The sequence below is a fragment of the Lissotriton vulgaris genome, chromosome 2_1, assembly GCF_964263255.1.
Source record: "Lissotriton vulgaris chromosome 2_1, aLisVul1.2, whole genome shotgun sequence".
NCBI classification, from domain to species: domain Eukaryota; kingdom Metazoa; phylum Chordata; class Amphibia; order Caudata; family Salamandridae; genus Lissotriton; species Lissotriton vulgaris.
The window spans coordinates 1,362,854,747-1,362,998,925 of record NC_141687.1 but is presented as its reverse complement, the minus strand read 5'-3'; positions in this window follow the sequence as shown (position 1 = coordinate 1,362,998,925).

Genomic DNA, 144,179 nt, shown 5'->3' with positions numbered 1-144,179 from the left:
GACCGCAAGTGGAGTCAAACAAGGTTGCGTGCTGGCCCCTCTCCTTTTTAACCTCTTAATTTCGGACCTATATCACTTACTCAACAACAATAACTCCCACCCCTCTCAAATAGACGAAACCAGTACCAGCAACCTGCTATACGCTGATGACCTTGTGCTACTTAGCCACACAAGGGTAGGACTACAGAGACTACTTGACCAGCTGCTAACTTACACAACAAATCACTCCCTCAAATTAAATCTATCAAAAACAAAAGCAAGCGCATTTGGGAAGTAGAAGCAGCAGAGAGGCGGGTGTTTTTATAACCACAGAAACATTGAAAAAGTATCTTCTTACAAATACTTGGGTATACTTCTGGACTCTACTGGATCTTTTTTAAAGCAGAAAGAAGTGGTCAGGGCTAAAGCCCTGTCACTCAAGGCTGCCTCAGCAAAGCTGGCAAAACAGCTGATCGGCCCAAGCCTAACTCCACTGTTAATGGTAATAAAGGCAAAGATTACTGATTTCTTATCATATGGGCACAAGATCATGTTGGGGACTAACAGCACCACATTTGAATAAATTAACAACCATAATCTTCAAGTGAGCATGGCGCTTTCCAAGATCTTCATAGCCTGCTCAAATCAGGCTTGAACTTGGCTGATTAAATCACCATGGCGTTGAGTTTGGTGCATCAATCAAGCTCTATAACAGACAGCACAACTTACAGGAAGGAAGCCTGGAGGCAAGACTCTGGCAAGAAATACAGATCAAACAAACCAGCCAAAAACATCGGCGCCACCTGGAACACTCTCTGCAGTTACTCGGCGCCGAGGAATACTGGGGAGCAAATCCATACCAGCAGACGTTACAATCTGTCATCAAGAGAAGAGTCTGGGTCTGGTCTTTTCATTCTGACAGGGCAAAACTGTCCAGAAGGAAACACACCTGGGCGGTTATTTCTGACTTTAAACCGGGGGTAAAATCACCTTAACTAACAAGCACGTATGCACTTTTATGCAAGTTAAAGTTTATGGCACTGAGGATGGGAGAATGGCCTGTCTTAAAGCACTTACCTGAATGGTGTTGCCCTAGTGTTAACATCAAATGTAGGGAGTGGGGCTAACTTTCTGAAGCAATGGAGCTTATAGTCTGTGCATGTCCCGCATTGGTTAATGACAAAAGGATCTTGCTGCAGGTTGAAGGGAATAAACTCGGAGTTTGAACATGCTGACAGACTAAACTAGCTGCTATGAACCCAGAGAGTACAAAGCTCAAGATCCAGTTTACTAAATTTGTAACCAGAGCGGCCAAAAAACTAGGGAAAAACAGGGCCGCGAATTCCTTTGCCCCTAGCAGCACTGTCATGACACCCTTTGATCAATTTATACACCTTTGATCATCCTGTGCTCTTTATCTGAATACTGCCTTTTCCCCCAAATTGAATTATTCACAAGCTCTCGCTTGTCCCTTTCATGACTTTAAAAACGAGGCTACAGTCTTTTGACATCCTAGGTTCCGGACACTAACGGCTATTAATGAATTCTGGGAGATTTTATCTAACACTTTTATTGTACCAATAAGTTGTCTTTTAAACCTTTTGTATGCATAAAATATACATGTTTTTACATTGTTATGGTATTAAGTAATTAAATAATAAAGTTTAATTGGATTGTTCTGGTATCATCTTATTTATTGACACTTACTCTATTTATCTTAATTTGTTTGGGATTTTTCATTTGCTGTTTTTTGATGTTGTTACTGTTTGTATGCTTAACAAATATTTTACACTTTGCATCTAAGTTAAGCCTGACTTCTTTGTGCCAAACTGCCAGAGGTTAGGCTTTGACACACGTTGGGACTTTTGGGAGACAGTGGGCTTCATTGAAAAGTCTAGCATTAAAGCTACCTATTGGGGAAGTGTTGCAGTGGACAATATTCAAATCTGTAAAGGTGCATTGTCTTCAGCTTTTATTGATTTTAAATCTGCCCTGTTATATGAGATTACCATTGATGAAATTATCCCTCCATTAGTGAGGAAACTGTATCTACAGTTCAGGTATGGATGCCCACCAGTAAACACTTTCAAAAGGAAGTGCCACAATGAAATAGACATGGTGGACAAGTCTTGCTCCTGCTGCCAAAGAGGGCTGGAGTCGCTCAAGCATGTTGCATTTTTTGTCCCCTTTATAAGCAGTCCTGAGCTAACTTGATTGTCCCTCTTTGCAGGAAATTGAGAACTAGGAAGCATCAGGAGGTGTTCAGAATACTGCAGACAGATACAAGGCGGATTTTAATATACTGTGTGGTCAAATTTGTTATGGCAATGTGGATTACATGTGCAAAATGCTTACTTGGCAGTCTTTAAAAGCCTCCTATATTTGGTTATCTTTTTTTACATGTGCTGCTATTTGGATGTTATGCTGCTAACAAATATGTTTAGTATTTACAGAAGAAATTTTATTTCTATGCTTTGCTGTTTTACAAAGTATTTTATGAGGAATTTTTATAGCATTTTAGATGGATTTTTACTTTTTATGATGTCACTGAAAAGGACTGACACATGAATAGTTAAATTTGTATCTGTTTTATGTACTTTCGTTTGTTTAAAGAGTTACATTCTGTAATTAAATGTCTGTAAGTGTACTGTTTTGTGTAGTACTTTTTTGATCTAAAGTGATCGAAATAAAGTTTTTCTGACTGACCAACTTTTTAGACAGGCAGAATCAAATTAATGAAACAGCTCACCGAGCATAAAGCAATACCTTATGACTTTGCAAAGCATAACATTAATGATGCATATAAGAAATCACAAAGTGGTTTTGGCATTGCCTGCTGAAAATATGTGCTCTCAAAGATAAGGGACAAAATATGCTTATTTGAGACTGTGTCCTTCGATGTCATTTAGGGGTCACCAGGGGTCGCAGCACCTACAACTTTGGCTTACCTGTCGCGACCCCAGGCACTGCTTTTGGTCCTTTTCAGCACCATTTTGTTTATTATGCTAATAGTGAATAGTATTTTATTCACTAATTATGTAACAAAAATTGAAGCAAGAGGAACTAGAAAAGGATCTTCACTTGCTGCTGTAGAATGTAAAATAAATTCCTTTAAATGGCTGTTGTGTCTGTGCCTGTGAGGTGAGCACATGTATGTGTAAGTGTGTCAATATGTGCGCGCTTGTGTGTGTGGGCATATGAAAGTGAGTGAGAGTGACTGATCGGTAGTGATTGAAAAGATTAAAATTGAGGGGCAGAGCAAAGTCATGTGAAATGATGAAAAGTATGACAAAATATTGATAAACTATAAAACATGATAAAACATTATTTGAACTAAAAAGTATACTTAAATAATTGCAAGTAGTGGCTTCCGCTGCTTTGCACTACTTTACATCACAGTGGTGTGCCATGGGAGTTACTTTGGTGTGCCCACACTACAACCCATAGTTTTTGATGCAAAGCCCTAACTCTGAGTACAAATCTTATGCTAGATATTACACACTGTTTGTGCTATAGTGAAAAGATGTGTGTGTCGTGCTAGGCATCCTGTTTGACTGCCAGCCTTCAGTAAAAGAGTAGCAAAGCCATATAGTAGATATAGCTATGCAATACTCTTTCCCTTTAGCGCAACACAGCATTGCAACCCAGGATGTTATACTGCATTGCACTATTGTTTAGTAAGTGTGCATTGAGAACCTTACTTGCTGGGCAGACTTGTTTCCTGCAGGCTGGGCTTTGCTCCGCTCATTTCCTTTTGGCCGGGATTGGCTCCGCCTAGCCCCTTCTTCGTTTGGCTGCACCTGTGGGCCGGGCTTTGCTCCGCTCTCCCTCTTGGCCGGGCTTTGCTCCGCCGAGCCCCTTCCATTCGACCGGACTTCATCTCCCAGCAGTCCCGCTAGCAGCAAGGACGGTGCATTCGTCATCGCGAGGCACCAGGAGGCGCATAAAGGGCATCCCAGGGCCGAGTACTCGTTGAGAACCGTACTTGCTGGGCAGACTTGTTTCCTGCGGACCAGGCTTTGCTCCGCTGATTTCCTTTTGGCCGGGCTTGGCTCCGCCGAGCCCCTTCTTCATTTGGCTGCGCCTGTGGGCCGGGCTTTGCTCCGCTCTCCCTCTTGGCCGGGCTTCGCTCCGCAGAGCCCCTTCCATTCGACCGGACTTCATCTCCCAGCAGTCCGGCTAGCGGCAAGGACGTCACATTCGTCATTGCAAGGCACCAGGAGGCGCATAAAGGGCATCCCGGTGCTGAGTCCTCGTTGAGAACTTTACTTGCTGGGCAGACTTGTTTCCTGCGGGCCGGGCTTTGCTCAGCTCATTTCCTTTTGACCGGGCTTGGCTCCACCGAGCCCCTTATTTGTTTGGCTGCGCCTGTGGGCCGGGCTTTGCTCCGCTCTCCCTCTTGGCCGGGCTTGGCTCTGGCGAGCCCCTTACATTCGACCGGAGCTCATCTCCCAGCAGTCCTGCCAGCGGCAAGGATGCCGCATTCGTCATCGCGAGGTGCCAGGAGGCGCATGAAGGGCATCCCGGAACCTCGTCCCGTGGGACGTGCGCGAGAGCGTGCTGGGAAAAGTCCAGGACTGTCTGTGGCCGTCCGGGGCCGGAAAAGGCCGGGCTGGGCCATCCCTCTTGGACATTGCTTACAGGTTCTTAACATTTTAAAGTTGTACGGCACTAAATAGTAAATAGTGTCTTTTAGCTTAAAAAGCAAGCACTTTATTGGTTTAATTTGTGTTTTTATTTCTTTAAGTCCTCCTTTCATATGTTTCTTAATGTGTTAATCTCCCTGGTGTATGGTGATATAGATATATTGTCCTGGATATCTATTTTATTATTACATTTTACACATTCAGTGCTAAAAAATGGAGAAGAATATTCCTGTTCAACCTGCCCCAATAGTAAAACAAAGGGTAGTTTCTAATCCACCTCTTCCTAGTCTGACAGCTATTGACCGAATGCAGCAGAAGACTATTGGGGTGGTTGTCTCAGCTATTGAAACTACAGAAAGGCGCTTTTCACTTCCCGCTGGTACCCTTCCTAGCCTACCTGTTACTAACATTTCAATTCCCAGGATTCGATGCTAGCCCCATCCTTTGTTGCTCTACCTGGGTTACATCCCATGTTACCAACTAATGAGATAGCTCTTGGGATGGCCCCTGTATCTTCTGAACAAGGTTATCTGTGACCCCCACAATATTCTCAAGTGATGTAATTCTTGACTCTCCAGAAAAGGTGGGGTGTGGCATACCTTTATGTCCAATCTCTGTCTCTATTTTAACCGATAACTGCGACAGCCCGTGTGTCAGGACCAGAGGGCAGAAGGCTAGATGTAAACTAAAGCACACCATTAAGGAAGCTCAAGCTGTAAAAAATGGCAAAGGGAATACTAGCAACAAACAAAGAAAGGTTGTTGGGAAGCCTACTGGGAAAAAAGGAAATAAGGTGAATAACCATCCAGAAATTGTATTTCCATCAACTAGTGTAAGGGTCCCAATAGTAGAGGAATCTTTCTGGGAAAGAATGGAGACCCTTTTAACAACGCTTTTAGAACATTTTTGTTTAAAGTTTAGGAATATTGAAACAAGGCTGACCAACATCGAGGGAAAGCTTGATACGAATCAGCAGCCATCTCAGGAAAAAATAATTTCTATATTACCTCAACCTACCTCTATTTGTTCAAATGGAAATCCCAATAATATTTTACCGGTCCCAGTAACCCAAACTCAAAATCAAACAAAAATTCCAAGGCCAATGGTCGATGGGAGCTTAAAAAATCAAGGGGGGGCACTGGAACTAATACTCCTAGGTTGTCTGTCTCAACCCCAGCAGTTTCCAACGCACCATCTAATCAAACTAGAAGAGCTGAGGACAAAACTGAGCCAATTGCAATTTTAAGTCTACCTATTCTACATTTTCCCCCAGAAGCAACACCATATACTGTGGTGTTAGCCAATGTTCCTTCATTACCCCCTAATACCTTTGAACATTTGTGGACTTTAAGGAATAAATCCCTTCACTATTTATCTACCAAGTTTGGGTTTAAAAACTATTTGTTTTCGGAATTTAAGATGGCCAGAAGAGTGAGCTGGTTGGGCACCTTAGATACAACACTGAGGGGTGACTGTGTCATTCTATCATTCCGGTCACCACAATTGGTACGTACTTTAATCGAGAGAGGTTGTACTGGGACACTTGACCCAGACTCTGTTAACATTCTTCCCCTCGGTTTCTTTTACTGTTCACCTCGACAAATTAGGTGTTTAGCTCCCCCTTGTCCACCTTTAACTTTGATGGACCATTGGGTAGATGATACGGTGTCCCAACATTTAATCCATTTGACACTCTCAGTGGCTTAGAAAACAATTACTGACTACAGGTAGATACTACTACACTTATTCCTTTAGAGGTAGAAGCTGACCCCATCCCCTATTCTGGTAATGGGGAAACTTAGTGGCAGATGGGGGTAAAGTTCTTAATATAGCCCTGACTATCTTAGGGATTCCGAGACATATAGGGGGCTTTGGGACTATGGATGGGGGAGCAGAGGTGGGAGGTGACCATAGGACCTCTTCTTTACCAACTGGTTCCGCCTCTGCTGCCTCAGCCACCCCCTTGTTAGTCCCACCGGTATGTAACATTTCCTCGTGGAATATTGCGGGTATTAGATCTAAAATTGCTAACCCAATTTGGTGGGATTTCATTCAGACACAAGATATGCTCTGTTTTCAAGAAACCTGGCGCCTTGATCCGGTCCATTTAAATGGTTTTAGGACCTTTCATACTCCAGCTGTTGACGTTTTACATGGAAGAGAAAAGGGTGGTTTAAGTATTTATTTGTCTAATAACTTGGACCTTGTAAGAGTAATTGAGCCCATTACAGACATTTATTTTCAACTTTTAATACTTGTCCTGGCTTTTGATACTCCAATTGCTCTTGTTAATTTACATAACAATGTTCCTCCTGGTGATGTACCTACTGTTTTAAGTAAACTGACCAAAGCACTGTTTTTACAGGAAACAATGTACAGACATAAATTGAAGATACTTTTGTTTGGGGATTTTAATTGTACTCTGTGTAGTATGATGAAGGATAATAGGTGTGGAATGACACAGGAAGATGGCTTGGACCACTCACTTTTTAATCACTGCATTCAAGGGGAACAATTTAATAGTTTGTTAGCTAAACTTGATCTAGGATTTGCTAATGAAGTTTGTATTTACTATCTTCCCTTTCCTCAACTTTAATGGAAGGGGTTGTGCTACAACTGTCGATTATGCTATTGTTTCTAATAAATACGGTGGTAGAATCTATTCCTTTAACGTCTCTGATATTGCATTAAGTGACCACTTTCCGCTCTGTGTGGCCATCCTCCTGCCAACAAGGTCCACCCTGATAAATCATAAAGAAAGGGACAGCGTGGACGTGAATCTAGCTATTGGAAGCGTTAATGGATACACGTTAAAATGGGCCATAGTGAATCAGGCTGAAATAATTTAGTGGTTGGTAAATGCTTACATGAAATATTGACTTGTTTAAGGGTAGACTCTCCCCCTGATATGCTCCTCGCTTCCTTCTTGACCATTTCAAATGAAATCAGGACCTCCCTTGTGAGACAATTTAAAAACCATAAGCGGGAGGGAGGTTGGTTTGATTCCAAGTGTACTAGGGCCTACGCTCTCCTAAAGAGGGAATTGCATAAAAAACCTAGGGGTGTGAGGGAGGTGGGCAGACTTAGGAAGGAATATAAAAAAGCAATAAAAGATAGGAAGGATATGTTGAGAGCTTGAATCCTGGGAAGCTTTGCATCTTGCTTCTACTAGGAATGATAGTGCGGGCTTTTGGAAACTTATTAGAACTCCCTTTCTTTGGGAAGAGGTTGATCCGAAGTTGGAAATAGCAATTCCTGAATCTGATTGGATGAGGCACTTTTCTAGAGTGTATGAGGGCGAGGGACAAGTGGGTTCTGTGATATCTCCCTCCGAATACCCCACCTCAAGAAATTTGTGTTTTACCCTGGAGGAAGTTGAAAAAGCCCTATGTGTAAGCCAGGGTGGTAAGGCCCCCGGATGGTGTCCCCATAGATATCTTTAAGACTACCCCTTCTTTGTGGGGCCCTCTCTTGGTCCAGGTGCTTAATGCCAGCTGTGTTTCAGATTTTCTGCCCACTTGGGTGGAATCTGTAATAGTCCCTATCTATAAAAAGGGGGATAGACAAGATCCGGGTTGTTACAGGCCCATTTCCCTCTTAGATTCCTTTACCAAAATAGCGGGTCGAATAATCCTGGACCGGCTTCTGAGGTGGGCAGAAGAAAACTCTATTTTATCTGATCTCCAGTATGGCATCCGCTCTGGTTTAGGGACAGTGGAACAAGGTTTAAATCTACTAATGCTGGTCGGGAAGTACACAAGGGCCAAGAAGGGTAACCTGTTCTTGGCCTTCATTGACCTCTTGGCCGCATTTGACTGCGTGATCCATTCCAAATTATGGATCTTACTGGGACAACTTGGGGTTGAAGAAAATATTATTTATTATCTTAAACGTTTTTACAGCGACGCTTCAGCCCACGTTCGCTTTGGCCTCAAGAGGGAACGCACCGATAAAATTCCAATTAGGAGTGGGGTCAGACAGGGCTGTGTTCTGGCCCCTTTCCTTTTTAACTTCTATATAAACGGACTGGAAAAAGATCTGTGCGATATTAGCTTGGATCCCCCATATGTAGCCGGCTGCCCAATCACGGCGCTTTTCTACGCTGACGACGCTGTCCTTCTGTTACGTACTCAAGTGGGATTACAGCGTATGGTAGATAGCTTTTTCCACTTCATGAACGTGCTGGGTTTAAAAGTTAATACAACCAAAACTTTTACTATGCATTGCTGCAGGCATTGCAAACCTAAGAGGGCCATATTTATAGCAGGACAGAAGCTTGAATCCACCAAGCAGTTTTCCTATCTTGGGATACTTTTCACTAGAGTGAGTCTTGATCGCAGGCCGTGCCAGCTAAAAAACTTGCAATGATTCAATCGACGGCCTCTCTCAAGACCTTCTCAAAGAAATTAGGCACTATACCACCCGTGGAACTAATTAAGATCTACAAAGCTAAATGTGTGTCTGGTGCTACTTATGGTAGTGGGGTATGGGGTTATGTCGACCCCACGCCTATTCAGGTGGTGGAAAACTCCTTCTTGAAGTTTATCCTTGCGGTTCCGAAGAGCACCTCTAATTATAACTATCATGCAGAATTGGGTCTTGCCTTTATTTCAGATCTAATTAAGCTGGAGCCTGTAGTATTATGGCACAGGCTGTGGACACAAGAAACAACAAACCTTAACAGAGATATTTTGACAGATATTCTTAAATTTGAGGGAGCCATGAGGATACCGTGGCTGAGCTATGTTTGTATCTTTTTAAAAGATATTGGAAAATTTGATTATTTTTCAAACACTACTAATATCTCAGCTATTTCACGTAAAGACTTAAAGAAGGAGGGTTTAGCTTTCTTGGATTCTCTAAGAGTCACAACTGAGGTCTTAAAACCCTCTGTTCTGGAACATCAAATGATATTAACGACTTTTAATATTCAGCCCTACTTAATCTATGTGCGAGATCATTATGAAACATTCTTATTGTATTGCTTTAGATTTGGAACTTTCCATAGATTGGTTAGTTTCCCTACAGTAAATAATTGGACGCATGATTTACCTCCCTGTCCCTGTGATGACATTTCACCTCAAAGTACTATACATGTCCTTCTTTTCTGTACATTTTATGATGTTATTAGACATAATGTTTTATTACCACTTCTGAGAGAGATGGGCCACTGTCATTGCCGTGTGGCCATGCTTAGCATTCAATGTCTTGATAATCACCTGTGTGTTGCAACAATTACACTATATTTGAAAAATGTGATGCGCTGTAGGAAAAGTATGATCCCATAAATGCACTTTAAAATTTATGATATTATAGACTTTGAATCCCCCGCAAGTGATGCATTTTTTGTACGCCAAGGAGAAATTGTAAATGTATTTCTTTTTTAAAGATTTTAATGAATTGTCTTTTCTATGTATACTTTTATGATTGCTTTTCAACAATCGAATAAAGTTATATTTGATTTGATTTGATTTACTAAGTGTGCGTTGTCAGTATGAGTTGAGAGAAAGAGTGATGGCAAGTGAGTGAAAGCAAGTGGGAGGAAATGAATGAGTAAGAGTGAGAATGTCAGGAAGAATGAATAAGAGTGATTGGCAGTGAGTGAGCATTAGAATCCTTAGAATCAGAATGAGTGTGAGTGAGTGAAAATGTATCAGTGAGTGACAATAAGAGTACATGTGTGGGAGTGAGAATGATTGAGCATTAATGTGGGAATCAAAGCAGTTATAATAAATGAGACTTAGATTAATGGTCAGTGAAAGCAAATGTGAGTCAGACTTAGAGAGAATGAAAGCGAGTGCCAGAGTTTGACAGTGATTGAGTGATGCAATAGTGAGTCCAACACAGTGGAGGAGAATGAATGTGTGAAACTGACTGAGAATAAGTATAAACGAGTGAATGTTTATGAATGTGAGTGAGACTGTAGTGTTATGCTTGTGAGTCTGCTTTTGGCCCTGGCATTCCGAAGGTACATCTCGCATTAAAAAGGCACTTTTTTTAAAAATCATTTTCCCTCATTCACCTCTGACTACATTGACCAATCCAGGCGCCTGCACCCAAAATGTGTCCTAAGAGCAGGTATGATATTTCTCCCTCTTGCATGTACATCTACGCAATGGAAAGGTACAGTCCCAGATGGGTAGGGTCACAGTCAAATTTGGTCCGATATACACCGGCGACTGCTAAGATGGCATTTGACGGTGAGAGAGAGCAGAAAGCCCATCACAGTCCTGAGAGATTCAAAGAGGTATAATCATAGAGCAGTTTTTATTATCAAAGGAGCCCTGATGGATTTGCATCTGCCTCCATATTTAACCATTTCAATAAAATATGTCAAAGGGCTTTCTTCCTCTTAGATTAAGTCGCTTTCAAATTTATGGTCAGTTGGGACTCCAATAGTTTGGGACTCTTTGAAGATCTATTTAAGGGAGAATATCCCAAGCAGATTATGTTTCAGAAACAGGCAGTACAGGGAAGAGGTAGCCCAAACAGAAACAAATATGAATATCATGGCGGCATGAATGAGTAGTACTGCAAACACAGAGAAGTGGCAGGAAAGCAAGGCTAAACTGGAAAAATTAAAGAGGCTTGACACTATTCTCCAGACGAGGATCATAACAAAGGGAAGTGAGTAAGCTGTTTCATTTTAAATACGCGGCGGGGGTAGAGAGACTATTGGCCTGGAAAGCAAATACAGATAAAATGCGCAATCTGATCAGAGAAATTGAGGAAGGTGAAAGTAAGATCAAATTAAATACTGATGCAGAGATAGAGAGTGCGCTCTATGACTTTTTTCCAGAAACTATATTCAGAAGACAGAGTGGTTAATAAATCTGAAGCCGAGGAATGTTTGGGAGTGAATATTCTTAACCCTCTAGATACATCACAACATCATCTCTTAGAGCAGGATATTACCCAGGAGGAGGTTAAGAAAACTATACTTTGAAGCAAAGGGAGCAAGGCAGCAGGCCCAGATGGTCTGCCAACTGAGTTTTACAAAAGAATTGGTGATGTTTTAATTCCAGTTATGAACCAGCTTTTCAATGAGATCTTAAGCGATGGGAAAAAATTACCCGGCTCTGGGGGCGAGGTGACAATTACCCTAATATTAAACCTAGGGAAAAATCCAGCACGTTGTGAGTCATACAGACCCATATCGCTGCTCAACATGGACTATAAGTTCTCCACCAAAATCCTAGCAGACAGGCAAGCTACAGTAGCAGGTGATATGCTACACCTTGACCAAAAGTGGTTTATTCAAGGGTAGAAATCTGTATGAACTTACATATGATCTTATTGGCACAATAGATATAGCCACAACATACTCTCTCCCCCTAGCCGTCATGACTCTAGATGCCACAAAGGCCTTCGATGGAGTGAACTGGTTATACCTGGCAGTAGTATTGGAGAAATACAATATTGGCAAGAACTTTTGTAGAGCCATGCAGTTGATATACCAAGATCCATCTGCAAAACTGTTGGTCAATGGAAATTTAAATAAGCTCTTTAAAATAACTAGGGGCACTAGACAGGTCTGCCAATTATACCCTCTGCTTTGAAATCTGTACTTCAAGCCATTGGCTCAGAAGCTTAAAGGTGAGCCAAGTATTTCACCATTTAGGCATGAAGGGTGGGAGAGAAAAGTTGCCCTTTATGCTGATGACATACTGGTTTTCTCCTCTGACCTCTCCGCTGCCATGCCAGCCATTATAAAGCAAGCTCAGGATTTTGGTAGAATATCAGGGTATGAGGTCAACGCAGGGAAAACAGGGTTATGTCATGGAACTTAAAGGAGAGCTAGCATTGGACCAAAAGAGAGATTAAATATCTTGGGGAAAAAACAGTGCAGGACATCGATAAATTTACGGAGGCTAAGTTGTCTAATGTAATAAGAGAGTGTTCGCGTCTCATGAAGAGCTGGGTTGATCACCCCTCGTCAATCTTTGGGAGGGTAAACCTGGTTAAAATGATAAAACTCCCTAAAATCAACTTCTTCTATAATGCAATCCCTCTACATTTTGGTAAGTCTTCCATAGAAAAACTCCAGCAGGCTATAAATTCCTTTATTTGGCCTACAAAGGAATTCGAATTGACTGGAAGGTGGTGGATCATGAAGATTCTGGATCTCCAGAGCTTTGCCGGTTGACATGGGCAGCAAGATCTTGGTGTGAACAGACCTGTTCTCGTCATGAAGAGTTCAAATCTTCAGGATTTCTCCTTTTCTTCAGGAGGTGTACAAATGATGCAAAACCAAGAGTCCAGGACCTGGGGGGCACATGTTGGGGGTTCGGAGCGCACTTCATTAGAGGCCAGAAGGATTCAGGCAGGTTCAGTTGCAGGTCCAGGTTAGTCCAATGCAGCAGGTTAACTGGGCAGTTGCAGGGAGTCCTCTCAACCCTGTTGTGTCACTGTAACCCAGAACAGGTGGTCAGTCAGCTGTCCCTTGAAGTTACTTCAGCCTAGGATGAAGGGTGCAGGTCCAGTCTTCCTTCTCAGCAAAAAGGGTTGGAATCAATCAGCAGAGCAGCAGGTCCTCCTTCTTCTGTATTATCCACAGGTCCAGGAGTTTATGAAGAGTATGTCTGAGGGTCCTATTTTTATACCTCATGCTCACTTTGAAGTGGGAGAAGCTTCTATATATTCCTCCTACAGAGGTATCTGGAATATTGTACCTCCCTGCACTGGTCCCAGTCTGTCTTAGGGTACAATCGGCTAGTTTGAGCAGGGCCAGAGCCTGAAGTGCATGTGTGATAGATGATAGTTCCGGCTATATCCTGCCAGAGATGGCCCAACCTTCCAACACCCACACCCTCTACTGTGATGCTGTCTGGAAGAAATTCTATAAAGCCAACTGCCTGCTACACTTAGTCACGTGACTCAGAACAGGCTTCAGGCACTAAATGGTTACGGCAAGTAAATGCCAACTTTCTAAAAGTGGAATTATCAGAATTATGTCTTAAAATCCAACTTTACTATCAAAGAGGTTTTTAAACTGCAGTTCCTCTGAAACCAAACACAATATTTGTATCTGCTTCCACATAAAAGTTTTCACTTGTTAAATGTTATAAGGTGTGGGAGATGTAGGCCTTGCAGTAGTGAAAAACGAACTTAGGATTTTTTCACTACCAGGACATTGAAAACTGAAAAGTACATGTCAAACATTTTAAATAAAATCCATCCTGCCATATTAGCTGTTTAAAGGTTACTTATATGTATTAAAAAGGAAAGTTTAGGCCTGGTAAAAGTTTTACTTGGAGAGGTTGAAATGGCAATTTACAACTGAACACACAGGCCTCAATGCCAGGCCTGGGACATGTTTGAAAGGCTACTTAAGTGGGTGGCACAATCAGTGCTGCAGACCCACTATTAGTATTTAATTTACAGGCCCTGGGTACTTATAGTACCACTTTACTAGGGACTTACAAGTAATATGCCAATCAGGTTGAAGACATTTTCACCATGTTTCAAGGAGAGAGCACAAGAATTTAGCACTGGTTAGTCGTTGAAAGGTTTGCAGTGTCCTAAAAAATACAAAAACAAAACCTGCCTAACAGGAGGGGCGAAGGCAAAAGGTTTTGGGGTAACTGTATATAGGATGTCTTGGTCTTGGTCTTAGCATCAATAAAATATTGTCTGTGCAGCAGGGAACAGAGGGGATCAAAATGTTTGTTTTTTACATATTATTTTAGACCAAAGAGAGCCAAAACCTCAACACACAAATTGATGATAATGATGTTGATTTTCAACTTGTAGTGTTTATGTTTATCTGGGTACTGATGTCCTGGCACTAAGATTAAGTTAGCTGAAGTGATGAAGTTACAGGGTTTCTAGTATACCAATGATAAATCTTTCCAGGCTTTGCAAGTAAGGTAAGCGAATAAACTGCCACCATTCCTAGACTTTTTGGATCTTTACTCTTCTAGCTGTTGAAAAGGGATTATTTATTAAAAAAAAGATGCTGGATATACTTGTGGTTTGTTGAATTGACTTCCCAAAAACAGAAACAGAGTGCTTCGAACTAGCACCAGTGTCTGACTTTTCAGGTAAGAAGAGATTTATTGCCCGGATTTTCTTCCTTGATACGATTTACAACTATATGTTTAGTTTCTTGATTACCATTCTCAATATTTATATTTCATTGTACTTTGTATTGACACCTTGTTTTTTCCATTTTAATATCAAATAAAATTTTCTTGAACTTAAAGAAGAGAGCCTGACTCTTTTGTTAAGCCCTAGAGATCACATGGATAGCAGTGTCCGTAACTAACTGTAGCCATTGGACCACGTACGAGGGCAGTCACAGAAAGAGTGACTTACATTTGTCTAGTCTTGTGATGATGAATACCTGAATAAATGTTTTGTGTACAGAACAAGGAAGAGAAAGAACAGAATACTTGAAGAACTTTCAGAAGAAAGCAGGAAGTTGAAGACAAATTCTATTCCGGTCATTAAAAAAACAACTGCCTTTCAAAATAGACACCTAGATTTCTAATGGAAGCTACTGGAATGAGAGCTGAGCCAAGTTCAGGTAGCCACCAGAATGGAACCCAGGTGTACAAAGTACCAAATACCTTGAAAGGGGTGCTTTGGAGGGAGTTAGTGTGGATTCAATGAGAGATGGTGTGCATGCAGGAAAAATACTTCATGTGACTTGAAATTGTTGTATGCACATATAATTAGCTGACCTTACCTAAGCCTGTAGCCTTGGTAGAGCATGCCACCCACACGGGGGAGAAAGAGTTTGTGACCCGAGGGAATACATCAGCAGACCAGTGGCTGTATTACTGAAAGCGACCTGGGGGAGCAACTGGTGTTTGCACCCGCTTTGTGCGCCCTGGGCTGCTTTGGTATTAGAGAAGGGGCCGCAACTACTTATTTGGTCTCTTCTGTAACACAGATAGCTCTGGCACACATAAAGCACCAGCACTATCTGCAGGGGGCATTCCTTAAATTGCATGGGGGCATGCCCCATGCAAATGAAGGAATCCCTTCACCTCTGCACATGCGCAGTATTACGGACCCGGGTGCGGAGGCAAAGAAGCCCTTAGGAGGTGCACTGAGAGTGAGCCACCTAAAAGGTGGTGCACTGACATTGTGCCCCTGATGGCAGCCCTCTGGCGGGGGAAAACGGGTTTCATGGATCCCCCAGAAATCCCCTCACATGTGGGTCTAGTCACTGACTGCACCTTCCTGCAAGGGGATCTTTAATCCCCATCAAAAGTGCTGGTGTGTTGCAGCATGCACTGTGAATACATGAAACGGCTGTAAAGCTGCTGTTAAATTTTTCAGCTGAATGTGCTGCTCCCAGTGCAGCATGAGATTGAGGCTGCCCTGGAGGATCATATTCATTGTACTAGGGTGCACTTTTATTGTTTACGCCAGGCACACCTTTTTAAAGGCGCTACCAGCAAAAACAATGAAAATGCTCATATTGTTTAAGGAGCCCCTAAATGGCAAAAAGAGCAGCATATGGGGAGGTTTGTGAGGCTCACATACTGCCCTTGCAGCAGATTGGAGAGATCAGATCATCACATGACAAACCATGCACAGAGACAGCATGTTTGTACCGAAGGGAACTGCAGGAGATGGCCCCCTACAGAACAAAGGAATAAGTGGCTTACCAGTGGCGGCACACAGAAGGCACACAAAATCATACATAGAAACACACCCACTGAAAAACATGTTATGCCCTGCAGTCTAGTTGATGTAGCCTTACCTTAACTACATGTGCCCATGCCCTCGGCCAAAGATATGTTAGCTGAGCTTCAATGCGACTGGTTTATCCTCAATTTTGTCAAGATAGTAGCTATGTACCTCAATTAATGCCCTGTTTGTCTAATATCTTCTGCCAAACCCAATCTGAAGGTCATCTTGTCTGTCATTCCTTGATCTAAAAGACCATTGAGAGCTCTACATATTGATTTCATCTATATGATAGACCGATATGCTAACTATCAATACCTGATTGTTGTGGCCTGCCTTACCCTTGGGTACACTGCGATGCCAAGGCGGTGGCCACTTTCCTCATCAGGAAAGTGATTTCGAGATGGGGAGTGCCCAACGTCATCTGATCAGATAACGGTAGGCACTTTGTCAACTGTATGTTTGATCCTAGCTGCACCCTAGGTATCACTCACAAATTGGTCTCAGTATACCACCCCAAAGCAACATCATCATTGAGAGAAAAAACACTCTTCTCAAGAACAAGATTAGTAAAATGTGTGCCAGTCTCAAATACAAGTGGCTCTACTGCTTCCCCCTAGCCCTCTTTGCATTAAGAAACATACCCAGCAGCACTGTGCACTTCCCACGATTGTGACAGGCAGATTAATGGGGACATCCATTCCAATGACAAGGAAAAAAATAAGCACCAAAGCAAGCTCTCAGGTATTGGGGAATGAGCTGCATGTGCACATCTGGGAGCTGACAAGGGCTGCCAAGTTCTTAGCCAAACAGGTCCACCACCGAAACATCCAAGGGGCAAACACTAAACTACTCTACCAAGCACCTCATCCAGGGAAAGAAGTCTACATCCACAACTTCTTGTGGAAGTGGAAGCAGGCCAAGTTTTAAGGGCCCTATTGGGTAATATTTTCAACACGGACTACCGTCAAGGTAAAAGGAAGAGAAGCTTGCCCACTTCTATGGCCTTAGTGGTTAGCTAGGGTGCAGCTCCACGACAACCTACCCCACAGTTACAACCTTTCCACTACACAATTGCACACAGTACACACAGGTGAAAAGGACACCTCCCTACAGATTACAACCTTACACATTTAAATCGAGCAGCCCACATAGGAACAGTACTGTCCCCACCGTTGCACTGAGAGAGTTAACCAAATTATACAAACAATACTAAAATCAGCCTAATACTTACCATTCTCCGAAAATCCTAGCATCTCCTTCCCGTACCCATCGGAGGAATTAACTTACAGTAAAACTATCAAGTGTATTGGTAAAATGTAAATGAAGGAATTTTCCAAACAATGTGTTTTTTTTTCAAGTGAACCTACATTGCACCCTCTTATGCTACAGGTCTGCGATCAAGCTGAAAGTCATCTGCTCAAGTAAAACAGATTATAAATTGACTCTACATCCATTTTCAAAGAGACATTTTTAGTACTGCACCAAGACAAGACACCTCTAGGGCACCCAGATGTCAGACATCTCCACTGAAGCCGCTCTAACAGCCTATGAATGTTATCTCAGTTACGTAGTTTTGTACACGTTCTATTTTGGCTGGGTGCCCCTGGGCCCCTCTGGAGCCAGATGTATGCCTAATCAAGTCAAGTCAAGTCAAGAGATTTATATAGCGCGCTACATACCCATAGGGTCTCAAGGCGCTTGAGGAAGGGTGGGGAATTACTTGTCGAATATCCAAGTTTTAAGTTGCTTTCTGAATGCTAGGTGGTTCTGAGTAAGGCGAAGGTGAGCGGGAAGTGAGTTCCAGGTTTTAGCTGCCAGGTAGGAGAAGGATCTACCTCCCATGGTGGTTTTGTTGATGCGAGGTACAGTGGCAAGGGCTTGGTTGGAGGAACGTAGCTGACGGGAGGGGGTGTAGAAGGACAGTCGTGTATTGAGGCATTCGGGTCCAAGTTCGTAAAGTGCTTTGTGTGCGTGGGTTAGGAGGCGGAAAGTTATCCTTTTATTTACGGGGAGCCAGTGAAGGTTTTTCAGGTGGCCAGAGATGTGTTCTTTACGCGGGATGTCTAGTATGAGCCTGGCTGAAGCGTTCTGGATGCGTTGGAGTTTTTTCTGGAGTTTTGCGGTGGTACCGGCGTATAGGGTGTTTCCGTAGTCCAGGCGGCTCGTGACCAGTGCATGGGTGACCGTTTTTCTAGTTTCGGTGGGGATCCAGCAAAATGTTTTTTTGAGCATGCGAAGAATGTTGAAGCAAGATGATGAAACGGCGTTGACTTGTCTGGTCATCGAGAGTGAGGAGTCCAGGATGACGCCCAGGTTCCGTGCGTGGTCCGTAGGGATGGGTGCTGTTCCAAGGGCCTCTGGCCACCAAGAGTCATCCCAGGCGGAGGGGGAGGTGCCTAAGATGAGGACTTCTGTTTTGTCTGAGTTCAGTTTCAGACGGCTGTGCTTCATCCACTCGGCTAACTCTTTCATTCCTTCGTGTAAGTTGGTTTTGGCGGTGTTAGGGTCTTTGTTGAGTGAGAGGATCAGTTGAGTGTCGTCAGCGTAGGAGATGATGTTGAGATTGTGTTGGCGAGCGATGGCCGCAAGGGGGCTCATGTATACGTTGAAGAGGGTGGGACTGAGTGAGGATCCTTGTGGCACGCCGCAGATGACTTCAGAGGCCTCTGACTTGAATGGTGGGAGGCGGACTCTCTGGGTTCTTCCGGTGAGGAACGAGGTGATCCATTCCAGTGCTTTTCCTTGGATTCCGACGTTTCTGAGGCGCTGTAGAAGGGTGCTATGACAGACTGTGTCGAAGGCAGCGGAGAGGTCGAGGAGGATTAGGGCGACTGTGTCTCCATTGTCCAGTAGAGTTCGAATGTCGTCTGTTGCTGCGATAAGTGCGGTCTCAGTGCTGTGTTTGGCTCGGAAGCCGGACTGTGAGGGGTCGAGGGAATTGTTGGTTTCGAGGAAGGTGGCGAGCTGGTTGTTGACAGCTTTCTCGATGACTTTGGCCGGGAATGGAAGAAGTGAGATGGGGCGGTAGTTTTTGAGTTCGGCGGGGTCAGCTGTGGGTTTTTTCAGGAGGGCGCTGAGTTCGGCGTGTTTCCAGCTTTCCGGGAAGGTGGCGGAGTTGAGGGAGCAGTTGAAGACATCTCGGAGGTGTGGAGCTATGATGGAGTCTGCTTTGTTGAAGATGTGGTGAGGGCATGGGTCAGTTGGGGATCCTGAGTGGATGGAGTTCATCAGGCGGATGGTGTCCTCAGTGGAGATTGGGTTCCAGTCGTCGAGGATGTTCAAGGGGGGTGAAGGTCCTGCAGAAGGTTGGGTGGGTTGGTCTCCGGGTCGGTTCTCGAAGCTGTTGTGGATGTCTGCGATTTTGTTGTGGAAGAAGGAAGCTAGGGAGTCGCAGAGGGCTTGGGAGGGGGTGATGTCGTTGGAGTTGGCTGATGGGTTGGTAAATTCTTTGATGATGTTGAATAATTCCTTGCTGTTGTGGGCGTTGTTATCTAGTCGGTCTTTGAATGCAGCTTTCTTGGCAGATCGGATTAGTTGGTGGTGTATGCGGGTGGCGTTTTTGAAGGCGTCCCTGTTGCTGGTGTTTGGGTCTTTTTTCCAGGCCTTCTCGAGGGAACGACAGAGTTTCTTCGATTTCTTAAGATCATCGTTGAACCAGGAGGCGTTTTTGCTGCCTAGTTTGCTTTGACGTTTTTTCAACGGTGCTAGGATGTCGGCGCTGTTGGATAGCCATTGGGTGAGGTTAATGGCTGCTTGGTCGGCGTTTGAGGAGTGGGCGGGGGGGGTTTAGAAGAAGCGATGAGGAGATCTGGTCGATGGTGATTTTGTTCCAGTTTCTTTGCAGGGTAGGTTGAGGGTGGTTGTGGATTGTGGTCTTATTGTAGGTAAAGTGAACGCAGCTGTGGTCCGTCCAATGAAGAGCTGAGGTGTGACCGAATGAGACATGTTTGCTGGAGGTGAAGACGGGGTCGAGTGTGTGACCTGCAATGTGGGTGGGGGTAGTGACAAGTTGTTTGAGTCCGAGGTTGGCAAGATTGTCCAGAAGGGTGGTGGTGCTGCTGTCGTTGCTCTTTTCCAGGTGAAAATTGAGGTCTCCTAATAGAATGTAGTCCTCGGAGGGGAGGGCGTGTGGGGTGATGAAGTCAGTGATGTTGTCATTGAATGGTGCACGGGGTCCTGGTGGCCGGTAGAGGAGGGTGCCTCTGAGTGTGGTCTTGGGGTCGGTATGGATCTGGAAGTGGAGGTGTTCACGCTGGCAAGGTTGACGTCTGAGCTGGTTGAGATGCGGATGGAGTTCTTATGGACGATAGCGATGCCTCCTCCTGTTTGCTTGAAGCGGTCTGTACGGATGATCTTGTATCCTTCCGGGATGGCAATGGTGATGTCTGGGGCTGAGGAGGCATTCATCCATGTTTCTGTTAGTAAGGCGACGTCCGGAGAAATGGTGTCTAGTAGATTCCAGAGGTCAATGGCGTGTCTGTGGACCGAGCGGGTGTTGAGCAGGATGCATTTTAGGTGGTTGGTGTCAGGTCTCTGATTGGTGTTGGCGGATGAGGAGTTGGTTTTGGTGCCGTCAAACTTGCAGGAGTTGCATGTGAAGGGTCCATGGGTGTGTCCAGGAGCGGCTTGGACGCTGTTGGGGGAACGGCCGGGGTTAAGGGCTAGGAGGGTGGTGGCATCGTAAGTGATGCGAGTGGGCTGGGCATTACGGGAACCAGGGGGTCTGGTGCTGGGCACGGTCCAGGCGCGGACGGGCGTAGACGGGCATACCTTTGGCGCACCTTCGGCGCGGCCGTAGCGCGTGGACGCTGCGCGTACATCCATGCGTCATAAATGGAGTGTGGAGGGGGGTGGGGCGAGGGGTGTGTCAGCAGGGAGGCGGGAGCGGGGTGGAGAGGCGGTGCTGGGAGGCAACAACAATCAACAAAATGGCAGCGACCCCAAAGCCAAACAGGACGAGGCTGGGATATTAAAGTTTGGACAGAGAGGAAGCGTCGCAATAGCCAGCAAAAAACAATGAATACAGTTACAGGCAGCAATGCACAGACAGAATCAATACAGGTAATTAGCGCTTAGCGTCTACAATCGCGCTACGATGTTATGCTAACGAGGCACAAAAGAGTGAATAATGCAGGGGTCAAAGCGAGCAAGGGGCAGTGCTTTAAAGATCGTATTGCAGTCTGGCAGTGTGGTGATACGATACCAGCGTGGGAGCAAGGGAGCAACCGCTTCTGAGGAGCTTCAGGACGGTCAAAGCGCTAGTGGCCGAGGGAAGAGGCTATCCTATCTGTGGGAGGGGTGTGTCAGCAGGGAGGCGGGAGCGGGGTGGAGAGGCGGTGCTGTGAGGCAACAACAATCAACAAAATGGCAGCGACCCCAAAGCCAAACAGGACGAGGCTGGGATATTAAAGTTTGGACAGAGAGGAAGCGTCGCAATAGCCAGCAAAAAACAATGAATACAGTTACAGGCAGCAATGCACAGACAGAATCAATACAGGTAATTAGCGCTTAGCGTCTACAATCGCGCTACGATGTTATGCTAACGAGGCACAAAAGAGTGAATAATGCAGGGGTCAAAGCGAGCAAAGGGCAGTGCTTCAAAGATCGTATTGCAGTCTGGCAGTGTGGCGATACGATACCAGCGTGGGAGCAAGGGAGCAACCGCTTCTGAGGAGCTTCAGGACGGTCACCTCATTAATCTCATTAACTCTACTTCAACATTCTTGCAACGTATGCACAGAGACCTCTCTCACCTCCTGTACACCTATACTCAATCAATCGCTAACATTCCTTACGCACTACACAGCGCACTCCTTCACGCCACCAGGTACCAACACAGACTGCTGTAGGCACTCAAACCACAAACCGATTGTGATGCAGACGTTCACTAATACCCCACACTGTAGGCACAGAAAGGCTTTACTTATCTCAGGAGGGAGCTCTTGAAAAAGCAAAATGCCTTATCCATCTGGACTTATGTAGGATCAGAGCCAAGATTCAACCCAATACCGTGGAACTCTTTAGGGCAATAGTAAACTACACCCGGTATGAGACCAACCCCGTAGCACTGTGCCTTTTCACCTGGACCTGGTGACATCCAAACCAACCCCTAATTTTTTGGAAATGTGCACTGTTTGTACTGTGTTTCAGAGGCAAAGGAGCCACACAAATTCAAAACAACAAATACTGTGGTGTGACACTGCATATACCAGACCTGAAATGGTCCACATTGATGGGTATCTACTGGCAATGTGGTGACCTTGCCTACTCCCAGCTCATCCCTGGATGGCGGGCCTCTGCACCCTAGTGACCATACACACCCCAACACTGTTCATCCCTGTAGAAGATTTGTTTGAGTTGTCTTAACATTGGTTACAGTATAAAACAACTGTGTTGATTCAGGATCGAAGGAGAAGACTGGCTGATTGCTTTGGCTGGGCTCAGTACAAGGACATTTCAGGAGAATTTAGGCTGCTCACAGAGACTGATGTAAATGCAGGAGGGTTGATACCCTTCTTCACCATGCAAACAAAGGCAAATATGCTCTGGTTACAGATAACCATGTGGGAGATTCTTAAAATGATCACCGATTGTGAGCTCGGCCTAAAAACAATCAAGGAAGAGCTAAGAGCCATCCACCTTATGGTGATGCAACAATTGTACACATTGGACTTAATGACTGTGATGGAGGCTAGTTTGTGTGCCAAGATTGGTGCTTTGTGTTGCACTTTTACGCCTGGAAACAACATGCAGAATGGAACATTACCCCTTGACATCCGAGAACCGCACTGTCTGGAAGCCTAAATGAAGAAGGAGGCAGGTGCCCCTGAGCAGGACTAGTTGCATAGTATCGTTGCATGGATTTCTCTACGGATATCCAAATTATTCATGTCACTAATTCCAGTTTTCGTTGTACTTGTGTTGTGTGGTTTCCTACAAGTTGGGGTTTCCTGCAGTAAAGATGCAGTCCTCAAATTCGGTACTATACACATAGTAAGGGAAAGAGCAACAGACTACATATACACACACAGCTTTGAAAATTATAACAGCCATGACATATGAGGAGGATAGAGAAATTGAAAATTCACAAGGGGGGAATGTTAGGATGGGTGAATATGGTGTTGATGTATTCAATGATTTGTGCAGCCCCAACAACAGCAATACCAATAAAATCAAAGTCAACGTATTCCATAATAACCTATGGCTGCACAGCAATGTCAATACTCATAAATGCAATGTCAATGAATGCCGTGATCTATACATGTGCAGCAGTGTTGATACTCATAAGTGTAATGTCAATGTATGCCATAATCCATTTGCACATAACAATGTCCATACCAGTAAAAACAATTGTCAATGTAGACCATGATCAAAACATGCATAACAATGTCAATATCAGTAAAGACAATATCAATGTACGCTATGACAACTTTTATCACAATATTGAGGATGTTATTTTATGTTATGTTAAACTTTACTTGTATAGCGCAAGTACACCAGGTTGGTTTCTTGGCGCTGCTCTGAAGAGTTAGGCTAAGATGTTACTAGTATGCCTGTTTGAATAGCCATGCTCTTAGCAGTTTACGGAAGCTCATGAGATTTGAGCAGGATCTGATCTCAAGTGGTAGAGAGTTCCAGAGTTTGGGACCTAGGGTGGCAAACCGAGTCCCCCCAGCACGTTTTAGCCTGAAGGATGGTGTGGTCAGGAGGTGCATGTGGGCGGATCGTAGATTGCGGGTGGGAATGTATCTGTTGATCGAGCTGTTAATGAATGTTGGGCTCTTGCTGTTCAGGGATTTGAATATAATGCATCCTACCTTAAAGGTGCATCTCTGGGAAATTGGAAGCCAGTGTAGTTTATTGAGCAGAGGAGTAATATGTTGACGCCTGTTTTCTTGAAAGATCAGCCTTGCCGCCTGGCAGAGGATGTCTGTAAAAATGATATCAATGGCTGCCACATTATTCGTTGGCGTTCTCACTAACTCATATCATTGCTGTCTGATTCACCCAAGATGACCTCCGCATCAACCCCAAGTCAGAGATACGTGGTCAGGCAGGCCCAACCCATGTTTATCGAGTGACAGGTCGCAGATGCGGTCTTGCTTAGCCCAAAGACAAATGTGTGATCAACCCTGATCGTTCCTATAGATAGACAGTTGCACCACAAAAAGGTCAGAGGAAATTATCCCCAATCAACACGTTTGGCCACAGTTGTGCATTCCCCAAAATACCACAAACGTGGAAGCCACATGCAGTTAGGGACAATCAGCTAACCATATGGACCTGCAAGACCCAGCATGCTTGCCTATCTTCAATTAGAAATTGGGGGCCACTAAAAGTGACCATCATGACCTGGGGTCGATTGCAATATATGCATGATATTGTATTACAAAGCTTTTCCAATTTCTATATTATGGAACAAAATTACGCAACTGTGTGGACTTTCTTTCTGGGATATCACCATCCATTTACATGTCGAACTGAGACCATTTTATTACTGACTGATAATACTGTGAGAGAAAAGAAAGCAGGTGGTTGACAAAGGAAAAAAGGACAGACGTAAATAGGCAAGAGGGGTAGCACATACGTTATAGACAATTTATTATTAGATGCACCATCCTAGAGTTGCTTCTCAAAGCTGAAAAAAGCATACTGTACTCTAGTAGGTTATTGCTGGTTTCTGTTTGCACTGGTAATATACTTTGGTGTTTAATTTGATGGAGCCTTGACAAGTAATCTGTGCCTGCAGACCTTTCCTCCCGGCCCCCCCACCTACGCTCCTAGAATGCAGTATAACCATGCTCAGTCGACATCAAGCTCTGTAGCTTAAATTGATCCTGTTGTTGGCTTAAGTTTAACGCCAACTTCCTTCCTAGTTGCCGGGCCCTCTTCTGAAAAACGATTCCGGCACCGGCATACGCATCTGGTGTCTCACTTGGAAAACAACATATTCTTCTGAAAAAAACACTTGACCTTGTTTAATGTGAAATAGTTTTTTAACTTAGTGCCACTATTTACATTTCCGGGCAGGAACATGAGCGAAGCAATTAGCAAACACTTATCTGAAACATAACCACGCTCTGATGCGACGAACCCCGCTGCGTGCCTGCTAAACACACGGGCTTACTGTACAGAAATAATTCGTTCCGGTGACTGAATATTTTACTCTCCGAAGGTTTCTTAGCAGCCTGTGCCTCGGGCACGGTTTGAAGTTGAAGTTAAATATTGTAAATGTAACATTTAGATGCAGCCTAGCAAACAAATGCCTTTCTTATTTCAACATGCCTTTTAAGGACACATAGACACACATTGGAGCTATTTCGTTTTAACCCACGCATGTATTTCCTTAACCAAGCAACGTTATATCTTTATTGCTTGCTACTGCCCATGGACCATGCTGTCGAGGGAGAGAGTTTCGTTCGGTCGCCAGTTTAATTATTTGCTGAACAAAATCTTAACGAGTAAAAATCGCCCAGTCTCATTTTCTTGTTCAACAAGGAAAATATGCAATGTCATTAAGTCCCGTTTGCAAATAGTGATTAGAGATCCGATTTAACCCCTCCCATGCGTGTGACGGAACCGCTCCGTCACAAGCCATGAGTGAGCTGTGCTTGTGACGGAACGGTTCCGTCACGGCCCTCTCGCCGCGCCTGCGCGGTGCTGATTTCGCGCCTGTGCTGACGCTTTAATGGGCGGGCGGGTTTGTGATGGAACCGTTCCGTCACAAGCAAAGCTCACCCGCGAGCCCTGACGGAGCGGTTCCGTCACTAGTATGGAGCCGCTGCGCGACCGCCCATCCCCCTTAGCGCTGCGGAATAGCCACCGCAGCGAAGGGGTTAAGTTCCTCTATCAAACTGGGTTGCATTGTTGTTATGACCTGATATAAATGATGTCCGCCAAGGACTGTGAGCAGGAGTAGTTTATTCTAACACTCCAGACATTAGGCACCCCAGTTGCAACTGTTCCCCGGACTTGAATCTACACTTTCTAAAGAAGACTCTACACATTCTGTCAGAGGAATTTTGAGAGAAAGGCTGCATGAATGAACCTGGGGACAGGCATAGTACAATTCTCACTCTTCAAAATTATAAAGTGCATACAACATAACCATTGGGGTTGGCCCTTTCTGCAGGATCATCCCCAAATTTGTGCCTTCACCCTTCAGTTCTCTGAACCCGTTTGTGTTGGTTTTTAGGATTCGGTGCACCTTGCCACTACTAACCAGTGCTAAAGTGCTTATGCTCTCACCTTTAAATGTGCAAAAAATGTGCTTGCACCCAATTAGCCTATTTAATGTACTTGTAAGTCCTTAGTAGAGTGGTACTACATGTATCTGGGGCCTGTAAATTATATGCTGCTAGTGGGCCTGCACCACTGATTGTGCCAAGCACTTAACTAGCCAATAAACATGTCTCAGGCCTGCCTTTGTGGGTAGTTTTAAACTGCCATTTTGGACTAGCAAAGTAAAGCTTTTGCCAGGCCCAAGTCCTCCTTTTTATTGCATATCAGTCACTCCTAGGGCTGGCCCTGGACAGCCCTCCCCAGATTAAACCAAACATTTGTGTTGTACGTCCAAAAGATTGCTGGTTGCGCGCTTTCTGTTCTAACACAAAAATGTGGAGATAAGCAACGGCTATGTGCTTATTTCCCTGCTATTCTTTATCCAGTCGCAAAAGCCCTTCTGATTTTTCTAGAGTGGCGGTGGCCGTGGTCCCTTTGATCAGACAATTGGCTGCACTTGTACTGGATACAGATATCACAGTCATGGTACCCATGCTGTGCATATACTTTTGAATAAGACAAAGACACAGCACCTCACCAGTGCACATCTGTCTGGCAACAAATTAAAATTGTTTGCCAACCATATCACGATAAAAAGATGTGCCACTCTGAATCCAGCCACGTTACTGCCCCTCCCTTCTGAGAGTGATGAAGTCGACAAACATGACTGTATCTTCCGGACCGAAGAAGAGACAAATGATGGGTAGACTTGACTGATATTCCCTAATCAGACCCACAAGGGGGACCCTGTGTCAATGGCTTTTGTTTCAAATTACCAGATGGCACTACAACTTCTGCTTATGCTATTATGACACTGTGTACAGTAGTAGCAACATCACAAGTCCCTTATCAGTCGGCTCAAGCTGCTGAGCTTATACGAGCTTGCGAACTGAGAAAAAAAATGGTTGTCAATATTTATACTGACAGCCAGTATGCCTTTGGAGTCGCACACAATTTCAGGTGACTTTGGGCTGCAAGAGGGTTTCTTACTTTGCATGGCACCAAAATCCAGCATGGACACCTTATATTGAGGTTTTTTTCTGCTTTGACACTCCCTAAGAAATTGCCCATAGTAAAGTGTAGCACCTACCGGAAAGTCACTGACAATGTAGTGAGAGGAAATACTTTTGCGGATCATACAGCTAAGGAAACAGCTCGGACTAAAATGAAAAGAATGTTTGTAGCAGGCCAGGCTAGGTGGGTGAGTGAAGTTACCCTATTTGAAGATTCACTTGAGCATGTGAAAGAGATAGAGAGCAAAACCACATATAAGAGTTAGCAGTGTGGCAGGAACACACAGCACAATTGAACGATAAGGGATGTTGGATTGATAAGTCAGGAAAGCAGAGATGGTTGTTGCCAGACACACATGTTGTTCCTGTGGTTAGGATGGCCCATGGCCCATGGCCCAGCCATATTATTGCTAAGGGTATTTGTAAGTTGTTAGACCCTGTGTGGCAGAATGATAATATTCCAAAAACAGCTGCAAATTTAGGGAAGTACTGTATGGTGTGCTTAATGCATAATCCTGGAAAGGGTACCCCCACTCCGGCTGGTAATTTTGCACCACCCACATTCCCTTTTGAGGTCCATCGGATGGATTATATAGAGTTAGAAAGATGCAATAATCTGAAGTATGTTTTGGTGATGGTCTGTGCATTCAGTAAATGGGTAGAGGCTTATCTCACTAAGGATAATACAGCCATTACAATTGCAAAGGTACTCCTGAAGCAGTTCTTTCCCCGTTTTGGCTTGCCCTGTTTGATCGAGAGTGATAATGTAAGTCATTTTAATGCAAAAGTGATTCAATTGATTTGTTATGGTCTATGCATTAAGCAGAAGTGTCATGCTGCCACTCACCCACAGACACAGCAGGTTTGGTTGAGATGTACAATGGTAATCTCAAACGCAAATTGGCAAGAATTCAGGAGACCACAGGGTTAAAGTGGCCAAATGCTTTACCATTAGCTCTTTTCTCAAGGAGAACAAAGTACTTTCTAGGACAAGATTGTTACCGTATGAGGTTGTGTTTGGATGCCCAGAAAATTTCTGGGGCATCCCACAGCCTCAGCAGCTTTCTGATATTGATTATCTTTTTATAAATGACTATCTTGCCCAGTTAACTGAAAGTTTGCATTTTATTCACCAACAGGTCCGGGGAGCCCTACCAGCTACACCAGAGGGGCCCAGACATGACATTCAGCCTGGGGATTATATCCTTGTGAAACACTTTCAGCGGAAGAAGAGTTTGGAGCCACATTGGAAAGGACCAGAGCAGGGCCTCCTAGCAACGCGCACAGCGGTCAAGGTTGCTGGCCGTAGGAATTGGATCCATGCGATGCAATGTCACAAAATACCTTTACCTTTGCCCTATGATCAGTGGGTGAAGGATAGAATAGGGGAATTCAAGTGTGAGACAGTGCCTTGATTTGTTCCCTGCAGTGGCACAAAGCTGACTTGGACGCAAACAGATGCGGAAAATGATGACGTGCTGAATGCAGCAGTTCCTCTGGAAATACAAACTACTGAGGAAGCTCTTTTTGTTGATCCTTCTGTGCCTAGAGTCACTAGGTACGATTTGCGTCCTCAGCTGGGGGACAGTGCGCCAAAGGAGAAGTAAGATTAGTTATGGACAGATTGTGTAAGTTAGGGTGTACTTTGCTATAGTACCAATGGAGTTGGGTAGGGGATGAGAGATTTGTGCACTGTTTGAACATTGGGCAGGATAGATCAAACGTATCTCCTTAGGGATATATTATCCTGGTTGACGTGGGAACATGAGCATAGGACAGAGCAAGCTCCACCACCGGTGCTCAAGAGAGTCAATGTTTTGATGGACAATAGAAGCCTTTACCAGTGAGGTTCTGAAGGACACTGGCGATAGAGCTAGTTTAAAAGTGGCACTTTTGGTGCATGCAAAGTAAAAGACATTTAATAAGACGTGGTCAAATTGCTTTCAGTCTGAAATGTTTTCATTTAAAACCATCCTTAATTAATTAATCATCGATGTTAATGTGTTGAGTTCAGATAATTGTGCTGAATTAACATGTGGTTTTGCAGTGTAGAAAACTTGTGATTTCAGTAGCCTCTTTAGCTTTGAGGATTAGCATGCAATGTGGGATTCTCTCCTCCCAACTCCTTTTCCTTGTGATCTACACTCCCTGTTCCCGTCTCAAGAGACTTTGTTGCATATTTAGGCAATGCATATTCAGTTCATAACAAATCTTTTTATATTATGTACCAATTAATCAACCATGAACCCACACTACACGCTGGGCAAATGCATTTGGCATAAAAAGCTATCTAAAACAATAGAGCATGTTGCTATGAGTATGTATTAACTGTGTGCACTTTGAACATTTCTACTGGTGCATGTTTATGCTATGTTGTACATTGCACATGTTTGCATGTTGTGCACAAATGATAGAAAAGCTGTTTTAAAGTAATAGCTTTTTCTAGGTAATAACTAATACAGGGTACTAGTATGGGGGAGGTAAACATAATGGGTTTCATTTAATAAATTAATATTATTTTGTGTTTGTTTTTCTTTTTGGCCCAAAATAAAATGGATGCCTAAGAATCCAGCATGGCTGATAATTGTTAGCTGTGTGCTGAATGAGAGATGCATGCACAGACAGAAGATTGTGCCAGCTGCATGAACTGCCAAGTGCTTTAAGTGAGGACACATGGGTCAAGACCACAGTGAACTGTACACTCCTGTCATCGTGCCTTAGGTCTTAGAGGATAGAAGGGGAGAGGAGCAGATTCTGACCAGACATCATATGGGTTAGGTACGGGAACGTCACAGGTGCAGCCTGGGAGGAGATTGCATCCGAGGAGACACAGAGGGAGGAGGCAGCAGAGAGGCATAGGCCAGCCTTGCACGTCATATTTTTGGCAAGGCAGATCACATCCCTCTGTGGACTTGTGAAGGAGGGGCATTTTTTCATGGAGCAGGCTTTCTGTCAGACAATGGAGAGGGGGAGAGAGATAGATTGAACAGACCAGGGCAGAGAGAGGGCAGCTGATGAAAAGGTTTACGTTTAGATGCTAAAACTCTAAGTTTATGCTTTGACTAATTAACTAGTTTTGAAAAGATTTAGTTGTCTTATGCATTTATTTCTCTTTATGGGTGATTGTTGCCAATTATTAATTATTGATCAGCCTTGCAAAACTCACTCTTGAATTATATTTTTCCTGAACGCTTTAAGGAATTCTGACTGACATTTGATGACTCATTCCCTTCCTTTATGGAATGCTTTGTATGCAACCTATAATATGTTGTGTATTCATTCTATTTTTCCTATTTTCAATTCTGTAACCTGATTGATATTTGAATAATGAATAAAGGGTCAGAGAACCTTAACTTTTAACTAGAAAATAAAACCCTTTAAAAATACTCACAACTCTCTTTATTGGCCTAAATATTAATTGCATTTTGATATTCCATGTTAATGTGAAGTCTCCTGGAAGTGATACATGGTGGCAAAGGTCCATCACCTTTAAAGCGGTAAATTAGGTTTTGCATTGAGAAATTACTGTGAAATTACCGCTGGATCACTGGGAACTTGAATATTTCTCTTGCTTCTATTTCGCCCCATGAATCCCTTTGGCAGAATGATTGCTGAGGAAGAGCAGCCATTGATTCCCCCTGTTTATACTACTGTATTTTGGTCTACAAAGAAAAATATATTATGTGCTGTTCTTATGATTTTGTTGTTATGGATCTTTGGTGAGGTGTATTGGAGTGTGACCAGACTATATCATTATTTATTAAGGAGAAGGTTATTCCTCAAGTCCAAAAGAAAAGGACAGCCCCTAATAACATATTTTTAGATACACATAAGAGATTCTTGGAAAAGCCACTGCTTGTTATCCTACTGGATCTGTCACTAGATCATGGACAGCATGTCTTTTGTCAAATGTCAACTATACCTATATACTCTGCCCCCTAATTTTGTAGAAGTACAAGGCGTATTTGTGTTTGGCTATCCAGGTCCTTTTCTGTACCATAGAAAGCCCAGAGGCATGGGTTATCCAGGGTGTGACAACAACACTTAATGCAACAACTTCTATATGGAAAAACAGAATGTCACCTTGGTGGGTTACCAGTATAAGGAGTTGAGAGTTACCCTAAAAGCTGGTTATTACCCTGCGTGTTGTCCAATAGTCAATTTTACTGACCTTATCTTGTACATCAATTGTTCAGGGATAGTTTTGCCTAGGGGTACATATTCTTTGGTAATATGATAGGCCAATTTATGCGCACCCTGAGTTTTTGTTTCTGTCTAATGGAACATATTTGAATGTTCATAATGGTACACATGATATGGTACTCGGGATGGTGCTGCCATTGGGGGTGCCTTGCAAACATGCACAACCTAAAGTAAGATGGGTTAAAAGGACATTGACCAGGGAATTCTGTGAAGGAGGGACAGATATTGAAGTCAATAATGACAGCAATGGTATTACTTTCGGATATATTCTTTCTTCCATAATTAAAATTGGTGGTACTGCTATGGGCATGGGTGAGAGAGCTAGAAAATACTTTGGATGTAAGCTGCAGATATAGTCTAACTCTACAGTAGCAGCTTTGCATGACATCACAACCCAATTAGAAAGTATGCAATTATATTCTGAGCATACTAGCTATGCTGTTGATTTCATCCTAGCAAAGAGTGGTGGTGTGTGCGTGGTAATAGGAGATCAGTGTGAAGTCAGGATCATCAATATGGAAAGGAATATTACCCATCACATTTAAGACACCTTAGAAAATGTTAAAGGAATGTAAAGTGGGAACTGGAGTTGGTAACTTTTTGGCAATTGGGCGGGATCTTTGAAAAGGTGATTCATATTATCATGATTATGGTCTCCTATTGCGTCCTTGTGCAGTACCTTCCCTTCTGTTGCTCTTATTGCACTACCCTTCTCACTCCAAAAAAGGAAAATATTGATTCAAGATACTAATGCAACAATTACGGTCCAGAAGGAAATATATGACCTCATGAAAATAGATGAGGGCATTTTTGAGACTTCCTCCACCCTTCCCGATGGTGAAAACATGGAGTGCTCCTAAGAAGTACACCTATGATTTGTTGAATTACATGATCTTTGCTATTAATAAAAAATGATTAGCTCATGCTAAAAGGAGGGTCTGTTAGCATAGAAAAGTTATGATCATACATTATTCTATGTATGTTAGCATTCGCATTGCCATTTTCTATTTCACGCCATTTTGGGTTACAATCAAAATGTATACTTTGCCATTTCCGAGAAAAGGCCCCTTTGTGTTCCATTTTTCCAAGGTTGGGTTTTGCTTCATGAATGAATAGACTGTTCTTATTAGCGCATACCTTTCTCTTTAGATAGAAGTCTTCTCCCACTTGTCTAGTGGCGGGCACGGGCAGAACGACCTTGAATAGTAGATAGTGTGTGCCGGGTCTTAGAATCGAAACGTCATTTTTTGTATTTCACTGTTTTGCTGCATCTGCTTGGAAAATTCCATTGTGGGCGTGCCTTCATTGGTTCTGAAATGTACATAATGTAACTTTATGCTTGCTGATGTTAGACCCTCTGCAGCACTCTTAAGCGACTGGGGAGACTGAGCTCCACTCTGAGTGTACATGAATAAACAGAAATTGGTTTGTATTCTCTACTGTCTAACCGTCTCTTCATTTTGTATGGAAGGCTGAGAGGTGGTCGTGAGTGACCCGAGTGACCCTAATCGGGTTACTTCCTTCAACTGTCGGAGGCATATATCAATAGGTTAAATCTCCAATGCAAATAACAATGGTGAAAGTGGGCACCCCATACATGGGTCCTGTTTTATGAGGAATGAGTCATAAATAGGTTGGGCTATTTTGACCCTGGCCAGTGGATTCAAGTAGAATAGCCTAATAAGTCTCAGCAGCCTGCGGTCCAGTCTCATCCTGCATTGCACAGCAGACTTGTATTCCCAGCCAAACATGTTGAAGACCTTTTAAAAATCTAGCATTAAGCAAGCAGAGTGTGGCAAGCACAGAAGAGTCTCCTCCAGCAGCCTATGCAGCCTGCATAGGCTGTATAGGCTGCATATGTAAATAGGTACATAGATCTGGCAGGCACAACGCCATTCTGATAGGGGAGGACAAATTAGGCATGACCCCCAGTAGTCCCATTGCTAAACTCTTCCTTAAAATCTTGTAATTGCTGCCAAACAGGGCCAGGGGTCTGTAAGAAATGCCCACCAATGGGCCACATCCAGGCTTGTGTAGGGAAACTAGGATAGTCTCATTCACAGATAGTGGGCATTAAAGGCTGCACAAATTGTTTGCTAGGACTAAACTATGATATCTGGGAAGGCACGGCTGGAAGCAATGGAAACAGTGGCGTAATCCTGCTGAATCATACAGGCCAATAATCTCTAAAGATGGATAGAAATTGCAGAGTTTCACATTAAAACTCCATGAGATTCGGCGGGGTTCTGCCAGCAGGGACAAAAATATGCAAATTGTGCTGCAATTTAGCTCAGGTAGCGCAAACAGTGCTGAAAAATCAGCACTATTGGCATCATGTATTGTGCAAGATTGCTCAGGCATTCGCGTTAATTCTGCTGACACCTGGGTAGAAAATCTACTCAAGAAGCAGCCAATATTCTGGAGTGGGAGCCTCTGGCCTCTGACCTCGACTGCGTGCATCTGTTCCTGACCACTCACATTAAAAAAATCACACTATGGGGCACCACATCTCATTCGCTCTAGCCAGCTCGCAATTTCTAAAATCTCACTAGAGAAAAATTCCCCCTTGAGTCGCTTGGCAGATTTTGGCTGGAAATCAGGGATAAAGAGTAGCGTGAGTGACCAAAATTCCAAGTACAGAATGAAATATTCTGTTCACCCCTTGTGATCTCCTATACTTGATCCCTTACACATGTATCTTGGCCTGGAGGGCCTAGTAATCAACACAGCACAGGTATTCAATCAGCTGTGTATGACGTTCTCTTGCAGCTAGAAGCTCCTGGAGCCTGATCAAGGCCACGTAGGGAGCCTTGGACATGTCCCAATTCTCGTTCAGTATTACTACAAGCCACACTGATTGAGCGTATACAGTGCCTCCGTATTACTGTTTTAAGCACACCCCATTCCACAAGATGGGTGGAAATGGTGTTACTATTATAGCAATATAGTGAGTTACAGTTTCTAGGACAGTCTTTTGGAAGATTTGATCCTCTAATGTAGAAGGCAGTAGTCTCCACATTGGGATTGGTGAGGGCACACCCCCTCCAAGTGACTTGTAGGAGTAGAGGGTTATGATCAGATATAGTCTTGATTATATATTCCATGTTGGACACTGGAAACCAGAAGCCTTGTAACTGGGTGGCATATGATGTGGTTCATGTTTTATGTTGGAGGTTTTATGGGGTAGAGTAAAAGAAATATTCTTTTGTATCAGGGTGAAAGGCCTCTCGACACTGACTGAAGATTAGTGTGACACCACTGTGTTACATAGGGAGTGTTTTCTACTGTAGGAGAGAGAGAGGCAAGGGAGGGTATTACACATCAAAGAGAACATCCAGTATGCAATTGAAGTCACCCCCAATGATCCAGGGCAGGTGGAACCAAGAAAGCAGCTGTATTGACAATTCCGCTTGGATCTGTGGTTGCCCTGTGTTTGGAGAGTACACAATGTCCATCAAAACCACAGCACCTTCTATGATGCCCTCCACAAGTACATTACATCCTTTGTATGTTCACACCAGTAGCAATGCACTTGAAAGGGATCACTGGCTGGATCCAGATAAGAGCCAGAGTTGCCAGCAAAATAGCACTGCCCTCTCCAGTGTTGAGTTTGAGGCCTCGTTATTGGGCAACGTTAGTCACTTGAAAAAAGGCAACATAGACCCCTCTGCATTACGGAATGTGTGTATATCATAGCACTTTTTTGCAGCTCAACATGTTGACTTCAGTGCGGCTCACTATAACTTGAACATTTCAGTGCATCTGACACAAAAGCAGCTCCAAACACTCTTATATGGTCACAGTCCATTAACTAAGACTACACAGCTGCGACCAAGACTACATCTGCCTTGAGCTCATTAAAAGGTCCCCCATGTGGTTAATGGAGAAGCATTTTTTCACACTTAGGTGGAGTCCATGAAAATAAATGCCCTGACTGCTCAAAAATGTACAAATTTGCCAAGGTTTGCCAATCCATCAACTCACTCACCCCATCTTTCCTGACTATCAATAAGCAAAGGAGTTTGCACTTTCATGCCTGCATCCCTCAGGCCTCACTTGGATGACGTGGATGATGACCAGATTAGAGATTGAGCTGTATACGTGGTATGTGATATAGATCTCTACAAAATCCCAAGCCAAACCCATCACAGATGTCATGTGTGCATTTGTTATAGTCAGTCATGGCTAATGTTGACTCAGGATCATCTGAAAAAGTCATGCTACGCTAGTTTGACCTTCTTTCTCTGACATCCGAACTACAAACAATAAAAGTCCACATCTCGGCCTACTTGCCATTTGCCAGATGGCATAGTTACTTCCCTTATTTCAGTTTGCCAGTGCACACGCCTCTGACCTACAGAATCTGATGCACAAATATGATGACTTTTTCAATGGCATTTGGTACCTTTTTATTTATTTCAAAGTGTTTTAATGAGTTTTTGCATGTACGAAATAATACATAAGGGCAACTTAAACATAATTATCCTATATAACTTACATATAAATGACACATAAATAACAAAAGTACATATAAGGGAAATCTAAGGTTTAGGAGAAGTTAGGGAGAGGGAGTTGAAAGTATAGATACAGGATTTACTAGCTAGGATAACTAGCTGGCGTGGATTGGTTGGCTTACTGACACTTTGAATTGCTTATCAAGTTAAAGATAGTTTTATACATAAGAATATTGTACAGGTTAAATACAAGGGTGTAGCAACAGCTTACTGAACAAAGGATGTTTGCTGGGTGAGTATAATGAGCCAGGTTATGGTCCCCTGTGTGGGCTAGAAGTATATCTATGGTGCAAATACCTAAATATGTTGTGGTAACCTGGTAATCAACAGTAATGTTTTGTTCAGAGCAAGAGCGATGAGTCACAGCAGTGGTATTATTCTGGAATATGTCCGTGGGTGATAGTATGCAGGTTATGTATGTGAGAGAGGACTAGCCATGGGGATAACTAAGGTGATTTATTAGTGGCTAAGTAGTTGACCAGCATAAACCAGATGGGTTTAGAGGGAGTTTTCCATGGTGAGTGCTTGAGGGAGATATTGTCTTCGCCTCTAAAGTGTAAAACCTGATTGATCCAGAAATTGAAGGAGGCTTTGTGTGTACTTTTCCAGATGGTAAGGATTATTTTTGTTGCAGAAGGTAATAGTAAATCTAACAGGGCACTGTCAGCTGGGTTGCCAAGGTTTATGTCAAGGATTCCTGTAATCTGGGATGCAAGTTCTTTTTTGAGATGGCATTTGAAAAGTTCTGAAAGGAAGGGTAAACCTGTATTCCAGATGTGGGATGTGGCAATGAAGAATAAGGTGAGCTAGAGCCCCTACTTCTTCCTTACAGTTCCAACAAGTGTGATCATCTAATATTTTCTGTGCGTGTAAACGAGCGGGGGCCAAAATATTTTGTATTAAGCCAGTATTTAGTTTGTGTGAGTACAGGGGAAAGATCTGAGCTGTAACTGATTTCCAGCTCTGGGACCAGTCAGAATCTGTTACGGGCTAAGTGGAACGTTTTCCCCAAAACGTAGTTATGCTTTTGTTTACTTGTGAAGTTTCTGGGCACTAGAGTTTGTATAGATAGGAAATGTGGTGGCCTGAGTCATTCGTTTTCAATATAACGTTTGGTAGGGAAGGTGTGTTTTTATGGTACATAGATTTAAAAATGGGGGCTTTGATTTTAAGGAAGTTGTAGAACTCCATTTTATCAAGGTGGTATTCTGTTTGTTATTCGGAGAAGGTTATGGGCTGAGATGTTGAGCCAGGCTGCTGTGGAAGATTATGCCCTTGTCTATCCATGTTTGGTAATAAATGGTGTTGCCGTTATATCTAATGTTAGAATTGATCCACAGCGAAGCAAAGTTTGAGAGTCTTACACCTGAAGAACCTTTCATATCGAATTTGAGGAGAGAAAGTTTTGTATTCTGGAATATATATTTGGAGCCGTCAAGGTGTTTCATGTTGGATATTAGATCCAAGTAGATGGTTAAAAGGTTTAGGTTTTTTAAAAGGTCCCTTTCTATTTCTAACCATACTGGAGTATAGTTACTAGGGGGTGGATCCAACAAGAACCCTGTTTTGTAAGGAAAGAGAATTAGTAATCTCTAAAGTTGGCCTGGTTAACCCCCTTAATACATTGTGTAGTCAACATTTTTTACTGGCAATTCTAGCTTTTTTATCTTGCCAGATAAATTTAGAGATCTGTTTGTCTAATTTGTGGTGCAAGTCATCTGATAATAGAAGAGGGAGAATGCTGATGAGGTAATTGATTATAGGGGTGATCATGATTTTTATAGTTGCAATTCTGCCCCACCAGTAATACATTTATTAACTTTTTAGCTTTTTTGTAGGGGGTGATTTTTCATTATGTTTAATGGTGTCTATTAGGTTTCCCACACATTTGATCCAAGGTATTTTATAAATCCGTATTGCAACAATAAAGCAGATCTACCCCGAATATCTTCCGTGCTGTGGCGTTTAAGAGGTTTCACTTCCGATTTATCCCTGTTTAGTTTATAACCTAAGTGCTCGGAGTAAAGTTCTATGGTGGACATGAGGGCTTGTATGGAGGGACTTGGGTTTTCTGTGAATATCAGGATGTTATCAGCATATGTTTTTGAAAGTGTCACCAAGATCAAAGGATTCCATGCAGTGTTTAAAAAATGCCCAAGATACTCTATCAAATGCCTTTTCAGCGTCTATCGTTATAGCGTCGGCTGATGAGGAAGATTTTTTTGCATTCTCGAAGACGTAACAGAGGAGACGTGTGCTATCGTTTGACATACGGTTTTTGAGAAAACCTACTTAGGATTGCTTATTAACTTTGGAAGATATTCATTAAGTCTTGTAGCCAAGATCGTTGCAATCTAGGTTTATCAGAGAGATGAACCTGTAATTTATTGGCAGTGATGATTCTTTTCCGTCCTTGGGGATCACAATAATGTTAGCTTAAGCCATTGTGTCCATGATTTTACTTGACTTTGCAATGTGATTAAACAGAGCTAGCATGTTTGGTTGTAGTGGGTCGTAAAAGGATTTAAACAAATTGGTTTACCAAGGGACAATTTATCAGTTTCTGATTGTTGTGGGATTTACATTTTTTCCATGTAGCTTTTGCATTTGTGCACGTCAAAGGTCTGGTTGTTTGGATATAGGGATTCATTGAAGAACTTGAAGGTATCTAGTATCTTCTCTGGGTTAGTGTAGGTTAGGTTTTTGGAGTCTTTGTTGTGATTCTCTTTTGATTTTGTTTATGTCTTAGATAAAAAGCCAGCATCTTTCCCGCTTTGTTAGCTTCACATAATTTCAGACCTTTGAATTTAATTATCCATACTCCTGCTCTTTCACACAGGATTTTGTTATTTTCATATTTCTTCCGTGTGAGCTTAGAGAATGTGTTGTTGTCTAGGGAGTTGGTATGTAACATTATAATTGTTTTATTTCTTATTCTAACGATAATAATTTTATGTTGTTTGCTTTGTTGATTTTAGTTTTGATTTCTTTAAGGATTCCTCTCAGGGAAGCTCTATGGAGCAAGCAATTATGATGACCGATTTGGACAGCCATTCCAAATCGATTTCTCTGGAACAAATTGTCTGCCTAATCTGTCTTTAGGGTCCCGTAGCAGACCTTCCTTCACTTGGGGCCCTCCGAATTGGGCTCGTGGGGGTACCTGAGGGACCTTCCTTTCCAACCATGCACTGTGTGGCAGGCACCAAGGGGTGTGAGCCACAGGGTTTACGATTTTCCCCAGCCACCCCTTTTGTCAATGGGAGCCTGTGCTCTCATTCAGGACATAGGCTCCCATTGAAGTCAGTGGGAGTCCAACCGAAGTCAGACTCACCCGATCCAATACGTCCAGAAAGCATTCCGGTACCAATTCGGTAGGAATGCTTTCTGGACGAGATCATAATCGGCCCCTTAACTTTGAAATATCTATTTCAGTGAAAGTATGCCAATCTGTATCCAGGAGGTGCAGTGTGGCCTGAGCTGGGTAATAAAAGTCAGCCATTACATCTGTTTACAAACACTTCAAAAGCACAACACCAGACTCATTTATTTCCATCAGTGATTAGGAGACAATGGGTTGACCATATGCCAAAGACAATGCAAATTTCTGAAGCACAGAGTTAAAATCTTTTGGTATAATTTCTCAGCTTGTGAGGTAGCCCATGTCCATTTAATGCCCCGGTTACTTACCTGTAATCTTCATTACTCCGAGTCCTAGTCCTCCTCGCCACAGTAATTAATAATGAGCATTCTGCTCCTACAGAAACTCCAAGCAAAAGTTAACATACTAGTCTCCCTATCCCTCCAATATGGTCCCCAGTGGCAATCACCAATCACATAAAAGGATACAAGATCCACACCAAGGCCTGTAAACCAAAGTCGTATACATGAAGCCACAACAAAAGGCCGGGAGGGAAGGGAAACCATACTGTGGCGAGGAAGACTAGGACTCGGAGTAATGAATAGTAAGTAACCGGGGCATTACCTCCTCGTCCGTCTTCCTCGCCACATAATTACTAATGAGCAGATACCAAAGCAATATCAGCTTCATGGATAGGAAACACAGCCCACACGCGGAAGGCAGTACAACAAAAAACGTCAGTTACAACAACGGAGAGAAACAACCCTCAAGAAACCACTGAGTACGGAAACAAAGAGGCAAAGGAAACAGAAGCACCAACCTCAAGCCGGTAATGAGAAAAGAAGGCATGAGGCAAAGACCAAGTGGCTGTCAAGCAAAACACCCATGGAAATAAACGTAAAGGCGGTCCAAGAAACAGCCACAAAATGAGTAGAACGCCCCTGAATCAGACGAGAGGGAACCACCTACTGAAACAGAAACCAAAAAGAGATCTGCCCAAATCCAACGATATTTATTTATTTATTTATATACTTGTAGCGCGCCTGAATCAGCCCCGAAGGGGTATCTCCGCGCGTAGCTTCTGTAAGAGTTGGACAAACTATATTGAGGGGGTGGCAAAGGGAAGAGCTAAATAATTCTTGAGTGACCAGGTAAGTTTTTAATTTCTTCCTAAAGGAAAAGAGGTTGGAAATTTGTCTTAGCTGAGGTGGGAGGGAATTCCACAACAAAGGGCCTTTAAGGGAGGGTGCTCGACCACCCTGTCTAGCTCTGGTAACTTTAGGTACATACAGCAACATGGTGTTGCTGGACCGCAGAGCACGTCCGGGAGAGTAGGGAAAGAAGATATCTTTTAGATATTTGGGACCAGACCCATAGATGCACTTATGCATGATACAGCAGAGTTTGAAATTTACCCGCTGTTGCACTGGAAGCCAATGAAGGTGGGAAAGAAGAGGGCGGGAAGGGGTGCGGGGAGGGACATTCAGGATGAGTCTTGCCGCGGTGTTCTGCACCACCTGTAGTCTACGTAGTTGTTCATGGTTGGCGGAAATGAGTAGACTGTTACAATAGTCTACCCGTCCAAGGACTAGTGCCTGTACCAGCGTTTTCCTATAGGTGTTTGGTAGGAAAGGGAAGATACGCCGTAGAAGACCAATTGTACGGAAGCATGTTCCCGTGACCTGGCTGACGTGATCTTTCATAATCAGAGTTTGGTCTAGGCGTACCCCCAGGTTTTTGATGGTTTGTTTGGGTGCTGGGACAGGTCCTAGTTCAAGTGGCCACCAATCCGGAGACCAGAGCAGGGTGGCCCCACCAAACAACATGACCTCCGTTTTGGTCACATTGCATTGGAGGAAGTTCTGGGCCATCCAACCTGCCACCGCTCTCATGCCGTTTTGAAAGGATTGCAGGACTGCAGGTGTAATGGTTTGAAAAGGGAAACAACAGCTGAGTATCGTCAGCGTAAGAGATTGGGGAGAACCCGTAAGATCTTATAATCTCTGCCAAAGGGGCCACATATACGTTGAATAACGTGGGGCTCAAACATGAGCCCTGTGGCACACCCTTGGTAAGCTTCCTGCAGACAGATTTAAGGGAGCCTAGTTTGACACCTTGTTGTCTGTCTTCAAGAAAGCTTTCCAGCCACGCAAGGGCAGTCCCCTTTACTCCCACTCCCTTCAGGCGGTCGAGAAGTATTTTGTGCGACACCGTGTCGAAGGCAGCGGACAAATCCAATAGCACCAGAATCACTGAGCTCCCCCTATCAAGTGACATTCTGATGTTATCTGTCACTGACATGAGGGCTGATTCGGTGCTATGGTTAGGCCTAAAACCAGATTGCGAGTGGTCTAGGCCGCTCGCTGCCTCGATGTAGTTGGACAGGTGTGCGTTGACATGTTTCTCGACCATCTTGCTGTAATAAGGCAGAAGGGAGATGGGACGGAGGTTGGAAAGCTCCGTCCACGGGAGAGCTGCGTTCTTGCGTATGGGGTTCACCACTGCTCTTTTCCATTCAGATGGTACTTTTCCCTCTTTAAGAGACTGGTTGATTACATCCTGAATGTGGGGGGCTAACAGGGTGCGGAGGGGGGTTAAGGTTTTAACAGGAATAAGGTCATCCGGCGATCCAGATTTTACTTGGGTCATTATTGTATAGAGCTCTTCAGTGTTGATAGGAGGGAATGTAGTTAATGTGAGGTTGATATTTTCGTTGGGGGAGGAAGCATTTAGAGAATCACTATTTGGTTGGGATACTAGAATTTTTTCATAGATGGATTCTATTTTGTTTTCTAAGTAAGATGAAAATTCTTCACATAAGCTTTGTGAAAAGTCATCTGGACTTATACAGGCCGTAGGTTTTACAAATGTTTCAAGAATCCTGTACAGTTCTTTAGGAGAGTTCCCGGCTTCTATGAGCTGTTGAGCAATGTTATTTTTTCGGGCAGCCTTGATGTGTTTGTAATAGTTGGTTTGAGCTGCACGATGTGCCTTTTTGTTATCCTCTGAGTGTGATTTCTCCATCTCTTCTCTATCCTTCTACATTCTTGCTTAGAGCCTCGGTATACCATTTTTCCTGTTTAGCCACAGGAAATTGTCTAAATGTTTTTAAGGGGGCAATTTTATCAATGGCTACAGTAAGAGATTGCTGAAACATAGTAAGCTTTTGTTCTACTTCCTCAGTATCTCTAATCTCGGGGTTTTCCCACACCTTTTGTAACGCCTCCAGCGTGAGTTTGTGCCACTGTCTGCGTATAGTGGAGGGTAGGGATTTCTTATGGGGACCTTTATTAACTTTAAAAATAGTAAATTGTAGTAAAAAATGATCTGACCAATTGACTTGGGTGGGTTTATGACACAATATATTGTCAAAGTTGGTGTATATCAGGTCGATACAGTGTCCACCTTCATGGGTGGGATCCTGATTCTTTTGTGTAAGACCAATGGTTGTCATATCAGTAGACAAACTTTTGGTCCCTATGGAGTCAGATTGGTCGGTGTGAATATTAAAATCTCCAAGGAGAAGGAAATCCTCATTGGCCCGCATATAAGGGCCTAGCATCTCTAAAAGAGATGTGGAAAAACTGGGACATGGAAGAGGAGGTCTGTATACAAGTGCACCTTTACTAGTCTTTCTGTTGGGGAGGGTAATTCTGAACACCATTGTTTCCATTTCTTTGCAACATTGTTTATCTAAAATATCTAATTTGAAGGACTCTATAAATTATGGCGATGCCACCACCTGTTTTATCAGGGCGATCAGAGTGGTGGAGTGTATATCCCATAGGTACTCCCAAAGTAATGGCAGATACCGTGTGGGGCTTTAACCAAGTTTCGGTGATGAAACAGAGATCTGGAGTTAGGGAGTGTATTAAGTCCCAGATCTCAATTTGGTGTTTGGGCATCGAACGAACATTAATAAGGATACAGTGCAAATCATGTAATGAATGACTAGGTTTGTGAGGGTCAGTAAAATGCATTGAGGAGTAATGGCATTTTGCAAGGGACAACGTGTACTCAGAAACCGGGAGAAATACATTAATCAACATCTCACCATTCAGCTTCCAACACCCTCAAAACAGATGAGTAGGGAGGCAATGACACTCGCACCACATGTCGCAATTGCTCCAGAAACAACAGGGTGGAATGGAAGCGTCCAAGAATATCTGCAAGAACCGACCCGTGCAGAAAACGACCATTGAGTTCCACAACTTCCTCCTCCTCCGAGTCAAGGGAAGGACCCAGAACACATCAGGCCCTTATGGGAGGAGGAAGTTAGTCCTGAACATGCAAGGCAGCCCCCACCGCAGTAAACATCATCTGCTGAATCAATGCAAGGTAAGGGTACCAGAAAACCCCTCCGTGGCCGCAGAATACAATACAGCATCAGCCTCCATAGCTCAAAAACAAAGAATGACCAGCAATATCATCACGGCAAGCAGGAGCACTCAAAAGCGTACCATCACCATGGAAACCAGAGAAAATAGTCCCAGTCTGGGAGCGGCACCCCCAATGTAAGCATGTCACAGCATGACCCCAAGAAGGAGCGCAGCAATGAAAGGTCTTAACATGAAGAGCGCCAACTCTATGTGACTCCAACAGCCCTGGTAACACACAAAGCAGAAGTGCAAGCTGGCACAAAACCCGGGATTGAACCAGGAACACTCAAATCTCTAGGCGAACTCTCTCCCAAGCGTGCAAAACAGGGAGGCCCAAAAAAACAAGGTGCGTCAAGTCCGCTAAAGCAGGACCCAGTAGTAAGCAAAATGAGAGGGGCTTGAGGGAGAAGGGAACTCATATGCGACCCACCAGCGCGACCGGGAGGGAAGTCAATAACACCATCTGAGTTCGCATAAGCACAGGTGGTGGTGCACGACCCTAGAAGAATGCTCATTAGTAATTACTGTAGCGTGGAAGACGGACGAGGAGGTAATGAAGCTGACATCACTCAGCACTATGACCCATTTCTGTGGCAGAGGACAGAGTAGCACACCATTGTGGTAATACATTTTTCCTGGTTGACGACATTATTCATCAATTTTGGGCCTGATTGGTTGACACAGCTCCAGTCAAGAAAGTTACTTTTGTTTGTTTGTTATGTTACTAGTGTTGGAATCAATAAACAAAAGCAGTGAGTATAAAAACATCTGTTGATTCCTAACCACTCCAGGATATTTTTCTGCTAATTTACAAACCATTTGCGCGGCCCGTTCATCACTTTCCCCCATGTTAAAAGTGACACACGGGCCATGCAAGGGGCTTGTAAATCAGCCCATTTGAGTGTTTTCTCTAACTCAGAGCACTGATGGAGGATTTTAGGCCATGTAAAGAGGGAGGACGCACAATGATCATGCATGATTGTTGTGCTAACTAAAGAATGAAAATTAAATCCACAATGACTGACAGAGAGAAACAACAAACGGCAAGGCTGAATATTCATCCAGGGGACGTTACTTGGGAACAGGTTTAGATAGGGTGCATGAGGAGCTGATAGACCAAGGAATGGAAATTAAATTGCTGGGTGAAATTCTAGAGAAAGTGGGGAGTGTGCCAAAAAGGAGAAGAATATAGAAGTCAATGACAGTGGTGACTTTGAGAGATGGCTGCTAATTTGCTTTCTATAATTGAGAACTTAGACTAAATGTATTAGATAAAGTTACACACTGAGAGGTAGATATATATTAGACCTGGCATCTTTTGGCATGTTTCCCCAGTCTTTTCACTTCTGACTTCCTGGTTTTTGTGGTACTCTGAAACTTGTTTTTGCTGGTTTAGTGTTTCTGCGCACTTTAATACTGCTGATTAGTACTAAAGTGCAAGTGCTTCTACTGTAAATTGTGTTTATGGCTTGGTGTTTCCATGATTGCCTTACTTGATTTACTTCTTAGTCTCTAGTGAACTATGTGCGCCCAGAGCATGTAAAACAAATGCTGTTAGTAGGCCTGCAGCACTCATTGTGCCGCCCACACCTGCAGCCCTTCAAATGATTTCAGACTTGCCACTGCAGTGTCTGCATACAGTTTCTACTGCCATGTTGACCTGGCATGGGCACCCACTTGCCTGGCCCTAACCTTCCCTTTTCTCACACAAAGGACACCCCCATGGTAGGTCCAAGGCACCCCTGTCCAGGGTGCAATGTGAGCGAAAGTAGGCCATGTACTGGTGTTTGTTACATGTTCTGATGGTGAAATACTGTGCATGTCGTTTTCACTGTTGAAGGGCTCTCTCTCCCATAGATTAGCATGTAAGCTGCTTTGTAACACTTGCCAGAGGAGACTGATAGAAAAGTGGAGTTTGGTATGCATGCATCTTTTAGTAAACATGATCTTAATATTGTGTGTATGGAAATACCATTTTTAGAAAGTTGATATTTCCTTCTCTAACCATCCATGTCCCTCTGCCTGTTCGTGTATTAGCTATCTGGGTTTTAGACTGACTCACAGCCTGGCTGATGGGTCTGTCCTGCATCTCTGAGTGTTGGGAGTAGCTGACACATGCACCTGAATGGAGTGTGTCTGCCTTCCACAATGCTATCTCCACCTCCTGTAGTGAACCTGGCCTAAGGAAGACAGAATTGAATTATGTGTGCCAGGAAAACTTTGTTTATGCCAATACCACAGAACTTCAAAGGGAAATGTAAAAATATTGGAGCTCAGACCATAAGATTTTAGAACTCTTTAGGATCAAGGTACCTGCCAAGAAGCAGAGCTGAAGTATCTGTGAGGAGAGAATACCACGTTGCTGTGTGCTTTGCTGTGTTGGTCTGCAGTAGCTGCTTCTGCCTTGGGCAGAGAAAGGACTATACTGAACTTTCTACAACTTCTTTCTGAGTGTCTTGAAGGACTTGAGGCAGAGCGTGCCCACTTTTCAAGAAGTGTCAGGAACAACAAATAAGTCAGGATCCTCTGGGTACCAGCTTCTGGAACTGGCTGTTTCAGTTGCCAGAGAGGAAACAGCAACACAATGCCATCCCCAAGCCGCTGCTGGCTCCTTGACTTGAAGACACCACAGGGGGCACTGCCGCACTTCGCACCGCAACCCTGGTTTCACCACCGCCCTTGAGCCGCTGCTTGCACTGTGACCTGTGGGCATGCACTCCACACTGCCTCGCTTCACACTGCCACCCTGGTATCTCCCAATACGCCGCAACGATTTCACCGACACGGCTGCCTGCATCATGACCTGTGGACACTGCTCATGGAGCACACAGAGCACAGTCCCACGTGCATCACAGCCCTGGTCTCACCGATGATGATGCTCCAAGCTGACATTGACACTGCTGTCTGCACAGTGGTTTGGAGACACCGCTCGTAAGTTACACAACGCACCAGCCCTTCCCACTCTGCTGTCTGGGGCCACAAACCCCAACGCCATCGACTCTAGTTCGTCAGCCGACAACAGCACTTCAATGACGATGCTGTCTGCGTGATGACCTGCTAGCACTGCGGCCCTGATCTCACCACCACATGGACGACCATCAACAAGCCTGCACTGTGACCTGAGGGCACCGCATGCCATAGTGCAGCACTGTGCACCGCAGCCCCAATTCCAGCCGGTGCCCCTAGCTTCAACAGCACTTAGTGAAAACTGCATCACCTGTGACTTCAACGGCCTGACTAATCCTGCACGAACCTCTCTTCGGAGCTTACTGCGAGGTCCCTAATGTCCTACATTTCTAGAGGTATTGTTTGCAGGTCTTCTTGACACCATAGCTTGCCCACGACTCCGCGGTCAGCCAGAGTTGTTGGATTTGTTCATGATGCAGTGATAGCCCTGGATGAAGGTATTGACTTCGAGGAACTGGTTTTAAAGTCTATTTTTGCATTCTGAATAATTGTATCTTCGATTATTACACTTTTGGTATTGATTTACACAGACAAATATTGGCTATATTTCTAAACTTGTGTGATGTCCTTTTGTAGTGTTTTCACTGCATTATTGTTTGTTATGTGCAAATGCTTTACCCACTGCCTCTGAGATAAGCCTGGTTACTTGTTCCGAGCTTTCAGAAGTGTAACTCCCTTATCCTGACTAGGAAGAAGGGTCCAGACATGGACAGGGTAACAATCTGGCAACTAGAGATCCTCATTTCTAACATTGGTTGTCAGTGGTGAGGATGACACTTGTATTTGCACTTCACCTACAGTGATAGGTACCACATACTGTTTTCTTCTTGGTCTATTTTTGTATTCCGGTCTTTTTTACGTAAACTTCCTACTGCAACATGCCCGAGTCAATAGCATCATCAGTTGCATCCCTAGAAGTGGCCTTTGAGGAGGAAAGTTTGGAAACCTGCAAGGTAAAGAAGTTGAAGGCTTTTGCAAAAACCTAAGATCCCAAATCAGGGGCCTCACCAGGAAAGAGTAGCTACAAAAGGAGCTGAGGGCCTGGGTAGCAGTCAGACATGCCAGTGGGCAGCCTGGAGACCTTAGTGTGGAGGCGGAGGAGCCCTTTTCTAGGGTGGATGTGCTTTGAGGGGGCTACAGGCCAAGCAACAAAGGTTTTCCCCCCGAGGAGCTGGAGGCATCAGATAGAGCTCGAGAGGCTCAAGATAGAATCACAGGAGATATTTTGAGACAATGAACGTGGTATCAAGGAACTGGAGCTAAAAAGTAGGTGCAGCATAGATGGTGGCAGCAATTCTTCAAAACACTCAGAGAAAGTAGTACACATTCACAAGAATGTAGGCAAGGAGTAGAAAAAGGGGGATGACATACAGAGGTGGTTTCTCGGCTATGGGGCAGCCATCCACCTGAATAGGGTCCCTGAGAGGAATTGGGGTGCAGGATTGTGGAATCACTTCACGTAGGAGGGGAGGAACACTTGGTTTTGGGTGAAGGGCAGAACATCCCCTACATGGACACGAAATGAGGCCCTCCTCACTAGGTATGGACTCACTCCTAACACGTACTGGGATCAGTTTAGAGCCAGTAGGAAAACTGATTTACAGACCTGGTTAGAATGTGTCGAATCTTTCTGCAGAGCATTGGGTGGTTGGGTAAATGGCAGTAATGTGACAGATTTTTTGAGGCTGTACAATTTGATTGTGTGGGAACACTTGTCTAGTCTATGTTTTCCAGAAATACGCCAGCGCCTGACAGATAGTAAGCTAACTTACCCCTGCTATGGAGGTGGGCCGTTGGGTGAGTACCATGGTCCACAAAAAGGTATATGGGGAGACTCAGCCAAAGGTGGGGAGGGTCCCAAGCAGAAGATTGGGGGAGACAAGGGTAAAGCAAAGGAGTTCACTAAAGGGGCCCAAACTATCACCAACGGTAAAGATTCCCATCCCCCAGGAGACATAAAAAAATAGGTCTCTTCAGGGAAGCCTGCAGAAATGGGAGCCCATAAGTGTTATACATGTGACCAAGTAGTCCACCTGAAGAGGGATCTCAGATGCCCAAAGGGGGAAAGCCACCCACTGGTGGACAGTCCAAAGAGTTGGTCAGTGTAGTGCTTGGGGAGGAGAAGGGACACCCAGTGGAGGGTGGGGATTCTGCAGAAATGACCCATGTCTCACTAGGGGACAATGAGATGGTCCAAGGACGCCCAGTGCCTGCAAATACCAAGAAGTACAGTCAATAGGTGAGCATGAATGGGGTAAGGGTAGAGGCTCTTAGACACGCTGGTCTCTGTGAAGCAAGTAGTCCCTGGTGCATTCCACCTCAAGTTGGGTCCGATGACTCAGAACACCAATGTAAGGTGGAGCAGGTTCCCTTTGAGTGGGGAGTTCCCTTTGTAGACTATCAGCTGGTAATCAACTGGAGCCGTCCTTGTGCAAGGATGTGGAGCTCAGATCTCACTTGGAGATGCTTGGGTTGCCAGAGTGGGCATGCATGACCACTCGGTCCATGTCAGCCAGCAAGGTAATCAGAATGACCTGGAGCCTGAAACAGTGGCCCAGCTACCTGCCAAGCTAAAGGGCAGGGGTTGCAGGAAACCTACCTCTGAAGTTCCCATGGTCCAGGAGGAGGCAGACCTTGAGAGGGTTGCCCCACAACCTATAGGGGAACAAGTGGCTGAACTGAGGGACTTCTCTTGGCTGACTCATTGGCAGCAAGAATAGGGTCCCACCAGGGAAGATTACTGCAGGGAGCAAGAAGAATGCCCTTTTCTAGATGGTTTGCGGTAGCAGGCTGTAAACCAAGCAGCTGGTGATCACTCTGGGTCATACTGGATCTACCGGGAGAATGGTCTCCTATACAGTGAGGTTAAGGTCACTGAGCCTGGGTTGACCAGTGTGCTGGTGGTACCCCAGTGCTTCAGGACCTTCCTAATAGGTCTGGCTCATGACGTGCCTTTGACAGGACATTTGGTGCAGGACAAGACCTTTCACAGGATTGTCACCCACCTCTTTTGGACCTAGATGCGTAGGCAGATTGATGCCCATTGTAGGGCTTGCCAGATGTACCAGGCAAGTGGTATGAGTTGGAGGAAGGGTAAGGCCCCTCTCCAACCCTTTCCCATGGTGGGCACCACTTTTGAGCGGGTGGGGATTGATATGTTGGGGTCCATGGACCCAAAGACAGCCATGGGTAACAGGTACATCCTGGTCTTGGTGGGCTGTGCCATGTGGTACCCGGAGGCTATCCCTCTGAGGACAATGACGGCACCCGTGGCTGGCCGGGCATTGATGGGGATCTTTTTCCGAGTGGGTTTCTCCAAAAGGTAGTATCCAGCCGACGTACAACTTCATATCCAAGTATATGACATCCCTTTGGAAGGAGTGCATGTGACCTACAAGTTCACCACTCCCTACCACCCCCAAGGTAATGGTTTGGTGGGAAGATTCAACCAAACCCTAAAAGGCATGATAAAAGGTCTGTCAGAACCTATGAGGCGTAAGTGGGACATCCTCTTGCCATGCCTTCTCTTTGCCTACCGAAAGGTATTATGGAAGTCATTAGGGTTCAGCCCCTTGGATGATATACAGTCATAGTTATTGAAAGAAGTTTGGGAGACAGCTTCCAGGAAACCTCCCCAGGATGTCTTTAGCTATATGCTGGACTTCAGAAACCAGACTGTGCACTTCAGGAAGCCCACTCAGGTGAACCTGGAAGCCAGTCAGGAAGGGATGAAACGCTGGTATCACCAGAATGCCACTCTGGTTGAGTTTAATGCTGGACACAAAGTGTGGGTCATGACCCCAGTATAGCTGGGTGCTCTCCTGGACAAATGGACTGGGCCTTTTTAGGTGGTGGAGCTCAAGAGTGATGTCACCTATCTGGTGGACTTGCAGACTCCCAGGAACCCTCTAAGGGTCCTCCACATAAACCGCCTTAAACCTCACTTTGAGAGGTCTGAAGTAAGAATGCCCTTAGCGACAGATGATGTGGTGGAAGAGGAGAGTGAACCTCTCCCTGACCTCCTGTCTACCAAGGAATATGATGGGTCAGTGGAAGGAGTGATCCTCTCCCCTACACTGACCCAAGAGTAGCAGGGAAACTGCTGCTAGTTTTGGGGGTAGTTTGCCAGCCTGTTCTCCCTCACCTCTTCTCAAGCACAAAATATACAGGTCAGCTGACAGGGTCAAGGCCAGCATTACAGAAGAGGTTTCTAAGATGTTGGCAGTTGGGGTGATCGAGCCTGCCAACGGTCCTTGGGTCAGCCCAGTGGTTTTGGTCCCAAAGGCTGCAGCACCTGGTGCCCAACCGAACTCCGGTTCTGTGTGAATTACACAGGGTTTATATATCAATGTGAGGGAAGAGGAATGGCTGTCCTATCTGTTCCCCAGAACTAGGTAGATTTTATCAAGAGTGGATAGGACACTTGTGACCACTTATGCCAAGAGATATATTGAAAAACCCTCATAAACGTTGTGTATTTCGAGAAGCGGTATATCTTGTTCTCCGCCCCACACAGACGTTATGGCAACAGTCATTGGGTTTTACAATTAGTATCTTGCCAGCGTCACCCGAGGCAATCTCTGGTTTTATCGTGGCAGTATCCAGAGAAAGTTTGAGTCACCCCACTGAAAGTGAAAATATAAATAAAATAGTTTCCAGGCGATTAGGTACTATTTATTCAAATCGCTGGACCACTAATTAAAAGGTTATATAGGTATGCTCTGGGGAGAATTAGGAATCCTTAGCATAAGTCATTAGGACAAAAAACGTCAACATGTTTCTGCTCTCTTGGCCCTTGGGTCTAAGAGCATTCGTCAGGACATATAAACAAACAAACACAGTATAAAACTACTTTCACTACTTGTGACGTAGATGGGTCAATTCAACATAATAGTCTTACCCATTAAGGTTCTTAAGAGTCACCTAAAGGATTTAGAAAGAAAATAAGAAAATGGGGTAACTAGTGGCATTTTTAACAACTTAATGTTAACTAGTGGTGATCAAAAAACATTCATTGTGTTTATCAAAAATTAATTATTAAACGCTCTATTTAGAGACATTGTTTGCAATTTGTGAGGAAACAAGCAACAATAGTGACATTAAGGCGAGTTAAAAAAGTGGCGATATATTGAGACTAGCGTGTCAGTAATATGCAATACACAAGTGTCTAGGTAACATGGTTAACATGTGTAGTCGGTACCCAAACTTTAATAAGACATACCTCTAGGTTGGGTGTACTTGGAGTGAACCTGGAGGGAAAAACGGAGGTAATGTATGATATTACCCTCACAGAGTATGGAAACTTCGTGCTCGGTTACCTCGTGTGAGGTCTTACCTTAAGATAATTTCTACAAGGTTCCCTCAGGAGGTACGGACATAAGTCCCAGGCTACAAAGACATCAAAGAAAGATTATAAAAACGATGTCTGCCGATAGTGTAGGCGGCGGGAATGTCTGACATCATATCGACAGACAGAATATCGACATGCAAAAATATCGGAGCAAAAATATCGACAGCAAAAATATCGGAATTCTATCTTCATTAAGGTAAGTACAAAAATATCGAAAAAATAATATCGTAGTACAAAAATATCGGAATCAAAAATATCGTTTTTTTAAATGTATTAATAATAATGTAAAAATAATATTTAAATACATATAATTTTACAACTATTAAATAAAAATATTAAAACAAAATTAAAACTAATACATATACATTTAAAATAAATAAAACACTTAAAAATTTAAAGTAATTTTAATTTTTTTCATCTAATTTATTTGATTTAATGTAATATTTTTTTGTTTTTACCCTGTATGCCTGTACCCCAAAAACTGACCCTGAACCCTAAAAATATCCCTGTACCCCAAAAACCCAAAACTGACCCAGAACCCTAAAAATACCCCTTTACCCACATACTGAAAACTGACCCTGAACCCTAAAAATACCCCTTTACCCAAAAACTGAAAACCGACCCTGAACCCTAAAAATACCCCTTTACCCAAAAACTGAAAACTGACCCTGAACCCTAAAAATACCCCTTTACCCATGAACTGAAAACTGACCCAGAACCCTAAAAATACCCCTTTACCCAAAAACTGAAAACTGACCCTGAACCCTAAAAATACCCCTTTACCCAAAAACAGAAAACTGACCCTGAACCCTAAAAATACCCCTTTTATCCAAAAACTGAAAACTGACCCTAAACCCTAAAAATACCCCTTTACCCAAAAACTGAAAACTGACCCTGAACCCTAAAAATACCCCTTTACCCATGAACTGAAAACTGACCCAGAACCCTAAAAATACCCCTTTACCCAAAAACTGAAAACTGACCCTGAACCCTAAAAATACCCCTGTACCCAAAATTAATTAATATTATTAAATTACCAATTAATTATTAATTAACAATAACAATAAAGTAAATATATTAGCACATTTGCTGTAATTAATTTAATTTAATAATTAATAATATTTTGCCCAATTGATTAATTAAGAATAACAATAAATTATATATAAAAAATTACTATAATTAATGTAATTAAATAATTAATATTAATTAATTACCAACTAATTAATAATTATAAATATGTAAAAAATTATAATAATTAATTAACTAATTAATAGAAATTAATTACCAATTAATTATTAATTAAAATATGTACAAACATATATCAATTAATTAATTATTATTAAATTACTTCCCACCCTATTCCCCTATAAACCCATAACCCGCTACAGAACATATTTATCAATTAATTAATTAATTAATTAAAAATAAAAAAAAATTAATTCTCAATTAATTAATTAATAATTCCTACTAATTAATAATTAATTTAACATAATTAAATTACTTCCCACCCTATTCCCCTATAAACCCACAACCCGCTACAGTAGTAAAAGACAATATTGAATTAAATTACATTAAAAATAAATAATAAAACATAATAAATACAATATAATATACACTAAATTTATTTAAAAATTGATATTAGTAACATCAAAGTTATTAATTTTGATATTATTGACATCGATATTTACAACTTCGATATTACTGATATCATACCAATATCGATATTTAGACTGTCGATATTTCTTACCTTCGATATTTTTGTATATCGATATTTAAACTTCAATATTTTTGTATATAGATATTTAAAAATCGATATTTTGTCTGTGTACCAGGCGGCGGGCAATGATGAGAAACTCACCCGCGTTGGAAGCGTGTTCCGCGTCTTGTGCTGACTCTGCCTCCTGGACGCTGAGAGCACGCTTCCGATGGCGTTTTCTACAATACTGGCCATAGAAATAGAAAGGGGGTTATGTTTGTGAAGATCGAGGGACAAGTTTAAACTCCAAAATACGGGGTTTAAAATCATTTGGATGCGCTAAGTTTTAATTTCGTGTTGTCGGGAATGTTTCAATGTAATTATCATAACACTATTAGTGAAATTAAATTTTGAAACTCGACAAAATAAAAAAGGGGGAAACAATGTTAGGCTCCCACAAAAATAACAAGGGCTCGTGGTGCAGGGAAAGAATCAAGTTATTTTTGCTGAAAAATGTTGGAATCAGCGTGCAAAGTGATGCCATGAGATTTCATCGTTCAAACCATACTTATTGGTTTTAAGGCGATCCACCCAACGTTGTTCCTTTTCATATAGTACCTTTTCAACATTGGGCATCATTTCTGATATTTTTTCTATAACAGTCCATTTTAGATCTTCAATGCTATGCTTTTGCTCGATGAAATGTGAACAGAGCTTTGTTGTATTCTTTTGAAGGCGAATATTGCTTTTATGTTCCCCTATACGTAATTTCACCTTTCTGCAGGCCATCCCAATGTATTTCTTTTCGCATGGACATGTAACCATATAGATCACATGAGAGGAATTGCAGTTACTATGTTGTCTCTGTGTCCATTTGAATGTTGGGGATAGTTGTAAGGTTTTTGAGCTGGTCGCTGATTTACAGGCCAGACATGAACCACATGGGTAATGTCCTGTCACCGGAGCCATGTGGACATTCCTAATTGGTTTTGCCAAGATTGTTTGTCTAGGACGAGTGTGGACCAACAGGTCGCGTACGTTTTTTGTTCGTTTGTTGGCAAAGCGTGGCTTAGGCCAATTGAATTTTCCAGTATTCACAATCTGCCAATTCTTCTGAATTAGCTTATTCACTTGGTATGATGCAGGACCGAACGTAGTCACACAGGTCATGAGGTCCACATTTTCTGTTTTTTCAAAAGTTGTGAGGAGATTTTCTCTCGGTTGGTGCATGGCTCTTTTTCGGCATTTCGTTATGGTTGATGTTTTGTAATGCCTTTGTTGCAGTCTGATGCTGAGGTCGTTCGATTGTGTCTGGTAATCAGTTTTTTGACTGCAGTTCCTTTTTAGACGTAGAAACTGACTATATGGTAGGTTGTCTCTTAACGGTTGGGGATGGTAACTTTTGTAAGACAATAGGCTGTTCTTGGCAGTAGGTTTTCTGAATGTTTTGGTCTCAATTTTGTTTTCCTTTGAGAATATAGTCAGGTCTAAAAAGGCAATGCTTTCTTTATCAGCTGTATATGTGAAACGAAGCCAAGGATCACGTGTGTTGAGCCATTCCACAAATATTTTCAAGTCTTGATTATTGTGCCAGATCAAGAGGACGTCATCAATATAACGTTTCCAGTAGAGTATACTGGAAACGTAAGGGTTGGCATGTGTAAGTACGTGTTTGGTTTCAAAATTACTCACGTAGAGGCCTGCCACCGAGGGGGCAAAAGCACTCCCCATTGAAGTGCCGTGGCTCTGTAAAAACAACTGATTTTCAAATTCAAAATAGTTTTCGGTGAGTGCCATCCGGCAACATTCCAGGACAAAATGTCTCGGTGTCCTAAAATCCCAATTTTCCATAAAGAGAAAGTCTTCCAACATTTCTAGCGTCTCTTTTTGGGGTAAGCTCGTGTATAGGGATTCTACGTCGAGTCCCACTAGGAGCATCGTGGTGGGGTCAAAAGATTGGTCTTTGAATTGATTTAACAGGTCTCTGGTATCTTGTAGGTAGGCAGGTGTTTTTTTAACCAATGGTTGAAGAAATTGATCCGCAAATTTGGAGAGGGGTTCCAGCACTGATCCTATACCCGAAACTATTGGGCAACCTGGTGGGGGGACTCTGTTTTTGTGTGTTTTGGGTAAGGAGTAAAAGTATGGTGTCTTTGGATTATCTGTCAATAAGAAATCAGCTTCTTTTTTGCTTACCCAACCATTAGTTACGGCTTCATGAACCATCATTGCAATAGTCGTTTTTAATCTTGGTGTTGGGTCTGTGTAGATTCTGGTGTAGAATTTTTCATCCGCCAGTAGTTCAAGACATTGAGTTCTGTAACCTTCCTTTCCCAGGATAACTACTCCACCACCCTTATCCGCGGGTTTGATGACAATGTTTTCGTTTGTCTGAAGTTCTTCCAAGGCTATTCTTTCTAATCTGGTTAGATTTTGAAAGGGTCTTTTGACATTGTCTGCCATGTTATCAATTCCAGTGAGGATGGCCTGTTCGAAGGTTAATATCTCTACTGGTACCATGTTGATCGGTGGAGTGAAATTCGACATCTTACGGAGGTTGGTGTCTCCAAGATCAGTGGATGGTGCGGACTCCAAAAAGTGTGCTTTCAATTTGAGTGAGCGACAGAATTCCGACAGTTCGCATTTTAGTCTGAAGAGGTCGACAAAACATCAACCATAACGAAATGCCGAAAAAGAGCCATGAACCAACCGAGAGAAAATCTCCTCACAACTTTTGAAAAAACAGAAAATGTGGACCTCATGACCTGTGTGACTACGTTCGGTCCTGCATCATACCAAGTGAATAAGCTAATTCAGAAGAATTGGCACATTGTGAATACTGGAAAATTCAATTGGCCCAAGCCACACTTTGCCAACAAACGAACAAAAAACTTACGCGACCTGTTGGTCCACACTCGTCCTAGACAAACAATCTTGGCAAAACCAATTAGGAATGTCCACATGGCTCCGGTGACAGGACATTACCCATGTGGCTCATGTCTGGCCTGTAAATCAACGACCAGCTCAAAAACCTTACAACTATCCCCAACATTCAAATGGACACAGAGACAACACAGTAACTGCAATTCCTCTCATGTGATCTATATGGTTACATGTCCATGCGAAAAGAAATACATTGGGATGACCTGCAGAAAGGTGAAATTACGTATAGGGGAACATAAAAGCAATATTCGCCTTCAAAAGAATACAACAAAGCTCTGTTCACATTTCATCGAGCAAAAGCATAGCATTGAAGATCTAAAATGGACTGTTATAGAAAAAATATCAGAAATGATGCCCAATGTTGAAAAGGTACTATATGAAAAGGAACAACGTTGGGTGGATCGCCTTAAAACCAATAAGTATGGTTTGAACGATGAAATCTCATGGCATCACTTTGCACGCTGATTCCAACATTTTTCAGCAAAAATATCTTGATTCTTTCCCTGCACCACGAGCCCTTGTTATTTTTGTGAGAGCCTAACATTGTTTCCCCCTTTTTTATTTTGTCGAGTTTCAAAATTTAATTTCACTAATAGTGTTATGATAATTACATTGAAACATTCCCGACAACACAAAATTAAAACTTAGCGCATCCAAATGATTTTAAACCCCGTATTTTGGAGTTTAAACTTGTCCCTCGATCTTCACAAACATAACCCCCTTTCTATTTCTATGGCCAGTATTGTAGAAAACGCCATCGGAAGCGTGCTCTCAGCGTCCAGGAGGCAGAGTCAGCACAAGACGCGGAACACGCTTCCAACGGGGGTGAGTTTCTCCTCATTGCCCGCCGCCTACACTATCGGCAGACATCGTTTTTATAATCTTTCTTTGATGTCTTTGTAGCCTGGGACTAATGTCCGTACCTCCTGAGGGAACCTTGTAGAAATTATCTTAAGGTAAGACCTCACACGAGGTAACCGGGCACAAAGTTTCCATACTCTGTGAGGGTAATATCATACATTACCTCCGTAGACTATTATGTTGAATTGACCCATCTACGTCACAAGTAGTGAAAGTAGTTTTATACTGTGTTTGTTTGTTTATATGTCCTGACGAATGCTCTTAGACCCACGGGCCAAGAGAGCAGAAACATGTTGACGTTTTTTGTACTAATGACATATGCTAAGGATTCCTAATTCTCCCCAGAGCATACCTATATAACCTTTTAATTAGTGGTCCAGCGATTTGAATAAATAGTACCTAATCGCCTGGAAACTATTTTATTTATATTTTCACTTTCAGTGGGGTGACTCAAACTTTCTCTGGATACTGCCACGATAAAACCAGAGATTGCCTCGGGTGAGGCTGGCAAGATACTAATTGTAAAACCCAATGACTGTTGCCATAACGTCTGTGTGGGGCGGAGAACAAGATATACCGCTTCTCGAAATACACAACGTTTATGAGGGTTTTTCAATATATCTCTTGGCATAAGTGGTCACAAGTGTCCTATCCACTCTTGATAAAATCTACCTAGTTCTGGGGAATAGATAGGACAGCCATTCCTCTTCCCTCACATTGATATAAACTCATATTAAGCAGCGCGCAGCTGCGGGAAAAGTGTCTCTGACTTTCGTCAAGAAAAATAAGACATTTTTTTGGAAACTCAACATGGAAGATATGAGTGGTTTGAGTTTTACGGGGAGCGATATCAGCGAGATTCTAGCGGCACAATCTCTAATTCAAAACACAGACTTAGTCCAAGTACTGGCCCAGACCGATGATTAAGATAGCCTTACAGCAAAAAAACAAGAACAAATAAGGGTTGCCATTCACGGAATCATTATGACAGAATATTTACGTTCAAAGATAGCGCCACGAGGTCTTTGGATCACCAACGCACCAAGAATTTTTCTCCATGACTTGGCTTTTAGACGAGACTGGTCTGCAATCTCTTGGAAATGCACCCTTGACTATCTAATGTTAATAGTAAAAACTGCCAAGAGACTATCAGAAGCTTTACTAACTCAGATACAAGCCTGTGAAGTTGAACTGAAAAAAGGCATACAACCAGCCGTCTACAAGAAAAGATTAGAGGACCTAAATAAAGAGATATCAGACAGTGAGGATTTCCTGATGCAAAACAAACTACAAAAATTAAGTAAAGACATCAAAAAGTTTAGTCATGAAAAAATGCATCCCTACACCAAAACTGATTATAAGTCAACCGATTCCAAAACAGATAATGATTCCGATGGTTCGGATTCTTCCGAAGGATCGGAAACAGGGTCCGAAGATTCGGGCCACAGACGAGGCCGAGGACAATATCGATCTCGACCACAGAGAAGAGGCAACAGATGGCCAAGACAACATTTCATGGGCCCACCAATGCAATTCATCCAACCCTATATGCAACCATATGCGGGCTGGATGAACCCGTACAATCAAGGACCCCAACAAATGCAGAATTTCATGGGCATACCACCACAGGGGATCAATAATCAGAACCAGGATCCTTTTTTATTGAGGGGCCAAAACCAAAGAGGAAGGAGAAGAAACATATTGTGGCAAGATCAACAGCCGAATGTTCAAACAAGGAGTATGACATCATCAAAGCCAGGAACCAGCAAAACGAGTCATTGATAGTGAATCTGAGTTCGGTGACTCTATCCAAGGAACAAGAAAATGTCCTTAACAAAGGACTTGGCTACGTCCCTACTCCTAACCTCAACCTCTTCAGACTAAAATGCGAACTGTCGGAATTCTGTCGCTCACTCAAATTGAAAGCACACTTTTCGGAGTCCGCACCATCCACTGATCTTGGAGACACCAACCTCCGTAAGAAGTCGAATTTCACTCCACCGATCAACATGGTACCAGTAGAGATATTAACCTTCGAACAGGCCATCCTCACTGGAATTGATAACATGGCAGACAATGTCAAAAGACCCTTTCAAAATCTAACCAGATTAGAAAGAATAGCCTTGGAAGAACTTCAGACAAACGAAAACATTGTCATCAAACCCGCGGATAAGGGTGGTGGAGTAGTTATCCTGGGAAAAGAAGGTTACAGAACTCAATGTCTTGAACTACTGGCGGATGAAAAATTCTACACCAGAATCTACACGGACCCAACACCAAGATTAAAAACGGCTATTGCAATGATGGTTCATGAAGCCGTAACTAATGGTTGGGTAAGCAAAAAAGAAGCTGATTTCTTATTGACAGATAATCCAAAGACACCATACTTTTACTCCTTACCCAAAACACACAAAAACAGAGTCCCCCCACCAGGTCGCCCAATAGTTTCGGGTATAGGATCAGTGCTGGAACCCCTCTCCAAATTTGCGGATCAATTTCTTCAGCCATTGGTTAAAAAAACACCTGCCTACCTACAAGATACCAGAGACCTGTTAAATCAACTCAAAGACCAATCTTTTGACCCCACCACGATGCTCCTAGTGGGACTCGACGTAGAATCCCTATACACGAGCTTACCCCAAAAAGAGACGCTAGAAATGTTGGAAGACGTTCTCTTTATGGAAAATTGGGATTTTAGGACACCGAGACATTTTGTCCTGGAATGTTGCCGGATGGCACTCACCGAAAACTATTTTGAATTTGAAAATCAGTTGTTTTTACAGAGCCACGGCACTTCAATGGGGAGTGCTTTTGCCCCCTCGGTGGCAGGCCTCTACGTGAGTAATTTTGAAACCAAACACGTACTTACACATGCCAACCCTTACGTTTCCAGTATACTCTACTGGAAACGTTATATTGATGACGTCCTCTTGATCTGGCACAATAATCAAGACTTGAAAATATTTGTGGAATGGCTCAACACACGTGATCCTTGGCTTCGTTTCACATATACAGCTGATAAAGAAAGCATTGACTTTTTAGACCTGACTATATTCTCAAAGGAAAACAAAATTGAGACCAAAACATTCAGAAAATCTACTGCCAAGAACAGCCTATTGTCTTACAAAAGTTACCATCCCCAACCGTTAAGAGACAACCTACCATATAGTCAGTTTCTACGTCTAAAAAGGAACTGCAGTAAAAAAACTGATTACCAGACACAATCGAACGACCTCAGCATCAGACTGCAACAAAGGCATTACAAAACATCAACCATAACGAAATGCCGAAAAAGAGCCATGAACCAACCGAGAGAAAATCTCCTCACAACTTTTGAAAAAACAGAAAATGTGGACCTCATGACCTGTGTGACTACGTTCGGTCCTGCATCATACCAAGTGAATAAGCTAATTCATAAGAATTGGCACATTGTGAATACTGGAAAATTCAATTGGCCTAAGCCACGCTTTGCCAACAAACGAACAAAAAACGTACGCGACCTGTTGGTCCACACTCGTCCTAGACAAACAATCTTGGCAAAACCAATTAGGAATGTCCACATGGCTCCGGTGACAGGACATTACCCAAGTGGCTCATGTCTGGCCTGTAAATCAACAACCAGCTCAAAAACCTTACAACTATCCCCAACATTCAAATGGACACAGAGACAACACAGTAACTGCAATTCCTCTCATGTGATCTATATGGTTACATGTCCATGCGAAAAGAAATACATTGGGATGACCTGCAGAAAGGTGAAATTACGTATATGGGAACATAAAAGCAATATTCGCCTTCAAAAGAATACAACAAAGCTCTGTTCACATTTCATCGAGCAAAATCATAGCATTGAAGATCTAAAATGGACTGTTATAGGAAAAATATCAGAAATGATGCCCAATGTTGAAAAGGTACTATATGAAAAGGAACAACGTTGGGTGGATCGCCTTAAAACCAATAAGTATGGTTTGAACGATGAAATCTCATGGCATCACTTTGCACGCTGATTCCAACATTTTTCAGCAAAAATAACTTGATTCTTTCCCTGCACCACGAGCCCTTGTTATTTTTGTGAGAGCCTAACATTGTTTCCCCCTTTTTTATTTTGTCGAGTTTCAAAATTTAATTTCACTAATAGTGTTATGATAATTACATTGAAACATTCCCGACAACACAAAATTAAAACTTAGCGCATCCAAATGATTTTAAACCCCGTATTTTGGAGTTTAAACTTGTCCCTCGATCTTCACAAACATAACCCCCTTTCTATTTCTATGGCCAGTATTGTAGAAAACGCCATCGGAAGCGTGCTCTCAGCGTCCAGGAGGCAGAGTCAGCACAAGACGCGGAACACGCTTCCAACGCGGGTGAGTTTCTCCTCATTGCCCGCCGCCTACACTATCGGCAGACATCGTTTTCATAATCTTTCTTTGATGTCTTTGTAGCCTGGGACTAATGTCCGTACCTCCTGAGGGAACCTTGTAGAAATTATCTTAAGGTAAGACCTCACACGAGGTAACCGGGCACGAAGTTTCCATACTCTGTGAGGGTAATATCATACATTACCTCCGTTTTTCCCTCCAGGTTCACTCCAAGTACACCCAACCTAGAGGTATGTCTTATTAAAGTTTGGGTACCGACTACACATGTTAACCATGTTACCTAGACACTTGTGTATTGCATATTACTGACACGCTAGTCTCAATATATCGCCACTTTTTTAACTCGCCTTAATGTCACTATTGTTGCTTGTTTCCTCACAAATTGCAAACAATGTCTCTAAATAGAGCGTTTAATTAATTAGTTTTTGATAAACACAATGAATGTTTTTTTATCACCACTAGTTAACATTAAGTTGTTAAAAATGCCACTAGTTACCCCATTTTCTTATTTTCTTTCTAAATCCTTTAGGTGACTCTTAAGAACCTTAATGGGTAAGACTATTATGTTGAATTGACCCATCTACGTCACAAGTAGTGAAAGTAGTTTTATACTGTGTTTGTTTGTTTTTATGTCCTGACGAATGCTCTTAGACCCACGGGCCAAGAGAGCAGAAACATGTTGACGTTTTTTGTACTAATGACATATGCTAAGGATTCCTAATTCTCCCCAGAGCATACCTATATAACCTTTTAATTAGTGGTCCAGCGATTTGAATATATAGTACCTAATCGCCTGGAAACTATTTTATTTATATTTTCACTTTCAGTGGGGTGACTCAAACTTTCTCTGGATACTGCCACGATAAAACCAGAGATTGCCTCGGGTGAGGCTGGCAAGATACTAATTGTAAAACCCAATGACTTTTGCCATAACGTCTTTGTGGGGCGGAGAACAAGATATACCGCTTCTCGAAATACACAACGTTTATGAGGGTTTTTCAATATATCTCTTGGCATAAGTGGTCACAAGTGTCCTATCCACTCTTGATAAAATCTGAATTACACAGGGCTCAACTCAGTCACCAGGACTGACGCGCACCCCATCACCATAGCTGACAAGCTCGTTGTGTAGTGAGGGATGAGCCTTGTTGCGCACACTGTTATGTTAGCATAGGCTTATTAGAAGTTTAAACACTATTTTACCTTTTGCTGCTTTTTGCACACAACACTGCATATAGCTGTTGTTGTAAGTTAGGCTGCGTGAAATGCTTCCCATGAGAATGGCTTGTTTCGACATCCCTAGACTTACATCACGACCCTAGTCTGCACAGTAAGTGCTAAAGCCTCCAAGGTTATCATAACAAGGTAGCTGTTGTTCGGGCTGATAGGCTCACGTTTTAGACATTACATACATGCAGCTGCAGCCAACGCGATTCTGGCGCCTTTAATATTGCACTGTAAGCATGATATCAGGAACTTGGACGAATCCTATTTTTCAAAAGAGCTTTTCCAGATCCTGATGTTATTTACTCCTGCTGATCTTGCAGGAATAGGGTCCCCCACACAAGCCTAAGAGACCTTCTATATTTTAGGTTAGAAGTAGGTAATCCAAAAATACTGATTCTAAAATACCGAATTTTACCGATTCGGTATTTTAGAATCGGTATTTGGGATGTAGCTATAAATTCGGTCATTTTTACAGATTCGGTAAAATTTGGTATCTGTCATTCAGAATTTACCGAATCGGTATTTACTGATTCGGTATTTCCCATTTATTCTTATGGGCCTCTTGGCCTATAGGAATGAATGGGAAGTACCGAATCTGTAAATACCGAATCGGTAAATACCGAATCGGAAAGGGAAGAAAGTAAAACCTAAAAGTCAGCCAATCAGGTGCTACCACCCACCCCCCTCCCAACCAGGAAGTGGCCAAATCCAGGCAGCTGGAAGCAATTAGAAGCTTCTGGAGAGGGAGAGCAAGCAGAGCTGAGTCACTGAGCCACAGGAAAACTTTGTTTGTGCCTTTAAACTTTGAAAATGGCAAGCGGCAGTGAAAAGGAACATCCAGAGAGTAACAAAAAATTAAATTTAGCACCATGGAGCTGCAGGTCCTTGTGGAGGAGGTGGTGAAAGAACACCAGAAATTGTTTGGAAAGCAGTCCCTGGCTGTGGCTAAATCTTCAAAAAGAAAGATTTGGCTGGTAATACAGACAAAGGTGAATGCTGTAGGAGTGACTCCAAGGGACATAGACAATACCTCAGGAGCATAACCAAGAAGAAAATAGCAGAGCTCCACAAAGAGGCAAAACAAAACTGGAGGAGGGAAGAACCGTGCACCTCCCCTGACTGAGCTGGAGGAGTTGGTGGGGTCCACCATTGAACCAGAGAGCGTCTGTGGACTGGGAGATGCAGACAGCTCAGCCAGAGCTGCCGCCAGAAAAGGTAAGACGCATGCACAGCAATTGTAGTGTAGTTCCTATATTCCCAATAGGCTCTGCGCATTGGAATAATATATCCTGTAGCTTAGACGCAGGGCTGAGGTCTACTAGGTCTCTACCGGGTATATTAGACTTAATTGTGTGTGCCAGCAAGCTCAGAGATCACTAGACACGTTCTTGAATAAACAAGAAGGGATTCGTTTCTTACAACCTCATAAAACATGACAACTTTGTTTCCCAAGAATAAGAAATCAAATCTCTAGAGTCGCGGAAACAATGGATAACTATTTCACTCAGTCAATAGTGCATGCTTAGTTTCACCAGAGGTGCAAGAGGAATAGAGAGACGGGCGTTTTCAATAAAAAGGTATTTATTGAACAGTCTTCTTTCACAAGCATTGAAAATGAACTGCTACAATAGTAAAGCTTACTATGAAGTACAATGCATATAATATGAACAGTATTATAAAGTAGTACTGTAAAAGCCTGATATGGTTTCTAAGCCATAAAGTGCATAAAATGTATAAAATACATAAAATACCTACAATAATAAAAGGATTACTAAAAGTACTCAACTGGTGCTTCTAAATACGCCTACCCTGGTGTACCTAACCTATGTCTAGTACGAGGGAGGAAGTATAAGAGGAGTAGCTTAAGTTTTAGGAGTTCTCTGCCAGGAATCTGATTCCAATAATTCTCTTAGAGGTCTAATCAGCTCTTTGTTTCTGAAGTGTAGGAGGTCTTGTATCTCGTTCTCGGGACTCGATTTCCCAGATACCCGCAAGGGTAGCCTGGAAACACTGGAGCTGGATTTCTCGTCAAGAGAAATGACAGAGTCTTGCAGTGCGTCTGCTGGAGGGTCGGCTTCCTTCGGCACTTGCTGCTGCAGGGCGTCAGGCAAGTAGATAGTCGATCTGCTCCAAACCACTGTGTGTTTGTCTAGGCAAATCAAGGCATATTTATACTTTGAAGGTGCCGAGTTTGATGCATGTTTGGACTTAATAACGTCACTCAAAGGCTAATTTCTTGGAAAACGCCGGGAGTTCTAGGAGAACTTAATATTCAAGCTGAGGGAAGTCCCGGGCTGCTGAAGGCGGGTTTTTCCAAGAAAAGGTTGTTAATTCTTATAGTTTAATGGAAGTATCCATGCCGTATTTGGGCTGTATGGTTTAGCCCAAATATGGTAATGATTTCTTATGCCTATATAAGGAAACTAGCAGCCCGTCCCGACGTTGTCCGGGTATGAATTACTGCCGGCCAGTAGTATATTGTTTTGTAGGATTTCGTTTTGATAGCATTTCTTATCTGTGACAGGCCTGTGATACGCTCCGATTCACAGTGCACTGCTGATGCACTTAAGAGTGCGCGTTCAGTAGTGTGTGAACTCGAGTTTCCCTACTTTATTTTTCCTTGCAGTATTATATAGCGCAAACTTGACAACATGGCATGAACACAATTTACATTACAGAAGAACACATTAATTTGTGATAGGCACGGGGAGATAAAGCGATTTGCCTGGAATCACAGGATGTTGAGCTGATGCCGAGATTCGAACGTAGCTCCCCAGCTCTAAAGTTCGCAATTCTAGAACTTGTGGCGGGAGGTGTGTCTAAAAGTGTATGTCGGTGCTGGCCATCAATGAGAGACCTGTGCATTTTTCAAATGGGATGTCGCTGGAGATGTGGGCCGCCGTGCCACCAATGTACTTACCGGGGGAGGGTATACACCCATTATTCCGCAACTTTCTTTCCGTACCATCACTCCGCATACTTTCATTACGCAAGTACCATGACTCTGCAAAGCCATTATAACGCATGGCATTACATTTTATATGCTTTTACCACGCATACATTTACAACGAAATTTGTTGTCAATGCATGAACGGTAAAAGCATGTTTTTTTTAAATGTTTGGATAAGGTAAGTATGGGTATAGGGGTATATGTTTTGGGGTACTGAGGTATATGTTTTGGGGTGTTTGGGTATATTAAGGGTTCAGATACAGTTTTGGGTTATGAGGTACAGGGACAGGTTTAGGGATAGGTATGGGTTTTGAGGTACAGGGGTATTTTTAGGGTTCAGGGGTAGGTTTGGGTTTTGGGGTACAGGGGTATTTTAAGGGTTCAGGGCTAGGTTTGGGTTTTGGTGTACAGGGGTATTTTAGGGTTCAGGGGTAGTTTTGGGTTTTGGGGCACAGGGGTATTTTTAGGGTTCAGGGTTGGTTTGGGTTTTGGGGTACAGGGGTATTTTTGGCTTCAGGGGTAGTTTTGGGTTTGGGGGTACAGTGGTATTTTTAGGGTTCAGGGTTAGGTTTGGGTTTTGGGGTACATGGGTAGTTTTAGGGTTCGGAGTAAGTTTGGGTTTTGAGGTACAGGGGAATTTATAGGGTTCAGGACTAGGTTTGGTTTTTGGGGTACAGGGGTATTTTTAGGGTTTAGGGATAGGTTTGGGTTTTGGGGTACAGGGTATATTTATAGGGTTAAGACGGGTTAGTGTTTAAGGGTGTTGGGGTATTTTAAGGAGTAAGGGTGTGTTATGATTATGTGGTGCAAGGGTATTTAAAGGGAGCAGGGTGGGATTAGCACACAATATGAGACATGGCATGAAGGGCGGAACGTATCACACGCCCCCAGCGTTTGTCACGCCCACAGCACACGCCCACAGCACAACGCAGACACGTCCACAAGGGACTACTTTGCTGGCACAGTTCTTTTACCTTTTAAATGTATATGGTGGGGGTCTGCATAGCCTATGTCCTTCTGCTGCAACGGCCCTTTCCAACGCTGTATTGGGTGTTGTGATTGGTTCTGTGGTTCCTGAGATTACCCGCCTCAAAGGTTTGGGCTCTCTCTTTATTATAATTGTATGGATGATAAAGTATACCTATATAAGGGCATGAATCGGGAAATTTATAATAGGGTCCGAGATTCATTTACAACACAATCACCCCCACCCCATCACCTTCCCTTTTCCCTATGTGGCTAAGTTTACCCCACTGCAGTAGAGGTAGTATTAGACAGGAGCAATGCGTCATGGGACATATAGTATTTGAAAGACCTACCATGTCATACAGCACAGCAATGAAGACGTTAGGCTAAACATATCAGTCATAATGAGGCTGCGGCAATATGTATAGTGTTTGAGTAAAAAAAAAATTGTAGAAGCAGTGAGACCGGAGCACAGAGCTAATGTACGCTTTTATGTCCTCAGGCGAGACATCTCGCGGGCGTACCAGGGAGAAGGAAGGCCCTGCACCACAGAGGGATGACAGCCAGGAGGCAGGCACAAGTGCAGAGAATCTCACAGAGGACACTGGTGCACAAACACCACTGCCACCATCCCAAGACCTTGAAATGTCTCCATATATGCAGGCATCCCCAGAACGTTCAGGATCCCCTTTGCTACTGTCCTCACCTGAACTGCCTGCGTCACTGCCGCAAACAACACCTGCACCTCACAAGAGCAGGAGGCATGCAGTAGCTCCACTGGTAGAAATGGAGACTTCAGCAGGTGAAATGGAGGGTGAAGACACTCAAACCTTGGCTGGGGAAGAAAACATTGCCACACAGCAGTCCAGTGCAGAGGTTGGCCATATAGATATCAGACGCCACAGGCCCAGAGATAGCAGTGCTGCACAACATGTGGAGGGTCCCAGTGTCTTCCGTGTGCTGGAGGGTAGCATGGTTAAGATCCAAAGAATGCAGGGGGAAGGCCATCCAGTCTGTGCAACGCCAGTTAAGGACCCTGAATACACATATGGAAAACATAGGGAAGGGTATCAGTGCAGTGGAAGATGAGAAAAAAGACATGGCATCAGGTATGAGGGAGATGGCTGCAGGGATGCATGAGATGGCCACAGGTGTGCGGGACATGACACAATCAGTGCAGCTCCTGTGCAGTAAACTGGACCAGGACAGGTTAGCAAGGCGCAAGGATAGACAACATGCGCAGCAACAAACTAAGGCTATAAACAGCCTGGCCACAGCCACTTCCATTCTATGCAGACGATGCATCATGCAAGATGGACTAACACACAGCAGCAATGAGGTGTCTAGGGGCCTTGCAAGGGTGACCAGTGCTGTAGAGGTGCTGCTCAATGCACAGACAGCACAAACTGCTGCTCTAGATGTATCGGAAAGGGAGGAAAGCACTAGTAGGAGCAGCATGACAATTCCCCCCTGTTGTTGAGACACGGAGGAGCAGCAGGCGCCATGGTGAGCAAACACCCCAAACACCCAGTGAGGACAGCCAGCCACTGTCATCTGTCCCTGGTAGGGGTGGCCGGAAATGACTCATACAGCCCACTCTCCATGAACTTAAATTTGGAAGCGAGACAGGACTACAATTATTGAATTGATGATATTTGTGCTTTTGAGTACCTGTGTAGTGCCAAATATTAAACTACTTTGGGTGCATACTCCACCTGTCTGTGTGTATTTACTTACTCAAAAATAGTTCTGTGTGATCTCTGCCCATCTCTGTCTGCCATCGGTTGGTGGCACAACTCCTGCTGTGTTTGGTTCAGGCAGTGCATGCTCATCATCTTGGTCCTCAAAGTCGCTAAAATACACCTCTGTGCCCCTCTTTGTAGCAAAGTTGTGTAACATTGCACAAGTTGCAATCATCTTACAGCAGATTATTGGTGAGTACTGCCGTGCCCCTCCACTCTTTTGGAGGCAGCGGAACCTTCTTTTTAACAGGCCAAAGGTGCGCTCCACAACGTTCCTGGTGGATTTGTTTGCCACGTTGTATCGTCTCAGGCTGCGGGTTGAAGGGTTGAGGGAGGGTGTCAGGATGAATGAGCGGACAGCATATGCACTGTCCCCTATATGTAAATGAGAAAACCATTACTCACATAAACACATACACATACATCTGCTATATCTATCAGGGTGTGTTACGGTGTTTTACCTAGCAGGTACCCTTTACCAAATTCCCCTGCTGTCAGGCGTGTGTAGATCCCACTGTTCTAAAAGATGTAGGAGTCGTGGGTACTTCCTGGGAACTTGGCCACAATGTCTGTGATTATGTTGTTGACATCACAGATTACTTGTACCTTGATGGAGTGGGTTGACTTCCTGTTTCTGTATATGTACTCTGTGGCAGCAGGTGTGCATATTGGGATGTGGGTGCCATCAATACAGCCGATGACGTGTGGGAAATGTGCAATTTGATAAAAATCAGTCTTGGTCTTCAGCAGCTCTGCATGTTTGTCAGGAAAGCAGATGTAATGATGCATCCTCTGCATCAAGGCCTCAAGAAACTTCCTGAAGAAACGGGACAGGCAGCTCTGAAACACCCCACCTGCCACAGCAATGACCCCCTGGTAACTCCCAGATGCAAGCAGATGTAGGCTACTGAGCACATGCACATGGGGTGGGATGGCATGCGCCCTTGGGGTTGGGTGCTCCAATAGTGGGTGCAGGTCCCTGATCAAGTCCAGGATGGTTTGGGTGTGTAATCTGTACCTTTATAATATCTCTGGCTCAGTTAGTTGGAACAGCGTAATCCTCTGCCTGTAGACTTGCTCCTCCCTCATCCAGACTCTCTCTCCTGCTGCCTGTAGCCTTAGCCGCCTTGCTATCACGTAGAATGCCGCCATTCTGGTCACAATGTTGCATTTTGGGTAATTTTTTATAGCCTGCACCTGGTTACCACCTGCTTTTAATCCATGGTAAATACCGACTCTTAAATACAGAATTTCATGACATTTTAGAAGTTTGCTACATCTCAAAACTAATTTCCCATTTCTTATTTACCGATTCGGTAAATTACCGACTCGTATTTACCGAATCGGTCTTTTTTGGGCCCCTACATCTCAATATCCAAATACCGGTCGGTAACGGCCGAAATTTGGTATTTTCGGCCGTTACTGACCGGTATTTGGCTACCTACATCTGGCCCGTAGTTCCTAGCTAGGGAGGGTGTTTCACTAGGCACTATAAGACCTGTTTTCACCATCATTATAATATGATTTCTCCTTTTGTGTTTCATGGAATTGTAACAATGCTGATCATATTATTTCTAATCATATGTCTGCTTATGTTAGCAAAGGTACAGCATCTTAGAGCACGTCGTCAAAATAAATATTTTAACCTTTCCTGTGTCTCTTTTTACTCCTGTTGTGGACTGGTATGAGAGTATAATGAAAGAGTATTCTTGCTTCCCACCATTCCTGAGTATAACCTAAGTCGCATGTTCTAGGTTGTCTAATCATTGGTTCCATTGCTATAGGATGAAGAGCTAATGTGACACTGATGCTAGCTGGTTAGGGTTTCTAGCTACTGAGGTGAGTTTTTTGGTCCACCACAATTCACTAAGGTCCTGGGTCTCTGTGCACAGTTCTGTGTAGGAGCATAATCCCTGCAACAGTAGGTCAGTAGGGAGCTTCCAAGTTCCTGAGCACATTTGATTTGAGGTCTGGGTCCTGGCTGATTTCCGTGACTGATGGAATCAAGGAGAGGTCTGCATTTTCAACCGTGGAGGGGCACTACCAGTTCCGGATTATGCCCTTTGAATTGGAAAATGCCCCTGCCACCTTTTAGAGGTAGGTTAACCAGGTGTTGGCTGGACTGGAGGATTTCCCACCTACATGGATGACACTGAAGTGTTTGGTTCCACTTGAGAGGAATACATGCAGCACCTCTCTGAAGCATTGATGGTGCTGCAGAAGGTGGGCCTCATGATCAAAGCCAGTAAGTGTCAGATCGGGCAGGAATCTGTGGTGTACTTAGGGCACCAGATAGGTAGCCCCTACAACCTAAGATTGACACCATTCTGGCCTGGGGCCCCCCAAGACCCAGACAGAGATTAGGGCATTTTAGGTCTCACATGTTAATATGGGAGGTTTGTCAATGGCTATGGCACCTGTTGGACTTGGCCCTTTTGGCAGGTTCACCCCAAAACTTTTTGCAATCTCCTAGCCTGTTTCTGTAACCTGGTGTTGGTGATTTTAGGCCTCTGCGCACCTTAGCACTGTGGTCCAGTGTAAAGTGCGTGCGCTCTCTGTGTATGTGTGGTGAGATGGGCCTGCCCTCCCATAGGAATTCATGGGAGCTGTGTGAGTCCCTGGTAGTTCATGGTATGAGAGGAGTGCAGGGGCGAGATTAGTATGTGTGAACTTGTGAAAATAAATGCTGTGCAATGGTGTGCGCAGATTTATTGTGACTAATGGAGAAGTGCCACTTTTAGAAGTTGGCATTTCTGTGTGCAGTGTGTCTGACTGCCTGGTGTGAATTGCATGTCTGGCTTGTGATTGACAGGGGCTGGCTGGTGTGGTTGACTCCGGGAGCCAGTATGGGTCTGCCGGGTGGTGAATAGGGAGAGCTGCATGTAGATAGGAGGGAGGAGTTGCACCTGGGACCTGAATAGGGCTGTGCCTTCCCTCCACAATGCTGAGCGCTATATTTTAATTACCTACAGGAGAAAAGGAGCACAACGGTTCCGCAGCACGGCGCTGCAAACTTTCCTGAGGGATTCCCGACATAGGGATTCCCCCTGCTGGAGGGGAGAGAGGCAGGAGCCCACCTCGCATGGCTGCATAGTTTGGATATTTTAATAGCAGGAGCCCAAATTGCATTATGCTCCAACTCGGAGGGAGCCCACCCCTCATTGTTCCTTCTTTAAGTTTATATTAGATGTAGGTGCCCACCCCGCGCTTCACCGCTGCAGCCTGAGGTGACAAAGAATTTCCTCCCCGGGCCGCGCTCAGCATGACCTGGAAGTCAGGCAAGCCTTGCCTGGGACGGGGGTGGGGCCTGTCGCCCGCCGGAGAGGAGGAAGTCCAGTGACGTGACGCGGGGCTCCCGTGTGGAAGGGAGAGCCCCGCGTATTGCCAGAAAAGCCTCGCGTCCCAGGAGGGGCCCTGGTGAAGTGAGGAGGCAGCATCCAAAGAGAATGCAGGCAGGAGCCCACCCTGCTCTGGACTGTCCAGAGAGAGGAGCATAGAGGCACGCCGAAAGCCCCGCGGTGTCAGGAGGAGAGATGCCAGTCCCCGTACAGCTAAGTGGAGACCAAGAAGCAGCCCAGGAAGGTGATCTGGACTGATGCCTGCCAGACTGCTTTTGATGTCCTAAAGGCAGACATGTGCACAGCGCCCATGCTGACTTCTCCAAGAAATTTGTAGTGCAGATGGATGCTTCAGAGCATGGTGTGGAAGTGGTGCTCTCACAAATGAACAAGAGGGCTTTAACCAGTTTTTAGTCTTCCTTAGCAGAAGACTACTCCCCAGGGAACAGAGGTGGAGTGCAATTGAGTGGGAGGCTTTTGCTGTGGTCTGGGCGCTGTAAAAGTTAAGACACTACTTGTTTGAGACTCACTCCTGAGTTCAGGCAGACCACAGGCCCCTCAGATGGTTGATGCAAATAAGGGGTGAGGACCCAAAACTGTTCAGGTGGTTTTTCTCCCTACTGGGAATGGACTTTACGGTGGTGCACTGCCCTGGCACGGAACACACCAATGCTGTTGGTCTGTCCAGTTTCTTCCGCTTTAATGATGAGAACTCCCAAGAGGGTGGGTAGTTCTTCCCCCTTTCAGCTACAGGGTACATGTGTTAGACCTGACATCTTTTGACGTGTTTCCCCTGTCATTTTAGCTTCTGACCCCCTTGTTTTTGTACCATTCTGTACTACTTTGGATCTTGTTTTTGCTGGTTTAGTGTTTCTGCGCACTTCAATACTGCTGAGAAGTACTAAAGTGCAAGTACTTCTACCCTTAAAGTGTGTTTATGGATTGGTGTTTCCATGGTTGGCTTATTTGATCTACTCTTAAGTCCCTAGTACAGTGCTCAGTGTGTGCCCAGAGTTTTTAAACCAAATGTTGCTTGTGGGCCTGCTGCACTACTTGGGGGTCACCCACACCAGCAGCCTGTCAAAGGGTCTTAAGGCCTGCCAGTGCAGTGTCTGTGCTCAGTTTCTACTGATATGTCAACCTGTCAAGTGCACCCACTTGTCCGGCCGGAACCTTCCCTTTTTTCACATATAAGACACCCCTACGGTAGGCCCAAGATTCCCATGTGGGCATGGTGCAGTGTGAGGGAAAGGTAGTACATTTACTGGTGTTTGTTACATGTCCTGATAGTGAAATACTGTGCATGGTGTTTTCACTGTTGAAGGGATATCTCTCCCAGAGGTTAGCATGGGAGCTGCTTTGCAACACTTTTACAAATGTAACTTGCCTGGGGAGACTGATAGAAAAGGGGAGTTTGGTATGCCTGAACTCAAGATTTAAAAATGCATCATGATTTTTATATTGTTTGTTCGGAAATACCACTTTTAGAAAACAGATATTTCCTTGTCTAACCATCAATGTGCCTCTGCCTGATTGTGTATTAGCTGTCTGGGTTTTAGACTGACAGGGGCTGGTTTGTGCATTCACACTAGACAGAGATGCAAAGGGGGCTGAGGTGTGTCCTACCTTTTCTTGGTGACTCACAGCCTGGCTGATGGGTCTGTCCTGCATTTAGAGTGGTGGGGGGAGCTGCCACATGCACCTGAATCAACTGTGTCTGCCTTCAACAATGCTGTCTCCACCTCCTGTTGTGAACCTGTCCAAAGCAGGACGGAACTGGATTATGTGTTCCAGGAGAACTTTGTTTGTGCCAAAACCACAGAACTTCAAAGAGAAATGTGGTATAAATATTGGGGCTCAGACCCCAAGATTTTAGAACTCTTCTTGACCAAGGAACCTGACAAGAAGAAGAGCTGGAGTAGCTGTGAGGAGAGCCTTCCACTTTGCTGTTGGCTTTGCTGTGTTGGCCTGCATTAGCTGCTTCTGCTTGGGCAGGGAAGCACTGAACTGACCCTTTGCAGATTCTTTCTGTGTGTCTCCAAGAGCTTGTGGTAAAGCATGTTCTTCAAGAAGTCTCAGGAACAACAAAGACATCAAGATCCTTGGTACCAGCTCCTGGAACTGGGTGTTTCAGTTGCCACACAGGAAACAGCAACACAATGCCATCCCCGATGCCCCTGCCGGCATTGTGACCTGAAGCAACTGTAGAGGGCATTGCCGCACTTCATACAGCAAACCGTGGTCTCACCGACAACGCTGTTCAGCTCCACCCTCGAGCTGCTGCTTGCACATTGACCTGTGGGCACTGCACTCTGCATCATCTCACTTCACACCGCTGCCCTGGTATCCCCGATGATGCCATGGTGCCGTCACTGATGCTGCTGCCTGTACTGTGACCTGTGGACACCGCTCTTGGAGAACACGAAGCACCGTCACGCTATGCACCGCAGCCCTGGTCTCACCGACGATGATGGTCCAAGCTGACATTGATGCTGCTGCCTGCACCGTGGTATGGGGACACCGCTCATATGATACACAACGCATTGCCCTGACCCACTCTGCAGTCTGGGCAAACCGACGCCAGCGAGATCGACTCCAGTTCGGCAGCTGATGACAGCACGTCATCAACACCGCTGCCTGCACTATAAACTGCCCGCACTGCGAGGAGCACTGTCACTCTTTGCAACATAACCATAGTCTTACTGATGCTGCCGGACGACGGTCACCAAACTACTGACTGAACTGCGACCTGATGGCACCGCACGCTGCACCGCTGCACTTTGCACCACAGCGCCAATGCCTTCTAAAATATTGGCATGTATGAAATGAGAGAAACTTATGCTTCTGTGCTGGTGTCCTACTGTATCATGCATAGCTCTTACATGGCCCTATTTCAAGATGTGACACTTTACACCAATCATGGCTTTTCACCCAACAGCATCACTTTGCTTAGAGATACTTTCAATATAAAAAAGAAACTACAAGTTCAACAATGGAATTGTCGTAGACTACAAAACAAAGCACTACTGATATCACACCTAACAAAAGGCCAACATCGCAGTTATGCCTATATGAGCATTAGAATGAAGTTCACACTCCTGCTGTCCTTGCTTCAGCTGCACCAAACATTTCTTTGTAGAAAAGCCAAAACTTTTCTCTCTTTTTTTTCTATCATTCTCTGTTCCTCCACCCTCTACTCTTTGGACTTTTGTATCTGTCCTTTTCCCTTCTGGATTTCTGTTTATCTCCACTCCGTGCCATTGTTTCCTCTACCTTTTTGCTTTCTTCCCTTCGTGTTTATTTCTCCCCAGTTCCTGCTACTCGTTTATTTTCACTTCCGTTCTGGCTCTAGCTTTCTTCCCAATGTATCCTCATCGATCGTCATTTTACGTTTATTCAACTAAAAGTATTCTTCTCTGTCCATTCCTATCTCTTTTTTGCCTAAAAATATTTCATGATCTTGACAATCCTTTCAATCGAATGATTGATTCAAAGAAAAAGGCGACGAGCATGGCCTTCCTGGAGCTCATGACCCAATCAACTGCAACCAATGGTTGCAAATAGGCTTGCAGCCAATCAGCCTTTGTATTGGTTTTAGAGCTTGGTTTTTAGCGAGTACTATTGACTACTTCCTTACAGTCCTGTCTCTAGGTTTTTGTGTTAATGTTTCTGTGCATGTTATAACTATGAGTTTTTTTACTGCCATTATAAATTGCTACTTACTTAGGACAAAGTCGATGAGATAGGACTGAAAACTGTGGGAAGAAGTTATATTGTAAATAAAACAAGTTGCAAACAAAAGAGGAATGCGTCTCTGGGACTGGGGTCTTTGCAACTGATAAGCCAGCATAAGAATATCACTTTAATATGTTTGTGATATTTAGGTAACGTGTCTGGTATTAAAACTGTGAGATAGATAATTTGTGTAAGTATTGTTTCATAGCTAGTAAAGTTATATCTTTATGACAAGCCAATAAGAGCTTTTTTTAATGTGTTCCTGCGCATTGGTTTTAAATTCCTATTGAATAATGGTCGTTGAGGGTACACTTGTTATAATAAAGAAATTATCATATCAAGGCTTCCACATTTTTTCCTTCTCGCACTTTCTCTACCCGTACAACCTTGACATTTGAACGATGCAAAGAAATAAACTGACAATTGCATGTAATGTCAGCGCTTGTTTTCCTTCCTTCCATGAATGTGATCAGCAGAACAGAACATCACTTATAAATGTCAGCTGAATATATTTCCCCGAGATGACACTTAAGACAACAGACTGAAAGGCTTCTGATTAAGCCTGTATTTCAAGCGTTTGCAGTTTTGAACACCGTGTCTTCTTTTGCGAGGAGCAAAAGCGTGCATTAGTTTCATATTTGAAATCATGTTAGTGAATTGGTGGGGCCAAAGTGACTTCTATCATTCATTTGCCTACACAGCACGACCAGTTTATACTAGTTCCCTAGTAATGGCACTACATTGCCATGTTACTCTAATATTAATTGTATTTGTATTTCTAAAATAGCAAAAGTATTAGTAAAAGCGTTAGTAATAGTGATTTCCTTTGTATTACTTTATAAACTTTTAGCGGGGCTTTATCGCTATGTTGGTATTTGTATGGTATAAAGGTTTCTTCTCTTTCACTTCTGATTAGGTAATCTTTCTTACGCATAGGTCACACTATCCTTGGAAGGGTTCTTACTATGAGAGGGATTCTCTGCGTGTGAAACAGGACATTTCACTCATGAAATATCCGACTTTGTGGCTGCTACAAAGAGGTCAGCCCTTCCAAGTACCTCCTGAGTTTGTCTATGCCACCAGTACCTAATGGCTAACTTAAGTGGGTTGGATGACACAGCACAAGTACTGTGTTAGGGAATATTTGAACTAGGACCACAAAGGATTACCGGCAACAAATGAATTGGGACATAAATACGAAAGTATTCACTAAAGACCATAGTGGCTGAAACACTCCTTGATCTTTTATTGTTGTTCAGGAGCTCTTAAAAAAAAGTACAACTAAGAACTCTCCAAACAACAGTATTTATACCACTTCCTTTCATACTTTGAAACTTGTTATGCCAGAATAATGTATGAGCTTATGTACAAATGGCTGTCCTGCAAATCGCCTCTGAAAAGATCCTCCAATCTTTCGCCCAAAAAGCAATCATTACCCCGGTGGACAGTACTGCATTCCAGATGTTAATTAACTGTTGGCCCATGAATATATCAAGGTGCTAGGAGGAGTGATTCAGGAAATGACTGATAAAGTGGATACATGATGTTCATGACCTGAGACTGTAGAAATGCTTAACGGATTGCCCAGTTAAAAAAAATTATGGCCATGGCCATATACAGCAGTTCTGCCCTACAGACAACTAACAAATACAGTTAATGGAGGGGCATGGCTACGGCTGCAATTGACGCAGACGTGTTCGGGTAGAGCTCTGAAGGAGGCTCCCCTGAAAAGGCTGACAACTCTGAACATAGCCATTGTTAGAACTGGCCCTTCTTGCAGGGTCATCCCCAAACTTTTTGCTTCTTCCTCCCTTATTTTTCCTGACCCGTGGCTGTTGGCAATAGGACTCTGCTCGTCGATGGGTGAGATCGCCGCACTGTTCGCCTGCGGACCGCATCACGTCGCTGCGAGTGTCGTTGCACAAACCATTGCGTCGAGGAGCTGCGAAAGAGAAGATCACTGCCTGGTCCGTGCATTGTCACCCCGGAGATCGTCGCAACTCCATAGATCGTCGCATCGTGCCTTTGCGATAACAAACTTCCTACGGAACCTATGCACTGGAATGCATACAAGTGGCCTTCCTCCCCATACAGACCGGATTCGTCGCAACACGCCCGCTGCTGCAGCGGGGCTGTCGCAAACGCCTCCCCAGGGTCTCAGGAGCAACGCATCGCTTGTTTTCCACTGCACCAGCTTCTGCTTTTGGAACTTTGTTGCAACTAAAAGGTACTGTGTCTGAAACGTGACGCAACTGTGAACCTTTCACCCAACTGTGGATTATTTTATCGCAACCTAAAGAACTTTTTATTACAACCTTAAGAACTCTTTTGAAACCATATTCTTGAACTGTGTATGTTGGATTTTTGTTGTTTTGGTCTTGTGTAGATTAGATTAACACCTTGGCTGCTGTGACTTTTCCCCTCCTGTGCTGAAATTGCTTGAATACTATGGTTTCATGACGAGCTCAGCTCGTCATAAGCATAGCTCAACTGTGCCTCATGACGAGCTGAGCTCGTCATGAGCATCGAAAGGGTTAAATACCTTTATTTTTATAAACTGTTGTGGAGTCAGTTTGCGGTGTTTTCACTGTGTTACTGTGAGTGTTGGTACAAATACTTTACACATTGCCTCCTGAATAGCCTTGACTGCTCGTGCCAAGCTACCTAGAGGGTGAGCAGGGGTTATTTCAGAGGGTTTCGTCCTTACCCTGACTAGAATCAAGGGTCCCTATTTGGACAGTGGTACCAACCTCTGCCAACTAGAGACCCCCAGTTCTAACATTGGTGGTCAGCGGTGTGGATTTGAACTTGTATTTGTACTAGGCCCACAGTGATTGGTGTACATCACTAGTGAGTGCAGACCACTACGCCACCGCATACTACGGTTAAATTTTTTATTTTTGGTTCTATTTTTGATCATAACCCTGAAAGGATCCAAGCATCATGTCTCAGAATGATAAACCAGTAAGTGGTGTTGCAGAACTGGAGTTTGATATTGAAATGTTATGTGATTACAAAGTAGGTCAACTCAGGCAGTTCTGCAGGAGCTTTGGATGTCCCATGAAGCGCAGCTCCAAGAAGGAGGAGCTGCAGGAGGCTGTAAGGGCCTGGTGGGAGACCAAAGAGGCTGGGGAGACAGATGATGCAGAAGTGGATGAGGATGCACAAAGGGATGGTTTCAGGCCACAGGATCTGCCTGTGTCCAGAGCGGCCTCAAGGGCTAGCAGCAAACATTCAGCTGACAGTTTTTCCCCAGTGGAGTTGGAGGAAAACCAAAGGGCTAGAGATCACCCGTTGGAAATGTTGAGGCTTGAAATGGAGCTGAAGCAGATGGAAAAAGAAAGAGAAAGGGCGGAGGAGGAGAGCAAAAATGCCCTTGCCCTGGAAGAAATGAAATTGACCTTGGCCCATGAATTAAGAATGAGGAAACTTGAGTTGGAGCTCAAGAGGCGTGAGGCCATGAGGGTCTCATCTGAAGAAAAAACATGGGTAGCTCAAGAGGTGAGCTTTGCTGAGTTGGAGGTGGAGTCCAGCTCAGATGGTGGCAGCATGGTTATGATATCTAGTGTGGAGAGAAAGGTACAAACACCAGGGTTGTGGCGCCTGACTTGAGGGAGGGGGTCGACATACACCAGGGGGTTCAGGTTTATGATGTAGTTCCAGGGGAGTGCAGTGTACCTGAAGTAGATTGGGGGACTGGCACAGGGGACCATATACCTAGTGGTGGGAGGGACACTCTACTGACTCTAGATGAGATGTACAGGGAGAGGGGTTCCCCCATGGTAGAAACCTTGGTGTGTGTGTGTGTGTGAAGACCAGCCAGAAGAGTGTGGGTTGTGTGACAGAGACAGTCAGATACTGTCTTGCCAGTCTCAGGAGAGTGGTGTGGGGTACTTGTGTGAGGCACTGGAGGGTGAGGCAAAGGGTAGCTTGGTTAACAACTGTGGGGGGCTGTGTGATTCATTTGATGGAGAGCATATTTTAAGTCCCTGTTTTTCAGAGCTATGCCAATACCCGGTGGAGTGTGAGTTCTCTGACCCCAGAGAGCTTGCGTTGGAGACAGACCTCTTGGTGAATTCCAGAGTCTGAGGAGGCATTGGGAAGTGATCCCAAAAGGAGTGGCTTAGATATCTTCCAGACCTGTGAGGTGGAAGAGGTTCAGTGTAGCCCGGTTAGGTCCCAGTGTAGTGGGAGGGGTGTAGGGGCTCATGTCCGGTTTCAGTGGATAAGGAATGAGTGTGGGACGGTGTGTCTCACGGTGCCTGAAACCCTGCCTCAGGGCCTGGAGGGTTCCTTAAGAGAACACCAGGTTGGGGACCTAAATTGTACTTTTAGGCCATTTGAGGAGGATCTCCTACTGTCTGTTGAACAGGGAGTCCCTGTAACCAGGCCTCCATCAGTTCTGATGTCTGGCAGTGCCACTCCAGTTGGAAGGGCGCAGAAGTCCAGACTGAGAGGTGAGAGGGGGAAGGTGTCCCCAGAAGTCCTGGCGTGCCAGGAAAGTGCACAACTGCAGGTTTTGGTCCCTGGGTTGGGAGACAAGGTTCAGGATCTGCCTGACCTGGAAGGAAGGGCAACTGTAACTAATGCCCTGACCAATATGGTTCCCAGGGGTACCCCTCCAGTAGGGAGGGTGCAGCGCTCTGGAAGGGGGTGCAGAGGGAGGGAGTCCTCGCCTCTGACCCAGATACAACCTGAGGGGTTAAACCCTAGGTTGGGAGACCAGTTGCTAGAGGGAGGTCCTGAACTGGTAGGAAAGTTGTGTTTTTGGTTGTCTTGGTGGACAGGGTTCCCCCTGGAAGGAGGGCAGGAGTCCCACCCTGGGGGTGGACTAGGCCACACTCTTGTGTTGGCCAGGTGGGTACTGTCTACTAGTGTGGGCAAACCAGCGAGTGAAGTCCTGGTGCGCCAGGCAAGTGTTCCACTGAAGTGGTTGGTCCCTGGGTGGGGAAGCCAGGTTCAGGTGTTGTCTGACCTAGAGGCAGTAGAGCCTAGGTTTGAGGGCCAGTTCCGGGGTGTCCCCCCTCACCTGGAATACCAGTTGCAGGATAGAACCCCTGAACTGGTGGATGAATGGTGCAGGGTACCTGCCACAGGTGCCCTGACTATTCTTGAAGGGGGTACCGCTCCAGGTGGGAGGGTTCAGAGCCCCAAGGAAGAGGAGGACCAAGTGTGGAGAAGCCCACCTCAGCCTCCTGTCCAGCCGCCGGAAACAGGTCCAGGACTGGTGGGTCAGTGCCAGAGTGTCAGACATGACCTGACAAGAGAGAGAGTGGGCAAAGGGTGTCAAGCACCTGGGGCTACTGCCCCCCACCCTCTGATGCCACAAGGGTTTGAGAGCCATGAGAGGCATGAGGCCTGGGTCTCATCCCTGATTAATGTTGGTGGTCACTGTGGCTTACTGTCGGTCTGTTAGGACACACCTGTGAGGAAATTAAGGTTAGGTGATGCACAGGTGGGGTCCACAGGTGAGGGGAAGGGTTCCACATGGATTGGCATGGTGGACCCTGAGAGTATGGATGGAGTGATCCAACTAGGTTCAGGAAGGCGTAGAACAGGAATAGTGCCCTGCTGTTTGGGCCAGGTTCCGTGTTCTATCACCTTAAGGAGGGAATCCCATCGAGGTATCGTTTGGTCTACCCTGGCTTTAGGCTGGAAGGGGATTGTGTTGGAACTGGCCCTTCTTGCAGGGTCATCCCCAAACGTTTTGCTTCTTCCTCCCTTATTTTTCCTGACCCATGGCTGTTGGCAATAGGACTCTGCACACTTTACCACTGCTGATCAGTGCTAAAGTGCATATGCTCTCTGTGTAAATTGTTATTGTGATTGGATCTACGTGATTGGCATATTTGTATCACTAAGAAGTCCCTAGGAAAGTGCACTGTGTGTGCCAGTTCTGGTGATGACAAATGCTACTAGTGGGCCTGCAGCACTGATTGTGCCACCCACATGAGTAGCCCTAAAATGGTGTCTTTGGCCTGCCACTGTAGTGCCTGTGTGCAGTCTAGGAACTGCTGTGTCCTCCTGGTCAGTGTCCCCATTGATCAGGCCTAACCCTTCCCTTTTTGTGCACATTAGTCACCCCTATGGAAGGCCCAAGGTACCCCCCTGGGCAGGGTGCAGTGTATGTGAAAGGTAGAGCATGTAATGGTGCAGGTGACAAGCTCTGGTAGTGAAAGGCAGCCATTTCCATTTTTCACTCCATAGGTTAACATGGGGGATGCTGACTACAGTGGCTACCAGCATTTCTTCCAATAGGAACAAGATAGGACATAAGAGTCTAGTATCCCTGAACTCAGAATTTAATAACACATCTTTTAGGAAAGGTTGTTTTTAAATCCTGTGTTTGAGAACCTCACTTTTAGAAAGTTGCTGTTCTCTTGTCTGACCCTTCTGAGTGCCTTGGTCTGTTTGTGTATTGACTGTCTGGTTTGAGAGTGACAGGGGCTGGAGATTCTCCAGGAGGCTGGCTGAGTCAACCCTAGGCTGCATGACTGCATTTGCAACCTGAGTGGTCGGAGAAATTAGCATCTGGGCCTGAATAGGGCTGTGCCTGCCTGCCACAATGCTGGCTCCACCTCCTGCTGGGCATCTGACAACCCTGCCCCTCACTCTGAAAGGAAAGGAGAAGCCAGGAAAACAAAGTACTCAAGAAACACCCAGAACTGGTTCAGACCGGGCTCAGGGCCCACATGCACAAAGAGAACAAAGACTTTAAGGGGTATAAGTACAGGACCCCTGACAACAGAAAATTAGATCATCCTGGAATCAAAAAGGAACCTCTGCCAAGGAGAAAGCTGAATCTGAAAAAGGAAGACTGTCCTGCTGTTGCTCTGCTGGTCTGACCTGTTGCTTTGCTGCCAAGGAGAGGGGAAGGAATTTGCTGCTGTGCAGTGTCCCCTTGGTACTGTAAGGTACTGTGTCTGAAACATGACGCAACTGTGAACTTTTCGCGCAACTGTGGATTATTTTATCGCAACCTAAAGAACTTTTTATTACAACCTTAAGAACTCTTTTGAAACCATATTCTTGAACTGTGTATGTTGGATTTTTGTCGTTTTGGTCTTGTGTAGTTTAGATTAAGTACCTTTATTTTTCTAAACTGTTGTGGAGTCAGTTTGTGGTGTTTTCACTGTGTTACTGTGAGTGTTGGTACAATACTTTACACATTGCCTCATGAATAGCCTTGACTGCTCGTGACAAGCTACCTAGAGGGTGAGCAGTGGTTATCTCAGAGGGTTTCCTCCTTACCCTGACTAGAATCAAGGGTCCCTATTTGGACAGTGGTACCTACCTCTGCCAACTAGAGACCCCCAGTTCTAACAGCCGTGGATGCCAACACTACTGCAGCAGGACACATGCAGGGCTTTGTCCTGAAGTGGCGGCATCGATCTGGGATCGCCTGGGCCCGATTATGCACCGAACAACCGGTGAGGCTGTTGGCTGTATGGCCCGATGTGGATGGCTTAAACTGCGCGAGTCCGGGGTCTGGCTCCGCTCACAAGGCCGCAAGGAATGGCGTAGTTGCCATGTACAGCTTGTAACCGACTCTTACTGAGCCCCCTAACCTGCTATCTGCCGCTGAGTGGTGCGCTGTGGTGGCGGACCCGGCCGCGCTGCCTGCTTGTCTTTGCATGTGCGGGCTGGCACTGATTGACGCTCACCTTGCTGTGGCTGGGGGACAGTGTAAGATGCCGAAGGCCGGACTTCCAATATGGCCGACATACTAGCCATGGAGCGGATCTGAGCAACTCCCGGCCCTCGGTGTAGTACCGCGTACACCCCCCCTGCCTCCTGGGCTTACACTGTTGGAGTGATGCGCGCGGCGGCGACTAGAGCCCGGAGGTGTGGTTTCCAGAACTTTAAGCGTTGCCTCACCTGGCCCGGCGCCCGATGACTGTGGAAGCTGCGGGGGTGTGCAGTGTGCGGACCCTGTCTGGCCCGATTGAGGAGCTGCTCTCTGTACAACGCGACTGGGGGGAGTGCTCTCCTCCGCCAATCGCTGCTGAACTGCAGGTGGCCATTGCTTAGACCAACATCACCATTGCTGCCGCCGGGGCGGGACTGCGGTGACTGTGCTCCCAAGTGCCGGACCAAGTACCGTGGCTGACTGCTGATTCCCGGAGCGCCCGCACATAATTGAAGGTGAGTGGCGTGTGGCAACTGGGGCCCCTGGGACGTCCTTGACGTACTGTGAAGATTTGTGAAGCCTTCAATCCTTCTGTCATCACTCAAAGCGCAGGTGGGGAGAAGCTGCGGGATGGTGCTGCTTTGGCAGCTCCGGTTGCAGCTGCACTTGCGGTGTGACTTTCCAGCAGGGGGATTTACCCTTGGGCGTCTGCCTGCCACACGTCGTCACTCCCCATCTGCCCCAGTGGACATTAGCATCTCATCACTGGGTGTGACGCTGGTAGCTTTGGTGCAGCGCTGGGGCATGGCTATATTCACCTTGAATGTGACACACAGTCCCCGCCTCCTAAGGAATCGCCCCACAATACCCAAGAGCTCTTTTACCTCACTGTGTTGAAGGCAGGAATATTAAGAGGCTGTTACCCCTGCGGGTCGTTGCTGCGTAGGGGCTGGGGCGTGGTCTTGGGGCCCGGTCTACTGTCGCCTGGAGCAGCAGCAAACTTCCCGCCGCCAACCTCACGGCCCCCAGCCAGCTGATGTGAACACGCTACTGTATAGCCAAGTTACACCTGTTAACTCACATGCTCTGCCTGGGCACCCCCCCGAGGTTCCGGACTTTTAGAGTCCAGAGGTGTCAGGAAAGCAACACCCTAAATGACCCCTGAGTTCCACCTGTCTCGGTGCACAAATAAACAGAGACTCGGGCTTCTCGGTGGCGGCGTCAGAGACCAACGTTTATTCACTGCAGGGACACAGATATCATAGATACGCACAAGGCAGAATCTAGGAGGCTGTTCGATTTGTCCAAAGTGGGTCGCTCCCTATATACAAAAAATATACCTTCAGGCAACAAAGTTCGAATATTTCACATGCCCCGTTCAGTATCCCATGCGACCAATAAACAGTGTACCAACAATAATCATTTATATGCACCCGGTGTTCGATCACGACTTCATGACAGTTTTCTATACATGTATCAGTCCGTCTTATTGTAAAAAGTGTTGCCTCCCCCTAGTAAAAGGCCAGAGGGGAGAAAGCTGAATACGAAGGAGAAGATGGTAAAGTAAGATAAGGGGTGTTTGTGGGTCATAAACGGGCACGGCATCTGCTTACAGTCATACACTTATAATCAGGCAGAACGAACACAAAGAACCAGTATGGTGAGGCTGGCCCCTGGGAAAAGGGCAGTTTCCTGCCGAGTCACGCGGCATCTGTGTTCCCACATTAGGGCCTACGTGTCCCTCGCAAGGTGATTCAGGCAGGGTTATCGCTCGGTCATTGACTGCGTGAGGGCAAGCGACAAAATGGAGGCCGTATACAAAATGGATGCCGTGGGTTTACAACAGAATGCCCTACTTCATAGTGCATCCGTGCCAGTAGCGCAGCGAAAACACTGTACTATGCTAAATGGGCCATTTACGGTTCTTCGGCACCAAAATCGTCTCGGTACCACGATGCCGAAAACACGGGTTCGGATCGCACAGAACCTCAGACCGTCCTTTTGTCCTTACTCAGGCAATGCCTTAGTCTTCATCAGAGTCTATCTCTATCTTCATCAGGTCACTGACGTATTGCTGAAGCATTATTCTATCACGTGACGAATCTCCCAGAACAGAGGGTTTTCTCACACATGTTGCAGCACAGAGGCTACACAAGGCAGGACCACACTGAACAATGAGACAGCACGAAAATAGAAACACTAAAACAACGCCAATGGCCATCAGAACCTTCCATCCCCACGCAGATAACAGATTCCAAAACCATCCCATCAGTGACCAATTGCCTTCATCTACGTGAATAGAATCAGCAATCTTTTGTAACTTAGAGATGGCTTCGTACACCGTTGAAGCATTATTAGGAATGAAAACGCAGCAACTCGATTGGATCATCTTACATACCCCACCTCGATCTGCAAGTATCACATCTAGAACCATACGGTTCTGTAACGTCATGAGACGATCCGCTTGGAGCTCGGTTGTCAGGTTACTAAGGGCACCAGAAGTTTCTGTGATAGTAGATTCAACTACCCGTGTTAGCTGACGTAGGTTTCTACTATTGGCCATAGGGCCCCCGAACGGAAGGAAACCTTTGAAAAAGTCTCCTGCCTCTTGACCAGCAGTATCCTTTTCATCAAAGACACCTCTCACAACTCTTGTTTTGTGATAGTCAGGTGCCGCAGTGTATGTTGGAGGTAACAGCCGTGCAATATAACATGAGCCTGAAAAGTCGGCAGGCAACCATGTATTCGCTCGGTCCTGGCAGACAAAATAAGTACCCTTAGCCGCTACAAATGTAGGGGAAGATTGTGATGGGAAGACATATGTCTCAACGCAATCACTCTTCCCTAACCGAGCTCTCGGATTCTTCCCAACCCCTTGCAAACAGACTTGACCTTGGTGGGGTACGATCCAAATTGGACTTGAGCTTTTACGCTTGTTCTCACCCAGACTAATGCCATACTCCGTAGCATTCCATTTTAGATAGACTTGTAACTCATCCTTGGGAATAATCGGAGTGTTATTAACATCTTTTACCATGTCAATAATTCCCTTTACCAGAGCTCTGTTGGCAGAGCCATATCTAGTGGAACGTGGAGGTCGCGGGGGATAGGTCTCAAGGGCATAGGCAAACATGTTCTGGAATGCCCAAAATGATCCATTATAGATAAAAGGCAGGACTAGATATGGGATACCTTTGTTCATGGTATGTGGTATCAGACCGCATACCCAGCAGTTAGTTGTATTTACTACCAGTTGGTGTTGGTGCAAGAGCTGAATGAAAGTGTTGTTGATAAATTCAAAGCGTCGAGCTTGCTCATGTGCGGAAGAAGATGAAAGGAATGAGGAGAAGGAACAGTGGGAGGAACTGAAACATGGGGAGGCAACGTGGAGGAGACAGATACAAAAATTAACTGGATGCCAAAAATACTTCCGCCCACCAAAGTCAATAAACCAGTTAAAAACGTTAAAGAACACAGAACTAGAAAACATTTGCTATGCAAAATTGTATGCAACTTTGTTCTTTGACGGTTGATTGCATTCACTCGTCGCAGCTCAGGAAGCTCCATCTTCTACAACCGTTCGCAACGGATGGTTTGTACCTAATCAAAAATGCTTCTGTCTACCCCGGGAGTTCCCAAAATAAACAGAAGGACCGACCTTGTGTCTGGCCCCTTGCAAGTCAAACGAGGCACACGTTAGGACCCTACGGCTACCCAGATGGCAGGTTAGAAACAGATAAAAGACAAAAATAAAAAGACAAAAACCACAGAGCTAACTTCCTATCTGACAATAATAGAGTGAGATCAAAAGTATACGGAAAATCAATTAGACAGTATTATTGTTTTGGAGAGAGTGAACGCAAATTGTATTGATGCTAACGGTGACATGCATCAATAAAACGTTTTGCGATTCCTTATTAGCGATTTTTAAGGAATCGCAAATAAGGAATCGCAAAACGGGATGCATGATTTAAATTGCATAATATTTGCGAATCGGCAAAAATCGCAATTTTTACCGAATCGCAAATATTATGCGAATTTCAATTTGCGATTTCGCAATTCCCATTGATTCCTATGGGCCAAAAGGCCCATAGGAATCAATGGGAATAGCGAATTCGCAAATTGAAATTCGCAAACTGTTGATGCATTCCATGGGTGCAGGGGGGGGGCCTTTGGACCCCCCCCTGCACCCCTGAAATGTATTTTGGAGTGCATGTTTCAAACATACATGTCCTAAGGACATGTGTGTCTGTAACATGACAGTGTTTTTAAATGCAAATTAGAGCATTTTAACACATTTTCGCAAATTACCACGAGGTTCAACCTCGTGGTAATTTGCACCCCAGATTTGCGAATTTGCAATTTTAAAATTGATCATGCATTGCTTTTGAGGAATCGCAAATTTGCGATTCCTTAGAAGCAATCGCATTTTTGGAATTCGCTAAAAATAGCGATTTTCCCAAAAATGCATGATGCATCTCAAAACATGATTTTGCATTCGCAAACGGCCGATTTTAGCGAATCGCACCGTTTGCGCATGCGAAAATCGTTGATGCATGTTGGTGTTAGTATGTCTTGTTTGATCATGAAACAATGGATCTGGAGATGGTGTAGTATTGTTCAAATTCACTGGTGGCAAATGTTCAGGTTGTGTAAGGTTTGAATCAGAATTCAACAAAACAGTTTCTGGTGCAACATCAGAAGGAGATGAATTAGCTTGTCTGTTCGTTATGTGCTGTGCATCACTGAAAGGGACAAGCCTAGGAACTAGTTCTGTCTCAGTTACACCAAATCCCTGTCTAACCCATGAATCGTAGGGGAGTGGGAGAGGCACACGCTTCGTATGGGTAGCGTGGACCCAGTTTTTTCGTCCGGCAAGTCGTACAGCAGTTCGTGTGGCCAGAAGAACTTGGAAGGGTCCAACAAATCTCGGCTCCAGATTCCGGGTTTGTCCAAAATTTCAGACCAAAACAAAATCTCTAGGTTTCAGTGAGTGTCCCGGACCCTCCGTCAGTTTAGGCAAGGATTCGAATACCTGTTGATGAATAAGACTCAATTTAGTGGTCAGGTCACACAGATAATCAATCAACATGGGATACTCGATCTGCTTGAACTCCTTGGGCCTAGGAACACCCCAAATGTTGGCAGGACGACCGAACACAATCTCATATGGACTAAGTCCTACTCGAGAGTGTACAGTCGCCCTGGTAGACAATAAAGCTAGAGGGAGTGCATCAGGCCAAGTTAAACCAGTGGAAGCTTGGATTTTCGCGAGTTTAAGCTTTAAGGTACCATTGTACCCTTCAACCAAACCGGCCGACTGGGGATGGTTCGCACTGTGGAACTTTTTCTTAATTCCTACACCTGCACACACACTCTGCATAACTTTCCCTACAAACTCACTTCCATTGTCAGACCATAAATCCGTGGCATGCCATACCTGGGGAAATATTCTTTGATGAGGATTTCAGCAGTGGACATTGCAGTAATATCCTTTAACGGATAAGCTTCAATCCATCTTGAAAATGCACAGACTACCACTAGGACATATTTCAAATTCTGGCATCTGTCCATGTGGATAAAATCCAACTGAATTACTTCAAAGGGGTAAGAAGGGGGAGCAAAATGACCAGCCGGTGTTGGGGTTCCCTTGCCAGGATTATGCATCAGGCATACCATACAATTCTTAACCACTCTCTCTGCACACTTAGCAATCCCATCATTCTTCCACACTGGAGCTAACATTTTACTAATCCCTTTCGTACTGATGTGTGCCAATCCATGTGCCATAGTCACTACTGCAAGCACATACGCATCAGGTAACATCCATCGCTGACAATCCGACAAATCAGTTCAACATCCATTCGAGTCTAATCTACCCGTTTTCTCCTTCCATACGTTTTTCTCACTCTCAGTCGCTTCATTCTGTATAGCTTTCACACTTTCGATCGTACTCTCACACATTCCAGTTTCATTGGTCCATCTTGCATTATTCATGACATACATTCTACTCATCATATTCTTGGCTGTCTCTTTAGCAATTTCATCAGCAAATGCATTCCCACGACCAATATCATCTGTGATCTTCCGATGGGCACTACATTTTACAATTGCCACTTGCTTTGGCAAGGTCAGAGATTCCAACAAATCATTCACTAACTGTCGGTGCTGGATCTTAGTTCCATGAGAGGTTAAAAACCCTCTCTCTTTCCACAGATGACCAAAACTATGTGCTACGCCGAAAGCGTACTGACTATCGGTAAACACATTCACCCTCTTTCCCTCAGCTAAAACACACGCTCTTGTTAATGCGATCAATTCTGCTGCCTGTGCAGAATTCTGTCTCACTCTTGCAGTTTCAACAATCGTGCTCAATGTCGTTACTGCATACGCACTAGTTACATCGCCATTCGGCAATTTAAAGCACGAGCCATCTACGTACAAGGTACCATCCGGACCGGGCAACGGAGTATCTTTTAAATCAATCCGTCCTTTTGTCTCTTCCTCAGTTCTGAAATAACAATCATGAGGTTCTGAATCACTCGATTCCCGAGTAGTCGGCAACAACATTGCTGGATTCAGTATATTGCATCTCTTGATCTGAATGTGACTTGCCAAAAGCGTCAACTCATAGCCTGATAATCTAGCACTGGTGAGGTGCTGAGTTTTCGTCCGATTCATGAGGGTATCCACGGCATGTGGAACCATGACCACTAACATGCTATTCATGACCAATCCAGCAGACTGTCGAATAGATACTGCAGCTGCCGCTGTAGCTCTCAAGCAACTCGGCAGCGCTCTGGCTACCGGGTCTAGTGTGGACGAGAAGTACGCACAAGGCCGTTGCTTGTCACCAAATTGTTGCGTCAAGACACTCAACGCACAACCTTCCTGTTCATGAACATACAATGTGAACAGCTTACTGTAATCAGGAGTGCCCAACACAGGAGCTGAACACAATGCATTACGTAAATCAGAAAAACTCTGTTGACATTCATCAGACCATGGCAAAGGAGTCGGAACACCCTTTCCAGTCAGAGCCACTAAAGGCTTGGCCAAAAGAGAAAAATTAGGGATCCATTGTCGGCAATATGATGTAATACCCAAAAACGCACGCACTTCTCTCTGTGTGCTCGGTACAGTCATCTGTGAAATCGCCTTAATTCTCTCTGGGGTCAACTTTCTCCCGTCCTTTGACAAGAGATGACCTAAGTAGGTTACTTCTTGACAACAATATTGCAGTTTGGAGGGTGACACTTTGTGGTGAAAGTCAGACAAGTGATGTAACAACGAGATTGTAGCTGTTTTGCAAGTTTCCTCGTCATCGGCAGCCACCAAAAGGTCATACACATATTGGACAAGAGCAGCACCAGGAGGAAGGACAAAAGCATCTAACTGACTTTTTAATGCTTGACGGTAAATCGAAGGGCTCTCACAGTAGCCCTGTGGAGCGCTATTGAATCTGAAGCTGCGTCCACCCAAACAGAAGCCAAAAATGTCTCTACTTTCTTCGGCTATCGGAATGCTGAAGAAGGCATTCTTCAAGTCGATCACTGAAAACCATGTTTCAGAAGCAGGAATCAATGTCAATAGTGCGGTGATGTCTGGGACCACAGGGAACTGTGGAACCACAATCTTATTAACCTCTCTAAGGTCGATCACAAATCTGTAAACTGGGGGTTTGGAAGGATCAGTGCGTTTCAAGATCGGTAAAACAGGACTGTTACATATATTTCCTCTAGTTTCTTCTATCACATCTTTCTGGATCAAATCCTGTATGATCAGTAAAAGCGCACGTTCACCTTCATTTGAAATCCTGTACTGTGGGATTCGTGGCATTCTAACATTTGCTCTCAAAGAAACCACATAAGGGGGTATTTCCAACAGACCTACATCATTAGGACCAGTCGCCCAAAGAGTTTTGGGGAGAGAACGCAACTCCGGTGGGAGCTTATCCATCGACAAATACATTGGAGAGATGATTCTCTTACCCAATGTAAGCTGTACTCCCGAAGAAGAACAGTACAGTGTCGCATGCAGGCGTTTTAACAAATCTAAACCAAGTAGATTCTCGTTACAACCAGTCGTTAAAATCAAGGGAGCCTCTAGATGATGTGGCCCAACAGAAATAGACAAAGGACTAGAGACAGGGTTATGAACAGGGGCGCCTGAAAATCCTACTGAGATATTCGTTAAGCCAGACAAAGGTGCGCCAGGGAGTTTTGAATGCATAATTGAACTTTTTGCCGAACCAGTGTCTAGCAGAAAAGGTTCAACCACGCCCGATGTAGTAACTGCAACATAAGGTCCATTCTGATCGACTGGAATTGCTACTACTCCCTCTCTTTGTCTATGGCTGTCCTAGTATTCAGAATGCTGAACTTCCTCGCTTCCTTCATAATATTCTTCAGCAAGGTACTCTGTAGATCTGCCTGACTGTGCATTTTGCTTATCGAAAACGTTGGAGGAGCGTTCTGTCTGCGCAGGCGCAACTCCACGACCTCGTCCTCTAGGCGCTTGCGAAAAACCACCACGACCTCTCTGAGCTGGTATACCACTAGTTTGAGGATGTAAGACTGGACAATCATTCTTATAATGACCCTCCTTCTTGCAGTAAGCACACTGATTCCATGCCACTTGTTATCGGGGTCTATTACCATAATCAGGTCTCTGAGACATTCCCTGCTGAAACGAAGACGGCTGCTGAAACTGTGGTCGCTGCTGAAAATCTACCTGATTCATGCGAGGCGAATATGCTTGCTGCAAAAGAACTTTAGTCTTAAGTTCTTTCGTCTTTCGCTCTGATTTCTCCTTTTCTTCTTTGTCTCTATTCTCATAATACTGCGCAGTCGCAAGTATTTGAGCTGTCGTAGACACTGCCCAAGCACTTTCTGAATCTTTTAACTTCCTACATTACTCGGGCAACAAATTAAAAACAAATTTGTCAACGAACAGTCTTTGACCACCTTCGGTGCTCATGTCTTGGCCACTATGATCCACAAAAGTTTCCTCGAACCTTGTGAAAAAATCAGAGACGCTTTCATCTTTCTTTTGCTTACAGGCAGACAATTTATCCCAGTTAGCACGTAATGCTGGCATCAGTGTTTTCATTAACTCAATGATTCTACCAGGTAGGTCAGCAACTAAAGTTCAGGTTTGGTGCCGCCAATCTGTTGTCCATCTGCCGCTACGATAGCTGGCCAATCGCCTCCTAAGGCAACTGGATGGTTCTCATGCCGAATCTTAGCCCAAATCGGCTGTGGCACGACATTGCCAAACAGCATGTCAATGTCCGCCAGATTCATCACGCATGCTTCTACCGTCTGAGACAATTCCTTGTAATATCCCGCAGGATTCTTACGCGGATCTGGCAAGGTCTGCTTTACTGATAATACTTCAGCCCGTTTCCACGGGATGTGTATCCATACTCTCTGAAAATGTGCAGAAACACCAACATTGTTATTACCCGCATTAGGTTGAACTGCATCTCGCCATATTGGTGGAACTTCCCTCATTGGGTATTGGCCTAACTTCTTTCTAACAGTGGAAGAGCCATCATCCGAATCCCTTGCTGTTTGAGAAAATGAATCAGACCTAAACGCTAGAATTAAGTCTATTGCATGTTTTACATCTGGACTCACTATCATACCCGCAGCAAATCTCTTCTGAACGTTTATCAGTTCAACAGGAACTGATTCTACGTCATCATCATCCCACTCATCACGCAAAAGGGAACACATAACATCAAAGACATATTGCTGTGTTGGCTCGTTCCATTGCAGGAATGTTTCCGACACTCTTCGTGCATCATATTTCGCTGTCCTTGAAACCCACCTAAGAGCCGTTGAATCCAATACTGACCGTTCCTGAGGGCCAGGCAACAAACTACGTCTCTGCATAGGATCAGAAACAGGGGTCTTACTTTGAGACCCGAAAATAGGAGTCAAGACATTAGAAACAGAGTCGGTTATTCGCCGACGAACAGAAAGAGGAGAAAGAGAGTATACGGGAGACAAAAATGAGGCAGATGATGCCGCTAATACAGGAGCAGAAGAAAAATAGGCTGAGGAGTAACAGGCAAAGGCAAAGTAGGCCACCCAGGAAGAGGGGGTGCCGGAGGAACATTAACAACTGGAGGAATAGGAGCTGGAACGGGAAGTGGGGGAGCAACTACAGGCTGAGCAACAGCAGGCTGAACAACAGGAGGTAACTGTGGCACTATAGGTCCTTGCGCATACGGGGGTGGAGACTTCAACAAATAAGACAACAGGGTATCTTTTTCGGGATCCTCCGCTAGCTTACTAGGACATGATGGCAAGACAGGGTAGCACCTATCGATTTCCATATTACGCTGTCTAGTGGCTACCTCTTCAGCTGCCTCAATCTTATTAATATGCAGTTCTCGAGCAGCATTCACTAACGTCAGACCAAGTTTCTCGTCCTTCTCTCCCTTCTCTCTTTGTTCCTTTTTATTCTGTCGGATTTCTTTCTGCTTGGCCTCTTTACGCCAAACCTGAAAGGAATCGAACATTGCCGGCCGGGCTTTCTTCTTGAACAGTTTTACCTCGAGGGTATCTAAAATTTCCTTCTCAAAACTACCATGTGGTGGCCATCTAAGGACACCATCTTTCTTTGTGTAACAAACCCATACCTCATTATACGTAACAGGACCCACCCCATGCTTCGAATAGAGCTCATATGTCGGAGTTCCAACTGGAGGTATCGGACACGAGTCCTCCAATCGCGAATCCCTGTTGCAACTAATCGAGGACAGAAAACAGTTACTACGTCTCGGCATTCTGCCAATAAAGTACGAGCAATTTCTAAATAAATAAATACAAACGCCAAGGCTTACCAAAAGACTGTAGATTATCCAAAAGCAACCAGGATGATAATCTTTACCAAAAGCAACAAAAAGGACTGTCCGAACAAGAGCAACCAATGACAAATCCTTACCACAGCAACCAAGAGCAACCTTACTGGGTGCGACCCACTAAATACTTAACTGAAATGTCGAAGACGCCACCAAGGAGAACCCGTCTACGTCTCGCCGTACTAAGGTCTGCACCTCGGGTCCAAGACAGGGTGACAGTCAGGGCAGCGGTCCTTCGTAGCCGTCTGGAAACGGGAACCCTCGTGGAAGAGATCGTCGGGCCACTTTTACGACATGCAGGGATCGATGAAGCGGGGATCCTCCCTCCGGAATCTTCACACGAAGCTCCTCGAAATCTTCAGGCTTTGGACCAGTGCCGGATGACGTCGCCCCACACTGGGCGCCAATCTGAGGTTCCGGACTTTTAGTGTCCAGAGGTGTCAGGGAAGCAACACCCTAAATGACCCCTGAGTTCCACCTGTCTCGGTGCACAAATAAACAGAGACTCGGGCTTCTCGGTGGCGGCGTAAGAGACCAACGTTTATTCACTGCAGGGACACAAATATCATAGATACACACAAGGCAGAATCTAGGAGGCTGTTCGATTTGTCCAAAGTGGGTCGCTCCTTATATACAAAAAATATACCTTCAGGCAACATAGTTCGAATATTTCACATGCCCCGTTCAGTATCCCATGCGACCAATAAACAGTATACCAACAATAATCATTTATATGCACCCGGTGTTCGATCACGACTTCATGACAGTTTTTTTATACATGTATCGGTCCGCCTTATTGTAAAAAGTGTTGCCTCCCCCTAGTAAAAGGCCAGAGGGGAGAAAGCTGAATACGAAGGAGAAGATGTTAAAGTAAGATAAGGGGTGTTTGTGGGTCATAAACGGGCACAGCATCTGCTTACAGTCATACACTTATAATCAGGCAGAACAAACACAAAGAACCAGTATGGTGAGGCTGGCCCCTGGGAAAAGGGCAGTTTCCTGCCGAGTCACGCGGCATCTGTGTTCCCACATTAGGGCCTACGTGTCCCTCGCAAGGTGATTCAGGCAGGGTTATCGCTCGGTCATTGACTGCGTGAGGGCAAGCGACAAAATGGAGGCCGTATACAAAATGGGTGCCGTGGGTTTACAACAGAATGCCCTACTTCATAGTGCATCCGTGCCAGTAGCGCAGCGAAAACACTGTACTATGCTAAATGGACCATTTACGGTTCTTCGGCACCAAAATCGTCTCAGTACCACGATGCCGAAAACACGGGTTCGGATCGCACAGAACCTCACCCCCCGATGAAGGAGTCAGTAGCTGCAGCCTGCTCAAAGTGCCACTCTCCCTGACTCAACTTGATTCTTGGCCGGATGGTATATTGCTACACCCATACCTACCAAGACCTGGATAACTGTGTGCTGTGGTCACCGACGAAGGTGTGGGGAGGAATTAGGAGAACGGTCAGCGGTATCCCACTACTTAAGCCGAGAACTGTCGAATATCTGCCGATTGAGGTCTGCTGGTGCTGGAGAGGACACAGTAGCGCGGTGCACATCCAGGTGACATTGCGTGGAGCTCTTTGGGTGTGAGGACAGTAGAGGTGGCCAGAGTCTGCCCCCGATGTTGGGCGGAACCCGAGCACGGACCGGAACGGATGAGCACAAGCAACACCAACGCCATCCAAGCCCAGAACAGATAAAATGGCCAAGTAGGGATTGGCGGATCAGACTGTCAGCAAGCTAAACATGGTGTTAGCCGCAATGGAGCGCTTGGAGGAAACCATCAATCAAACCCGCACCTCCCTGCAATCCACAATTGATAAGATTGCCATCGGCCTTACAAATCTGCATGCAGATCACAGAAAACTTGCGGACTGCACCACTGCTTTGGAGTCTGCGCTCGCTGCCATCAAGCTGCAGGTGACACAGTCGGAGTAACAGGTGCAAGACCTGCTAAACCATGTGGAGTTCCTGGAAGATAGAGCGAAGGATGCCGAGGGGAGAATGAGACGTAACAATGTCCTCATAGTGGGTGTGCCGAAAAAAAGGGAAGGAAAAGAACCTGCCCTGCAGGTGGAGACCTGGCTCAGTGATCTATTTCCGAAGGGATCCCTCTCACCACACTTTGTCATAGAGTGAGCCCACAGGGTTCCGACATGCCCCCCCCCACGGTATCGAATCCACGGCCCCTACTTCTTAAGATTCTCAACTACCGGGATCGGGATGCCATTTTACAAGAGGCCAGGAAGTTCCACAAAGTCCACATAGACAATCAAAAAGTAATGTTCTTTTCAGACTACACTATCCAGGTACAGCGCCAGAGATCCTCTTTCATGTCGGTGAAGAGACGTCTGAGGCAGAATGACTTGAAATACTCCTTGGTGTTCCCTTTGCGGCTGCGGGTGGTAGCCAATGACAAAACACACTTCTTTAACACCCCAGAGGAGGCGGAAGGCTGGCTGGACACCTTCACTAATGCTGGGCCTCATTATGAACCTGCAACTGCACCACTGCCCAGGCTGAAAGGTCCTTTCCGCCACCAAACTAGGGAGCGCAGACTTGGGGGCACCACTCTCACCATTGATGGACTCGCACTCGGACCTGATCCTGAGGTTGCAAAGTGATGCCTTACAGGCCGTGGTAGAGATCAGCGGGCCACTGAGGACCGAGGAAGCATCCACTTCCAGCCAACGAGATTTGTCCAGTGACGGCAAACGGATATATGACTTGCAGAACTCACAGGACTCAACCGAGCAGCCAGATGTCACCCCACAGATGGCAGACCTGATAGCATAAATGTGGCAAATTCCTGTCTATGCCAGGACTACGGATCGAGGTATTGGGGTGTTTGTCTGGAGGTGAACTACTGTTGGACTGATAGACATTTGAGATGTGAGTCGGTATGACCCCACGCAGTTCATTAGTTGCTGGGATTCCTGTTGTGTTTCAGGAGGGAGGTGGCGGGACTCCAGTGTGTATAATGTCGCTATTCTTCGGGCACTCAGGCACATGACCCACCCGATGTGTGCTCCTGAGTTAACGTACGCAGTTTGTCATACCTATATTGTCTTTTGCCTGCAAAAGGGGAACCTCCGTGATGTTAGACAAGCAGATTGTATATTAACGTAGAGTAGCTCGCAGTGCACCCCCTGGATCGTTTTGACTGTTCTCTCCAGTTGGAGGTTTGGACGATTGCTGGTTGCATTTTTACCCTTTTGGTATTATACATGATTATGTTGTTATTGAGACTTCATGATGAGGCATCATTTGTTTCGAGTGGTTCTATGCAAGGTCAGGGGTTGCGAATCAACATGCCCGACAGGGTCTATAGCTCTAAGCTGTATTTACTGTGCATGTATGTTGGGCTGCTACAAATACACATTTACTTGATGAATTGTGGGGATCATGTCTACATTTAAGATAGGTACATGGAATGTGAAGGGTATGCATTTGCCAGCGCGTAGGTATCAGATCTATGCGTACCTCAAGCTGCATCATTTACAAATTGCCTTGCTGCAAGAGACCCATGTAGCCAAATCAGAAATACAGCGCTTAGACCGTCGCTGGTGCGGCCAGCTATTTGCCACAGGGTATTCAGCGTTCGTGAGAGGTGCACTAATATGGGTGAGGGTGGGTGTTCCACTCACGATCACACAGTCGCTGGTAGACGCGCAGGGGTGGTATTTTATAATCAGGGGTGCACTGGACAGCAGACAGATAGTGCTTGCATCGATATACGCTCCCAACACAGAACAGGCTGCATTCCTAGATAGAGTATAACACATTCTTGCGCCTTGGCATGACATCTCCAAGCTTTTAAGGGATGACTATTATAGCGTCCTTGATGTGTCACTAGACAGCTCCTTCCTGCCCCTTACGGACACAAGCACGCATCATACTATGAAGGCACTGACTAATTGGGTTGTACCTTGGCACCTGAAAGATGCCTAGAGACATAGATATCCCCAGGACAGGATATACTCTTAATATTCAGGAGCCCATGATCTGCACGTGCGACTGGACCGTTATATGCTCTCGGTCGGACTGCTCTCCCATGTATTGGAGGTTTATTATTTAGGCCGGACGCACTCCGACCATAACCTGCATGTTTTGGAGGTGTCATGGGAGCGCCCCGCCCACCAATTCCGACTTGGCGGCTGCAACCAGACCTTTTACTGGACGCGCCCTTCCGGGGCCTGCTGGCTGCTGACATCCCCCGGTATTTTGAGGATAACGCTGGCACGGTCACAACGCCTATGGTGGAGTGTTCAAATTAGTGTTAAGGGGGACCTGCCTTTGTGCACATGCAGGTAAGTGGCGGCAGTTAGAGACAGATCTCATGCTCCTTAAAACGGACCTGCTTGGTAGGGAAGAGGAGGCATTGGCGGGTAACACTGGTCCCCTGGAACGATTTAGAGATGAACACTTGAGATTACTAGACTGTGTCCGTAATTTAAATTATGCAGCACACTCAGTGCGCACTCATCACATGGGAGATTAACCTGGCAGGTTGCTATTGTGGCTGATACAGCAAGACACGACTGCGGCACCGGTGACGGCGATACAAAATACACATGGAGTCATAGTGCACAACCAAACAGATATACACAACGCTATTGAGGAACACTACTCCACAGTATACAGATCTTACCTGACAGCACTGGAAACAGACATACAGAATTTTCTGTCTACACTAACGTTGCCGCAACTTACAGATCATCAACAGGAGGAAATGGTGCTCCTCTGTTCCCGGAGGAATTAAGAGATAGTATATATTCTCTATCGAATGGCAAGACACTGGGTCCAGATGGACTTCTGGCCAAATTTTACAAGGCATACTCAGATGTATTAGTACCAGAGCTGTTACGTGTATATGCGGCAGCACTGGAATATTCAATGCTCACCCCGACACAAAATGAGGCAATGCTGGTTTCTCTTTTGAAGCCCAGCAGGAACCCTGACCTCCTGAGGTCTTATCGCCCATTGGCCCTCCTAACACGGACTTTAAAATTCTTGCCTCTGCCCCAACTAAGCGTCTTGCCCCGTTTGTGCCCCGTCCAACTCTGGTGCATTCTGACCAGAATGGATTAATACACGCCAGAAGTACCTCCCTAAATATTCAGCGATTGTTCCGTATCTAGAAATATGCCACGGACCACTGGCCCAGATCTGGTTGTCTGGTGTCGGACCTGGAGAAGGCTTTTGATTTGTTGGAGTGGCCTTACCTTGCAGCGGTCCTATGTAAATATGAGCTGGGGGATGACTATCTACAGTTGGTATACAAAAAAGATCTGAAACATTCAGATCCAGAGAACCTAGCTAGCTACTAAGACACTACACCATTGGGTCTGTCTTAGGAAAAACAAAATAGAACAGGGAAAGAAAATGTTTTCTTTTTAGTCCCCTCACTCACCGGAGTTTCCTCACGGTGACATGCTTCATCATAGGGGCTTCCCAACCAGCTGCCGGTTGAGGCGTGCTACAACTAACGCTGTTGCGTAGGAGCACTTTTTTGTGAGGACTATGTGTCGTGTAATGTGAAAAGGGGAAGTGAAGTGGAGTGATAAGGGTTAAAAATATCCTACTAGTGAGCTAAACTAACTTTATTCAGGCGCCTAGCGGATACATTAAAAATGGGGTGGTTTACTAGGTGAGCCGGTTCTATTATGAAACACAGTACCCTAGTAAAAAGTCAACTAGTTTCGAGCTGTACCCCCCAGCTCTTCTTCAGGACTACACAGGGTCCCGCCCTGTGAGTACCACTCCAAAAAGAACGTGAAAAGTATGCCTATGTTAATATATGGATATACATACTATTTTTCTGCAAATCAATGGCATATTTTTTCCAAGGCTTAACTGAGCCTCATGGTCAATCGCTGGAAAATTATTTGTCCCCGTAAACACTTGTTACGAGGCTCTGTTGTTGCGGAAAACCTACTCGGCTTCCCTTGAGACCGGCCTACTGTTGGTGCAATTGCTGTACCAATTGGCCCCAGTGCGAGTTCGCACGGTCAAGCTCCTATCAGATGAAATCTGGGTGAAACGAGGGACCAGACAGGGGTGCCCTCTGTCAATATTACTTTTTCCCTAGCTATGGAGCTGTTAGCTGCTCTCCTCTTGAGGGTGGCGCGGAGTGGGGCATGCCCTTAAGTGACGGATTACATACAGTGTCCCTACATGCGGACAACCTGTTATTGTATTTATGAGATCTTTATTCTGTGCGGCCGGAAAAATCAGCATTGCTTTATAGATTTGAGGCGGTATCGGGCCTCAGGGTGAAGTGAGCCAAATCAGGTGCTTACTCTTTTAGTGAGGATGTAGCCGCAGCTGCTATAATCTTTAATGGAACTGCACTTAATTGGTATCGGAGCACGTTCAGATACCTAGGAATATATATTTACATGTCCCAGGTCGACATACTGGAGGGCAACATGGTTCGCGCAATCTCCTCAATCAGAGTACAGATGCAATTCTGGAAGTCCTTGCCACTCAACGTAATAGGCTGGGTCACTTTGTCCAAAATGATACTGCTGCCCAGGTTCTTATAATATTTTGCGAACCTCCCGGTGTATATCCCAGTAAAGTTCTTCAGGAAATTGAAGGGGATGCTCCACGGCTTGATCTGGAATGCTGGGCGACCTAGGATAGCACTGCAGAAACTATATGCACCCCCGGAAAGTGGAGGCTAAGCAGTACCTTATCTAGAACTACATTATTTAGCGGCACAACTGCAGTGGGTTGCAAGGTGGCTTAGCGCCAAAAACCTAGGGGACACGGAATCCAAAGATGCAGACTGGACGCAGAACCAGGTCTGTGGACTCTTTAACCCACTAGGGAAAACCTCTTGCCCGACACAAATACATGTCAAATTGGCTCACAGGTGTTTCAAGAGAAGCCTTCACTTAACAAGACACACTTCCAAATGCCCAGGTACTACCGCTTCTTGGGACGCTCAGAGGTAGAGACCCCATAACGGACATGACATTGACACCCTGGGTTGCAGCAGGTGTGGAGACGCTTTGAGATTTGCACGCAGACGGTGTCCTGCTACCTTTCGCGACACTGACGGTAGCAACCGGGTTGCCGGCAGGTCAGTTTCTTTTGCACGCAGCCATTATGCGAACATTCACACAAGGGTGGGGTGACATGACCAACGAACTGCCGACGCATCAGTTAATACAGTACTTGCATGTGATGGGGAGGGATCGCATGTGATACATTGGCTGAAACAAGCTCTGCTCGTTCATGTATTGAAACCACCGCACAAGCTCCGTACATCCTGGACAGCGGACAGAGGCTGCCCATGGACGGATAAAGAGTGGGAACGTGTTATAGCTCATACAAACTTATATATTGCATAGGGCGTATCTTTCACCAGACAAAATAAATAAATATTTCAACGTCACCACTTCTGAATTCCCGAGGTGTCGTCTCTTGGGTGCTGACCTGCTTCACATGTTATGGTCCTGCACCCCTGCTTCTACCCTACTGGTGCACGGTATTGGATACACTTAGTAGTTGCACAGGCATTGAGACGGCCTCCACGTGGGAGGTCTGCATCCTGGGGCTATATAAGAAAACCAAGGCCAATAGGGCGGGCTCCAGGTTTCGGGACCTGGGCCTCATAACCGCGCCACACCTCATAACTAAGAGGTGGAAACATAAGGATCCGCCAGAGGCAGCACACTGGGTGAAATCACTTGAAGTCTGGGCGTGGGCAGAGGACACCACCCTACACAGGGAAGAGACGGTAGGGTTGCGAAAATATCCCATTGCGCAGACCTGGGGCGACATGCTAGGGAAGCTTAAATGCTCTAACACCCCGCACCAGACACCTCCGATGCAATGAGCAAGACCTGACACTTGAAGGGTCACCTAATAGCCGACACTGCACTGTATTTACATGCCGCCCGACTGCTAATATTGGGCTAGGCAGGAACCTCACAATTCCCTAGGGAAAAAACCAAAAAAACGCAGCACCAAGGCAGCTCCTGTAGCGCATCGCCTCCACAACCACACAATCATATAGACAATCAGAATAGCAGCCCGCACACCATACTCACATGCCAGTCTAGTGCTGGCTCCACCCGGAAGGTAATCTAGACACTTGATATACACGCACTTGGTTAACTGATGTCTCTCTTTTTGTTTTGAATTATTATTTACTATAGTTGAAAGAGGTTGTACTGTTCTTATATAAAAAAGGTACATATATATGATGCATGAACTTAACGTTGGAATGTACATTGATCTATCTATTTTGACATGTAACATGATGCAAATCCAGAGTTAGATCTCATTGCGAAATATACTTACCTGTGCGCACTGTGGTTCTTACAACTTACCTTCACTGACATGGAGAGGCGCACATAACATCTTTGTGCCGGCCCTCCACTGGAGATGACAGAATGTGCGGGCCGAAGGAGCTGAAGGAGTCCTGGATATGTACATGTAACCCCCACAACTCAGGCGTCGTTGGCGAGGCAGTAAAGTGAAGGAATTGTTTGACCTGTATATATAATATTATGTCATGAGGGATTCTATTGACGTGTTGATATATACAGATGCTTATGATTTAATGTACCTGAAAAGACAAAATGTAATAAAGATATTTTAAAAAAACTAACAAATACAGCTAATATACCCGTGACACAGGTGTAATTAATATACTGACGGAATAAGCTCCTGTGACTTGGAAAGCCGGTTATTGTAATGAAAACACTAGGTAATAAGCACAACAGAAATGCATCTGGATTCATTGGTAGGGCCTTTCCCTACACATGAGGCATTGAAAACTGATTTTCTTAATCCAAAAGGTTATCAACCATTTGTGATCTGTGATTCATAATTCATTTTTAAATGATATGCTAGCTTTTTCTGACATGAAATAATAGCTTAAATGAATATGACGTTGAACATTGGGGCCCAATGGTGTTATCAGTCTGCATTGTTAACAAAATAACATTACTCTAACCAACAGCAAAAAAAGCTATTAAATGATCAGTGTAATAATCAATATAGGATGCTGCTTGAAATTGAAATATTGATTTTGGAGGAGGATACTCCTACCAGCGTAAGTTTCACAATCTGTATAGGTACCAACCAAGATCTAAATGAATGTGCAATTAACCCCTAGTAGCTATGGTAAAATTATCATGTAATTCCCCGGAAAAATTAACTTAGAACAATAAAGACATAGCAGAAAGGCACAGAAACAGTTAACATTATGTAAATGAAATAGGGATATGACATTATATAGTTGTATAGCAGGATTGTAACAAATGCCCATATGAACAATTGATATATACATCTCACAGTCACTGTATGTGCATTACACCCCAGGCCCCCCCACAAAAAGTGGAGTATGTTTCAGAAATGAAAATCAGCAAATGTTACCATCAAACAATTTTGCTTCACAGAGGACAGAGGCGGAGCCCCTAATGTACTCCAGTGCTTTAAATCTGTGTGTGCTCTTGTGCAGGTCTTCGATTATAATTGCAAGGTTGAGGTACAGCAAAACTCCCAATACCTCTTGATGGTAGGAAAGTAATTTATGTTTGCTTCTGTGGCTATAATGTCCTCAGATAGGCTTCTAAACATCAGGTGTCTCGCCGAGAATGGCTCTCTACAGATCATCTGACAACTGACCAGCCGATTCTCATGCAGAGCACAAAACCTTTTACCTTTTGTGCCACAACAACAGCCTCTGGAGTGCAACAAGATGACTTACACAGAGAGTTGTTGAGAGTGCCAGCAAGAGCCAGGAGTTTGTTAGTCTTTTTTTACCAGCAGTAAGGCAAGATTTTCTATGTTTGTCCTGGCATCCTGTGTGTGTTTCTCCCCTAGCTGTTTGTCTTCAGACCTCCTGTTTTTGCAGACTTTGTTTTTGCTGGCCTTAGAACTCTGCACACATTATCACTGGTAACCAGTGCTTTAGTGCTTGTGCTGTTTCCCTAACACATAGCAAAGTGACACTACATGTGCCAAGGGCCTTTAAACTAAATGCTACCAGTTGAAATGCAGCAATGATGTGCCAACCACTTAAGTAGACCTTTAAACATGTCTCAGACCTGCCGTTGCAGAGCCTGTGTGTGCAGATTAAACCGCCATTTTGACTTCTCATAATAAACCTTTTGCTGGTCCCAAACCTTCCTTCTTAATACATATGTCACGCCTAGGGACGGGACCTGGAGATCCCAGTGGTCAGGGTACAATGTATCTAAAAAGCAGGACATGTATCTTTAGGCTTTACATGTCCTGGTAGTGAAAAAGTCTTAAATTTGTTTTCACTACTGGAAGGCCTAACTCTCCTATTGGGATAACATTTTGTTATCTCTATTTTGCTTGCTTTTACTGCCCTGAACATTCATGTACATTGTATTGTTCTTCTTATATGTTAAATGTTGTGAAATCTTTTATGGCAAAAATTGCCGAAATAAAGTAACAATGATGATGATGATGATAACATTAGAGTTGCCAAATTACCTTTCATACGTGTAATTTCCAAATGGGAAGAGATAACTGGTTCATTCATGTGTGGTGTGTCTGGAATCCTAATTTAAAATCCTAATTTAATGTGAAGTCAGATTTTAAACTACAATTCTGAAAATGCCACTTTTAGAAAGTTCCAATACCTAAAGTGATCCTGCACATCTATAGGGATCAATTAATCATGAGTTAAACCAAAATACTCAAAATGTAAAAGACTCTCTCGCAGCACACTTGTTGCAGGTTACACACACTATTCCGCAATTGAGGTTCACTGTTCTACAACAAGTCAGAATGAGCTCAGGAATTGATGCCACCACAGCCCTAGCACTTAGGGAGACACACTGGATCAGTCTCTTGGGTACAGTTATGCCAGGGGGGCTCAATGACCACTATGAGCTATTATGTTTCTTGTAATGGTATTTTGTTGTTTCTACAAGACTGCTCTTTATAAAATCTTGTAAAGGATTTGTACTCCTTCTGTTAATATTTTACCTTTATTTTTTTCTCTCATTTTCTCTAACCGTTTTTGACCCCTTAAGTGCTCCAGTCGGCCATTGGCCATCGCGAGCACTACCTGGCTGGTGCTGCCAACGGCCAACGGCCGACGCGGCTCCGCCCGTTTCTACGAACGTTGTGCACTGGCGCGGAACGTTCGAAGCAACTATGAGGTTAAACACCTCTGCGCATGATTATGACTGTCTTATTCTCCACATACACCTGTTATGTGCAACCGAAGAGGAACTGTTATTGTCTTCACTATATATATATTGACAGATAGTTTTCGCCTGATTACTGTGATGCTGCGTATTATCAGATGGGGACATCAGCTCTTTGAACTGCAGTGTGAACACACAATAAGCTCTGCAGGTCTAAACTATGGGGCACGTTTTCTCACAACCAATGTAGAACTAGCATGAACCACAAAGTAACGTAATGCACTCTAGTTGTTCTCAACTGGCTACGGTTTATAAAGTTGGTTGAAAGTGCATTGAGTTCAAAGATCAGGGACTCGGTCCCTTTAAAACACTTGGTATTTTGGGAAGGGTAGACGCGTTCGAGAACGCACCCGCGTGAAGTTGGCTGGTGTCGGAGTAGTTATCGGCAGTGGATTTGGTTAGTTTCTGAATCTCTCATCTCGTATCCTTAGTAAGTTTTTACTTACAGTTTGATCCACATTGAATTGACGTAGGGTTTTGTTTATTTTAGGCACAGTGAGGTGCATTCCTTGAGATTGTCAACTTGACAGGATGGCAAGTTACGTATTTCAACTTAAAGGGTAAGACGTTGGCTCAAGTGGTAATGCTTGTCACACGTAGCTTCATTTTAGTTTTGATTTTACATTTGTGCAATTTTTTCATGCAGCGATTTGTCTAGAAACCATCGTGTCCACAAGGAGGTAGTTTGATTGACAATTTATTAATCAACTGAAGCTCAAGTTTCCCACATAATTCATGTGCACCTGATAATCTCAGCCGGGTAAGGTGGTTTTCTAAATGGCATCGATGATTTGGTAAACTTATGAGCATAAGTTGTTTTTATACAAATCCTTCGTGTTTCTTTCTCTCAGTGACCCGAGATTCATTGAGATCTGATACTAACTTTGCGGGTAAGCTACTTAAATTCAGGCACTTCGAGCACTTGGGCACTGGGTCGTTCGCGACTGGAAGAACGGGTTATTAACCATCACATTATAAGACCTCTGTTTTCACACACAGTCGGGCACTGTTTCAGCACAAACCCTTACGCATGTGATGCAACAGATTAAGCAGAGATTTTTGTTCTTCACATGGCACATTTTCTTCAAGCTACATCACACCCACTTATGTTTGTTTTGAGTGCAAATCCTATTTTCTACAAACCCATGTTTGTATAACGACATGTATTCATTGTCTCTGATTAGCTTCATATAATTTTTGTGTTGTAGATTCTGAAAGAGGACGCATCAACCAGGATACTTTCTGTTAATTTCTCATTATGACTACCCCTGATGAAGGGTTCAGAGTGAACCCGAAATGCATTGGGAATGAATTAGAACTGTTTTGTTCATTAATGATTATAATTTGACATGTTTTTGTTTTCATGAATTTTTAACATTGTTGAAAACTCAATCTAATTCAGTTAATTATTGGATTCACTGAAGTGTCTTACAAGTAAATATTCTCATATGTTGGTTATTTAATGAAATATACTACTGTTCTAACACACAATATTATTGTGTACTTATTCACTTTAAACTTGTTGGCAATCTGTATAAATGTAGAAAGTTGGCATTTTCTTACCTTAGCCATTTTGTGCCTGCAGATTGTCTCTGGTTGTGTAATTGGGTGTTGTTGTCAGTTTGGCTTTGTGTATTCTCGCTAGACAGCCACACCCAATGGAAACTTAGGTGTGACTGGATGGGCCATCACTGGCAAGGTGGGATGGAAGAGCTGGGCCCGACCTCACTTACACCTATATAGGTTGTGTTCTGTCTCCCCACAAAGGGTTTCCTACACCCTGTAGTTCGTCTGGAGCCAGGGTAGGGAAAGCAGGACATATATGTACTTCAAAAGCATGCCTCTAGAGTTGCTCCCCAATTCAAAGGCACAACTGTGTACAAAAGGAGGACCTCAAACACCAACGCTTCAGTATACTTCTGGATCTATTGATACTCTGCCAGGAAGGAGGACTGCTGTACTGCTACAAGGACCACTACTCTGCTAGACTGCACTCTGCTTGACTCTTGCTTTGCTGTGCTGTCCTGCTGTCTTCTTGCCAGAGTGAGAAGGACTGGACCTGCATCTTTGGAACCCAGAACCTAGTGTGACTCTGATGGCTAGTTGAATTGCTGCTGAATCTGAAGCATCATGGACATAAAAGCGATTGCAATGCCTTCAGATCTGCCAGTGCATAATGCATCCCTGGCACAGGTCCTTGCATCGTTTGTCAACTGCAGCCTTGACAACTATGACAGACTCTGCATCGGAGCTCCACAGCTCTTTGAAGCCAACACATTGCCCCAACTGCATGCCGCATCCTCAACACCAAACTGCAAATGGCAAGCCCTGCTGATGGGATCCTCGATGACGACACAGGCTCTCTCCCATTGCAGCCTTACTATATCTCAGAACCATCGCATTGATTTGGCAGTATGATGCATCTTTAGCGCTGGACATGCATCACTCCTCAAACTACGACTTAAGGTACTTTGTTTAGCTGACCTAACTGGGTCCCTCTAGCCGGCCTGTGCTCCATCATGGCCAGCCTGAATTTTTAACGTTGTCCAAGTCCAGCCAGACCAGATATCCACAGTTGGGGCTTTGTGCTTTTTGGCACTATTTTATCTAAAAAATATTGCATTCAAGATCTCCAGTTCGACGAATTGTATTGTTGTTGTTTTGGTCTTGTTTCATTTATTAAATTGAACTCTCTATAGGATTCTTTATGCATGTTTTTTTTTCACTGTTTTATTGTTTGAAGTGTTGCACAAAAACTTTACACATTGCCTCTAAGTTAAGCCTGACTGATCTGGGCCACGTTACCATAGGGTTGAGAACAGGTTAATTATGGGGTTTGTTTGTGCCTTACCCTGGCTTGGACTGTGGTTGCTGCTTGACCAGAACTCAAACCCTAGTCAACTAGTGTCCCAATTCGTCATCCTTCAGATGTTGTTCTAGAACCAGGAATTTTCTGACAAGGTGGAAATGATGTCCTGATCTTATTCTGTGCATTAGCAAGTGATTGGAGGACTTCCCATCCCATATCCTCCCATTTGTCTCACGAAAATCCAGCCTTCTTTGCAGAATTTCTTTGCCCACATAATGCAAACCTTCTCAGAGTCAGTCATCGAAGATGGCCATAGTCACATTCCCTTGGCAGGACCATGGTGTTTCCTTCCAGGAACATTCTAATAATATGAGGGAACGCCACCTCTACCTCTACTGGCACTTGTTTTTCCTCATGCTTTGGTTACAGACTAATACCTGAGAGAGATTTAGGGATGGATACTTTCTGTTTCTAAATCTCTATTTGGATTCCACTTGTAAAGGGGAAGTTGATGTAGGAGTAATTTGTGTTGGCATCTTTTTATATCTGCCCCCAAACGGTCATGCTTCTTAAGTGATCACTGTTTACACCACTTAAGCCTTCCTACTCCCAGGGGCTGCTGCAGTATCCTTCAGAAGGCCAGTTTCTAGCTAATCTGTGATGCTCATTTCATTCATAGGTGTGAACATAGCCAGTGAAACCAGTTTTAATTCCAGTTTTGTCGTAATCAGCAAAAAGAGATATTTTAAAAGTTGCCTCTCCACTACATTTACCACAAAGCAGTTTTACTAAAACAAAAAAAACTCTGATTTCATCTTCAACCATTTTTTTAAATCTGTTACAAAATTAAGATTTTATGTATGTCTAGGCCTGCTCAGTAAAAAGCGGCTGACTTTACTACAGACAAACAGCTTTTTGCACACTGTTCCTTGTGGGGCAAATACTTTTCTTTAATATTGGGTAAGTCACACGTTTATATATTAGGTACCCAGATCAGTGGATTTACAGGAAACTGTTAGGGGTCGACTTCGCTATTGAATGAGTATGTTTCCTACATGGCAAATCACTTTTCCTTGCCATGGTTCTCTGAAGTGGTTTAAACCTGCAGCCCAGAAAAAACACAATAGTATCTTTCTGGAGCACTTCATTTATGTTTTTGGCTTGTGTAAATGCACATCAGTACACACATGTATCTTTTAACTTCCACACCAATAGAACACTTCCTATGCAAAATTACCATGGGGTTTCTGGAAAGCTAAATAAGTGAATTCGATGTAACTAATTTCATAGTGTAATAAGGGTAAAGGCAACCACATTGTGGAAATGAATAAAAGCAGACCACTAAACAGAGTCTTAATATCAGCAAATTTAGGGCCTGATATACCAAGTCAAGTCAAAATTTCTTTATTCGGCTTATTTAAAAACCATACAAAGAGATGAACAATAAAATATATTTCATACAACATTACACATGATACAGAAAGCTAGTGGCAGTTTTAAAATTTACAATGAGCAGTTAAAAAAGCGTGTTTAACATTAATAACTAATCTTGGCAGACAGCTTTCGCCCTTGAGGCGGCTACCAGGAATTTAGCAACGCAAAAAGTAATGTGGGGGTTAGGTAGTAGTTGTAAGAAGAGCAAACCCGGTCTCACCTGGGTGAAGCCCGCCTTCTTGAGAATTGGCAACAAGAATTTTTTCCTAGGCTCTAAATACAAACCACAAAACATAACAAAGTGCATTGTATCTTGCACTGAGAACTGGTCACAGCTGCAGGGTGGGGGCGAATTCTGGTTTCTGCCAGTTTTTAAAAGAACCTAAATAATAATGCAGCAAATTAAATCTAAATTTGGTTAAAAGAAACCTGTGGAAAGGGAGTGTAACAAAGCCGAGATATGGCACAAGTGATGGTGAGCTAAGCAGCAGGCAATGATCCCTCACTGCCGGCTTAGCTAGTTCGCTCTCTTCACGGCACATCTCCTTCCTTCCCATAAAAGACTTTTTGACAAAGTCGAGGTCTTGGATCCTAATGATCTCCGGGGAGATAAAAAGCTCCGGGCGGCCTAAATCAGCAAAAGCCTTGGCCAGATAGGCCAGCCAAGGGATTTTGTTAGATTTATCAAGGGACAAGACATCGGTCAGGATCTTGTGGTTTAGTGGGAGTTCTTCGTTCAACCATATTTTTAACCAAAGAATCAAAGGGGCCATGCTCAACTTATCAGAAAGAAACTGAAGGCCAACTTCTTTATGTATGGAATACGTTGGGGTGGACTGGGGTACCGAGAGCAGAGCTCTAATGGATCCATTCTCTGCTCTCTGTATTGGCTCCACATTTGCATATCCCCATAGTGCAGAACCGTATAGTGCGATGGCCACAGATTTGCTATTGTAGATTTTTAAGATGGCTTCCATAGGCCTGGCCCCTAGCCTACCAGCAAAACTCAAGATTGCTGAGGATGATCGTGTGACGGCCAGTCTCTTAGCTCTAACCTGTGGACCCCAGGTCCCTTTCTGGTCAAACAATATGCCTAGATAAGGAAATGTGGGTACCCTAGAGACCAGGTCCCCCCTACAAGTAAAAGTTTTGCTTCTCTTCCTGCGACACTCTACACCCACCACCATTGTGTTACTTGGCTACGTTAATTTTTAGATCTAATTGGACCATAAACGTACCAAAAGCATTCAATAAGCGCTGGAGGCCAACTCCCGTACGGGCGATCAGCACGGCGTCATCCGCGTATAGGAGTGCCGGGATCTTTGTTGCTCCTACACGCGGGACGTCGGCTTCCTGCCCCCCTAGGTGCGCGCCCAGGCCATTGATGTAGATGGTAAAGAGTAAGGGGGCCAAAATGCAGCCCTGCCGCACACCCCTTAAAGATCTAAAGAGAGCAGTACACCTGCCCTCGTTAGTCACACGTACACTCGAAAAGAGTTCTTGGTGCAGGGAGGCCATAAAGGTGACCAATGCCTCATCTATGCCTATCTCCAAAAGAATGGACCACAACTTAGTCCTATTGACCAAGTCGAATGCCGAGGAGAGGTCCATGAATGCAAGATACAAAGACCCCTCCTTAGCTATAGTATATTTGGAAATGAGCAGGTGTAGATTGATGCACTGTTCAATGGTCCCCTTTTTTTCCCTAAAACCATATTGGATTTCAGACAATCCACCACAGCCATCCACATTCTCCCTCAGCCTAGATAGAAGAACTCTGCCTAAAATTTTTACCGAGGAATCCAGAAGGGATATAGGCCTATAACAGCCTGGATCATCCCGCTGGCCTTTTTTAAAAATGGGGACAATGGTAGAAATGTTCCATGAGGCAGGTACAAGGTTATCATTCACTGCGTTAAATACATTTGCTAAAACTTCAGCCCAAAATTTTGGGGAATACATGAAGAAGTCAGCAGGCACACCGTCAGGGCCAGGTGCCTTGTGCTTTGTGGTGGACATAATAGCTTTCTCCACCTCATCTCGGTTGAAGATAATAGGACAGGTGGCTGGTCTAGTCAACAGGGCATCTTTAGTTACGTCAGCAATATCCCCATAAACATTTTTAAAGTGAGATAACCACTTTTCGTCAGGAATAACGCAGTCCATGTGAAGGACTGGGTTATTTAGAACCCAGCGGTGCCAGGGCACAACACCTGAAACCTTCGTGGGTAACCTGCTCCGGCGTACGAATCACAGAGACACGGGACACTTCCTTCGGCGTCAAAGATTCAAGGTTTATTTACTGCAGGGAACACAGAAGTCACGACAAGTAACACACGTGCAACTTGGGGAGACTGCTTCAAATTGGTTCTGTGAGTCGCTCCTTTTATACACAATTTCCCCATAGAGTTACATTGAACACAAAAGTTTATGACCCGGTTCCCACAATCATCCCCCAGAGGGGTCGTTTTGGTCACTTTGAAACACACAAGGTCCGGAACATAAGTGCGGAAACATTTGGCGGTTCCCAACTGTAAAAACCCATCTTCCCAACATTAGTGCATTCCAATCGGTAATAAACAGATCGAAGTAGGAACAAGAACAGGTGTAGAGGAAGACGGAGACAGTGGGGAAATCGGAAAGGGTGTAAAAGGGGAGGCATCGAGAAACACGAGATACAGGCATCAAAGGGACGTGCCTAATGAGATGCACGGCTGAGACAATAAGTCCGTGCGGCAAGATGAGCCTCGCGCGGCGCCATCTGCTTTACAGTAGCACCCCCCCTCATCAAAAAGACACTTACAAAGGACATGTGTCTTCCGCAAATATCTTGGGAGTCCCAGGGTCGCGAAGCGGACAACGTCCGTTCGCTGGCTACTTGAGGGCAAGAGACAAAATGGATGCCGTATCTAAGATGGAACCCGTGGGTACAGATAGAAATACCCACGTAACAGGCGAACGGTTTAGGTTAGCACAACGAAACTGCGTACACCCACTAAACTCGTCATTTGCGGTTCATAGATACCAGACTCGACTATATTCGTGCGAGTCGAAAGCACCACTTACAATTGTCACGGAACCTCAGACGCTCCTTTTGCCCTCATGTAGGCAAGCACTAGTCGGAATCATACTCGATATTCATCAGACCATCTAGATGTTGTTGTAGCATAGCTCTGTCCAACCGAGTCCCATTGGTGACAGGCGGCTGTCTCATACACGTTGTAGCACAAAGGCCACATAAGGCAGGACCGCACTGCACACAAAGGCAACATGTGAACAGGAACGCCACGACAACTCCGATGATCATCAGAATCTTCCAACCCCAAGTCGACATCAGGCCCCAAAACCACCCAAGTAGCGTCCAATCCCCTACATCCACGTGTATGGATTCAGAGATTTTATGCAACTTAGAGATGGCTTGATAGACGGTCGGAGCATTATCTGGAATGAAAATGCAGCAGCTCGAATGTATCACCTTACATACCCCACCTCGGTCTGCTAAGATGACATCTAAAACCATACGGTTTTGTAATGTCATAAGTCTATCCGCCTGAAGTTCTGTGATGATATTACCAAGGGCACTGGCAGTAATATTAGCTGTTGATTCTACCACTCGAGTCAACTGTCTCAGGTTCCTACTATTAACCATAGGTCCCCAAAACGGGAGGAAACCCTTGAAAAAGTCTCCTGCCTCTTGACCGGCAGTATCCTCTTTGCTAATTACGCCTCACACAACTCTAGTCTTATGATAATCGGCATCTACAGTGAACGTCGGAGGCAACAAATTTGCAATGAAGCAGGAGCCCATAAAGTCAGCGGGCAACCATGCATATGCACGATCATGGCAGATAAAGTATGTACCCTTGGCAGCCAGAAACACAGGGGACGAGACCATCGGCAGCATATAATTTTCAGTGCAAGCACTCTCTCCAAGTCGGGCTTTCGATCTTCGGCCACGACCCATCAGACAAAAATTACCAATGTGGGGTACGACCCATATCGGAGGTGAGCTTTTAAGCTGCTTTTCACTCGTGAACACACTATACTCGCCTCTACTCAGGACCCTATAAGCTTGTATCTCTTCTTCGGGAATAAGCGAGGGATCATAGATATCGCTGTCTAAGTCCTCTATCGCTATCGACAAAGGTTTTTGATACGAGGTAGGACCAGAGTAGGGGGAACGTGGTTCTCGAATGGGGTGGAAACCCAGTGCGCTTCGAAACATTGTTTGAAATGCTCGAGCAGACCCTTGGGAACTATACGGTAACACCAGATATGGAATTCCCTTATCCGTAGTATGTGGCATCAACCCACACACCCAACAATTAGTAGTGTTAACCACTAACTGATGCTGGTGAAGGAGCTGAATAAAGGAATTATTGCGGAATTCTGCACGTCTAGCCTGCTCGTGTTCGGGTAAGACATGAAAGGAATGGGGAGAAGCAACAGTAGTAAGTTTAGGACCAGGTGTAGGAGTAGGTAAAACAGGAGATAGAAAACCAGAGGTCATATAATACACCCCACCCGCCAAGAATGCAGAAACAGTCAAGAATAACATAAATACTTGAAATATAAAACATTTCGTACGACTAAGTTGTTGCAGCTTGAATCTTTGTATCTGAGCTTCTTCCAAGTCCATCAGCTTCGAAAATGCCATTCCCTACGACCGTCCGCAACGTTTCTTGACGCACTTCGTTCTGTGTAGCAATAGTCAATCCCTAGGAGTTCCCAGGAACCGACGGTCTTTAACCTAGCGTCAAGACCTACTAACCAGAAGGAAGTACGCGCGTGGCCCTACGGCCTTTAATGCACAATATATATATATGCAAAAACAATGTCTCTCGGCTGTGGAAGCAAAAAGTATAAGGAATGAAGCTCAATGTATATATACAGGAATAATTACAATAATATGAACGTTCAAAACTGATCACGGAAAACGGGATAATGCAGTTGTTAATACAGGAAAGCAGGATCTTTTATTAGTCTTTAGTGCTAGATCGCAAAAAGTATCGGGTTTTCCCAGGACGTATCTGCTCGTCAAACAAAGGATCCGTTGAAGAGACAGCGTCCTGCTGATCAGTTGAGTGTTCTGGTCTTGAGTCTTTTGATGACAATTGTTCAACAGAGTCTTTCTGCTGCGCTGAGGATTCTCCAACAGGCTGTGCGTCACTGAAAGGTACAAACGCCGGCAATCCTTCTGTTTCAGTTGATGCAATGCCTCTCCTCACCCACGGGTCTGCCGGCAAAGGGATAGGGACCTTCTTGGTATGGGTGGCGTGCACCCAATTCTTACGTCCCTCGAGACGAACAGCAGTCCTCGTGGCAAGGAGAACCTGGTAGGGTCCAGTAAACCTTGGGTCCAAGTTGTTCTTGCGCGAAAAGTTCCGCGTCACCACCCAATCTCCGGGTTGGAGCTGGTGGCCTGGACCCTCCGTCTGCGTCGGCAGCGCGTCGTGAGCCTGTTGGTGAATTAACCTCAGTTTAGCAGTCAAGTCATGAAGATAATCGATCAACATTGGATACTCAAGATCACAGAACATTCCTGGCCTAGGAACCCCCCAGACATTCGCAGGACGGCCGAACACTATTTCATAGGGACTAAGCCCTACTCGGGAGTGTACAGTCGCCCTAGTTGACAGTAATGCTAAAGGTAAAGCGTCAGGCCACGAAAGACCAGTCGTAGCCTGAATCTTTGCTAGTTTCAGTTTAAGGGTACCGTTATACCCCTCAACCAATCCAGCTGACTGGGGATGATTGGCGCTGTGGAATTTCTGATTAATTCCAAGGCCCTTACACACACTCTTCATCACACTTCCCACAAACTCACTTCCGTTATCTGACCACACGACTCTAGGCATTCCATACCGAGGAAAATATTCCTTCAGTAGGATTTTCGCAGTAGACAAAGCAGTATTGTCTTTGAGAGGATAGGCCTCGATCCATCGGGAGAATGCGCAAACCACAACTAAAACGTATTTCAGGTTATTGCATCGCTCCATATGGATGAAGTCCAATTGGATCACCTCAAAGGGACATGAAGGGGGAGCAAAACTACCAGGAGGAGTTGGGGTTCCTTTGCCAGGATTGTACATCATGCACACCATACAATTCTTCACCAGACGTTCAGCACATTTCGTAATACCATCATTCTTCCACACAGGGGACAGCAACTTACAAATACCTTTCGCGCTAATATGTGCTAACCCATGCGCCATTGTCACAACGGCCAGCACATACGCATCGGGCAACAACCATCTTTTCTGATCCGACAAATCAATCCAACAACCATTCACATCCAACTTTCCCGTGCTTTCTTTCCACTTCGCCTTTTCAGTCTCGGTGGCCTCATTCTGAATTTCTTTCACACTTTCAATAGTGTCTTCACACATGCTCGATTCTGTAGGCCACCTAACCGAACTCGTCACATACATTCGAGTGCTAAGGTTCCGGGCAGTCTCCTTAGCAATCTCGTCCGCAAACGCATTACCACGACCAACATCATCCGTCACCTTACGATGCGCACTACATTTAACAATCGCTACTTGTTTAGGCAACGTAAGTGCATCCAAAAGATCATTCACAAGCTGGCCATGCTGAATCTTCGTACCGTGCGACGTCAAGAAACCTCTCTCTCTCCACAGTCGTCCAAAGCTATGTGCGACGCCAAATGCATATTGGCTGTCGGTAAACACATTCACACGTTTCCCTTTTGCTAACACACACGCTCTAGTGAGAGCGATCAACTCTGCAGCCTGGGCAGAATTCTGATTCAACCTTGCAGTCTCAACAACAGTATTCAACGTTACAACAGCATAGGCAGTAGTCGCATCGCCATTCGGCAACTTAAAACATGACCCATCCACATACAGTGTACCATCTGGATCTTCCAATGGGGTGTTTTTAAGGTCCACTCGACCTTTTGTTTCTTCTTCTGTCCTCAAGTAACAATCATGTTCTACTACTTCATCTGACTCTGCGCTAATTGGTAACAAAGTCGCCGGGTTCAGAACATTGCAACGTTTTATCTGAATATGACTTGCCAGCAATGTCAGCTCGTACCCAGACAACCTCGCACTCGTCAAGTGCTGAGTTTTCGTACGATTCAAAAGAGTATCGACTGCATGCGGAACCATCACCGTAAGCATATTATACATGACCAGTCCTGCTGATTGTCGGATGGAGACCGCAGCTGCCGCAGTTGCTCTCAAACAACTCGGCAATGCTCTAGCTACTGGGTCCAAGGTCGAGGAAAAATATGCACATGGACGCTGTTTACCACCAAAAGGTTGCGTTAAGACACTCAAAGCACAACCTTCCCTCTCGTGAACATATAATGTAAACGGCTTGCTATAGTTGGGAGTACCCAACACAGGAGCCGAACACAATGAATCACGCAGTTCAGAAAAACTTTTCTGACATTCATCCGTCCATGGTAAAGGAGTTGAAACATCCTTGCACGTAAGAGCCACCAATGGTTTCGCTAGCAATGAAAAATTAGGAATCCATTGCCTGCAGTACGACGTGATACCTAGAAAGGCACGCACATCTCTTTGGGTTTTTGGCACAGCCATTCGCGCAATCGCTGCAATCCTCTCTGGGGTCAACCTCCTTCCCTCCTTTGACAATAAGTGACCTAGATAGGTTACTTCTTGACAACAATATTGGAGTTTAGAAGGGGACACCTTATGATTCAACGCACAGAGATGTTGCAGCAACGACACCGTAGCAAGTTTGCAAATGTCCTGAGTATCAGCAGCCACCAATAAGTCATCGACGTATTGGATTAAGGCCGCACCAACCGGCAACCTAAACGCATCCAGTTGACCCTTCAAGGCTTGACTGTAAATCGACGGACTTTCACAGTAGCCCTGAGGAGCGCGCTTAAACCGGAAGCTGCGTCCACCGAGAGAGAAACCGAAAAGGTCTCTGCTCTCCTCGGCAATCGGGATGCTGAAAAACGCATTTTTCAAGTCAATCACTGAAAACCACGATGCAGAAGCTGGGATCAGAGTCAGTAGCGCCGTGATGTCAGGCACAACAGGGAATTGAGGAACCATAATTTTATTCACCTCCCGTAAATCAATAACAAAACGATAAACGGGTGGCTTTGAAGGATCAGTACGTTTAAGAATGGGCAGTACAGGGCTGTTGCACACGTTTCCCCGAGTCTCTTCAATAACGTCTTTCTCGATCAAATCATAAATGATCGCTAACAATGCTCGTTCACCATCAAGAGAGATACGATACTGGGGAATACGTGGCAATCGCACATTAGATTTCAACTGAACAACATAAGGGGAGATATCAAGCAGGCCCACATCATTGGGACCTGTTGCCCACAAAGACGCAGGAAGAGAATTCAATTCCGGTGGAAGCTTATCGAGAGACAAATACATAGGAGAGACAACCCTCTCTCCTAACGTAAGCTTTACACCCGCAGGAGAACAATACAAAGTTGCATACAAACGTTTAAGCAAATCCAGACCCAAAAGATTTTCACCACACCCAGTAGTCAAAATCAACGGAGCTTGAAGTTCACGTGGCCCAATTGTAAGGGGCAAAGGGCGCGAAACTGGATTGCTAACGGGGGCGCCAGAGAATCCAACGGAAACATTTGTTAAGCCAGACAAAGGTGCGCCAGGGAGTTTCGAATGCTTAATGGAACTTTTCGCTGCACCAGTGTCCAACAGAAAAGGCTCAACGACGCCCGATGTAGCAATTGCGACGTAAGGCCCTCTCTGATCAACCGGAACTGATACCACTCCCTCTCCTTGTCTTTGGCTGTCCTAGTAATTACTGTCGTCAGTTCCCTGATCGACGTAATAATCATCTACATTGTACTGCGCAGATCGTCCTTGCGATGATCCACGTTGATCGAAACAGTTATTAGAATTAGACGAGTTTTCAGAACGATTATTTTGGGCACCACGACCCCTACCGCGTGATACCTGATGCGAACCACCGCGACCTCCTTTAGATGAATTACCACTATTGCGATCATTCAGAACAGGGCAATTGAATTTAATGTGTCCCTCCTGTCTACAATAAGCACATTGATTGTACCCTAACGATAATCTTTGGGAGGAGGAATCATTACGCAGCTGCGATCGATTCGATTGCGACTGCGATCTATTCTGTTGGGATGCATTCTGATTTGAACGCGGAGGATACGCTTGTTGAAGCAACACTTTAGTTTTAAGCTCTTTCGTCTTTTTATCAGCGCGGTCGTTCTCTTCTTTCTCTCTGTTCTCATAATATTGTGCTGTGGCCAATATCTGAGCTGAAGTAGAAACGGCCCACGCACTCTCTGAATTCTTTAATTTATTGCTCAAATCGGGCAATAAGTTAGAGACAAATTTGTCCACGAATAACCTTTGACCACCCTCAGTGCTCATATCCTGACCACTATGATCGATGAAAGCCTCCTCAAACCTCGTAAAGAAGTCGGAGACACTCTCATCTTTCTTTTGTTTACAAGCTGATAATTTATCCCAATTCACTCTCATAGCTGGCATAAGAGTTTTCATTAACGTTATTATTCTTTGAGGAAGAGCAGTAATCAGCTGCTCGGGTTTAGCACCACCAGTTTGTCGGGCATCCGCCGCTACTATGGCAGCCCAAGCACCGCCTAATTCATTCGGATGGTTTTCCTGACGAATCTTGGCCCATACCGGTTGCGGTACAACATTGCCAAACAGCATATCAATATCAGCAAGGTTCATTATCGTAGCATCTACGAGCTGCGATAATTCCTTGTAATACCCTGTAGGATTTTTGCGAGGGTCAGGCAAAGATTGCTTCACCTGCAACACTTCTGAGCGTTTCCATGGGAGATGTATCCACACTCTCTGAAAGAATGGCGGAATCGGGGGGTTTGCCCCAGGATTACCAGGCATCCACACTGGTGGAACCTCTCGCATAGGAAACTGACCGGACTCATCCGGTTGTCTTTCAATATCCTCAACAAACAAGGCTTGAGGTATAGGAGTGGGACGGAAAGATAGCAACCGCTCAACAGCACGTCGAACGTTGGTATCCACTATCAGTCCGTTCGAGAACTGAAGCTGAAGATCAGACAAAGCGGTCAGCACCTCGTCAGGTGCGTCGGCCGATATCTGATCACGTAGGACCTTACACATTTCCTCGAACACAAATCTCTGAGTTGGTATATTGAATTGACAAAATGTGTCGAGTACAACACGTGGCGGATTTCGAAGAGGATGCATCATCCAACCCATCGCCATATTATATAGCGAAGCGCGTTCTCTGTTACCAGGAAGCTGACTACGTCTCTGTGGACCATCGGAACCAGCGGACCCAAGAACAGATCCGAGCGAATGAAAGAAACTAGCCGCAAGAGGAGAATTACGAGAACGAGTAGAGGGAGAAGTATAGGACACAGAACTAACAAGCGAAGGAGTAGAAACAGTAGCAACAGCAGGAGTTAACAAAACAGGAGCAGTAGCGGGAGCAGGAGTATGTGGAAGCGGAGGAGCAGTAGGGATAGCAGTAGGCAAAGGAGCAGGAATAGTCGGAAGAGCGGGTGCAGGTTGAGGAACAGGCACAGGAAGAATAGGCGGAGGAATAGGTACAGCAGGAACCACGGGAGCTGCGGTACCCTGTACATACGGAGGTGGCGACTTCATAAGATAAGACATTAAAGGATCCTCAACTGACTCTTCCATCTTTTCCGACTCCGTAGGCAAAGCGGGATAACATTTATCCACGGTCATACGCTGTAGTCTATCAAACACTTCCTTATCCTTAACCTCCTTGTCACGCTGAAATTGCTCTGCTTTCTTCACTATGGTAGCAACATTATCTCGCTGATTACATTTAGTCTGTCTGATTTCTTTCTGTTTGGCTTCTTTACGCCACAACCGAAAGGCATCAAACATGACCGGCCTTGACTTTCTTTCGAACAATTTAATCTCTAGATTATCTAAGATCGGGGCCTCGAAGCTACCATGGGGTGGCCAACGAAGGTCACCGTCCTTCTTCGTGTATTTGATCCAGTAATCATTAAAAGTAATTGGGCCTAGCCCATGTTTACTGTACAGTTCATAAGTGGGAGTTCCAACCGGAGGTATCGGACACGAGTCCTCCAGTCGGGAATCCGTACCACAAGGTCTGAAACAACTAAACAAAGTACTGCGGCCAGGCATCTTGCACACTAGCCGAGTTTCACAAACTTCAAGGGTTACGGGATTTACCAAGTCCCAGCAAAGAACAAAACCCTCGGTTTTTGGCGGCTGCAGTCGTCAAACAACACGACAAAATACGCTAGCAAAGTGTCATCGACAAAAACACTCTCGCAGCGTCAACAACAAAAACACTCGCTAAAGTGTCAACAACCAAGGACTCTGGGAGCGACCCACAAATACTTAACTCAAAGATCGATGGCGTCACCAGGAAGGCCCGTCAATCGTCTCGCTCTACCAAGGTCTACGCCTGGCACCAAAACAGGTCTACAGTCAGGGCAGCAGTCCGTCACAGCCATCAGGAGGCGGGAATCTTCGCGGGAAAAGTCTTCGGGCCACTTATTTCGACAACAGGATCGATGAAGCGGGGTGCACCTTCCCTCGGAGATTTCACACGAAGTTCCTCACGATCGTCGGGCTTGGACCGGTACCACTGATGCAGCCCCACGTTGGGCGCCAACTGAAGGACTGGGTTATTTAGAACCCAGCGGTGCCAGGGCACAACACCTGAAACCTTCGTGGGTAACCTGCTCCGGCGTACGAATCACAGAGACACGGGACACTTCCTTCGGCGTCAAAGATTCAAGGTTTATTTATTGCAGGGAACACAGAAGTCACGACAAGTAACACACGTGCAACTTGGGGAGACTGCTTCAAATTGGTTCTGTGAGTCGCTCCTTTTATACACAATTTCCCCATAGAGTTACATTGAACACAAAAGTTTATGACCCGGTTCCCACAATCATCCCCCAGAGGGGTCGTTTTGGTCACTTTGAAACACACAAGGTCCGGAACATAAGTGCGGAAACATTTGGCGGTTCCCAACTGTAAAAACCCATCTTCCCAACATTAGTGCATTCCAATCGGTAATAAACAGATCGAAGTAGGAACAAGAACAGGTGTAGAGGAAGACGGAGACAGTGGGGAAATCGGAAAGGGTGTAAAAGGGGAGGCATCGAGAAACACGAGATACAGGCATCAAAGGGACGTGCCTAATGAGATGCACGGCTGAGACAATAAGTCCGTGCGGCAAGATGAGCCTCGCGCGGCGCCATCTGCTTTACAGTAGCACCCCCCTCATCAAAAAGACACTTACAAAGGACATGTGTCTTCCGCAAATATCTTGGGAGTCCCAGGGTCGCGAAGCGGACAACGTCCGTTCGCTGGCTACTTGAGGGCAAGAGACAAAATGGATGCCGTATCTAAGATGGAACCCGTGGGTACAGATAGAAATACCCACGTAACAGGCGAACGGTTTAGGTTAGCACAACGAAACTGCGTACACCCACTAAACTCGTCATTTGCGGTTCATAGATACCAGACTCGACTATATTCGTGCGAGTCGAAAGCACCACTTACAATTGTCACGGAACCTCACATGATATCATTGTTATCATCTGAGAAAAAGGGCTGTTTAATAATCTCCCAGAATTTTTTACTGTCCTTCAGGACTGCCGCCGAAAGGAGGCCCTCCCATGCTTCTTGTTTGATGGTATCCTTTCGTTGTTTTATTGCTAATTTGTAAATTTTCCTGAGTCTGGTGATCTCATCTTTTGCCCTGGGGGTACTTTTTAGGGCTACCAGTAATGATCTGTGTGCTTTTGAACATGCTGAATCGAACCAGCGCTTATTTCCTGGGGTTATATTTTTGGTTTTTACCAAGAGGTCGTGTGACACCTGCACACATATGGTCTCAAAGGCCTCTACAATTTCTTGACCCTGTGCACATGGATTTTTGCAAACCTCAACTTGCCCCTTCATTTTTGAGAAATTTTCGGCGTAGAATTTTTCCGGCACCACCTTTGCCCATTTCATACGTCTTCCTTGGCCAGTGGTCCTCAGGGGATGGGCGATTACTTTCAATGGGGATGGTCCTATATTACCTCCCCAAGCCACTTCTAACTCAACCGGGTTATGATCACTAAAGTGTGATTGTGTGGTTCGATAGGCATTAACCCGGCTAAGAGTGCCTAAGGATACAAATATATAGTCAATAATAGTACCATGAGGGATACCGGTGAATGTTGGCTGTCTGGTGCCACCATCCGGTTCGTAGAGATCAAAGTTGGCGAGAAAATCCTCCAGCTCCTCCCCCTCGTTGGTGTGTTCAAAGTGAGGTCCCTCAGGCCCATCATCCCCATCAGAGCTACTTCGCCTGCAATTTAGATTGCACGGGTGGATGTTAAAATCACCTAATAAAATATAATCTGTATCAAGCGTATTATTCTGACTGACCAAATTTAAAATACTATCCAAATCGGAAATATTACGGCCTCTGTGATCACTATTCCCTGAGTTATAAAAATTTATAAAGATGGTCCTACTAGTGTTTTTGATCACTCTTTCGACCAACAGGATATTTGGAGAGTCAGTGTTAATCTGCCTGCAGCTACCCTTTAAATCTAAAGAGAACAGTAATAAAAGGCCTCCCTTGGCCCTCCCCGTGCGACTATGAACGGCAGCTTTGGTGAAGCTGATAAACCCGTCCCACCACAAGTTGTCAGCGGTGTCCCACGTTTCCTGAAGGGCAATAATATGATGGCCTAGGACAAAACTTGACCAAGATTTATCCTGACGCTTGCCATTTAGCCCCGCTATATTCCAGCTTATTAGCCTACAGGAGTCCATAGATGTCTTAGATACTGGGCACGGAGCCGATGCCACTTCGGACTCACGGGGTGTTTGGATTGATTCGTTGAATCCTACGTCCAATGGGCTATGTAAATTCGCACTACCCCAATCCAGAATCAGGCTGTGGTCGGGCGGATGAGACATGGGTATTGGGTGGTCATTCGGAGTCATGTTATGGCCTTCGTGCTCTGACTGGGGATAAGGCTGATCCAGATGTTGGACTATAACATCTTTCCCTTGGTTTACGACCTTTATATGTCAGTCACAGTCGTTCAGGCCTGACAAAACACCATATCTGTTTCCCATTCCCAAGCCCCAGTCGAAGGGGGTGTGCGCCTGTCCCCAACCATTTGCTGCTGGATTCCACATAGGCTGGGGAGTATTAGGTCGCGCGAAAAATTGTTCATTCCCATGCCTAGTCATAAACCCATTGCCCTGGCCTCTATTATCATAACCTGGAGTATTTGATCCCCACCTATTTATATTTGTATTGGGCCAAAATAGCCCTGGTGTTTTGGCCATAGGCCCATTCGACAGCGGAGCCGGCAGGGAGAGCAGCCCAGCTGGTCCAGGGGCGCGCGGGGACTCCTGGTCCTCGGAGTCCCCGCAGTTGCTCGTAGCCCTGCCGGTTGGATGGAGATTGCCCCTTGTCAATGTCAGCAAACTTCTTCTGGCCGCGCTGCGGGACCCGCGAAGCGGGTCCGGCGAGGCGTAGCGGCGAGAGCGGGTCCTTTGAAATGGCGGCGAAAGCAGGCTCCCTTGCAGGGGTTTTAGCGGCATCCTCAATCAGTGGAGCTAGGTGTGGAAGGAATCCAAGCATTTTTCCAGTCGCAAACGCCCAATTCACACAATTGGGCCATTTGTGACTGGAAAAATGCTTTTTTCAAATATACAAAATGCAAAATACAATTTGATAACTTGATACTGATTCTCATTTTGCATTTGTGATTTAGTATTTGGAAGGGGAATGTTTAGGGCATCCCTTCGAAATACAGAATCAGTATTGTATGTATTACTGTTTTGCGATCAAATTTAGGTCGCAAAAGATAACACTTTACAACTAGTTTAAAACTGGCGATATTCACCAGGGACCCCTTTCTCTTTGAAAATGTAAATAATTTTTAAGAGCAGGCAGTGTTCTCACGGACAACTGTCTACTGTTAAAAAAAGAGCCTTCAAGGTTTCACTTTTTTCATTTTAAAACTCAACCTGTGTCCTTTAAGAAAAATGGGCTGCATTTAAAAAGAAAAAAGATTGCTTTATTAAAAAGCAATACCAGAAATGGTGGTCTATTGACCTCAGCAGGCCACCATACCTGTAACGGCTGTGATTCCTAATGGGTTGCAGACTGTGACCTACCTCAATAATATTATTATTAATTAATATTTATTTGCGACCCATCAGGAAACCCTCAATAAGTTCCATACATTAGGAATATTGATGCCCTAATAGCGATTTGGAGAGAAGCACAATTAGGAAATCAATATTCCTAATTCTTGTAAATCTGGCCCATTGTTATTAAAAGGCAAACAGTCCATGAGAGGTCTCACAGAAAAAGGTCCACTGCTATAGCTGTGAAGGCTTATCAATATTACATATACTAGACAAATGAAGGGAGTTCTGGTAAAACATAGGAATTAAAAATATTGGGCCCAATTCACAAAAGTAAAATGAGACGAAAGTCTAACTTAATAACTTTCGGTATTCATAAAGGGCATTTGCTACTCGTAAATGCCCTTTGTGATTTCCAAAAGTCATAAAGATCAAGTTTTGGTATTCACAAAGAGCATTTACTACGCGTAAATTCCCTTTATGTACACCAAAAGTCATAAAGTTAGACTTTCATCTCAGTTTACTTTTGTGACTCGGGCCCGTAGTCTTCTATAGTAAATTGTTCAATGTAAATTAATTCCTATCATATGTACAATGTATCTCTGCTACGCTACCTGCTTCCCCAAGATTTTCCACGATTCCTTGGTCAGAAACAAAAAATACAAAATGGTATGTGTTATCCTTGCAATATCGATAATGGAAGAAGATTCTTAGTCCAGGAAAGTGTAAACGACCTCATTAAAAATGTTACATAGTCAGTGCACCTGCATTATTAATTCCCTCAATTAAGACGAATACAATATTTATAACCATGAATATTGCACTTAGTCACATTTTATGTGATTGTTTAAATGTGAAGCCTTCTAAAGTGGGAAGAAGCCGAATGCTGGCTACTAAAGGGATCCCTTTACCTAGTTTCGGTTCCATCTTATTGCAGATCATGTTCTACTTTGTTGCAAGAACTTAGCATTTCCACAATATGCAGAGTATATCACACTAAGATTTGAGGCATATTCAGCTGTTTGCCTTTGATGCTCATCCAACCTTTGGGAAATTTGCTGTTATATGGGTTTAAATCCCACTGGTTACTGGTGTCAAGGATGTTTCCAATGTAGCTCAAGTTTACCTTGTTTAGAGCAAAACAGAAAGCCTGTAAGTATAAAAGGTGATACACTAAACAATTTATTGTGTGTGAGTAAATTTATTGTTTGAATAATTAAAATCATCACACTCTACAGTATTTGACGTAATGAAACAAACAATCAATTATAGGATAAAATCATCTTTGAGGCGTTAAATGCAGAAAATATCCAGGAATAAAGTGCTGGTGCATAAGTGTGACCACGACTACTAAAAATAGACTAGGGATAGACAGAAGTGCTGCAAGTACAGCATGACATTGACATTGACCAATGTGAGAGAACCCTCTGTCCACAGGTCCGTGTTGAGAGTCCCAGCAGCTCAGCTTCAATGCCCTTCCAGATTTTCAAAAGCAGAAGTGAGAAACCTCACTGCCTTGCAGGATTATTGTACTGAGCACCTGCTTAGTAGACCTATTACTGCTAGATGACATGATCTACCTTGTAAAGCTCTTCGAGTTCACGTATATGGGTTAAAAGGGCAGGGCACGCACATAGTAGATGGAGCAAGCTGTCGTGGATATTGCTTTCTAAGTGGCACTGTTTGTTGGACCAAGACTGCTTCCAAGAGGGGACAAGATCCTTTGATGGGAAACACCTAGGTGGATGAGAAGCAGAGCGTGTTTCCTGACCGCAGATAATAGTGCTAATGAGATAGAACACATCCTTCCCTTACAAACAATAACAACATAAAATAAAACCGAATTAAATAAAATAAATGCATAATAAAACTTTCCTGAGACAAACTACATAAAGTCTCCCAACTTAGCAGGTAGACATCTGACCCGAACATCAGCTTTCACGTATACAGCAATCCTCACATCACCCATACACACATCAGAACCCTTGTCTAAAATCTCCATCCTTGCATCACCTTCCGATATAGACATAGTTCATGATGTTGAAATCGATGTGGTGGGGGCCTCTGGGCTCATCACTAAAGGCATGTTACAACTAAAAAGGCATCTTAAAATACCTCTACCACATCTCAGAAAATGACCTTCCTTCTCCTGGTCAGAGCCCATATCATCACTTCTGCCAGACTTTGCCAACCTCCTCACATTCCAAACTTTGTCATCATGGGTAACCACACTCTAATTATACACTTTAACAATCTTAATTGCCTTGCCAAATCTGGGCTTACCTTTAGTTACAAACCCTAGTTTATGCACCCTGACCCAATCACCGAAAGAAGAAAAATTAACTTTAACCTTCTAATTAACATCATAAGCCTCCTTAATATTTTCCTATTTCCTCTTCACCTTCTCACTAATTTCCTCCATGCTCACATCATTTTGACCCTTGCCTTGTTTATTTTTACTATGAGAAAGAAGGGGCCCCTACAATGTATACAGTTAGCTACTCGTAGGGAAGGTAAACTATGTAGAAAAAGACAGTGTAGCTAAACTCTAAGGGCGTAAATACTCTCTGAATCAAAATCCAAAACAGAATAATAGACCCTCTAGAACAATCAAATAAGTGTGTGCTGAAACGAAAATTTATACAAAAATTCTTTAATTTATTTATATCTTGTTTTTAGTATATTTTGTTTGTTATTTATATCCTTTATGCAAAATTCATTCACTTTTTTGATACATTGTTCACATTTAAAAAGAACCTTGATGTGTAATACAAGATATCAAAAACATAGGCAAACAGTTAATTATTTACAATTAAAGGTGTATAGAATTAATAAGTGAGAACAGAAAAATTTACATAAACACAAATACATATACACATTAACCCAGTGATATACGAAATATTCAGTTGTTGGTATAATTGATGAAGGCAATGCGGTTGAGTGGAACTACGCGCGTTTCGGCCTGAGGCCTTCGTCAGGTGACCGTCATTCGTATATTGCAAATAAATAAAAAAAGTGATATAACACAACAAAGGGCAGGTTGACGTATCAACACTTTTTCTTCTTATGATGACACATTTAATATCATTTGTCCAGTGTCAGATATTCTTATTTATTCCTGCCACATGGCTTTCTATCCACCAAATCACATGTTGGTTATGGTGAGTCTGGTTGATTGAAGATAGAAGCGAATCTTTGGGATCCTTATTACATAAAACTGGTTCTTAGATATCCGAAATATTTGTAAAGTATTGTTTTCCCAAGGCAAACCGCCGAAGAGGTACAAGCTTTTAAGTCACTTTCTTTGTAGTCAATCTTGATCTAGTAGCGCTGTCAGCTGCACAGGCTGAGGATGTTTGCCACTTTGTCTAATGGTGCTCGAGCATTCTAACGGGGGTTCTGGTTAGCTGATGCTTCCGAAGTCCGCGAATTTTGCATAAAGGATATAAATAACAAACAAAATATACTAAAAACAAGATATAAATAAATTAAAGAATTTTTGTATAAATTTTCGTTTCAGCACACACTTATTTGATTGTTCTAGAGGGTCTATTATTCTGTTTTGGATTTTGATTCAGAGAGTATTTACGCCCTTAGAGTTTAGCTACACTGTCTTTTTCTACATACTTGTTTATTTTTACACCAGCACGGACACAATTAAAAAATTGGATGCCTACCCCTTAATTTCCGGAAGGGGCTAACCTCTGTCGTACTCTGGGGAGTGATACAACACAACCACAGTTTCTCCCCTAGGCTGTCTTTCCAATCGCCACCACAATCCTGTGCACATACAATGCTATCTATCAACACATGTGACGGAGGTCTCTGCAGCGCGCACCATTTTCCTGGAGGGACTACGCATGTGCAGAGGTCAGACGCTATCCCAGAGTTTCCACTGCCACGAAGTTCGCCGCCCGCCAGAGCCAGAGCTAGAGCCGCCGTCTGTGCCTGAGACCCCTGACCCCTGACAGCTACGGTGGTTACCGGGAGCGGCTTCCAGGTGTAGGCGGCGTGCCCCGTAGAAACGCCGACCGGCCGGAACGGTGGGACCGGCCCGAGAGAAGCGGGAGCGGCGGGAGCCATAGCAAGTTGTCCAGGGGGCTGTGGGAGCAATCTCAGCGGGACTGCAGGACTGCGGGAACAACCCGACGGAAGCGGGAGCAGGAGCCGCAGCGAGCCATCCTGTGGGTCATCCCGTGAGCCCGTGAGTCGTGCCCCCCCCCGGCAATTACCTGAAATACCTGAATACCTGACTAACGTCCCCGTAGAGACTGTTGCCCGCATTCAGTCAGCCTGCGGTGGAGTAGCCGCTAACTGCACCTGGGAACAAGTGAGCAGGTGCCAGCAAGGCCAGCAAGGTAAGAGGCGGCGGCCGGAGGGGGAGACGAAAGCAAGCGCGGCAGCCGTTAGAGGCGGCCTCTAAGTAAGAGCCGGGGGTGGACACAGAGAGGCTGGTTAACCAGGTCCTCCCAGCCTGAGTGCCCCCCGTGTTCTCTGCTTGCTACCTTGCTAACCTCACTCGCAGTCTGCTGCCATCTTCTGCTATTTGCCATTTGCCATCCTCCACCACTCTACCACTCCTGTTACAAGTGGCAAAACCAAAACACTACAACTCATTTCAAACTTTTTATAAAGTAAACAGAGTTAACATAAAAGCCAACTGCTAATAGTGATAAAAGTTACAAAGAAGGTGAACATTTATCTATCAACGCAGCCTGCGTACCGCGTCACCTCACTATTGACCAAAAGGTCAACCTGCACCGCCCACCTTGAAGTAGCATGAGGTCGGGGAAACTACGGGGCGTGGACGCCATAGCAGCGACATCACAGGGGAAGACAAATAAGGTTAAGGGGAGCCCCCCATATATGACCAACGAGGTGGTAGAAGAGGTGGAGGAGGAAGTCGAAGGGACAGCCGTGGATAGGGGTAAGATTCCCACAAAGTCAACCCAGGAAGACCAAGGCTCTAGTACAACAGCCCCTGTTACTGTTTCTGCAGACCTCGCAAACTTCGCAAAAACCCCCCAAGGCACGTCACACCAATCTGACAATCCTGGTTCACTAAGCTTGGATGAGGGAGCCAATAAGATCAACCAGGACAGCACAACCAGCAGCCCTGTAGTGAAGAATGAGGGAAAAAATTCGAGAGACGTAACATCACTCTCGGTACATAGTGAACAGGCCCCGCATTTAAAAGCAAGCAAAAGGGCATTGATCACAGACTTCCTCAAAGTTTGCCAAAGACTTTCCACTGGAAACGGGAGTGGGAAGATATCCCCACTACACGACTCCGGCTCCAAATGCAACAGTACACAATACAATGCTTACATGGAGGAAACAAACAAGGAAGCCCTACTGAGGTTCCGTGACGATCGTAAGTGGTGTTTTCTACTCGCACGAATATGGTCGAGTCTGGTATCTATGAACCGCAAATGACGAGTTTAGTGGGTGTGCGCAGTTTCGCTGTGCTAACCTGAACCGTTCGTTTGTTTCGTGGGTTTCTATCTGTACCCACGGGTTCCATCTTAGATACGGCATCCATTTTGTCTCTTGCCATCAAGTAGCCAGCGAACGGACGCTGTCCGCTTCGCGACCCTGGGATTCCCAAGACTTTTGCGGAAGACACGTTTCCTTTGAAAGTGTCTTTATGATGAGGGGGATGATACTGTAAGGCAGATGTCCCCGCTCGAGGCTCATCTTGCCGTGCCGGTCTATTGTCTTAGCCGTGCATCTCATTAGGCACGTCCCTTTGATGCCTGCAGCTCGTGTTTCCCGATACCACCCCTTTTACACCCTTTCCGATCTCCCCACTGTTTCTGCCTTCCTCTGCACCTGTCCCTGTTCCTTCTTCGATCTGTTTACTGCCGATTGGAATGTACTAATGGTGGGAAGATGGGTTTTTACAGTTGGGAACCACCGAATGTTTCTGTACTTATGTTCCGGACCTTGAATACATCAAAGCGACCCCTCTCGGGGATAATTATGGGAACCAAGTTGTAAACCTTTGTGTACCATGTTAACCTATGAGAGAAAACTGTATAAAAAGGAGCGATCCACAGTAGCAAATTGAATCAGATCCCGCGAACATACCGGCTGTGTACTTCACGTGACTTCTGTGTTCCCTGCAGTAAATAAACCTCGAATCTTTGACGCCGAAGGAAGTGTCCTGTGTCTCTGTCATTTGTACGCCGGAACAGGTTACCCACGAAGGTTTCAGGTGTTGTCCCCTGGCACCGCTGGGTCTTAAATAACCCAGTCCTTCAGTTGGCGCCCACGTGGGGCTGCATCAGTGGTACCGGTCCAAGCCCGACGATCGTGAGGAACTTCATGTGAAATCTCCGAGGGAAGGTGCACCCCGCTTCATCGATCCTGTTGTCGAAATAAGTGGCCCGATGACTTTTCCCGCGAAGATTCCCGCCTCCTGACGGCTGTGACGGACTGCTGCCCTGACTGTAGACCTGTTTTGGCGCCTGGCGTAGACCTTGGTACAGCGAGACGATTGACGGGCCTTCCTGGTGACGCCATCGATCTTTGAGTTAAGTATTTGTGGGTCGCTCCCAGAGTCCTTGGTTGTGGTTGCTTAGTGGTTGCATGGTTCCATTGCATTTGTGGTTCTTTGTACTTGGTTCTTTGTTGTGATATTTGATGACTGCAGCCGCCAAAAACCGAGGGTTTTTGCTCTTTGCAGGGACTTGGTAAATCCCGTAACCCTTGAAGTTTGTGAAACTCGGCTAGTGTGCAAGATGCCTGGTCGTAGTACTTTGTTCAGTTGTTTCAGACGTTGTGGTACGGATTCCCGACTGGAGGACTCGTGTCCGATACCTCCGGTTGGAACTCCCACTTATGAGCTGTACAGTAAGCATGGTTTAGGTCCGATTACCTTTAATGAATATTGGATTCGCTACACCAAAAAAGATGGTGTCCTTAGTTGGCCACCTCATGGTAGTTTTGAGACCCCGATTTTAGATAACCTTGAGGCTAAATTGTTTAAGAAGAAGTCAAGGCCGGCCATGTTTGATGCCTTTCGGTTATGGCGCAAAGAAGCCAGACAGAAAGAGATCAGACAGACAAAACGTAATCAGAGAGATGGTGTTGCTACCATTGTAAAGAAAGCAGAGCAGTTTCAGCGTGATAAGGAGGAAAAGGAAGTTTTTGACAGGCTTCAGCGTATGTCTATAGATAAATGTTATCCCGCTTTGCCAACGGAGTCGGATAAGAAGGAGGAATTAGTTGAGGATCCTTTAATGTCCTATCTTATGAAGTCACCACCTTCGTACGCACAGGATACCGCAGCTCCTGCGATTCCTCCTGTACCTGCTCCTGTACCTGCTCCTCAACCTGTTCTTCTGACTGTTCCTGCTCCCTTGCCTATTGCTGTCCCTACTGCTCCTCCGCTTGTACTTCCACATACTCCTGCTCCCGCTACTGCTCCTGTTCTACTTACTCCCACTGCTTCTTCTGTTCCTACTCCTTCTCTTGTTACTACTCTATCGTATACTTCTCCAACTACTCGGCGTCGTACCCCTTCAATGGCTGCAAATTTTGCTAATTCTCTTGGACCTATTCTTGAGTCCGCTGATTCGGACGGTCCACAAAGACGTAGTCAGCTCCCTGGTAATAGGGAACGTGCCGCGTTGTACAACATGGCGATGTCATGGATGTTGCATCCCTATAGAAATCCTCCACGTTCGGTATTGAATACGTTTAGTCAATTCAATATACCCACACAGAGGTATGTTTTTGAAGAAATGTGCAAGACTTTGCGCGATCAAATATCGGCAGATGCATCGGACGATGTATTAACTGCTTTGACTAACTTACAGCTTCAGTTTTCGAGCGGAATGGTGGTGGGTACTAATGTTCGACGTGCGGTCGAGCAATTATTAGCTCTTCGCCCCTCTATGATACCTCAAACATTGTTCGTTGAGGATGTTGAGAGACAGTTAGATGCGTCTGGTCAGTATCCCATGCGCGAGGTTCCTCCAGTATGGATGCCAGCTAATCCTCAGGCTCAACCTCCGGTATTGGCACATTTCCAGAGAGTATGGATACATCTCCCATGGAAACGATCAGAAGTGTTACAGGTGAAGCAATCTTTGCCTGACCCTCGCAAAAATCCTGCAGGGTACTATAAGGAATTGTCGCAGCTCGTAGACACTACGATAATGAATATTGCCGATATCGATATGCTGTTTGGCAATGTCGTACCGCAACCGGTGTGGCCCAAGATTCGTCAGGAAGATCATGCAAACGAATTAGGTGGTGATTGGGCTGCTCTTACTGCGGCAGATACACGACAAATTGGTGGGGCTAAGCCTGAACAGCTTATTACTGCTCTCCCTCAGAGAATTATTACCCTCATGAAAACGCTTATGCCAGCTATGAGGGTGAACTGGGACAAGTTGTCAGCTTGCAGACAGAAGAAGGACGAGAGTGTCTCCGACTTCTTTACGAGATTTGAGGAGGCATTTATCGACCACAGTGGTCAGGATATGAGTACCGAGGGTGGTCAGCAGTTGTTTATGGATAAATTTGTCTCAAACTTATTGCCCGACTTGAGCAACAAATTAAAAAATTCTGAGAGTGCGTGGGCTGTCTCTACATCTGCTCAAATATTGGCTACGGCACAATATTATGAGAATAGGGAGAAAGAAGAGAATGACCGCGCTGATAAAAAGACGAAAGAACTCAAATCTAAAGTGTTGTTGCAGCAGGCGTATCCTCCGCGTTCGAATCAGAATGATTCGCAACAACGTAATCAAATGCAGTCGCAACCTAATAGGTCGCAATCGCGGAATGACTCCTCTTCGCAGAGATCTTCGTTAGGGTACAATCAGTGTGCCTATTGTAGACAGGAGGGTCATTTAAAATTCAACTGTCCGGTCCTGAATGAGCGTAACAGTGGTAACGTGTCTAGAGGAGGTCGTGGTGGTGCTCCGCAGACATCACGTGGTAGGGGTCGCGGCGCTCAAAATGATCGTTCAGACAATTCGTCAAATTCCAATAATTGTTTTGATCAACGTGGATCATCGCAAGGACGATCTGCGCAGTACAATGTTGATGACTATTGCGTCGATCAGGGAACTGACGACGGTAATTACTAGGACAGCCATAGACAAGGAGACAATCTGACAATCCTGGTTCACTAAGCTTGGATGAGGGAGCCAATAAGATCAACCAGGACAGCACAACCAGCAGTCCTGTAGTGAAGAATGAGGGAAAAAATTCGAGAGACGTAACATCACTCTCGGTACATAGTGAACAGGCCCCGCATTTAAAAGCAAGCAAAAGGGCATTGATCACAGACTTCCTCAAAGTTTGCCAAAGACTTTCCACTGGAAACGGGAGTGGGAAGATATCCCCACTACACGACTCCGGCTCCAAATGCAACAGTACACAATACAATGCTTACATGGAGGAAACAAACAAGGAAGCCCTACTGAGGTTCCGTGACGATCGTAAGTGGTGTTTTCGACTCGCACGAATATGGTCGAGTCTGGTATCTATGAACCGCAAATGACGAGTTTAGTGGGTGTGCGCAGTTTCGCTGCGCTAACCTGAACCGTTCGTTTGTTTCGTGGGTTTCTATCTGTACCCACGGGTTCCATCTTAGATACGGCATCCATTTTGTCTCTTGCCCTCAAGTAGCCAGCGAACGGACGCTGTCCGCTTCGCGACCCTGGGATTCCCAAGACTTTTGCGGAAGACACGTTTCCTTTGAAAGTGTCTTTATGATGAGGGGGATGATACTGTAAGGCAGATGTCCCCGCTCGAGGCTCATCTTGCCGTGCCGGTCTATTGTCTTAGCCGTGCATCTCATTAGGCACGTCCCTTTGATGCCTGCAGCTCGTGTTTCCCGATACCACCCCTTTTACACCCTTTCCGATCTCCCCACTGTTTCTGCCTTCCTCTGCACCTGTCCCTGTTCCTTCTTCGATCTGTTTACTGCCGATTGGAATGTACTAATGGTGGGAAGATGGGTTTTTACAGTTGGGAACCACCGAATGTTTCTGTACTTATGTTCCGGACCTTGAATACATCAAAGCGACCCCTCTCGGGGATAATTATGGGAACCAAGTTGTAAACCTTTGTGTACCATGTTAACCTATGAGAGAAAACTGTATAAAAAGGAGCGATCCACAGTAGCAAATTGAATCAGATCCCGCGAACATACCGGCTGTGTACTTCACGTGACTTCTGTGTTCCCTGCAGTAAATAAACCTCGAATCTTTGACGCCGAAGGAAGTGTCCCGTGTCTCTGTCATTTGTACGCCGGAACAGGTTACCCACGAAGGTTTCAGGTGTTGTCCCCTGGCACCGCTGGGTCTTAAATAACCCAGTCCTTCAGTTGGCGCCCACGTGGGGCTGCATCAGTGGTACCGGTCCAAGCCCGACGATCGTGAGGAACTTCATGTGAAATCTCCGAGGGAAGGTGCACCCTGCTTCATCGATCCTGTTGTCGAAATAAGTGGCCCGACGACTTTTCCCGCGAAGATTCCCGCCTCCTGACGGCTGTGACGGACTGCTGCCCTGACTGTAGACCTGTTTTGGCGCCTGGCGTAGACCTTGGTACAGCGAGACGATTGACGGGCCTTCCTGGTGACGCCATCGATCTTTGAGTTAAGTATTTGTGGGTCGCTCCCAGAGTCCTTGGTTGTGGTTGCTTAGTGGTTGCATGGTTCCATTGCATTTGTGGTTCTTTGTACTTGGTTCTTTGTTGTGATATTTGATGACTGCAGCCGCCAAAAACCGAGGGTTTTTGCTCTTTGCAGGGACTTGGTAAATCCCGTAACCCTTGAAGTTTGTGAAACTCGGCTAGTGTGCAAGATGCCTGGTCGTAGTACTTTGTTCAGTTGTTTCAGACGTTGTGGTACGGATTCCCGACTGGAGGACTCGTGTCCGATACCTCCGGTTGGAACTCCCACTTATGAGCTGTACAGTAAGCATGGTTTAGGTCCGATTACCTTTAATGAATATTGGATTCGCTACACCAAAAAAGATGGTGTCCTTAGTTGGCCACCTCATGGTAGTTTTGAGACCCCGATTTTAGATAACCTTGAGGCTAAATTGTTTAAGAAGAAGTCAAGGCCGGCCATGTTTGATGCCTTTCGGTTATGGCGCAAAGAAGCCAGACAGAAAGAGATCAGACAGACAAAACGTAATCAGAGAGATGGTGTTGCTACCATTGTAAAGAAAGCAGAGCAGTTTCAGCGTGATAAGGAGGAAAAGGAAGTTTTTGACAGGCTTCAGCGTATGTCTATAGATAAATGTTATCCCGCTTTGCCAACGGAGTCGGATAAGAAGGAGGAATTAGTTGAGGATCCTTTAATGTCCTATCTTATGAAGTCACCACCTTCGTATGCACAGGATACCGCAGCTCCTGCGATTCCTCCTGTACCTGCTCCTGTACCTGCTCCTCAACCTGTTCTTCTGACTGTTCCTGCTCCCTTGCCTATTGCTGTCCCTACTGCTCCTCCGCTTGTACTTCCACATACTCCTGCTCCCGCTACTGCTCCTGTTCTACTTACTCCCACTGCTTCTTCTGTTCCTACTCCTTCTCTTGTTACTACTCTATCGTATACTTCTCCAACTACTCGGCGTCGTACCCCTTCAATGGCTGCAAATTTTGCTAATTCTCTTGGACCTATTCTTGAGTCCGCTGATTCGGACGGTCCACAAAGACGTAGTCAGCTCCCTGGTAATAGGGAACGTGCCGCGTTGTACAACATGGCGATGTCATGGATGTTGCATCCCTATAGAAATCCTCCACGTTCGGTATTGAATACGTTTAGTCAATTCAATATACCGACACAGAGGTATGTTTTTGAAGAAATGTGCAAGACTTTGCGCGATCAAATATCGGCAGATGCATCGGACGATGTATTAACTGCTTTGACTAACTTACAGCTTCAGTTTTCGAGCGGAATGGTGGTGGGTACTAATGTTCGACGTGCGGTCGAGCAATTATTAGCTCTTCGCCCCTCTATGATACCTCAAACATTGTTCGTTGAGGATGTTGAGAGACAGTTAGATGCGTCTGGTCAGTATCCCATGCACGAGGTTCCTCCAGTATGGATGCCAGCTAATCCTCAGGCTCAACCTCCGGTATTGGCACATTTCCAGAGAGTATGGATACATCTCCCATGGAAACGATCAGAAGTGTTACAGGTGAAGCAATCTTTGCCTGACCCTCGCAAAAATCCTGCAGGGTACTATAAGGAATTGTCGCAGCTCGTAGACACTACGATAATGAATATTGCCGATATCGATATGCTGTTTGGCAATGTCGTACCGCAACTGGTGTGGCCCAAGATTCGTCAGGAAGATCATGCAAACGAATTAGGTGGTGATTGGGCTGCTCTTACTGCGGCAGATACACGACAAATTGGTGGGGCTAAGCCTGAACAGCTTATTACTGCTCTCCCTCAGAGAATTATTACCCTCATGAAAACGCTTATGCCAGCTATGAGGGTGAACTGGGACAAGTTGTCAGCTTGCAGACAGAAGAAGGACGAGAGTGTCTCCGACTTCTTTACGAGATTTGAGGAGGCATTTATCGACCACAGTTGTCAGGATATGAGTACCGAGGGTGGTCAGCAGTTGTTTATGGATAAATTTGTCTCAAACTTATTGCCCGACTTGAGCAACAAATTAAAAAATTCTGAGAGTGCGTGGGCTGTCTCTACATCTGCTCAAATATTGGCTACGGCACAATATTATGAGAATAGGGAGAAAGAAGAGAATGACCGCGCTGATAAAAAGACGAAAGAACTCAAAACTAAAGTGTTGTTGCAGCAGGCGTATCCTCCGCGTTCGAATCAGAATGATTCGCAACAACGTAATCAAATGCAGTCGCAACCTAATAGGTCGCAATCGCGGAATGACTCCTCTTCGCAGAGATCTTCGTTAGGGTACAATCAGTGTGCCTATTGTAGACAGGAGGGTCATTTAAAATTCAACTGTCCGGTCCTGAATGAGCGTAACAGTGGTAACGTGTCTAGAGGAGGTCGTGGTGGTGCTCCGCAGACATCACGTGGTAGGGGTCGCGGCGCTCAAAATGATCGTTCAGACAATTCGTCAAATTCCAATAATTGTTTTGATCAACGTGGATCATCGCAAGGACGATCTGCACAGTACAATGTTGATGACTATTACGTCGATCAGGGAACTGACGACGGTAATTACTAGGACAGCCATAGACAAGGAGAGGGAGTAGTATCAGTTCCGGTTGATCAGAGAGGGCCTTTCGTCGCAGTTGCCACATTGGGCGTCGTTGAGCCTTTTCTGTTGGACACTGGTGCAGCGAAAAGTTCCATCATGCATTCGAAACTCCCTGGCGCACCTTTGTCTGGCTTAACAAATGTTTCCGTTGGATTCTCTGGCGCCCCTGTTAGCAATCCGGTTTCGTGCCCTTTGCCACTTACAATTGGGCCTTGTGAGCTGAAAGCTCCGTTGATTTTGACCACTGGTTGTGGTGAAAATCTTTTGGGCCTGGATTTGCTAAAACGTTTGTATGCGACTTTGTATTGTTCTCCTGCGGGAGTGAAGCTTACTTTAGGTAATAGAGTTATCTCTCCAATGTACTTGTCTCTCGAGAAGCTTCCACTGGAATTGAGTTCTCTTCCTGCATCTTTGTGGGCAACAGGTCCAAATGACGTGGGCCTGCTTGACATCTCCCCTTATGTTGTTCACGTGAAATCTAATGTGCAACTGCCACGTATTCCCCAGTATCGAATCTCTCTTGATGGTGAACGGGCGCTGTTGGCGATCATCTATGATTTGATCGAGAAAGATGTTATTGAGGAAACCCGGGGAAACGTGTGCAACAGCCCTGTACTGCCTATTTTGAAACGTACCAATCCTTCCAAACCACCTGTTTATCGTTTTGTTATCGATTTACGGGAAGTAAATAAAATTGTGATTCCTCAGTTCCCTGTTGTGCCTGACATCACGGCGTTACTGACTCTGATTCCAGCTTCGGCATCATGGTTTTCAGTGATCGATCTGAAGGATGCGTTCTTCAGTATTCCGATTGCTGAGGAAAGCAGAGACCTTTTCAGTTTCTCTCTTGGTGGTCGTAGCGTCCGGTTTAAACGTGCTCCTCAGGGCTACTGTGAGAGTCCATCGATATACAGTCAAGCCTTGAAGGGCCAACTAGATGCATTTGTGTTGCCGGCTGGTGCAGCATTAATCCAATACGTTGACGACTTATTGGTGGCTGCAGATACTCAGGACATTTGTAAAATTGCTACGGTGTCGTTGTTGCAACATCTCTGTGACTTACATCACAAGGTGTCACCTTCTAAACTTCAATATTGTTGTCAAGAAGTAACCTACCTAGGTCACTTATTGTCAAAGGAGGGAAGAAGGTTGACCCCAGAGAGAATTGCAGCCATTGCGCGAATATCTGTGCCAACAACCCAAAGAGATGTGCGTGCCTTTCTAGGTATCATGTCATACTGCAGACAGTGGATTCCGAATTTTTCATTGTTAGCGAAACCATTGGTGGCTCTTACGTGCAAGGATGTTTCAACTCCTTTACCATGGACGGAAGAATGTCAGAAAAGTTTTTCTGAACTGCGTGATGCATTGTGTTCGGCTCCTGTGTTAGGTACTCCTGACTACAGCAAGCCGTTTACACTATACGTTCACGAGAGGGAAGGTTGTGCGTTGAGTGTCTTAACGCAACCCTTCAGTGATAAGCAACGTCCATGTGCATATTTTTCCTCGACCTTGGACCCGGTAGCTAGAGCATTACCGAGTTGTTTGAGAGCAACAGCGGCAGCTGCGGTGTCCATCCGACAATCAGCAGGATTGGTCATGGATAATATGCTTACGGTGATGGTGCCACATGCAGTTGACACTCTTTTGAATCGTACGAAAACTCAGCACTTGACGAGTGCGAGGTTGTCTGGGTACGAGTTGACGCTGTTGGCAAGTCATATTCAGATAAAACGTTGTAATGTTCTAAACCCGGCGACCTTATTGCCAATTAGTGCAGAGTCAGATGAAGTAGCAGCGCATGACTGTTACTTAAGGACTGAGGAGGAAACAAAAGGTTGAGTGGACCTTAAAAACACTCCTTTGGAAGATCCTGATGGAACTTTGTATGTGGATGGTTCATGTTTTAAATTGCCAAATGGTGATGTGACTACTGCGTATGCTGTGGTAACGTTGAATACTGTTGTGGAAGCTGCGAGATTGAATCAGAACTCTGCCCAGGCCGCAGAGCTGATCGCTTTAACTAGAGCGTGTGTGTTGGCGAAAGGGAAACGAGTGAATGTGTTTACCGACAGCCAATACGCTTTTGGCGTCGCTCATAGCTTTGGACGATTGTGGAGAGAGAGAGGTTTTATGATGTCGCATGGTACAAAGATTCAGCATGGACAGCTTGTGAATGATCTTTTGGATGCACTCACGTTGCCTAAGCAGGTAGCGATTGTTAAATGTAGTGCGCATCGTAAGGTGACGGATGATGTTGGCCGTGGTAATGCGTTTGCGGATGAGACTGCTAAGGAGACTGCCCGGAACCTTAGCACTAGAATGTATGTGACGAGTTCGGTTAGGTGGCCTATAGAGACTAGTATGTGTGAGGATACCATCGAGAGTGTGAGAATGATTCAGAATGAGGCCACTGATACTGAAAAGACGAAGTGGAAGGAGAGTACGGGAAAGTTGGATGCGAATGGTTGTTGGGTCGATTTGTCGGAGCACAAGAGGTGGATGTTGCCAGATGCGTATGTGCTGGCTGTTGTGACAATGGCACACGGGTTAGCACATATTAGTGCGAAAGGTATTTGTAAGCTGTTGTCTCCTGTCTGGAAGAATGACGGTATTACAAAATGTGCTGAGAGATTGGTGAAGAATTGCATGATATGTATGCTGTACAATCCTGGTAAGGGGACCCCCACACCTCCTGGCCATTTTGCTCCTCCTTCATATCCCTTTGAAGTGATCCAGCTAGACTTCATCCATATGGAGCGATGCAATAACCTGAAATACGTTTTAGTTGTGGTTTGCGCATTCTCCCGATGGATTGAAGCCTATCCTCTTAAAGATAATACAGCCCTGTCTACTGCGAAAATCCTGCTGAAGGAATACTTTCCTCGGTATGGAATGCCCCGAATTGTATGGTCTGATAACGGAAGTGAGTTTGTAGGGAGTGTGATGAAGAGTGTGTGTAAGGGCCTTGGAATTAATCAAAAATTCCACAGCGCCAATCATCCCCAGTCAGCAGGTTTGGTTGAGGGGTATAATGGCACCCTTAAACTCAAACTGGCTAAGATTCAGGCTACGACTGGTCTTTCGTGGCCTGACGCTTTGCCCCTTGCCTTGTTGTCAACAAGGGCGACCGTACACTCCCGAGTAGGGCTCAGTCCCTATGAAATAGTGTTCGGCCGTCCTGCAAATGTTTGAGGGGTCCCTAGACCAAGTGTGTTTTCTGATCTTGAGTACCCAATGTTGATTGATTATCTTCATGATCTGACTGCTAAACTGAGGTTAATTCACCAACAGGTTTACGAAGCACTGCCGACGCAGACGGAGGGTCCAGGCCACCAGCTCCAACCAGGAGATTGGGTGGTTACTCGCAATTTTGCTCGCAAAAAGAATTTGGAACCCCGCTTTACTGGACCCTTCCAAGTCCTCCTTGCCACGAGAACTGCCGTTCGTTTGGAAGGGCGCAAAAATTGGGTGCACGCCACTCATACTAAGAAGGTTCCTATACCTTTACCGGCAGACTCGTGGGTGAGAAAGGGCATTGCTTCATCTGAAACCGAAGGATTACAGACCTTTGTACCCTTTAGCGACGCACAGCCTGTCGGAGAATCCTCAGTGCAGCAGAAAGACATTGTTGAACATTGGCCATCACAAGACTCAAGATCTGAACAATCGACTGATCAGCAGAACTCTGTCCCCTCATTGGATTCTTTGTTTGATGAACAGACACGTCCTGGGAAAACTCAATACTTTTTGCGATCCAGCACCAGAGACTAATAAAGATTTCGTTTTGTCCCTTGACATCTACATTATCCCATTTGCCACGATCAGTCTAAAACACCTGTATAACTGTGATTATTTTTGTAAATATTGAGTTTCGTTCCATCTATGTGTTTTTACTTTCACGGCTAAGAGACTTTGTACATATTTGTAAATAAGATACCTTGCATCCAGGTGTACCGTAGGGCCGCGCGTGTACTTCCTTCTGGTTAGTAGGTCTTGGCGCTAGGTCAAAGACCGTCGGTTCCTGGGAACTCCTAGGGATTGACTACTGCTACACAGAACGAAGTGCGTCAAGAAACGTTGCGGACGGTCTTAGGGGATGGCGTTTTCAAAGCTGATGGACTTGGAAGAAGCTCAGGCGCAAAGATTCAAACTACAGCAGATAACTCGTACCAAATGTTTTGTGTTTCAATGTTTCCTTCTGTTTATGGTTCTGTCTTCGTTATTGGCGGGTGGGGTGTATTACATGATGTCGTACTTCTTACCTTCTGCCATACCTACTCCTACTTCTGAACCTAAATCTACCTCCACTGCATCCCCTCATTCTTTCCATATCTTACCCGAACATGAGCAGGCTAGACGTGCGGAATTCAGAAACAATTCCTTTATTCAACTCCTTCATCAGCATCAGTTAGTGGTTAATACTACAAATTGTTGGGTGTGTGGGTTAATGCCACATACCACGGATAAGGGAATTCCATATCTGGTTCTTCCTTATAGTTCCCAGGGTTCAGCTCGAGCATTCCAAACAATGTTTCGAAGCGCACTAGATTCCTACCCCAATCGAGAGCCACGTTCTCCCTACTCTGGTCCTGGCTCGTATCAGAAGCCTTTGTCTATAGCGATAGAGGACTTAGATAGAGATATCTATGAACCGTCGCTCATTCCAGAAGAAGAGGTACAAGCCTATAGGGTCCTGAGTAAGGTCGAGTATAGTGCGCTTACTGGTGAAAAGCAGCTCAGGAGCTCGCCTCCGATATGGGTCGTACCCCACCTTGGTAATTTCTGTCTATTGGGTCGTGGCCGAAGATCAAAAGCTCGTCTTGGAGAGAGTGCTTGCTCCGAGACTTATATCCTGCCGATGGTCTCGTCCCCTGTGTTTCTGGCTGCCAAGGGTACATACTTTGTTTGCCATGATCGTGCGTATTCATGGTTGCCATCCGACTTTGTGGGCTCATGTTTCATCGCAAATCTGTTGCCTCCGACGTTCACTGTAGATGCAGACTATCACAAGACTAGAGTTGTGAGAGGCGTGATTAGCGAAGAGGACACTGCCGGTCAAGAGGCAGGAGACTTTTTTAAGGGTTTCCTCCCATTTTGGGGACCTATGGTCAATAGTAGGAACCTGAGACAATTGACTCGAGTGGTGGAATCGACAGCTAATATCACTGCCAGTGCCCTTGGTAATATCACCACAGAACTCCAGGCGGATAGGCTTATGACGTTACAAAACCGTATGGTTTTAGACGTGGTCTTAGCAGACCGAGGTGGAGTATGTAAGGTGATCCATTCGAGCTGCTGTATTTTCATTCCAGATAACGCTCCGACTGTCTATCAAGCCATCTCAAAGTTGCATAAGATCTCTGAGTCCATACACGTGGACGTAGGGGATTGGACGCTGCTTGAGTGGTTTTGGGGCCTGATGTCGACTTGGGGTTGGAAGATTCTGATGATCATTGGAGTTGTTGTAGCGTTTCTGTTCACGTGTTGCCTTTGTGTGCAGTGTGGTCCTGCCTTATGTGGCCTCTGTGCTACGACGTGTATAAGACAGCCGCCTGTTACCAAAGGAGCTCAGTTGGACAGAGTTATGTTGCAGCAACATCTAGATGGTCTGATGAATATCGAGTATGATTCTGACTAGTGCTTGCCTACATGAGGGCAA